Source organism: Cynocephalus volans, chromosome 7, assembly GCF_027409185.1.
Source record: "Cynocephalus volans isolate mCynVol1 chromosome 7, mCynVol1.pri, whole genome shotgun sequence".
Lineage (NCBI taxonomy): Eukaryota > Metazoa > Chordata > Mammalia > Dermoptera > Cynocephalidae > Cynocephalus > Cynocephalus volans.
The window spans coordinates 99,696,963-99,820,612 of NC_084466.1; the positions used below are offsets into that span (position 1 = coordinate 99,696,963).

Sequence of the window (123,650 nt, forward strand, 5' to 3'; positions counted from 1 at the left end):
ACAAAATAGTGGCAGAAAACTTCCCAGGTATAGGAAAAATCACAGATCTTCAGATCCAGGAAGCTCAATGATCTCCAAACGTATTCAACCCAAAAAGGCCTTCGCCAAGACATGTTATAGTCAAATTGGCAAAACTCAAAGACAAAGAGAGAATGTTAAAAGCTGCAAGAGAGAAGCGTCAAATCACCTATAAGGGAGCCCCAATCAGGCTAACATCAGACTTTTCATCAAAAACCCTAAAAGCCAGAAAGGAATGGGATGATATATTCAAAATACTAAAAGACAGAGATTGTCAGCCAAGAATACTCTACCCTGCAAGGCTATCCTTCTGAAATGAAGGGCAAATAGTATATTTCTCAGACAAACAAAAACTGCGGGAGTTCACCACCACACAACCACCCTTACAAGAAATCCTCAAGGGAGTACTGGGTTTGGTTCCTGAAAAATAACTACCATTGCCATAAAAACCCAAGAAAAATCAAAACCCACTAGTATAATAAAAATGGCATTCATGAAGAGAAAACAATCAAACAAAAATGCTATCTACAACCTAAGGAACCAACAAACACAGAAAACAAACAGTAAATCAGAAAGCAAGGAACAAAAGACACCTAAGACAATCAAACATTAATCAATAAAATGCTAGGAATAAGTCAACACTTTTCAATAGCAACTCTTAATGTAAAAGGCTTAAATTCCCCAATCAAAAGACAAAGACTGGCTGACTGGATTAAAAAGGAGGACCCAACTATATGCTGCCTTCAAGAGACCCACCTCACCTTTAAAGACTCACATAGACTAAGAGTGAAAGGACGGAAAAAGATTTACCATGCAAACAGAAAAGAAAAACGAGCTGGAGTAGCTATTCTTATATCTGACAAAATAGACTTTAAACTAAATACCATAAAAAGAGACAATGGGGGACACTACTTAATGATAAAAGGACTGATCCATCAAGAAGACCTAACAATCATAAATATGTATGCACCTAATTTTGGAGCAGCCAGATTTATAAAACAAACTCTATTAGACCTAAAGAAGGAAATAGACACTAATACCATAATAGCAGGGGACCTGAACACCCCACTGTCAATATTGGACAGATGATCTAGGCAAAGAATCAGCAGAGAAACACAAGATCTAAACAATACTCTAGACCAATTGGACTTGGCAGATATCTACAGAACATTCCATCCAACAACCTCAGAATACTCGTTCTTCTCATCAGCACATGGATCATTCTCCAGGACAGATCACATATTAGGTCACAAATCAAGTCTCAGCAAATTCAAAAAAATTGGAATTATCCCATGTATTTTCTCAGACAATAATGGATTAAAACTAGAAATCAATAACAAACAAAATTCTCGAAACTATACAAACACATGGAAATTAAACAGCATTCTACTTAATGACATATGGGTCCAAGAAGAAATCAAGCAGGAAATCAAAAAATTTATTGAAACTAATGAAAATAATGATACATCATACCAAAACCTGTGGGATACTGCAAAAGCAGTACTGAGGGGGAAATTTATTGCATTAAATGTTCACCTCAGAAGAATGGAAAGATGGCAAGTGAACAACCTAACACTTCACCTTAAAGAACTAGAAAAACAAGAACAATCCAAACCTAAAGTTAGCAGACGGAAAGAAATCATTAAGATCAGAGCAGCACTTAATGAAATTGAAACCCAAAAACTGGGGCCGAGCCCATGGCGCACTTGGTAGAGTGCTGCGCCGGGAGCGTGGCGACGCTCCCGCCGCAGGTTCGGATCCTATATAGGACTGACCGGTGCACTCACTGGCTGAGTGCCGGTCACGAAAAAACGACAAAAAAAAAAAAAAAAAAAAAACCCAAAAACAATACAAAAGATCAATGAATCAAAAAGTTTGTTTTTGAAAAGATAAGTGAAATTGACAAACCATTAACATGGCTAACAAAAAAAAAAGAAGAGAGAAGATTCAAATAACAAAAATTAGAAATGAAAAAGGTGATATTACAACTGATTCATCTGAAATACAAGGAATCATTCAAGACTACTATAAACAACTATATGCCAACAAGTTTGAAAATCTGGAGGAAATGGATAAATTTCTGGACACACGGGCCGAGCCCGTGGCGCACTCGGTAGCGTGCTGCGCTAGCAGCGCGGCGACGCTCCCGCCGCGGGTTCGGATCCTATATAGGAATGGCCGGTGCACTCACTGGCTGAGTGCCGGTCACGAAAAAGACAAAAAAAAAAAAAAAAAAAAAAAAAAAATTTCTGGACACACACAAGCTCCCAAAACGGAGCCATGAAGATGTAGAAAATCTGAACAGACCAATAACAATAAAGGAGATTGAAGCTGTTATCAGAAGACTCCCAACAAAGAAAAGCCCAGGACCAGATGGATTCACAGCAGAATTTTACCAAACATTCAGAGGAATTGACACCGATTCTTTACAAACTATTCCAAAAGTTTGAAACAGACGCAAATCTCCCAAACTCATTCTATGAAGCAAACATCATCCTGATACCAAAACCAGGTAAAGATAGAACCAAAAAAGAAAACTACAGGCCGATATCCTTGTTGAATATAGATGCAAAAATCCTCGCTAAAATACTAGCAAACAGAATACAGCAACACATACGTAAAATTATTCACCACAATCAAGTGGGATTCATCCCAGGGATGCAAGGTTGGTTCAACATATGCAAATCAATAAATGTGATACACCATATTAATAAAATCAAACACAAGGATCATATGATCATCTCTATAGATGCTGAAAAAGCATTTGATAAAATTCAACACTCATTCATGACAAAGTCCCTCTATAAGTTAGGTATAGATGGAAAGTATCTCAACATAATTAAAGCATATATGATAAACCCACTGCCAATATCATCCTGAATGGGGAAAAGCTGAAAGCTTTTCCCTTAAGAACAGGAACTAGACCAGGATGCCCACTCTCACCACTCCTATTCAACATAGTGTTGGAAGTACTAGCCTGAGCAATCAGAGAAGAGAAGGAAATAAAGGGCATCCAGATTGGAAAAGATGAAGTCAAACTGTCCCTGTTTGCAGATGACATGATCCTATATATTGAACAGCCTAAAGCCTCTACAAAAATCTCTTGGAGTTGATAAATGATTTCAGCAAAGTAGCAGGATACAAAATCAATACACAAAAATCAGTAGCATTTCTATTCTCCAATAGTGAGCATGCAGAAAGAGAAATCAAGAAAGCCTGCCCATTTACAATAGCCACCAAAAACATAAAATACTTAGGAATTGAGTTAACCAAGGAGGTGAAAAATCTCTATAATGAGAACTACAAACCACTGCTGAGAAAAATTAGAGAGGATACAAGAAAATGGAAAGATATCCCATGCTCTTGGATTGGAAGAATCAGCATAGTGAAAATGTCCATACTACACAAAGTGACATACAAATTCAATGCAATCCCCATCAAAATTCCAATGACATTTTTCTCAGAAATGGAAAGAACTATCGACACATTTATATGGAATAACAAAAGAACATGCATAGCCAAAGCAACGCTGAGTAAAAAAAATAAAGCTGGAGGCATAACACTACCTGACTTTAAACTATACTACAAAGCTATAATAACCAAAACTGTATGGTCCTGGCATAAAAACAGACACACTGATCAATGGAATAGAATAGAGAATCCAGAAATCAACCCACACACCTACAGCCATCTGATCTTTGACAAAGGCACCAAGCCTATACACTGGGGAAGAGACTGCCTCTTTAGCAAATGGTGCTGGGAGAACTGGACATCAATATGCAGGAGAATGAAACTAGACCCATACCTTTCACCATACACTAAAGTCAACTCAAAATGGATTAAAGAATTAAATATACACCCTGAAACAATAAAACTTCTTAAAGAAAACATAGGAGAAACACTTCAGGAAATAGGACTGGACACAGACTTCATGAATACAACCCCAAAAGCATGGGCAACCAAAGGAAAAATAAACAAATGGGATTATATCAAACTAAAGAGCTTCTGCACAGCAAAAGAAACAATTAACAGAGCTAAAAGACAACCAACGGAGTGGGAGAAAATATTTGCAAAATATACATCTGACAAAAGATTAATATCCAGAATATACAAGGAACTCAAACAACTTTACAAGAAAAAAACAAGCAACCCAATTTAAAAAAAGGCAAAAGTGCTAAGTAGGCATTTCTCTAAGGAAGATATACAAATGACCAACAGACATATGAAAAAATGCTCAACATCACTCAGCATCCGGGAAATGCAAATCAAAATTACACTGAGATACCATCTGACCCCAGTTAGGATGGCTAAAATCCAAAAGACTCTGAATGATAAATGCTGGTGAGGTTGTGGAGAAAAAGGATCTCTCATACATTGTTGGTGGGACTGCAAAATGGTGCAGCCTCTATAGAAAATGGTATGGAGGTTCCTCAAACAATTGCAGATAGATCTACCATATGACCCAGCTATCCCACTGCTGGGAATATACCCAGAGGAGTGGAAATCATCAAGTCGAAGGTATACCTGTTCCCCAATGTTCATCGCAGCACTCTTTACAATATCCAAGAGTTGGAACCAGCCCAAATGTCCATCATCGGATGAGTGGATATGGAAAATGTGGTACATCTACACAATGGAATACTACTCAGCTATAAAAACGAATGAAATACTGCCATTTGCAACAACATGGATGGACCTTGGGAGTAGTATGTTAAATGAAACAAGTCAGGCACAGAAAGAGAAATACCACATGTTCTAACTTATTGGTGGGAGCTAAAAATAAATAAATAAATTCACACACACACACACAAAAAAAACCGGCGGGGGGGAGAGAAGACATAACAACTACAGTTCCTTGAAGTTGATACGACAAGCAAACAGAAAAGACATTGTTGGGTGGGAGGGAGGAGAGGGAGGAGCGAGGGAGGTTTCAGCAATGGGCCACAACAATCAACCACATTGTATATCGACAAAATAAAATTTTTTTTAAAATGAATATGTAATTTGTGTTAAAATAGAGTATAAAACTTGACATAGTTCCTCATCTGAGTAATAAATAGTGGCTACTCACCAAATAAACTCATCAAAGTTGAAAAGAAAAAAAAAGAAAGAAACTCCATAGCAGGTATTCTAGAATTTAGAAAAAGAAAGAGATAAAGAGGAAAGAACCACATTGCACAAAATAAAATGTAAAATATGATGGAAGGAATAAAAGTATTTCAGTTATAACATCCAATGTGAGTGGGTTCAGGCTCCTATCAAAAAACAGACTGTCAGTTGCATTGGGAAAAATATCTACCTATATGTTGTTAATGTGAAATATATCAAAAACAAAGTGAAAAAATAAAATTGAAAATAAAGGAATAGACAAAGAGATACCAGACAAATGCAAACAAAAAGAAATCAGACTCACAACATTAATATCAATGTTATATACAAGACCCAAAGCATGAAGCAGGACAAAGTAAATTGTGTAACTTAAAAATCTGTGAAAAATCTACAAACTTTTATGCACCCAATAACATAGCAGTCAAATACATAAGGTAAAAATTCCTAGATCTACAGACAAATTTAATAAAAAGTTATACAGTTGGACATTTTAATATACTTGTTTCAACACCTGATAGATCAAATAAGCAAATAATAACCATATATAGAGAATGGAGTGATATAATCAGTAAGCTCGGTTTAATGGGTACGTTTAGAACTTTTAACATCTCAAATAAAGAGTATATGTCCTTTCATATGTCCATGGAAAGTTTACCAAAATTAGTCGTGTACTTGGCCATAGTGGAAACTTTAAGGATTCTGAAAAGTAAATTTCATAGGCAGAATATGCTGATCATAAGCCAATAAAACTAGAAATCAACAAGAAAAAAAAAAAAACTGGACCCCAAAAGGTCCTCAACTATTTAAAAATTATGAAACATTATTTTTTTTGGTTTCTGGGTTTTTTTAGTGGCTGCAGATACGGGGATTGAACCCTTTGACTTTGGTGTTATAGCACTGTGCTCTAACCATCTGAACCAACCAGCTAGCAAAACACTATTTTAAAACGACTCCTAGATTAATGAGAAAATGCAACTAAAATAATAGATTTTCTAGAAAGTAATAAAGAATATGGCTAAAACCTATGAGTTACAGTAAAGCTGCACTCAAAGGGAACATAATGGCCTTAAATTATTTTTTGTTTAAAATGGGAGACTGAAAAGGTATGACTTCATTCAATTTTAGAAATTTGAAAAAAAAGGTCTGCCAAATATATCTCCTCACCCAATAAGGTAGGGAGATAATAGCATGTATTTACAAATCAAGAAGTAGTAGTGTTATTATGTTAAGGCATATGGAAATAAATTCCAGAAAAAATGGCTAAAAGAATTAAAATCAAATGCCTCTGGGGGACAGAAATCAGGATTAGGGAAGTATTATAGGGGACCACTTTTTATTAGTCTTATAATATTATTTGACTTCTTAAACTATGTAAATATATTACTTTGACAGATATTGAATTTTTTAAAAATTAGAACAAATGGAAGGCAGCTCTGGAACTTGACCCATCCTGATATAGTGGAAAAAATATGAATAGTCAGATAAGCCTGTTTGAATTTTTCCTTTACTTCTTATAGAACATTGGGAGATTCATTTAGCCTTTATGTCTGGGTTTCTTCCTTTGTAAAGTGGGGCATGAACTTGTACAACTGTTGGAGTGAGCAGGACTGAAGCCATGTTGAAACCTAAAACTACCCATGGGCTTTAGAAAAAAAAGACACAATTTTTTCTTCCTTAGCATTTGTTTCTCTGAGTTCCGTCTTTTCCCGTGGTTATTTGATATTCTGAACCTTGATTACAGGGTAAGATGACACTACTTACATAAATCTAAAGTTGTTTTTGGTCAGCTTGGAGCTGTGAACTTGCCATGAGACTCGTACTATCCAGACCTGAGAAACCAAGGAAGTCATCAATAGATCTAGGCTGACTGCACCCCAAAGCAGGGCCCTAAGATAACACCGGGCACAGGAGCACAAACCAGATGGAGCCTTGGCAAGATCTTGTACCTGGCTCCTTGCACAAAGCCCCCATCCCCCTCCCTTCTGCTTTTCGATTCCCACTTCTTACCCCATAACACCCCTTGGTAAGACTGAGCCTTTGAGATGGTGTTAGTCTGGCCATCTCCTTCAGGTTTACTGGGGAGATGGGTTAGTCTACCCTCTCTCTCAGGTCACCAGGGCTCCTGAATAACTGACTTCCTCTTCCACCAACAATCTGACTTTTGAGTCATTTGTTTTTGTTTGGGAGCAGGCAGCCCGTCTTGGGTTCAGTAACACAACCACTACAGGAGACAGGCTTCAACCTCCCAAGACAGACCAGGTGTCTACTCCCTGCCCCCTACCCCAGCACAGCCAGGGCCCCAGCCACAGACACTTGCAGATTAACTCAGCCCATCTGCTCCCTGCTCTCACTTCTTGGTTAGAAGTTGTTTTGGTTTTGGTTTTCCATAAACCGTAAGCATTTGGGGCATTTTCCACAGTCTCAAGATCCCTGAGCAGGTATTAGCCACAGTTTGGGAATTTCAAGTAGAAAGCTGAACAAAATGGCTTTGAGAGTATTAAGAACAGGTGTCTTTATATCTACATACACATTTGAAGGGGAAAAAATGTATCTCTTTATGCTTTAAACACTGCAAACAGATAAACTGCAAAAACAAAAACCTGGGGCAGAATTCAAAAATTTTTTTTCTTTTTTCTTTTTTTTTTTTCAAAAAGATGACGGGTAAGGGGATCTTAACCCTTGACTTGGTGTTGTCAGCACGAGGCTCACCCAAGTGAGCCACAGGCCGGCCCTCAGAATTCAAAATTGTTAAAAGTAGTTGTTGGAAAGATTTGCACCATTCCTGTTTTCACACACAGATACAACAGGGAGCACAGCCCTTTCTCTCAGTAGAGAAAGAGGCAATGGTGGGGCAGGGGGGCAGATGTTTGGAAAAACAGTAACAATACAGTGCAGTGAGTGTGGAGAGGGGGAGGAGCAGTTGATTGGCTCTGCGCCTTCCAGGAAGGCTGCAGGAGGCAGCGATATTAAAAAGAGGTCTGGCAGGTCAGCAGGCGTTGCCCAGGTGAAAGGGTGAGGAAGAGGGTCTCAGATCGAGGCAGAGTGGTACCTAACCTTGACTGCCAACTGGAACTACCCAGGAATCTTTGAAAAGTACCGATGCCTGGCTCCCACCCCGACATCCTGACTTAATTGGTCTGAAGTGTGATGTGGGCGTCTGGAGTTTTCGAAGCTCCCCAGGTAATTCCAATGCAGAGCAAAGGTCAGGGTGTGAGGCAAGAGGGTGGCTCCCTGTAAATCAAATGGGGAGCTGGACAAGAAGGACAGACTGGGAATGGAGAGAAGTGGGTGGGTTAAGATTTAGGCTGTAGAATGAAGAGGAGGAAGTGATCGTGTGCAGAGACGGAGGGACGGAGATGCTGATGGTGACGCGCAGGTTTCAGGGTCGGGTAACTGGGGGGATGTGATCCATTTTCTGAGATTCGGAACACGAAAGGAAGGCATGGTGTGCATGGGAAGACCTGCTGATTAGAGATGATGCTTGCTCAGTACAAGGTGACTTGGCTCAATAAATAGTAGCCTCAGCCATCATCACTGTCATCATCATCATTATCTGACCGAGGGCCTGCTTGAAGCCCTTGTGGTCACAGGGATTAAAGCAGTGAGGTCGCCCTCTAGTGTTGTCATCTGTGTATTACAGGCCCTCAGGCTATGCTCTGCCCAACTCTGCAAGGGATGAGGCTGGGCCCAGGTAAGAGCAGGGGCGGGGCCGGGGGATCAGAAATGAGTAAGGCATGGTCTTCCCTTAATGCTCAAGCCAAAATCTCCCAGATGAGCTACATGGTTGGCGCAACTGTGAGGGTCTCCTTTGAATGAACTGCTGTCTCTGTAAAATGCTCACATGTCATAGAGGAAGCCCTGAGCAGGGAAAGGACACTGGACAGGGAGTCTGGAGGCCTGAGTTGCAGCCCAGCTCTGCTACTTCTCAGCTGTCTGACCTCAAGTGAGTGCCTTTCCTGAGCTTCAGCATCCTTATGAGGAGCAGGCATCTCTAGAGGGCTAAGGTTGTGCCTTTATTGGTGACCACAACAGTGGGGAAGACTGGGGCTAACCAGTTAGCTCAGGTGGTTAGAGCACAGCCTTGTAACACCAAGTTCAAGGGGTCAGCCAGGCACCGTTAAAAAAAAAAAAATCAGTGGAAAGACTGACATTCTCTGCCCTTCATGGAAGAGATAAGGGGCAGCTCTTGTGTTCTCCAGAAGGGCCTGCCAAGTGCCAGTGAGAAGCAGAGAACAAGTGCCCTGGGAGGCTTCCAGGAGAATGTGGCACTTTATCTGGGCCCTAAAGGGATCAATGTTCATAAATACTGTCTGTTCCAAGACATCCCACCCTTGGGATATTCAGGAAATACTTGCAGTCACAGAGAAGCCTGGCAGTAAGAGAAGAAAGAATATGAGCTTTGGAATGAGACAGATCAGGCTTTGACTGTTGGTTCCCCCAAATAACCTTGGACAAGTTATTTAACCTTTTGAGCATATATTCCCATCTGTGAAATGGGGATATAGTAAATTAACAGCAGCAAACACTTAGGCCTAGCTACCGGGTACTGTTCTAAGCACTTGGCATATATTCACCGATTTAATCCTCACAGCAGTCTTATGCAGTAGTACAAATAGCCCCATTTTACAGATGAGGAGAAGGAAGCACAAAGAGGTTATATAAGTCATTCCATCACCAGGCACGTGGCTGGCATTCAGTAAATAGTAGCTACCGCTGTGACCACAGAGATGACACTCACTGGTTGTACCTAAACAGGTAAGTTCATGGCGGAGTCAAGGGAGAGAAAGGGTGAGCCAGTATCAAGGGGGAGAATTGCAAGAGATAGAAAGTGACATTCTCCAACAAGTGTCAAGCAAGACGCATGACCAGTTGTTTGTGGCCACATTATGATACCCCATTGTCCCCAGGGCTTCCCAAATCAGAGTAGGCAAGGATGGGAAAAGGGTCTTAGAACTGGCTTCTTCCCCCAAGTGACAAAACCCAGTTGGGTCCTGAAGGAGTTTCCTTTTCCCAGCTTCCCAGGCTAGGAGTGGTCATATGACCTAGGTCTGGCCAATGAGGTGTAAGGGACATCTGCAGGGGCGGGGAAATCCTGGGGACGATTTTCCTCCCTGACAACAAGACAGAAGCCGAGAAGGAGACTTCTTGGCCTTCCTGCTCTCTTCCCGGGATGGGAGTGTTGTCATATAAGGACATGATACTTGGACTGCCGCAGCCAACTTGTAACCATGAGGGGAAAGCCAAGAAAAATCGAAGTTCCCAAAGAGCTTTGATATCATTGAACTGTTTCTCATGAAGTCACCTACTTCCCGACCTCGAGCTATGTGAGGAAAATAAGCCCCTATTTGTTTAAGTCACTGTTACTTACAGAAAAAATATTCCTAATATCATATCCAAGTAGTCCCAGTGTGTTCATTAGTGTGCCCAGATATTCATTTATTTTTTTATTTTATTTATTAGAGGCCCTTTTTGTTTTTATTGAAACATAGTTGATTGTACATATCTGTGGGGTACAGAATTGAAAATCAATAACTGTGTGCAATATGCCATGCTCAGGTCAGGATAATTAGGATATTCAATATTATACAGTCTAATTGTTTTTCGTGGCCCTTTATCAATTCCTCCCTTACCTCTGTCCCCTCCCTCTTTCCCACCTCTGATAACCTCAGTGCAGACATTATCTAATCAGCAAATATCATTGAGCATATATTGTGTGCCAATCACAGTGGGGGAAGGGAGGAATGGCGCTAATCAAGACCATAATTCCTGGCCTCATGGATTCTTAGCTTGGTAGGGAAAACACATTTTGAACAGGGGTGACTGACCAGGATGCCAACAGGGAGGAAAGCACAGAATGCCACTGGAATGTAGAAGAAAGCTAGTTGGCCTGGGTAATCATCAAGAAAGTTCCTGAAGGCTGGTGATGATTTAGGGTTACATGCTATAATAGAGATCCCAAAATACAGTGCCTCAAGTAAGAGAGACACTTTGTTTTGTTTCTTTGTTCTTTCTCATGTAACAGCCCTGGGCTCTGCCATCCTCAACATGTGGCTTTCCTCTGTGGATTCAAGATGGCAGCTCCTGTTGTTGCCGTGGCCCAGCCAGTGGGGGTGAGGGTGGGGTGGAAGAGAAAGGCAATCAGCTCCCTCTTCATAGATGAGATCTTAAAGGCGTGTGCATCACTTCTGCCCACATCCCATTGGCCGGGTCTTAATCATGTGACCACATCTAGCTTGGAAGGGAGTCTTGAAAATATGGTCTTTAGCTGGTCAGCCAGGTGACAGCTAATACTCAGGGAGGTTCTATTTCTAAAAGGAAGGAGAGAAAAGTGGTTTCTGAGGGACAGTTAGCAGTCACTGCTGGTAAAAGCGTTGGGAGAGTCTCCCCTTAACCCTGAAAGCCATGAGGAGTCCTTGAAGGGTTTTAAGCAGAAAGCACCTGCTCAGATTTGTGTTTTTAAAAGATCACTGGCAGACGTGGAGGGTGCAGTGGAGGGCAGCGAGGGAATACATGGGGCGGTGAGGAGGCGATGGCAGCAAATCTAATGGTAATGGTGACCTTGACCATGGGGATAGACAGAAGGGCCTTTGGATCCAGGCTCATTTTTTGCCAAGTAAGAAATTATAACAAGTTATGACAAGGACTAGATAGGATTCCAACTAGATGAGTTGAAGGCACCTAACACCTTTATTCATTCCTCTTCTCCACTGGCCAGGAAGTCTTCTGAATCCTCTAGCTTCGTGATATTTTATTTTATTTTATTTTTTGGCAGCTGGTCAGTACAGGGATCCAAACATCTGACCTTGGTGTTACAATGCCGCACTCTAACCAACTGAGCTAACTGGCCAGCACCATGATGGCATTTTAGTGAAACTAAGCTTGAGTAACCTAAATTGATATGGTGAGGGCCAGTCAGCTGTAATTTCCAGTAGTGCCAAGCCTGTAACAGAGTTAGGCTCTGCTCCCCCATTATGAGGTGAGTAGGGAAAAAATATTTTGCAAATGATGTCAGTTGGACCATCCCCAGGGTCAACATCAGTGATTAAGAAGGCCATTTGGTGCAAAGGCTGGTGCATCCTTGAGGTGGCATTTGAGGGGTCCTTGAAGGACCAGTAGGGGGACCTCGGATGAAGTGTCCCAGAAAGGGCATTTAAGCCTGTCCCCATCAGGCTTCACTCTCCCTCTCCAGCCTCACCTCTGGGACAGGAGATGTATATTCTGATTGCTTTACTATGGAAACTTAGCTTTTGTTTAGCCTTTCTTTGCTACACTCAAAAGATGGAATGCAAATATTTTTTTCACTTCCTAGGAGAGTCTGAAAATTAAAGGTCTCCATGGCCTTGAGGAAAGCAGAATAGTTTTTTTGGTTGCCAGTGTTCTGGGTCTTATCAAAGATATCCTTTAAGAGCATGAAAGATGGAAGGGTTTGGAGGAAGAGGTTGAGGTTTTACAGAAGCAGAGCTTCCTTGAGAGGACAGGGAGCAGAGAGGACCGTGGGGCCAGGAGAAGTGGGTGTTCAGTCCTCTCCCTGACAGGGCCTTGGGAGAATGGCCATGATTGCAGGAGGAGAGGCTTTAAAAACGTGAACCTTTGGGACCCAGTCCCCAGATGCACCCCAAATTCCTGGGCCCCAGACGTGTCTCAGAAACAACAGTCCCCCTTACCTCAAGAATCCTACAGAAACAGGGAAAAGAGGCACCTCCAAAGTGACCTGTGTGGATTAACAACCAATAAAGGGCCCAACCCTGAATGCCTTGGCACTATGGCCAGCCCCAGGAAGTTGGCAGGGGGACCCCAGGAGTAATGAGGTTGGATTTCCCTGCCAGCTCCACAAGGTGGGGACCCAGGATCAATATAAAGTTAATTTTTAGAGGATAAGGAAACAGGACCTTTCTTGCAGCCCTGGGGTTGTGAACTAAGATTTATACTCGTGACATCGCCTGTTCCTTTCCTGCAGGAACACTTGGCTCCAGCCAGGCTGCTCTGACTTTTCTCTCAGGATCAGGGCTCATTCCAATATCCCCTCCTCCATGATCTCCAGGAGCTACTCAGGTGCCAGCCCCTGTCCTCATTCCCACAGACCCCAGGGTCTTCCTCCCTCCTTTAAAGCTCGAAGCTCATGGTGTGACCTATTTGACAGAGGGTATGGTGAGTTCTCTCTGCAATGCTGGGACTTGGCTCCCCAGTTTGGCTGGGAGCTTCAGGAAGATAGAGCTGTGACCCTTTCTCCTAACTCTGGGCTGGTGGTCAGACTACCTACTCAGTGAGAGACTCGCAGCAGGGCCCGGGGCTAGAGCCTTGCAGCAGAGGGGCTGACCATCTGCCATCCCCTTCCCTCACCTCGGCCATGCCACAGCACTTGCTGCCACGTTTGCCAACACCCTGGGCAGATGCCAAGTCCCCTCTGTGATGCCCACGCTGGCTCTAGGATGACCCCTGTTACCCAACCAGCAAGTGGATGTCGGGGTGTCCCCGCCTAAGAAGGGCTTTGCTCATTTCCTCCTCCACCTGCCATAGATGGACAGATTTTGCTGGAGCCCAAAGTTGAGAGCTCTGAGCTCTGTGTACACCAGGACCATAGCAGATGTAAACAATCCAGCCTCCCTTCTCCGGCTACATAAACTTCAGGCTTTCAGGGTGAGCTGGTGTCCCCAGCCCGCTTTCGGTGTTTACAGAAGATGTCAGTGGCAGCCCATGCTCTTGGCAGAGGCCGGCTCTCCCTCTCCGAGCTGAAGTCCCAAATTCTGGACCACTGATGCCCAAGCCAAAGGGCAATGGGCACAGAGCTCATCTCCTAAAGGGGCTGGCCTGGAACCCTCTGGTTTATAGACAAAGGGGGTTATCCATGAGGAATAAACCCAGTAATGCTACGGGGACCCTGATGTCCTCCTCCAAAAGCCCTGCCCAACTTACGCAGAGGTGATCATTTACTTTCAGCTTTAGATCCTATGAATATCACCATGCTACCCCCTTCACACCTGACAGGGCGATATTTTAAACTTTACTTACTGTTTGTCATTCATCTATTCATCTGACATTTATTGAGCATTTACTATGTGCCAGTGTGTCAGGCAGTGTACCGCCTACCCAGTCAAAGTTGCCTAAAAATCCCATCATTAGTGCGAGTCCCATGAGTTTAAGACTCTCCTATCTATATCTACATATATCTATATTATATAGATAAATCTATCTGATGTAAATAGTATATTAAATATACATAAGATTCCCGCCCCTTACTCTGAGTCATATTTTAAATTTTATTCATCATTCTCATTGAACCCATATTTATAGAACACCGATGATGTGCTGGCCACTCTCCTAGACATTGGACATAAACAAGATACAACGTGGGCCCTGAGGAACCTCCCATTGGTCTGACAGGGAGGTGACAAGGGAGGAGGACCTCTCTGGAGGCCAAGAGACCAGTCAAGGCTGTGCAGGACAGAGGGGAGCAGTCAGCGATGTGGCCTGGGGCGAGCCCTTCCCCTCCTGGCGGCTCCCACAATGCTTCTCTAAATGAGGAACTACATCAGGGCTCTGGGTCCTTGAATTTCTTTTTTTTTTTTTTTTTTGTAGCTTGCTGGTAAGGGGATCGGAACCCTTAACCTTGGGGTTACCAAAGCCACTGTTTAACCAGCCAGCCCTGGGTCTTTGAATTTCACAGACCAAGAAAATACTTAAAAAACTAATTGAGGGAACCATACAGGTCACCAACTTTTTATTCTGTCAGGTAAGAAATTTTAGAGATAAAGTAAAACCAGGTTAACAACTACTGTCTGCCATCATTTCATGAAAGAAAGGACATTTTATTTTATTTTTTATTTTTTTGGTGGTCGGCTGGTATGGGGATCCAAACTCTTGACCTTGGTGCTATCAGCACCACGCTCTCCCAAGTGAGCTACCCGACCAGCCCAGAAAGGACATTTTAGCCCCAAAAGCAGGAAGGGCATAGTCTCAGAACGACGGATGATTCTTTAAACTGGATTCACTGAGCTGAATAAAAAGCTCACCACATTGTCCTTTTTGTCCTCGTTTTGCCCAGTCCAGGTGAATTCCATCACCACCTGGCCCCACTCGGCCCCACTCCGTGGTGACTAGATGACCTGGGGCGCTGTCCAGCACTAACATCCTGCAACGCTGCATGTGACCCACTAAAGCCATGGCCCAGAGCCATCCCCAGGGCAGAGACACAGTCGGGTAACTTCTGAAGGCACCCCTCAGACTCTGTTGAAGGGGCACCCACTCCACAGTGCTTCCTGGAGTCCCCTTAAATCTCCACCCTCTTCCCACTTACCTGCACCTGCTTGCATCTTTTTCTCCTCCAAACTCCCTGAAAAATAATTCCTCTCCCAGCTCTAGTCTTCAAGCCTCCAGCCTAGTGGTTACAATAACACGAGTCAGCGAGGCCCACACCCCATCTAAAGGTGGCAGCTGAGTTCCAGCCGTGGTGGACCCTGTTGCGTGCTTCCCAGACCCCCCTTCAAGCTTCTGGACATGTTGTCCAAGGACTGTGTTTAGCTGTCACCATGCAGGCCTTGCCTCAGCTGCAAAGAGCTGCTTTGTCAGGGTCCACGTCCTTCTTGGTGTGGCCCACATCCAGTAGTGGATACGGAAGTATAAAGGCCTGGACACTTTTGCCCAACACAGGGCAGCTCGAAGGGCCCTTCTAGTACCAGGCCACCATGGTGTTGTCCAAGGCCGTGTTTAGGCCTGCACCGCAGCTCAACTTCTTCCTCTACCCACTCTTGCTTCCTTCCCTACCTTCCCCAAGTGTCAATGCCAATGGCAACTCCCTAATAAACATCCTGCGCACATCCTGTCAGTCACTTCCCAGAGGTACCCAACCTGCACCATGGGCTCGGTGATCCCTGCCGGAACCCATAGGCAGCCTCCTGTTCCTTCCTGCTTGGGTCTTCCCACACGCAAACCTTAATGAGCAAACCTTCCAGTCTTGATGTGTCAACAGGAGCTAAAGGAATCTAGAATGTTCTTTAAAAAACAACAACAAAACTGGCCTTCAAGACCATCTACCTATGAACTCAGAAGGCCAGCTCTGCGCAGCCAGGCTGATCAGGAACCCCTTTGTCCTGGGTGGCCTCACCCTCTTTCCAAGAGCTTACAAGCCTCACAGCATGTAGTTGGAATGCTGCAAGAGTATATGATTTAAGGGGGACATAAAAACTCAGATTTAATAGCTTTGAAATGTAATCCCCCATTGCATATACAGTGGCGGTGGTGGGATGTTGGAGGGAGAGGTGAACTTGTACTATTCTGGGCTTCTAGGACTGGTGACGTGCTCTCAGGCAGCTGAGCCCTGCACTGTGTTTGTACCTAAAGCTCAATAAGTACCAGCTGCCTGGGAGCAGAAGGCCAGGACAGCAGAGAGAGAGTTGTCATGCATTTACGTTCTTATTTCTACACGTTTGCCCTCTAGGACACTGGCCAAGTGAACATGAAACAGAAACAAGCCCAAGTTGATTGGATACTGCTGCCGCTGTCACCAACAAAAGAGATCAAAGGCAGAGACCCTTCAGCAGGGCCCCAAAGTCCAAACAGACAATGGTGTCTCTCTCCAGAGAGGAAACAGGCCTCTGCCTGCTGGAGCCACTTCTGTCTGGAGCTGGTTCTGTCCGAAGCTGGCTCTGGGAGGGCAAGAGTCCCAGGGAGGAGGAAGGGCAGGAAGCAGCCCTACCCAAAGACAAGGGCTGGATTCCCACTAGACTCGGCACATGCTTAGCACATCAGCACAGAAGGGACACCAAGCAGTAGATGCAGGTTCAGTGTTGATTGTTGATGGACTTATCCAGAAGTTCAAAATCAGAAAAATCTAGAAAGAAGCTCTTTAGATTTCAACATATGTTTAAGTTTCATGACTTATGGTTTAGCGTTTTTTTTTTTTATTTCAGATTCCATGGGTGGCATAATCTTTTCAGCCCTAAAGACCTTTAAAGTTCTTTCCCAGCTCAGCCAGGGGAGCAGGAGGCCACGCGTGTGGAAAATGGCACACAAGGAGAGAAGCAGGAAAGAGGTGCTGGCCAGAGGTCACAGCTAAGAGAGATCCCGCTGTGCAAGGCAGAGCCTTGGGAGCCCAGGGGCCACTGTGCAAGGGTTTGCTTTAATAAGGGACATGCCCGGCCCTTCTGAGCCTGTCCAGCCATCAGGGTCCACACAACACAGGTGTATGAGTGTGTGTGAGCTACGCACAGACACACAGAAACATCATCACAACTTCACCTGGTGCCCAACACACATGCACACAGTCAATGACAAGGAGCAGCCCCTCAGGGCTTTAAATTCCAGCCTTTCCCGGGTTCACAGATAAGGCAGCGCCTGTCCTTGCCCTAAAACAGGGGTTCTTAAAGTGAGGTTCCTGGACCAGCAGCATCAGCATCACTCTGGAACTGGTTAGAAATGCTCTGGGTCTGAGTTCTCTCTCCTGCAGAGCCCTGAGCTGTTTTATACTCTATGCATGTTATCTCATTTGAAATTCACAAATGCACTGTGAGATGCACACCATTTTCTCCCTGTATTTTTCAGACGGGGCAGCCAGAGCTCAGAATTGGAAGGACCCTTGCCTGGAGTCACTGAGCCAGGCTCAAAATCAATCTGGCTCCCAGTTGTGTGCTCTGAATCACTTTCTAGCTGTAGCTCTTGCCCAGGGCTGAATGTAAACGCCCCCGCAGAGGGCTGTGCCCTCCAGCCAGCCCTCTCCCACCCCACCACGCCCTATTTCCCCACTGTCTCTCCCTGCCTCGCAGCCAGTTCTAAATCTTTCAAGAGACAAGGCCGATCATGCCAAGCAGGGGGTGGGAGGAGGGGCGGGGCGGGAGTCCAAGCCCCACCTCGCGAGCAGGCAGCACCTCTGCCAAGGCCCTCGCCTACCCTGCCCAGGGGGAGCACTGCGGAAGCAGCGGCAAGGGCTAGGGCTGGCAGTTGGCAGGGTCAGGAGCACGTCGCAGCCCCCATCCTCGCCTGCACCCCCAAAGCCTGGAGACACAACCTGCTGCATAGTTGACCTGTGGAATCAGAGACTCCTACCCTACGCTCCTCCGATCCAGAATGTTTCCTGAATAGCATGATGAGGACCCGTGTTTGAGTCCCTGCTTGTCACCAACTTACTGAGTGACCTGGGCTGGTCACATCCCCTCTTGGAATCTCAGTCTTCCATCTCTACACTGGAGGGGTTGAGCCAATGATGTGTAAGGATGTTTCTTGCTCTGAAACTGTGATTTGAATTCTAGATTTCCACATCAATTTCGAGAAGACCTGGTCGGGACAAGGGGATCTGAGATGACAATTGCTCTGGACCGGGCTTTTGCTCAGCCTCCCTCATCCTGGCTTGGGACTTAGGCGTGGCCCCCACGCTCCCCAGACGTGGCTCACTTTGCATCTGCTCTTCTCCCCGCCCCCCACACCCACACACCCAAGGGGATCTCACTTCCACAGCAAATCCGGGAGGAGCCGCGGAGACAGGCCCCTTGCCCCAGACCCAGAAGCAGCCATGGGAGCCTGTGCCATCGTGACTGATGCCAACATCTCATCTGGCCTTGGGAGCAACACCACGGGCATCACATTCTTCTCCATGCCCGGCTGGCAGCTGGCATTGTGGGCCACAGCCTACCTAGCCCTGGTGCTGGTGGCCGTGACAGGCAACGCCACAGTCATCTGGATCATCCTGGCCCATAAGAGGATGCGCACAGTTACCAACTACTTCATCGTCAACCTGGCCCTGGCCGACCTCTGCATGGCTGCCTTCAACGCTGCCTTCAACTTTGTCTATGCCAGCCACAACATCTGGTACTTTGGCCGTGCCTTCTGCTACTTCCAGAACCTCTTCCCCATTACAGCCATGTTTGTTAGCATCTACTCCATGACAGCCATCGCTGCCGACAGGCAAGAGGGGATCATGGGGGGACTGGGGGAGCTGTCTCGCTTTGCTAGGGTGCAGACGGGGCAGTGACCTGCCTGTGGTCAAACAGCAAGATGGGGTGGAACCCAAGGAAGTGCCCCCATACCTGGTCATGATCCAAAATTATGTATCTGGGGACTGTGGAGTTGAAGCAGGTAGAGTTAAGGTTAGACACAAGGAAGGACTTTGCACTAGACAGGTTGTTCAAGGCTGCAGGGGGACAGCGGGCAGTGTTTTAGGGACCTTCTGGAGTGCTCTTCTCTTGAGTTGATCTTTGTTTTGGTGACTTTCTTCCACTACAAGGAAATTGCTTATATTTTTTTCCTGCAGATAGATTGATGAGGGGGAATTTTTAATACTGCATGCAGCTACCATCTAATTATAATAGGGCCAATTATTTTCCCCATGCTGCTCTCAGGGGCTGTAGACTGTGACCTTCTGATGAGGGGGCCCAGGACAGAGGTGGAGGAGTTAGTGGTGGACCAATCTGGAGTTCTTTTAAAGCTGTTAGGGGCAGGCAGGGCCCAGTTTGGACATGGAAGGGGACTCTCAGTCTCTGGGGGAGTGTGGTTCAGATAGCAAGCAAAAAGGGTGTAGGAAGGACACGGGCAGGGTGTGGGAGGCGGGGCAGGGGCCTGGGACCCTCAGAGACATAGAGTCCTGGTCAGGGTGGATTAACACGCGTGAGCCTCCCAGCCCCGCATTGTCCCCCCACAGCCCCAGCCCCAGCCCAACTGCCCCAGCAATCTCCCACCCACAGCAGCTCACTCCTCTGCTTTAAGCTGTTTTTCCATGGAGTCTCTCTAAAGATTTCATATGGGAAAATTATTTTCCACCAATTAAAAAGAAAAACAAGGGCCGGCCCTGTGGCGCACTCGGGAGAGTGCAGCGCTTGGGAGCGCAGCGGCACTCCCGCCGCGGGTTCGGATCCTATATAGGAATGGCCGGTGCGCTCACTGGCTGAGCGCGGTGCGGGCGACACCAAGCCAAGGGTTGAGATCCCCTTACCGATCACAAAAAGACAAAAAAGAAAAAAAAAAGTTTGAACACCATTCATCTAGGCCACACTTCTAATTTAACACCCAGGGAAACTGAGGCTGGAGACGAGCAGGATTGCCTGAGGTCAGCCAGCCAGTCAGGGGCAGAGCCAGGCGCCCGGAACCCAGACCTCTGGGCTCTTAGCACAGGGGAACCTCCCTCATCATCTGACTGCAACCCCACCACCATCAAAAGCACCCTAATACCCCCTGGGTACTTCTGAACATCCACTAAGATTTTAGTTTCATTCACACAACAAATATTTGAGTGCTTCCTCTGTGTCAGGCACAGTTACAGACACTGGGGAACATACACCAATGGGAAAAAGAAATCCCAAAGTCCTGGCCTCACGGAGCTTCCATTCTAAAGGGGGCTGGGGGATGGACTGCAGAGGGCTGGGTGGGAGTCGGGAGACCAGGTGGGAGGCTGTTAAATAATAATCCAGGACAGAGAGCATGGTGGCTCAGATCAGGGTGACAGTAGCAGAGACTCACACACTCATCTCTTCATTCATTCAGCAAATGTATGGTCAGTGCCTACTATGTACAAATACTGTTCTGGGCATTCAGGAAAAAGTAAAGATCCCTGCCCAAGTGAGAGTTGAAATAATAAGTTGTATTTTGAGGTCATAGGTGCTATGAGAAAATATCAGAGAGAGGAAAGGTGCTAGGGTGCATGTGTTGGGTGGGGGGCAGCTTATAGTGTTAAATGGGGTGTCAGAATAGGCCTTATTGTGAGGGTGGGATTTGAGCAGAGATGAGAAGGAGGTGGGAGGGGGAGCCTGGTGGGCTCTGGGAAAAGAACATTCCAGGCAGAAAGCTCCAGGGCAGCAAGGAGAGTCCTCACAGACAGGTGGAAATGCTCACTGGGCATGCTCGGTGCTTAGTTAATGCCCAGGACCCCATGACATGAGCATCCCTGCTTGGGCAAGGGCTAGATAAAATTCAAGGCCATATCCTATTGTCCTGGCCTGTCCCAAGACTCAGATTAATCCCAGGGAGGAAGACCCTGGGGTCACCCAGGACCAAAGCTGTTTCTGGTGAATTTAAAGGAAATGAGTAAATGTGAATAATCAGCGCTCTCAAATCCCAGGCTCCGGCCTGCAGGCACTTCTCAAGCATCCCATTTCCTCCACACAACAGCCCTGATGGCACAAATGTCTGTCATCCCATTGCACAGAGGAGGAAATGGAAGCCCTAAGGGTTTAGGTTGTTTGCTCCAGACCCAGCTGCTAGAAAGCAGTGGAGACGGGATTCAACTCCGGACCGGTCTGAATCCAAAGTCCCAGGACCTGCCCCTCCACTAACAGGATAAGAAATCTCTCCTCCTTGCCCCCCACTCTTGAACAGCAAGGGAACCAAGTTGACCTTTCTGTCCCCTGCATCATCTGTTGGGGTGGGGCGAGGTGGTGTGCTTGAGAGCCTGGAGGAGAAGGCCCGCTCGGCTTGTCTTGCTCAGGCTCTGGCCCCAGGTCCAAGCTGTCGTGGGGTGAGCCGCCCCAGGGTCCAGCCAGTCACAGGAAGAGGTCAGTGCTGCAGGACTGGTTAATAATCATCTAGTCCAGAAGTATTTAAACTGGGACCACAGACTGTGGGCAGAAATCAAGGGGTTTGTTAGCATGTGGAGGGATCACAGTTACAGATGTAGGAAGCAAGCCACAGTTTGCTGGGACTCTAGCAGTGCCTGGAGCTTTGCCACCAACAGAAACCACAGCTACTCCTGTTGTGCAGAAACCTCACATTATCACTCACACTCATTGCCACTTCAAAATTACTGCAGTTTCCAGACCTGCTACTAGGTCTTGTCATTTAGTGGGTTAATCAAGAAGCACATATATTACATTGTCCCAAATTTATTTCATATTTTGATAACTATATTTCCATATAACTGATTTTCTTTGTAATTCTGTATATTATCATTTATGCATATAAAAATATTATTCTAAGGAGGGGTTCATGGACTTCACTGGATGACCAATGGCTCCATGGCCCAAAGAGAGCCTCCGATGTAGCCCCACACCCTCCTTCGGTTACATGGCATGTGGGGGGAAGGGGTGTGGGCAGAGAGCTGGGCCCTATGTTCTTGGTAGGTGGTGGCCTTTGGATCCTGTGACCATAGAGAAGCAGGCAGCTACCCTGCAGCTCACCCTTCCTCAGTCAGGGCTCTAGACCCATGACACCTCGGCCGCACAGGCCCCAGGCCACTCCTGCGTGGCTTTGTGGGTCCTGGGAGGAGGGGAGCAGAGGGGAGCTGCCAGTGGCAGACAGCTGGAGCTGACCCGGGTTTAGAGCCAGAGTCGCTTCCTCCAAGCTGCTGTTTCTCCACTTCTCTAAGCCTCTATTTCCCACTGTGGAAAATGGAGATAACAGCCCCCACCTGAGATCGCCGGGTAATGAGCCTTGTGCCCCACCCGGCACAGGGGTGCCAAAGGGCAGTGTGGGTCCCTGCGGGTTCCCCTAGAGAGAGGCAGGAGCTGAGACGAGCTGTTCCTGGTGGACTTCCCCAAGGAGGTGGTGTTTCACCTAGACTTTCATGAATAAAGAGAGGTAGGATGAGTTCTAGGCTGAGAGGGGAGGAAACGCCCCACAGAGGGCCTAGCAGGGCTGTTCCGTGGCCAGAATAAGCCAGGGAATGTGCAGGAAGCTGTAACAGAAGAGGCTGGAAAGTGCTGTGGCCACGTGCAGAGAGCCTTGAAGGCCGAGTAGAAAGGTTTGGGACTGCAGTATCTGATATGTAGCCGCTAGCCATACATACCTATTTAAGTTTACATTAATTAAAAATTAAAATTCAGTCCCTCGGTCACATTAGCCACACTTCCAGTGCTCATAGCCACATGAGGCTAGTGGCTATTGAATAGAACAGCGCAGATGTAGTACATTGCCACCACTGCAGAAAGTTCTGGTGGGCAGTGCTGGTTTGGGCTTTGTCCAGGAGACCGTTGGGCTCTGCTAAGATTTCTGAACAGAAGAGGGACCAGAAAGAGCCAAGGGACTCTTGAACTTCAGGGGAATGTTGCATACTCGGTCCTGCCCAGAGATGGGTTTCCAGTGTGACCACACTGCTCTCTTGTGGCTGACTGAGGGTGGGGCAGTAGGCTGGGGCACCTGGGCTGGGGTGTTGAGTGGCAATGCCCAGCTGACTCCCTGCAGGTCAGGTGAGACTCTGACATCTGTTAGAGGGTGTGGGCGTGGGCTGGGGGGAGAAGGGGATGGGGGCTGGTCTGATGGGTGGCAGGGAGCCCACTGCTTACACTGCCCTCTGCTCACAGGTACATGGCCATCGTCCACCCCTTCCAGCCACGGCTCTCAGCCCCTGGCACCAAAGCGGTTATTGCTGGGATCTGGCTGGTGGCCTTGGCCCTGGCCTTCCCCCAGTGCTTCTACTCTACCATCACCATGGACCAGGGTGCAACCAAGTGTGTGGTGGCCTGGCCCGAAGACAGCCAGGGCAAGACGCTCCTTGTGTAAGGCCTCCTGGGGGGAGGAGCACGGGGCGTGTGCGTGTGTGTATGTACATGCATTCACGTCCGTGCGTGTAGTGTGTGCATAGGAGTCTGTGAATGTGTATGGGATTATGTGAGTACACACATACATTAAAAGTAACTCTAAGTGCCAGGCCTGTTCTAAGCACTTTACGTATATTAAGCCATTTAATTCTCCTAACAACATGAGGTATGTATTATTATTCTTTCCATTTTCAGATGAGGAAATTGAGGCACTGAAAAACTAAGTAATGTGCCCAAGATCACACAGCCAGTAAGTGGTAAAGTAGGGGTTCAAGTCCAGGCAGTCCTGCTTCAGAGCCCCATCTCCTAACCACTCTGCTACTTAAGTAGGTATATACAGATCCCTAAATAAGTCTATGTGCACATGCGCAAGTGTATGTCATAAACACCTGCTGCACCCACTCTCGTCTGCGTGTACATGCAAGTGTGGGGATATGTTTGTAGATGTGTGTGCGCACAGGCATGTGTTAGGGAATGTGTGTAGGCGCATGTTTGGGGAGGGCTCTGTGTATACTTAGGCCGCAAAGGGTCAGGGTATTGTGGCAGAAAGGGCCAGCGATGGAGCCTGGGTTTTTTTCAGGAGGGTGCCTGGTGCCTGCTTCATGCTGAGGTGGGCACCACGGGCTGGGGACAGGGAGGGAGGGAGTAGAAGAACTCAGGCATGGTCCAGCTGCTGTGTGACCCTGGGTAAGTCCTTTCCTCATTCTGGGCCTGTTTCTGAGGTTCTCATGGTATGGCTTTGTGATCCCCAAACAGTGTACCGTTGGTCAGTAGAGGATGAAGAACTAATTGAGGTGTTGGAGCCAGCAGCCGGTCGGAGTCTTGCTTGGCACCCTCCCGGCTGGAGGACCCTCATAGTCACTTGACGTCTCTGGGCCTTTGGCTCCTTCTCTGTAAAATGGGGATTAGTAATAGTACCTTGCTCAGGGATTGCTGTGAGCATAAATGAGATAAGCCCTTAGCACCACGCTTGGCACAGAACTGGCACCTCCTATGTGGGAGTTTAACTAGAGGACAAACAAAAACAAATCTGGGGTGGCAGATTTAGTCTAACAAAGTCCGAGCTGCCCCAAGCACGAGGATGTGCGTGCTCTGAGCTGAGGGTTACCAGCAGCACAGCCCCAGACCCCACCTCCCGAACACCTCCCCCGCAACACCCACCCCCCCAAGGTCTTCCATGCTAGGAAAGGCACTTGCCCAGGGTCTCTGCCCCCACCCTGTACCCACCCTCTCAGGGACAGTGGTGTCCATGTAGAAGCGCTGCCCATTCTGGCTCAGGGAGGCGGAAGGCAGAACATTTTGGAACTGGCCACTGGGGGGCAGTGTTTCTCCACCTTAATACAGACCTTTCTCGGTGGCGGCGGGGAGGGGACAGGACCATAAGACTTCCAGAGTACTGGCTCTCTAGGGATGGTGAGTTCCAACCTGGATTCAGGCCACAGGGAAAGGAAGGAGGGCAGGAGTGGGCTAGGAAAGCCATACTCTGGAGTTCTTAGAATTCTGCGAGGATTTGGGGAAAGCCTGGTTTTATGTGTGAGAATGTGTTACTGTTTTTCATGGGTGGGGGAGTTATCTGATTTAGATTGGGGTTTCCATCCTCACGGGCTCACATGTTGTATGTGTGGAAGAAACTGATGAAATTACAGATTCCCTCTCCAGGAACAGGCACATACACCCCCAAAACCAAAATACAAAAACAGCAGTTCGTGCTTCCTGACCTTGGCAGGTTCTAGAAGGCAGCCTCCAAGACCTCTCAGCTCTGACTCCTGCACGGGAACCTGGCCCAGGGTGAATTCCTATCCTGCACCACAACCCTGGAAAGAATGAGGCAACAGAGAAGTGCTGCTCCTACTTGGCAAGGACTTGGAGATTACCTCATTTTACAGATGGGGAAACTGAGGCTGAGGGAGAGACCTGACTTTCCCAAGGTCTTTAAATTAGAGGCTGGATAAGATCCCTGTTCTGATTCCTACAGGGCTGATCTTCATTGATAGGGAAATCATTTGGGTTTTGATTAAGTCTTTAGAGCTGTTTCCTATGATGCACAGGAAGTGCCTCTCTGTGTCTCAGTTTCCCCATCACTCTGGACACTGAGGCAGGTGGCCCAGTTGGGTCTTTCTAGCTCTGACACTCTGTAAGGTGACAGGGGCAGGGCACTCATCGCTCCTCCTTCCTCCTTACCTGCTCGACACTAGGGCTCTCAATCCAGATCCTACATGAGCGTCAAGGTGTCTAGAAGCCCCCAAACCTCTTGTAATAGGCATGGTTGCCAAAGCAAACAAGTGGAATTCTATAGATAAGGGTTTAAGAAGAGAGATTTGCTAGAGCCACCTGTTGTCCTCCCTTGGGTTGATGGCTCCTCTTGAAATGGGCCCAGCAAGGCTGGCACACTGTGGTGGGGTGGGGGACTTAAACACCTCAGCCCCCCTAGTGAGAAAGAAAGAGGGCTCATGGTCTCAGGCCCATTCGTGGGACACTCCAAGGGCTCCCACTGCACACCCACCTTGGAATCAGTCCTCAGCCTGCCGCCTGTTGGAGAGGGGCTGCAGCATCACTCAGAAACCAGGGACAGGGGAGGGGGACACATTTACTTTACACTCTTTCCAAAAGGAAATGAAAAGCATCAGCACAACCCAGTGTCCCCCCTGGGGACTGGGTAAGTAGCCATGCAATGGCATTCTGGGCCACTTGCGCAGAGGTGGTGTGCAAGCGCATTTGCGGACATGAATGATGGTCCCCACAAAATGCTGGAGGGGAGGAAGCAAAGGACACAATGGCGTGTATCACATGGTGCTTTCCCACCGCCCCATTCCTTGATAGGCATGTTGGTATCAGATGGAACCTTCTTAACTCCAGAAATTCTTTTCCTTTTTTTAATAGAAATTTTAATTGTGATTTTAAAAATCCCATAAAATTCACATATGACCCAATGACCTTGTTAAAGCATGGTGAGGAAGACTTTATTCAGGACCATCCATCGCAATAGGTATTGCAGTGGGGAGAGAGATTGGGCTCAACTCCGAATACAGCACAGGCAAGTGGAAACTGATAGCTGAGGAGCACAGTGGGGGTCAGCGGGTGGAAAATGACTAAGGGGAAACATCAGGGGTGGGGGGGATTCTTGCTAAACCCACCTAACAGGACTCTTGCTGAAGGTTGGCCAGGGTGGTCAGACCTCACCTGGGCGATGGTGGGGGATGAGAAACCCAATCACATATCATCAAGGGTGATCAGATATGGAGCAGGGCGGGGGGACTATTTGCTAAAGAAACTTAGCAAAATTCTTTGATAAACCTGGATTTTAGAGGGAAGTCCACGATGGGCCTAGGAGAAAGCTCAGGAGCCTGGGTCAAGTTTGGCCAATAATCTGTCACATCTTAACCATTTCTAAGTGTACACAACTGAGTCACACTGAGTCTTCACATTGCTGTGCAACCGATCTCTAGAACTATTTCTCATCTTGCAAAACTGAAACTACCGATCTCGAACTATTTCTCGTCTTGCAAAACTGAAACTATCTAAAACAGAAACTATCTTTGTCGAACCAACAATTCCCCATTTCTCCCTCCCCCCAGTCCCTGGCAGCCACCATTCTACTTTCATTTCTAAATCAACTTCAGTAATTCCATCCATCCATCCAGACAGATACAGATTACATACAATCCGTCTAATATAAATATGTACTATACGTATGGATATGTACATGCACATATATATCAATACATACATATGATTCTCGAAGAAGAGATGCCAAATTGTCAATAGTGGAGAGAATGGAATAAGTCATTTTACTTCCTCCTTGCGCTTCATGGTATTTTTACACAAACGTATTGCTTGGTTAACCTTTTTTCTTCCTATTTATCTCCTTTTTTGGTACCTGTCACATGGAAGGACGCAGGGCCAATGTTGGTGTCCCTTTTGCAGGGGAAGCTCTCTTTTGGCACATGTGCAACGCACTGTTGCCTTTATTTTTTCTTTAAATCAAAACAAGGCCTTAGGAGGCGGCCTGGGGTGGCTCGGGGCGCGGCTCCAGGGCGCCCGCGGGATCCCGGGGACGAGTCGCTCCCGCCGCCCGCCGCCCAGCCTGGCTCTTCCTCCAGGTACCACCTCGTGGTGATCGCCCTCATCTACTTCCTGCCCCTCGTGGTGATGTTCGTCTCCTACAGCGTCATCGGCCTCACGCTCTGGAGGCGCGCGGTCCCCGGACACCAGACGCACGGCGCCAACCTGCGCCACCTGCAGGCCAAGAAGAAGGTGGGCGCCGGGGCGGCCGGGGCGGTGCTGGGGCGGCCGGGGCGGTGCTGGGCCGGGCCCGCCTCGGGGAGCCGCTCCTAGGCCCGCCCGCAAGGGGGCGCCGAGGAGACAGGACTCGCCGTAACTTGCCCTGGTGCCAAGCCTGGAGCCAGAGCCTGGACTCGTTCCTTCCTGGCGGGGGGGATCTATCTGCCTTTGGTCTTCGGCCAGATACAAAGTTAAAGGAACTCCCCAGAATGTTAGGGGAATCGGGTAATCCTAAAGCCCCACAAAATTTTAGATACCTCCAAGAACCTGAGAATGATAGCACCTTAAAATCTTAGACTTTTTGACTAACCAGATACATTGAATTTAAGAAGCCTTGCAGAACTACAGGAGGTGTCTAGGTAGACTCACGGGAGACTTCTCAAATGCTGGAGCTACAGACTTCAGAGATGGTGAGGACCAGATTGTTGTCCAGCTTCACCAAGTCTGTCCCCAGTTTCTACCTGAAGTGACAGTGTCCCCCCTTCTCCCCACCCTCCGGGGCCCCCCAAGAGTTGCGATGCAGCTTTCTATGCTCCAGACCTCTTTCTCCCTCTCCTAGCCAGAGCTTAGATTTGCCGCACCACCTTCTTGCTCGGCCACCAGGGAGGTGATGGGTTAACCACATCATGCAGCCAGGCCAAAGTCACAGCTTCTCCTCCAGTGTTAGGCATTTTTCACAGGGTGGTTCAGGGGGGTGGTTGGACATAGCACCCCATCTGGATGTCCCTCCTCATGGAGAGCTGGCCTCCATTTTCTGTCCCTGGCTTGCCCGCCATCCTTCATGCAGGAATATACCTGCAGAGGTCCGGCTATGAAGGGGAAAAGGTCAGGGAGCTGGCCCTGGGCAGAGGCTGGAGGTCCCCAGTTGAAGCCTCCCTGCGCATGGACAGAAGGGGTGTGGCAGACACAGATCCCAGGGAGAGTGTAGCCTGGGAGCTCATAGTTGATACAGAGGCTTCCCTAAGAATGGGGTTAGGAGTAAGAGTTCATCCACTCTCCAGGGAGGGAGAGCTGCTCAGAGTGAAGGGATCGGGGACGCCTTTTGGGGGAGGTGGCCACTGAACTGAACCTCTAAGAGCGAGGACTTCTAAGGAAGGGTGGCAGTGTGGGCAGAGGGACCGGCCTGAGCAAAGACCCCAAGGGATGTGCTCAGCGGCGTCTGGGCAGCAGACACTCCAGGGGACCGAGGCAGCAGAGGTAGATGGGGTCTGTCCGGGGAAGGCTTCCCAGGCTGGCAGGAGGTTTGGGGTCTGGGGCTTGGGAGCTGAAGAGTGACCTGCACCTCTCCCAGAGCAGTTTGTGAAGACCATGGTGCTGGTGGTGGTGACATTTGCCGTCTGCTGGCTGCCCTACCACCTCTACTTCATCCTGGGCAACTTCCAAGAGGATATCTACTACCACAAGTTCATCCAGCAGGTCTACCTGGCACTCTTCTGGCTGGCCATGAGCTCTACCATGTACAATCCCATCATCTACTGCTGCCTCAACCACAGGTAAGTCCCACCCTGCCCCTCTCCTCCACCCCCAGGACCCCACGGCTGGGCTCCGTCTGGGCTCAGCTCAAACTTCCAGCCTTGTTCCTGCCTGAGCCTGAGCCCTGCTGTCACCCACCCCCACAGTCAGTTCACAGCACAATCCTTGCTCTGGCCCAGGCCTAGCTTGAGCCCCACCTCCTCCCCCAAACCTTGCCGCCTTGCCCAGGCCATAGCTCTCACCATCTGTCTGTTCCTGCTGTCTCTTTTGGAGTCTATGTCTGGGACAAGGAGAAGAGAGAAGAGAGGGCCAGAGAGATGGAGGAAGGGGAGAGTGCAGAGAGAGGCAGGACAGACGGAGAGCCAGGTGAGGGAGGGAGGGACTAACATCTGTCCTGACAGTTTTGAGAGCTTCCAGCTGAGGATTTTCCTGGGACCACGTGAGCAGCACCAACCCAAGGGATTTGAAGCACTTCTAGGAGGCTGGGGCAGGCTGCTGTCTGGAAAGATCACAGTGTATTTCTTGTCCTTGAGGGGCTTTCGGGGCAGCTGGGAAGTGACCTTGGCGGAGACAGCCAGGGAGAAGGGGGCCAGGATCTCATTCCTCCCTATGACATCATCTGGTTCTCAGATGGTCCCAGAGAGGGGCCAGCGCTTGCTCTGGGGCACCTGGAAAGGTGGGAGGCCGAGAGTTGGGCAGGAACCCCAGCCCCTGCAGAGAATACCCGGAAGGTGGGGCCGGCTGAGAGGAGATGAAGGGTGGACACAGAATCTTGGCCTCAGCAAGACAGTGACGTGGTGAGGTTGGCCCCGGGCCTCTTTGTTCATGCCTTTTTATCACTTCACTGCCCAGGTGTCATAATGCCATTAGGGTCTTTGTTGCTCAGACGTCCCACCCACCTGGGGCAGGCCAGAAGGAAATGAGGAGCTATGATTTTTTTGAAGGCTTACCGGGTGCCAGAACCCTCTATTGCCTAAGAAGTAAGTAAATAATAGTAGAGAGGTAGGTGTTATTCCCATTATGCAGATGAGGAAACTGAGTCTCAGAAAGGAAAACTCTCCTGAACTCATACAGCAAACAATGGAGCCAGGACTCCATTGGAAGCTGGGATCTCCAACACCCGGAATCTTTTTCCCACGTCACACATTTCTCTTTCATGAGATTATGAAAGTGAGAACTTGGAGACAGGAACTGTCACACCAGCTAGGGGCCACCCTCCATGCATGTTGATCGGTCTCCTGTGACCTAATGAAATAGTCTCTGGGAGTATGAACAACAGCCCAGCACTCTGTAAGTTCCTAAAATCACTTCTGAATCATTCGGTATTTGATGATACCAGCTGTAACGTAGGGCAGGTATTCTTGGCAGGACTCTTCATTCATTCAGAAAATGCTCACCAAGTGGCTCCGTATGCCTGGCACTGTCCCATGCACTTGGGATACACCCGTGAGCAAGGACAAAGATCCCTTTCCTCAGGGAGCTCAGATTCCAGCCAGGACAGACAGACAAATCAAAATAATAAAGAAATCACAGTGCGATAGGTGATAAGCACTATGGGGAGCAGACACACCAGAACTGGGTAGGGGAGGACAGGAAGTGCTGAGGGACTCGGGTAGCAGGCATAGGTATTGCACTTGAGCAAAGACACGAGGGACTGAGTCAGCCCTGCAGCCACGTTCCAGGCAGAGGGAACAGCCAGAGCAACAGCCCTGTGGTCAAGGTGAGAACTTGGACTTGAACTCTGATGTGGGGAGCCGCCGCAGGGCTAAGCAGGGGAGACACCTGCTGTGACCTACCTTTCAAAAGAAATCCGTCCAGCAGCTGCCTTGGAACTAGACCGTAGCAGGGAAGGGGAGAAGCAGGGAGGTGGCCTCGGGGAGGCCACTGCAGTCATCCAGGGGAGAGATGTGGTTTAGACCAGGTGACATGTAGTCGGGGTCTGGATATTGCTAAAGTAGGGTTTGCCAACAGAATTTGAGGGAGGGAAGGTGGCAAGTGTGAGTTGTCAAGGACAACTCCTGACAGGTCCTTGGCGTGGACAGTCAGAAGGATGGAGCTGCTAGCAGTTGTCAGGAACTGAGATGGTGAAGACTGCAGAGGAGGGGACTGTGCTGGCTGGAGTGGGGAGGATGACTGGAGCTTGGGCTGGGACACGTCGAGAGTAGGTATGAGGGGCACTGAGCTCACAAATAGGCACTTGCTGGGCCCTACCATGGAGTCTGTGGAGCTACAAGTCAGGAGCCAAAGTAAGGTGGGCTCTTCTGGGACACGGAACCCCGCCTCCCCAGGAAGAGACAATACGGTTCTTTCCCCGCTCTCACGCACAAGGTCTCGTTCATTTCTGCCCCACTCTGAGCAGCAGCATTCTCTTTCTGCCTCCCCTTAACTCCTGTTTACACACGGACCTTCGTTGCTGCCAGGGGGAGAATTGTTTATTTTGTAAGCAATACTTGGTAGTTCCATGCATGAATATTCTTTCAAAGCAGTTCCTTGGGAGAGCAGCCTTATTTCACCAGCATTGCCAAAGCCCCAACTTTTTTTTTAAACAGACTCCTCTTTGAATACTCCTTTAGAAGCAAGAAAACAAGTCTAACAAGAAAATCTTGTTTTTATAATAATTTTGTTTATATAAAAATCTTTTTATACTAATTATAAAATTGGTTTCTTATTGTTTGTTATAACAAATGGTCTAATTCAGCTTTATCACCCACTTCAATCACTAGATTTAGCTCCAAAAATACTTTTGGCTGTTTCCAAAAATCAAATCCACTAAAGAATGCCTCTTTCAAGAGACACTGAGCAATGGTAGGCTCCTTGGACTGAGGCAGTGACTTTCCTCTGGAAGGGAGATAGTCTCCTGGGGGTGGGGCAGCCACATGGTGGCTCCTATACCCCTCACTCCCTTGCTCAAGGTGACTCTCCCTCCCCCAGGTTTCGCTCTGGATTCCGGCTTGCTTTCCGTTGCTGCCCATGGGTCACGCCAACCAAGGAAGATAAGCTTGAGCTGATCCACACTCCATCCCTCTCCATGAGGGTCAACAGGTGTCACACCAAAGAGGTTTTGCTCACGGCTGGGGATGTGGCTCCCTCTGAAGCTACCAATGGACGGGCTGGGGGTCCCCAAGATGGGGTGCCTAGTGAACCCTAAAGCCTTGTGCCTGGCTTCAGGGTGAGGCTTAGCACCCTTAGAGAAGTGGCCAGGTGAGAGGACCAGATGTAAAAGTTTGGCCCATGCCCCACCCTTCAATACACCAGTGGAAAACAAGATGGGGTCAGGGCTCTACAAAGGATGCTGACTCTAAGAGGACTCAGCCACCACCTCAAAGAGCATTTCAAGGGGTCTGGTAAGGTTCAGAGAAGACAGTGTGAGCTAATGCTTATCTAGTCTAGGAGTGCAAGCTCCAATGCCTTCCTGGGGGCACACAACATAATGAATAATTGGATCCAGTATAAAAGAAAAGCTGCAAACATGATGATAGAAGGCAACTATCTTCTAGCCTCAGTGTTGAGGTAATAGGGAATGTGACGGGAGAGGCATCTAAAGGGCACGGCAGCTGCTCAGCTCTAGACAAATGTTGCCATGTGGCAATGGTAGCCCATTGTTGCCAGAGCTTCTAAATCTTTCAAGAGAAGCTGGAAACCCAGAGTAGTATGTGAAACCTACAGACTTGTTAAATTTGGTTCACATTTTTATAAACTCTGGTTAAGCCCAAAGAAACATATCTGTGGGCAGTATGCAACCATGACACTGATTCATTACTAAAGCTAAAGACAGAAGGAGGAAGCTTCTTATTTTGCAAAGCGCAATCGATGGCTGTGAGTCAATCCAGGGCTTTTCTGCCTCAACATCTAAGAACTTAGAAACAGCGCAGTGTAGACAGTGGTTAAGATTCAAAAGAATCAGCTGTGTTTCCCCAGACAAGTCACGCTGACCCTCAGCCTCTTCCTCTGCCCAATGGCAAAACTGCCTCACAGGGATGCTCTGAGAATCAATGTAAGCGATGCCTATAAACCAGCAGGCCATGCACAGATTAAGTGCGTAATAAACAGTAGCCATGATTTTTATTACTCCTATGCCAGCCATTTCACACAAAAGCTTCCAATAAATCAGCAACACAGCTCCCACCCTCACCTCTGCAGCAAAAAGAGAGCACCAACTGTCCCAACTCCTAGAACGCTCCAGGCCTGGCCCAGTCCACCCCAGGGATGCATCTCTCCTCTCTTGCAAGCTCATCCTCCACACCCAGGGCCTGTCCAGAAGAACCACATAACACTGTAAATGCACATCAGAAAGTTTAATGTTATCTGTGTTCTCCATAAACATCACTGTGCCATAGATACCGGCACCGTCAGTACCCCAAATAAAGGGACTCTGATCTCACCAAACCGAGTGGGCATGCAGTTAATCCTGGAGGAAGCTGTAGTCATGGCTTGGGATATCACAGGGCGCCTGGATGCAGATGGATGTGTAATCCACCAAAGGGCTGTGGAGAGAATCCCAAATGGCAGCCATGAGATGGAATGGCAATCTCCTGAGGTTGAGGTGGGAGTAGAGGGAAAAGAATCAGATAAAGGCTAATTTCCTACAGATGGGCCAATTTAAGATCGGGGAGGGGGATAGTGCAGGAACCCCGCCTCCCTGGGCTGCTTCAAGACTTCATCCTCGTTAGGGCAGGGGGCGTATTTTCCCCGTCATCTTGGGGTTGGCAGAGAGGGAGCTGAAGGGCAGGATCTGCTTGGGGTGGCAGGGGAGGACCAGTGTGGCACTGTCCTCTCATTAAACTCAAGCAGCTCCTGGAAGCCAAGTTGACTTTTTCTTTGTTCCAACTACAAGTGGGAGGATGGGTTGTTGGAGAACAGAGGCCTTACATCTTTTACCGTCTTAGAGGTGCTGGAGTGGGGGCTGCAGGAACCTCTCCACTGGGGACTAGAATAGGGATCTGGCAGGGCAGGTGCTGGGAGATAAGGCGAGGCTACGTTTGTGATATTATGCAGGGACAGTATCAAAGTCCTGGTGCCAAACCAAGGTTGGGGGCCAAAGGCCATAATCTTTATTTTAAACTCTCCTCTCCCCACCCAGAAGGCCACAAAAATCCCCAGTATTTGGTTTTCACCATATCCCAAGACATCCCCCCACCCCCCAGCCAATAAGCATCACTCGGGTCTTTGAACTGGTACAAAGTTTACTAGGTCATACAACATGGCTCACAGAAGCGATGGCAGATTCCAGTGACGGCATTGTTGGTTGGTTGGTTCCTTTTACTCAAATGGAGACAAGACATGTTCTCGCAGGATTGCCCACCTCCCCCCACGAGACAAAGAGAATGCAAGAGTGTCACAACACGGCTAGGACTGGTTCCACGGACACACAATTTAGTGGCACTGACACATCCCAATGGGACACCAGGCCGCGGTGGGTGTTGGGACAGGAAGAAGCAGCTAATACTATGTCCACACTGGCCCTTCAGGCCATGCCCTAGGAGTGGAGTCCCGGCAGTGTCTGCTGGTGATAATACATTTCACACAGGGGAGGTGACCCCAAGGACGGGCTTCGGAGGCCCAGAAGGCCTGTCAGGTGGTGTGACTTTTCATCTCGAGCCAATAAATAACTCTGCTGGATGATGGCAGACAGTAGAAACGGAGACCATGACAATTCACACGTGGGATCCAGGTCGAAATCAGATCATGCAGAGTGGCAGGCGGGTGAGGGGGTCCGGGTGAGAGATATTATCAACAGCACACACTCTATTTTGTACCCTACGTTACGCCAGTAGTTGGGTTTGTTTTCCTACCGCCGCAGTGGTGGCGGGCTCCAGTGACAGCGGCGTGTCCCAGCACAGCTGGCTGGGAGGAAGAGGGGGTCGCCGCTCCGAGAGAGAAGTGCTGGAAGGGCAGCAGGCTGGGGGGCCTGGGCTCTTAGCTGCTCGCTTCTCGTATCCGTACACCCACGGCCGTGATGAGTGCAGCCCCCTTGCCACTCCCATCTTCAGACAGGAGGAAGGACACGGAACACTTTGGTGACAGTTCCTTCACGGTTTGGTACATGATTCTGGAGAAGCTGAAAGAGACAAAAAACAGGAGAAGGTAGGCAGAGGAAGACGAGGAGAGCTGCAGGGCCCACCTGCAAACACTGAGGTCCCCAACAAGCAGGAGGGCAAACGAGACAGGGGCTGCCGATTAAAAGCACGGTGGGTGACTGAGACTGGTTGGGAGGAATGTGGATTCCAGTCATCCTATTATCACGACTTCCAGCAGGGAGGCAGAACTGAGAAGCTAAGAACAAGCTACTCTGTGTGGCTTATAAGGGCTCAGGCATGAGTAACTCAGACACACATATCCCATCCTCTGCTCTGGAGTTCCTGAGGACCCAAAAATGAAGCAGGATGCCAGGGCCTGGGCACGGACCACTGAGGCAGCCCATGCTGGTCAAGTTGGGAGTGAACATTCCCCAACCCCAGCTGCAGCTCTCTGAGACCCCCAGCCCACCACCAGCAACAGCCTGGTGGCATCCAGCAGCTACAGCCAAGAAAGGGCAGCCCCCCAGCGAAGAATCATCTCTGAAATGAGAGGTGACTCTAGGTCCTTGCATTTTGTGCTGAAAATGAAAGACAGGGCCAGGTGGAGGATGCTTGGGGACGATGGGGCTCTGAGAAGTATTAATTACCCTTTGTTGAGCACCTAGCAGGTGCCCTGTACTTTTTATACATAGTTTCTAGTCCTGCCAGTGGCTATTATCCCATGAGGAAGAGGAGATTCTGCAATTAAGCTACTGAGTACAGCTTCTAAATGATGGTGCCAGGATTAAGTCTGACAATGAATGCTCCAAAGCCTAGCTCTAAACCACACCCATGTCCTGCCTCAGTTGACAGTAAGGACAGGTATTAAGGTGCAGAGACAGAGGTGAGGATGGAGCAAGACAAATGTTTCCATTCCAAGCCATGGCCATGAGGTAAGCAGGTAATGTCTACCCTGAGTGGGGTGTGGCTTAAAAGTAGGGTGACACTGTGGTCTGGTTTATCTGGGATGGTCCCAGTTTGCCTACGGTCCCAGAGTAATTATCAGTAGTACTCTTCTCACTGGCAAACATACCCAGTTTAGACAATAAATAATATGATCACTCTATTTCTAAGAGCCAAGCTTTGGGACATATAGTGGATCAAACAGCAGATGAGGTCACATGTCCTTCTCTGGCACAGCGTGTCAGACACTTGACCAAAAGGAGGCCACTTCCTATCCCTCCCTGCCATGAAGACCAGTGCTCCTGCCCTTCCAAGTCCCGACAAACTCTGATTCAGCAGGTGAATAAGACAATCTCTTCATTTCCTCTCTCCACTTACAAACCACCTTCTTTCCGGCTCAGCTGCAGCTAACCAGGCTGATGGGTAAGCCCACACCCCCTGCCCTCTGCTCTCCCTCCACACTCCCCACCTAAGGGGGCCCAGGAGGAGCGGGGAGAGGGTCATGCCATGCCACTGGTGTGAGTTGGCAGTGAAGCCACTTCTCTGCCTCCCTAAGGATCCCAGGCAGACTCTACAAGTGGCTCATTACCTTGTCCCAGACAGGTCCCAGTCCTTGAACGCACTGCCTTCAGGCTGGCTGTGTCCCAGTGAGGAATTTCTCTGATGGGAACCACACCCTGATACCCCATAACCCTACAGGGAACCTGCCAGCCCAGCAAGCTCTGCCCATCCCAACCAGAAGCCCTACTCACTGTGGATGAAGCTTGTACAGCGTCCCATCCACTCCCACAGTCACGTTCAGATGGTCCAGCCCTCTGTTCTCACGGATCTTATCCACCACGGCAGCCATGCCTGCGCCACACAGCTGCGCGGCCCTCCTGGACACCACCCCGCACACAGTCTTGACCAGGATACTGTCGTCGCAGGTGCTGTTCAGACCCAGCTGCTGGAGGATGGCCCGGACCTGGAGCAGCGCTAATCGGTCACTGTAGTGGACAAAAGCCAGGGGGCTGGATAAGGCAGGACCCACAGGAGCAGTCTGGGAACCAGTTCCAAAGGACCAGCCAAATCATTGCATGTACCCACAAATAGGGTTATGGGGGTTTTTTCCTTCAAAATAACATTTATTTGTTTTGTTTTTTGTTCTGTTCTAAATGATCCCCAAAGTATTACATGTTAAATTGTAGGAAATTTGCAAATCTAGAAAAATAAAAATTGGAAAATCAAAACTATCCACAATCCCAATACCTAGGAAAATGCTATTAACATTTTCATATATATTAACAAACATATTAACATTTTAAAACATATTAATATTTGAATATATCTCCTACAAATCTATTTTTCCTAGATGACATTTTAAAAATGGTATTGTTCCCATGATATGCAGAATGGGATCATCCTTTATAAGTGGCTGTTCTTTTTTCCTAGTTCGTCCATCTAAGCAATGTCCCACTACCTTATCTGAGAACAGGACAACAAGCATCTGCAGTAGTTTTCCATTCTAGAGATGCACCGTAATTTAGTTTGGAGACATTTAAGGTATTTGTAATTTTCTACTATTATAAAGTAACATTTTGATGAAGTTTCTTGTTTATAAATCTTTGTGTGCAACTCTGATTTTTTTCCTTAGGATACACTTCTGGGTCAAAGGGCTTTTCCTTGTTTGTTTTTTGGCAGCTGGCCAGTACAAAGGGCTTTTGATACACATTGCCAAATCCCTCTCAGAAAACTGTATAAATTTACTCTCTCTCCAGCAGAGCATTCTAACTTATTGTCCGCAGTGGAAAGGATCACGTTCTTAAACTTCTGACACTGTCATAGGAATGGCATCAGAACACTGAGGTTCAGTCTGCGCTCTTCTCTCTTAGTGAGGATGACCTTTATTTTTTTCTTCATTTGTGTGTTGGCCATATGAACTACCTGTTATATTCTAAGACTATTTTTTTTCTCCTGGGATATGTCTTATTCCTATTAAAATGGAAGAGATGACGATGATGACGATGATGATGATGATGATGATGATGATGATGATGATGATGATAATGATGATTATAAGACCTGCCAGTCTTTTTTAAAGACTTACTTTTTGTTTTGTTTTGGCAGCTGGCCAGCACAGGGATCGAACCCTGGACCTTGGTGTTACCAGCACCATGCTCTAACCAACTGAACTAACAGGACAGCCCCTTTTTGAGGACTTACATGTGACAGGTGCTTTACATACGTTACCTCATTTACTCCTCAACCAACCAATGCCTGTATGATTATTCCCATTTTAAAGATGAGGAACATGAGGCTGGAGAAACAGAGTAACTCACTCAAAGCACATAGCCAGTGGGGCAGGACAGCTCTCCAAATGGGACCTGCCAAAGCTCTCCCCCACCACGCCATGCTCTACATCTTGTCACATACAATCAAATGTTTTCTTCAGTTTACGGTTTGCCTTTTAAGTTTGATTACCAATTTTTTTTAACTTGCCAAGCTATGTAGCTATATTTGGCAATTTTCCTTTATGATTTCTTTCTTTGCTATTATGCTTAAAAAGACTTTCCCCACCACTTCATACCCATTAGGGTGGCTATTATTTAAAAAAAAAAAAAAAAAAAAAGAACAGAAATAACAAGTGTTGGCAAGGACATGGAGAAATTGGAAGTTTCATTTACTGCCGGTGGGATGTAAAATGGTGCAGCCACTCTGGAAAACATTATGACGGTTCCTCGGAAAATTAAACATGGAATTACCATATGATTTACCTATTCCACTTGTGGGTATATACACACAATAAGTGAAAGCAGGGACCTGAACAAATATTTATACACCCATGTTCACAGCAGCATTGTTCACAATAGCCAAGAGGTGGAAGCACCCAAGTGTCCATTAATGGATGAATGGATAAGCTGACTGTGGTATACACTCATGCAATGAACATCATTCACCCTTAAAAAGGAAGGAAATTCTGTCATGTGCTACAATATGGATGAACCTGGAGGAAGTATGCTAAGTGAAATAAGCCAGTCACTAAGGACAAATACTGTATGATTCCATTTATATGAGGTTCTTGGAATAGTCAAATTCATAGGGACAGAAAGTAGAACGGTGGTTGACAAGGGCTGAGGGCAGGGAGGAATGGGGATATTGTGTGGTGAGCACAGAGTTTCAGTTTGAGATGAAAAAAAGTTCTGGAGATGGACGGTGGTGATAGTTAGACAACAATGTAAATGTACTTAGTGCCACTGAACTGTCTGCACATTTAATGATGGCTTTGCCTGGGCAGAAGCAGTATGCAGGCTTTGCCAGGTTATCATGCAAAGCCAACATTAGGTTATCGTGACTATTCTAAGAACAAGGTGGTGTTTGCACAATTGTTTTGCTTTTTCAGATCCCTTTTCCTCCTCCTCCCACAGCTCATCTTGGAAGATGGCAAAGGCAGAATGAGATGTTCACTCCACAGGAAAAAAGTAGGAGGATGATGGAACAACTTGCCATGGGGCATGTGGCCACTGAGTGGCTAAGCTATGCCATCCTAGCCCACCTTTCAGATGAGTTAAGGGTGGGCTGGCTCCTTTAGTACCAGCATTTGTAACACACCTTTACTATCCTATGGTGGAATCCACATAACCTACTTACACACATAATTTCAAATAATATAATATGCCGACATAAAGGATGAATAAAAGGAAATTAATTTATAATAAAATTATATGATTTGAATATGCAAATGCTCAAGGCCTGCTACCCCAGAGGAGAAAAACCCTCACAGATGGTTAAAACATTCCCTACGGTCCCACCCCCCGCATCACAATCCACCAGCCAGGCCAACCTCGAATGGATGGACACTGGCAGGGAAGCCTCTGCCCACTCACCTCTCAATCTGAGAGAGAAACTTGGTCTCAAAGATGCCCCTGGTCTTCAGCGTCTCAGAGATCTGCCCTCGGAAGAGGAATCCCTTCTTGGTGAAGTCAATCAAGATGTTGCGGACGATTTCACCCAGGTACATACCACTGATCATCTTCTCAAACCTGCGACAGAAGTAGGGTGCTGGGGCAGCTATGCGAAGGAACCAGGAGCACTGTCAGCCCTCAGCCTCACAGGCACTCTGGGGCTCTTACTGCCCCTCAAGGGCACCGTCAATGGCCGTGTGCCCAGCCCTGTGCTCCCTGCAGAGGCAGAGGCAGAACAGGAAGGACCAGGGAACCCTTCACCTCCCCATGTCAGACACAAAACCACCAGCATTCTTGTCTAACTGATAGAGCACCTCCTCCTCACCTAACTTCCTCTGCCTGGCCAAATCCCACCCCACCTCTCAGCTCAAAGGCCACTTCCCCAGAAGCCTGTCTCACTGCCTCATTCCACCACTGCAGTGACAACCCCAAGAGGACAGGGAATGTGTGTCTTGTTCAGCTCTGAGTCCCCTGACACAGCACAGAGCTGGGCCCCTAGTAAAGTGCTCAGTAAATATCTGCAGAATAAGCAAATGACCAGATGGAGTCTTAAAGGGACAAGAAGACCAAAAGGGAAAGCTCCTAGATTTTTTGAAGATCTGCAAATACCAGGAGTACTGGTCAAGCACACAGCAGAGTGATAAGGCCACACAGGTGGGAGAATTCAGGTCCACAACACAGCTGAGGCCAACCTGTTCTTGGGGATTTTAATTTCCTGTCCTCTCCATGCTGAAGGGCCTCAGGAAATAAGAGGGGATTTAAACGCTTCCATGGCACACACCCAAGCCCAGTGTCCCCAAGCTGAGAAGAGTCCACTGAAATATGGATGCTCCAGGATACTTCAGAAGATTTCATGTGGTCCACAAAAAACTATGAACCAGCATGGAAAGAGACAGAGTGGGTATCACTGCCAATCCCCATCCAGTCTCTCTCATTCCATCAAGGATACAGTCTCAGTTTGGTGCTGACATGCCTTTAACTACTCCTTCCAACATTTGCAGATCTCTCATTTAACAAAGACGGTCTTAGTTTAGAGTCTTTGGTAGGCGACAGAATTTAGCCAGAATTGAATAACACCGTTCTTCACTATATTCATTGTGTGGTTACCATCTATTTATGGTAATCATGGTTTTCCCTTTTTTCCTCCCTCATTAAATTTAAGAATATAAGCTGACTTAAAGAACAACATTAAGTAAATAACAGCATAGGTGGTGTTCAGAAAAGCCAAAAATCTTGAGGCTGGCTGGGGAACGACTTATGTTGGGAGGTGCTACCCAGCCCTTCTTTCTGGACCTGGGGACACAACTTGAACCAAGTCTTTCTGGTTATGGCAGAGGACAGCCTGATTCCTGGGGGCTGGAGACAAAGAGTCGTTTGTCTCATTTCGGGGTAGTGCAGACACTGCCATTTCAGACACAGTCCGAGACCTGAGCTGCAAAGCTCCACACAGCCGCTAGGTGGTGCAGGAGGCTTGTGGTGGGAAGGGTAAACTGAGAAGGGGCATCTGCTTCAGCCCTGACCCTCAGCCCCACGCCCATGTTATTCTGATAGGGAAGAAACAAAGAGCAAGGGAAAGGCTAGAACCTTCCAGCATGAAAAAGTCCCCGAGAAAATGGTGGCCACTGTCCCCTATCCGCTGGACATATTCCTGGGCAGAGGTGGCACCTGGACAGGACATCAACCCTGGGCCATCTTGTACCATGTCACGGTCCCATCCACCTCAGATCTCTACTGTCCTTAGACCAAAGCCAAGGTCAGGAGTGAACCAGTGGGACCAGTCTCCAAGCTCTATCCAGATCCTACTCCTACTAGAAACTTCTCCCACTGCAAGAGGCAGAGTGTAACCAAATTCTCTCCCCATCCTGACCCTTAGGTGCCTCGTCCACCAGCAGAATTACCTTTGTTTCCCCGGGTTTAGAGAATATTCGTCCACCAGTCTGTCATAGTTTGTTCTGATGTCATCCAGACACCCATTGTCCCCGAAGGCTCCCCACTCCATGTTGATGCACATCTGCCCCTCATTCCCCTCCACCATCTCCACGTTCTTCATTTCTTCCATGTAGCAGGCATTGCTGCCAGTCCCTGAAACACACAAGGGGGGAAGGAATGGCCATGCCACCATGCCTGGGGGTCTCACAACTGCGGCTGGGGCCTGAGATTCTACAGATAAGGGGCACATTCTTGAGATGAACAAAGTAATAGCTTTGCTTTCCCAAGAAAGCAAAAGTATTCCAAGAAAACTTCAAAATATAAATGGAGAGTCTGAGTTAAACCACCCAGAGAGCATTTGATCACCTTACATCACAAGAATACTAAGAACTTCATGTGTTTACCTGTCCAGGCAGGGCCCTATTTATTTTCACAGAAGACCATCTTACAACAAAGGGATGTGTCTTCAATGGCAAAGTTTAGGCAATATTCAGATTGGAAGAAAAAAATACTTATCTACACCACATGCACACACACGCACACATACACATACATATACGTTCATATATATGTATTATATTACAGGATTGTTTACTATCATACCACAATGTCCATTTATCTTTTCTCATCAGAGAAGGTCACAGACTATGCCTGCTCAATAAACCTACCTACTTGTTTTGGACTGAAGCTCACAGTTAGTTCAGGGCAGAACAGTGCTCCAGCATTAGGGTGCCTCTCTAAAGTAATGGTTCCTCACCTTTTTGGTATCACAGACCTCTTTGAAAATCTGGTGATTCTCCTGAGCAAAAGGAACATTTCTCCAGGTGTACCCACACACGGCGCACAAGCAATCTAGCATATGGTTTCAGGGGCTCAGGAGCCTCTGATTTCTATTTCTGAACTCCCTAGAGAAGGGCTACTCAGAGTGTGGCCCCCAATGACCAGGGTGCAACCACAAACCGTTTGCTGTTCCCAGTCCCTGAGGAGCTATATCAAGAAACTGAGAGTAATTGTTCTGAAACTTTCACAGCAGTTTTCGTTGCCATGGCATCCAAGTTTGTGTTCATTGGACTTGTCTCATTGGAGTGGAAATTTAAAAAGCAATCAGCTAACCAAGGAGTCCTTCACACAGATGCTTTCGTATACCCCTAAGCCACCTGCAGAGCCTCAGAAGCAGATCCTAACTCAGGAGGCCCAGGGTGGGCCGAGGCTGCGCACTTCTAACAACTCCCAGAGCTGCTGGTGCTGCTGGCTCAGAGCATCACCGACTCATCCTAGGCAGAACGCCGGTGAACTTTCAGCAACCTTAGGGGACACAAGACATCCCTGTCCAGACCAAAAGGGCTTTGGTCATTTTCATCCTCTTTGAAGACACTGAAGCAGAATTCACAGATGCTTCTGACTGTGTAACCAAGGTTAAAACTAAGAGGAGAGGAATTCCAGAACTGGAAAGGGAGGCGCAATGCAAAGAAAGCCAAAACATGTAAACCGTGCTTCTTGCCCACGGGACTTCTGAGTGAAAAGATCAATCAAAGGAGGCAAGAAAAAGTGCCTTTGAATGGAGCTGGAGCCTGGTGCCAGGAACATGTCATCGGGCTGCCCAGGCAGGAAGTGCAGGCCTGGAGAACATGCTGTGTCACTCCAGCTTTGCCCATTCATAGGCAGAAGGAAGGGAGGGGCTAGGCAGAGAAAGCTTTGCAAAAGAAAGGGAAAAAAAAGCCCCAAAGCAGGGCCCTAAACAACCTTTCATCCAGAGCTGCTCCCTAGAAGCCAGAAGTCCTTTGACAAGGAATGAAAAGGTCCTCCCAGCACCAGGAGGGCCGTCTGTTGGGGCCTCATCCACATCTCTAGACACTCAGCAAATGGTCCACGTGGGAGGAGTGACACACCTCCCTGTCCAGGTAGAGTTGGAAGGTGTCAGCTAAGAAACATTTAGGGACTTTCCCAGCATCCCCCAACACTAGGAGCAGGATCAACTGCACAAATGGTTTTCTCATAGCCCAAATCAATATGCTTCAGGAATTATGTGCTCTCGAGACCCAGATCTCTGATGTGTTTGGAATATAAAGGGAACAACCTGAGAGCCAACAGATAACCCCCTTTAGTGGCTGGGACCACTCACAGACAGTGCTGCTGGAAGCAAAATGGTGCCCATGGCCACCCTGGCCCTTTCCAGCTGCAAGCACAGTCAGGAGAGGAGGCACTCTCTGCTTCTTTCCTAGCCTCAGGCTCTCAATCTGTAAAAGCCCAACAGAGTTGCCCTGGGTCCAGGCCAGCTCCAAGTGCCCTTCCTGTCCACCCGGCCATGTGAGCCATTTGGGTCCTTGCTCCTGGAAAGCTCAATTCTTGACAATCTGATCACAGTCAATGTGCAGCATTGTGGGGGTGTTGGGGAAGGGAAAACCCCTGGAGAACCCTACAGCCTTCGTCCAGCACTGAACTCTGGAGGTGATAAGGGGATGGTACTGACAGACCGACTGTCCCAGAGGACTGAGCTGCTGGATCAAGGCCCCACAAAACAGAAAAACCTCAGCCTTCTCCTCCCCGAGGAGTGAGACTTTCCAGGACACCCACCTGCAATGAGTCCAACCTCACAGGTAGGCTCCTCATAAGCACAGGTCATCATGGTGCCCACCGTGTCATTGACCACAGCCACCACATCCAGGTCAAATTCCTTTGGAAAGAAAGGGACATAGCTTTAGGGAAGGGACAGCTCTGCCTGGTTTAAATCCTTCCAGTTCACTCTGCTGCACAGCAGTCAGAAAATCACTGGTGCATAATCTAAAATAGTCTTTTTTTACTAGCCTACAAAAAGACAATTAATTGCTCCTTCACTGACTAAACACCTATTAAAGATGTATCTGAAATCTGAGATATAAGGAAGGGGAATTGTCCTACCCATTTTACAGAAGGTCCTGAGTGCTAGAGGGAATCGTTGAATAAAGACAAGGGACGATGGCCAAATAGTTCCTTCTCCTGGGAGTTTAAAGTGTGATGGCCTTTCAGAGGGCAAAATAGAAACATAAAATCCATATCCTGAATCCATTTCTCAGAATCTGTCCTTCAGAAGTGGTCAGGCAGCTGCACAAAGGTACACATACAGGATATCTACTGCATGACTTGCAACAGCCAGAAAGAGGAAACAACCCAAATACAGATCGAAAGGGGCACATGCCGGAATCCTATGCAGCCAGGAAAAAGAATGAGGCTGGTGTAAATGTAGTGACAAGTAAAGATACCTGTTTCATATTAAGTGAAAAAAGCAAGTTGTATTGTATATATAGTATGATTCCCATTTAAAAAATGGTGTTTGCATTGGCACGTGCATGGCAAGCAAGCTGGAAGAACACACACTAACATCAATAGTTGTGAAATAGGTGTGAAAATAGATCACCAGGTATCTTTTCAATGACATATTAGACGTTGTCTAGCATACCCTTCCAGGAGCAACTGATCCCTCTTTCAAACACATTCACATTTCATCCTCCCTGATCGCCTGTCTATTCTTTAGACTGTTGTTTAAACTGTTTTTTAAATTTTCTTACTGATTCCCTAATTAATTAATGAGCTAAATAAAATCTTTGGAATTTTTCATTTAATATGTTTTCAATATCCTCCAGCCAAAGGCCACCAGAAACACACCTACAGTTGAACAAAGTTAGGTTTATTGATTCATTGCAGCACTGGAGAACATACCCCATGGGGCATCTTAGAAACTGCTGGAAAAACTACTATAGAATTTGGGTCTGTCTTGTGGTTTGGGGGAAGGTTCAAAGATGTGGGGCTCTGCTCTGGATTGGACGCTGTCAGGAATCATATGCAATTCTATGATTCAGTATGTTCTGAGTTCTGACGTGGCTACGAAGTGATCCTATCTAAACCCATCATGGCCACAGAGCGGCTGCATCTAATGTCTACGCTCTGCGAAACTGTTCAGCAGGAGAGCACTAAAGCCTAGCTGAGAGTACCAGGCTGTGCCGAGCTGTCAGGGGCTGCTTCTTTCTTTTTCAATTTGTATGATAGTCATGATTTTACCTCTTTTAAAAAAATAAAAAATCCTTTAACAACACAAAACTGTTAACTCTGGTTTTATTGCTGGTAGTCAAGTGAGGAAATGGAGAGCTTTTATTATCTAGGTCACATGTTTCTGTATTGCTTGAATTCTTTACAACAAGCAAGTACAATTTTTATAACCAAAAAAACCAGTAAAGATTTTTAAAAACATTCTTTTAATGGTTACCTCTCTCCTCTTTACCGCATCCCTTAGTAAGGTGACTACATCGTTTCCCACGCAGTCAGTTGCCTTAAAACCCTTTGTCCAGGTGACCAAGATTCCCTGAAACATGAAAGACACCAGGGGAGTCCTGTGTAATTAATCCTTCTCGGCAGAACCCAAAATTTCACACCCACCCTCCCAAGTCAACAACCACCAAGGACGCACAGTTAGACAACAGAGTTCAGACACCTGAGGCACAGACCGCTAAGATCTAAATAGAACCCTGCAGGCCCACCCCCACCTCATTGTCCTCACAGCAGTCTGAAATCATCCCCATTGCACAGATGGAGAAACTGAGGAATATAAGGCTAATGGCTACATCCAAGTTCACTCAGCAAATGGCATTACTGGACAGGAACCCAGATCCCCCGATTCTTAGCCAGGTGCCACCACTGGTACAACCAACTAATTCCCATGAAGAAGAGTTTGCTGACAACATAAGTGAAGGAATTCGAGATTTTAGTAACACTATGACTGCCTAAAGTAAACTTTAAGTCTCACTGAAGTAAAGTTAAAACACCTTCTGGGAAAAAAAGTGCCACTGGTCTGTACTTACTGTGATGAATACAAGATGAAGGTAAAAGCAAACTGCTTTTAAAAAATCACCAGACCTTTAAAAACCGCAAAAAACAGAAGTTCATATAGGTCCAATTGCTGAAATCTAAAAGGCCTTAAGAGGAAAAAGGCCCCACATCAGCAACGTGACTGGTGGCTGGATTAACCGGCTTGCACAGGCCATGGCCCCGCCTAGCTCTCCTAGTGCTGCCAATCAAGGCTTCAGCCCCAGCCCAAGGGCTTGCCTAGGAGCTCTGTAAGTGCAGCCTCCTCCACGGCAACACCTCCACCTGTGACACACAGAGCTGCCTGCAGCTCTTCCAACAATCTGTTTCCCTGAATTTGCTCCCCATCCCCACCCCTTACTGCACAGAGATGGAGCTGCTGTGCGAGGACTTGGCCCCCACTAGACTATGGGCTCCCTGAAGACAGGAGCTATAACCTTCAGCTCTGAACCCAGCACTTAGCACTCAGCAGGTGTTTCAGCCCTAATCTTTGGCCTCATTTCATCCCATTTACTGAACAAACATGTATTAAGTATCTCCTCTGACAGCACACTGTGCTAGGGCACATGGGGACACAGGTCCTTGCTCAGGGAGCATACCATTAGCAGGAAAGACAGACACAGTCACTAATCACTATCTGTATGAGAAGTGTGATAATCAAGACAACAACTAAAGGAAAAGGGGACACAGTAGACAGTGAGATTCTTTTTGCCTGGAGGACCCAAACTCTTCCCAGAGTAGGCGACTGCGTTTTTTAAAAGAAGAGTGGAGAAGAGCCTCAGAATAGAGTAGACAGTGTGAGATCAAGCCTGGGTCAACCCACAGTGACAAGTGATCCAGTCCCAGACATCCAGGGATGGCACTGAGGCTGGAGACAGCCTCAAGAGCCAGCCCATGCTGGCCACAGGGGAGTCGAAGATGCCCAAAGACTGCCACCTGGAAGAAAGAGACTCACCGCATCCAGACTCGTCTGCTTGCAGGGAAATGAGAAGGTGAAGCCCAGAGGCATCCTGGGGCCTTTGATCCCCATGTAGTCCAGGAAGTCAGAGATGCAGGAGACGATGTGGTCAAACAGCTTTAGGAGAAAAGAAGGGATTACCCATGCCCTCTCTCGTTTCATACTTTCAATGCACATTTACAAGCATGCATGCACACTCACACGCAAACATGCACTCTGACACATGCAGAGCAAGCCTGCTTCTTCAGGACCTTCCCAGCCACCAGACTGTCATAAGCCAGGCATGGCTGAAAGTAACCCGGTCCTTTGGTGCCACGAGGGCACAACGCATAGCTATGGGCATCACATGGCAGGTTTTGGTCACCCCATGAGCACCAGTGCCTCCAGCCATGTGTGATGCATGGATACTACGGGGGTGTAAAAACAGAGCTGCCTCACCTCTTCCCCAGTGCCCTGCATGATTTCAATGGGAATGGCATAAATCTTGTTGTGCATTTCCACCGTTCTCTTTTTCCCACTACGGATTTTCACCAGCAGGACACGGAAATTGGTTCCTCCAAGATCCAGGGCCAAGAAGTCACCATGCTCTGTTGAAGTCAAGAACATAAAGAATGTTAAAAACAAAGTGCTTCCTGGCAGCCAGTAACCCCGAGACTCCAGACTTACATGGTGAGAACCCCCCTATTGGATACATGGGAGAAGCAGTAACACCTCGCTCCAGTGCACAGAGGAGGCTGAGAGGAGGGGTGCGCACTAAATCACTGACACCACAAACTCAGCCACACTGGGAGGACAAAAGGCCCCACAGCTGAACCACCTGTCTCAATAAATAAACGAACTTCACCAGGATTACTAAAAGCCTGACAACAATACTCTGAGTTTAGGGAACCTCATACAAAAATTAATAATTTGTCTACATATGAGTATTTGCAAAATGGCCACAATCACTCCCTTCCCTGCACCCATCCTTCTTTGCAATGTGACTGCAGTTCCTCCCACCAAAAGATGGAGTCTATTTCTTCTCCCCTTGGATCTGGTCCAGCCCTATGACTTGCTTTGGCCAACAGAGTGTGGCAGAGGCAAAGCTGAGTCAGTCCCCAGCCTCGGGCCCCAAGAGGCTTTGGAGTCTTCCCTCTCCAACACAGACCCTGCTTTTAACACGTGCACAGCCGGTGGCCCACGGGAGGATGAGACACATACAGGCACCCTGCACCCCAGCTGACAGACAACCAATGGCCGGACACATGTGGGAGACCCTCTGAGATCAGCCTCTCAATTGACCCAGCAACTGACTGCAGATGCAGGAATGACTCCAGCAGAGATCTGCCCAGCCAGCCCAGATGAACAGAACCACCCTGCTGACCCTAGACTTACGAGCAATAAAAAATGGTTGTTGTTGTAAACCCTAAGTTTATAATGCATAAGAAGTCACTACACGTAGGACATATTCATATCACAAACATTCACCACTCCAAGGACCCAGGTGGAAAGCTCTTCAGATTCCCCACAGTGCTCAGCTCCAATGAGAACCACTAAGGTTAGCATTAAGGATTCTATTCTCCAAACTGCCTGGGTGTAGAAACCAACCCTTAGGACCCCATCTGCCTCATGCACACCCTATCAGGATTTAAGCAGGTACATTGTGTTTATCATTCTACCGGCTTACCTTGTTTGTGAAAGAACCTATCCAGTGCTGTGGGATTTGCCCAGCTTTGTTCTTATAAGAACACTTTCTAATTCTGAGCAGGGATTTGGTTTTAGAGAGAGCTCTAGCCAGGGAGGTCCAACCAGGGGAATTTAACTGCCCTGAGTCGCACATATGACACATTAGTGGTAAAAATGCAAAACAGAGGTTTGAGAGGGTTGCCAGCTCTTACAAAATCATGCATCCCCAGTGCAAGAGAATCCAGCCTCGCCAGCCCTGCTGCAACTTGGTCATTGGCATGAGCAGGAGAGGCATGGCAGCTCCCAACAAGCACTCACCAGTCCCATCTGGGGTGCTCCGGACAAAGGAGGGCAGCATCTTGACTACAGCCTTGTCATGCGTCTGCTTCTTCAGCCCCAACTCCATCTCCACCCGCATCCTCCTCTTCACCTCCAGCAGCATCTCCTTGGTGAGGTGGAAGTGGGCCAGGGTTTCCTCTATCTGCCGGTGCTGCTCGGCCAGCCGGTAGGCCACCGCGGTCACCATGGCAGCCCCCTTGCCACTGCCACTCTCCGAGAGGAGGAAACGCACATCGGAGTCGGGTACCAGGCGCCTCAGAGTCTTGTGGAAACGCCGGGAATACCTGCAGGAGGGGGAGGGGGCGGGGGCGGATGTGCCACAACAGCTGGATCGAGCCATCTGTTGGGGACCTCAGGCACCCCTTTCTTTCACCACATTTTAATTCCATTTTCTACACTTGTTTTGTTCATTGCAAGTCGTAGACATCCACTGTAGAAAAGTTAGTAAATGCAGACAGATAAAAAGGAAAAATGAAACTGCCCATCATCATACACAAAGAGGAGTCTTCTTATCATGAGTACCGCACACAAAAAACTTGAGATCCAAAAAAATTTTGTCCTCTACCATGACAAGAAGACAATACAGCAGTGATCAAAAGCAGTGTTTGAAAGTCAGATCCCAAAACAAAGGTGAGCTCCACCATTTCCACATCAGGTAACCTTGAGCTGGCCACTTAAGCTTGGAGTAAATGAGGATCACAGTATCTGGTGGACCATGATGTGGTGGGAACTAATGCTGAGATTAGTAACTGGTGCTGAGGAAGGGTTCAATAAATAATCACTTTTTTATTTTCACTTGGTTCTTTCCCTCTCCCCCTAAAAATCTGGATATTTCTCAGTGGCTAGAAGAGAATTTAAGACAGGACACAGTAAGACACAGAACTTTCTCAGAGTGTGTTTGTAGCCTGCGGTAAGTATGGAAGGCTGCATGCCAGAAGAAACAGGCAAAAAGTTCCCCAACATAGTAACAATGGTCACCTCCAAGGGGTGGGATTAAGAATACTGCTATTCTCTCTGTAACTATCTGAAGTTTCTAAACCGAGTATGTGTACTACTTCTGAAATGAGAAACATTTTATCAAAGTTATTTTTTTTAAATGTGATGTTGCAGATGAAAAGAGTTCTGCAGATGGCTGGTAAATATGAATGTACTTAACACCACTGAACTGTACACTTAAAAATGGTTAAGACAGTATATTTTATGTCATGCACATTTTACCACAATTTTTAAAAAATGTTTAATGTGATGTTGCAAGTTGCTAGGCTTTCTTATCCCAAAATCAGCCAAGAAATTCCAAAAAAAAAAAAAAAAAAAAAAAAAAACCCAAAATAGCTAGTTTCATCATGAAGAATTTTACAAATACTTTAAGAATATAAAAGATAACAAAATTATGAACTTGGGAATAACATCATTTAACTAGCTGAAACTCTGCTCTCAGAAACAGAACTATTTCAATTTAAGTCAACATTCGTTTAACTGTCACTAGAGCTGGGCATGAAGGTATGGCATCTGCAAGGCCACTTTACATGCACATTACACATGCACAGTAGGAAAAAAATCTGAGGTCTATACCAAAAAAATCACATCATAGGCAGTTATTAGTTAATCTTATTAAATAAATACATAAAATTTATCTTTGGCCTTTTAAAAATGTACAAGCCATATATTTTCACTGGCCAGGGAGGCTGCTGAAGCTAAGGTCAGCCAGCAGGTGCATGGACCCCTCCCCCAACTACTTACAACTTACATCTTTCTGGCTCATAGAGGCCAAATGTCAACAAGTTACCTGTTTAAAAAAGTAATGCCTAAGGGTTTGGGGGATTTTAACAGGAGCATCTGAAACAAGAATGTGGATACTGCACCTATGACAGGCTGTAATGAGGGCGAAGATCTTCCCTACAAGATACAGACACGTTCCACCCAGCATGCCTGGCAGCTACAGAACAGTGAGTTGCAGATGCGACACCAGCGAGAACCAGCTGGGGGTGACACTTCCCCACCGGGCAACTCTGATCTCTCTTCCCAGAACTGGGCATTGTCTTGTTTGCCAAAAAACATTCGCTGGGTGCAAAAGTCTCATCTCTGGAGAAGGCCCTCAGCCCCGATGGGTACGGAGAGCCAATGACAGCAAAGGGCAGACTCACTGTGGGTGCGTCTTGTAAAGGGACCCGTCGACACCAACCGTGGTCCGCAGCCTGGGTGTGCCCTTGTTATCGCGCAGGCGGTTCAAGATGGCACCCAGGGTGGCGGCCACCAGGTTGGCCGAGCGAAACGAGACAATGGTGCACACGTGCTGGACCGAAATGCAGTCGTCGTCAGACGGCTCTACCCCCAGGCGGGTCAGGATTTCTTTGGCATTGTTGAGGCCTTCCTTATTCCTGTGAGGTTAGAGGCCAACACTTAGCACGCTAAGGACCACAGCAGCCCATAAGTGCTACAGCACAGAGGCTTCAAGACACCAGAAGGCAGAACCCCATTCACCACGTGTGTATGCATGGGATCAAGACTGTCAAGTGCCTGAGAATAGTCTAGAAGGGTTCTCCTCCACAAGGAATACCAGGTAGTGGGAGGAAAACTGTACCAGGCTGGGTCATGGTGTGTCCAGTGCATGGAGAGAAGTGGGAAGGCCAGACCAGGTAGCTCCTGAGCATGTGGCGAAATATCTGCTTCCCCCCAGGACTCAGCGCTCAAGAGGCCCGGGGGGGGGGGGGGGGGCCTGCTGCTTGTGGGATCTGCAAGTTGCATCCTTCCTTGATGTTCTCCAGTCAAATTTTAATTTTCTGTATATACGTTTTACATATCTTTTGTTGGATTCAGTCTGAGGTGACTTTTTTGTTTTTGGAGGCTGGCCAGTACAGGGATCAAAACCCACATTCTAACCAAGCCAGCCCTGAGGTAGTTTATAGTTTTGTTACTATTGTAAATGGTGTCTTTACACACACACACACACGTATACACACACACATATACTCTTTAATGGACCATAGTAATGTTCGATGTTGACAACAGGGAAACCTGGGTAAGGGATATGTAGGAAAACTCTGTACTATCTTTGCAGCTTTTCTTTTATTTTTTTTTAAAGACTAGTCAAGTGCAGTAGTGAGAAGCAGGGAAGAGTAGAACAAGTTCAATCTGACACTGACTGTGAGCAATTGACTGAGAGAGCTCCCTACTTTTGGACCAGCCTCTACAGCTTTTCTGTAAATCCAAAATTATTCTAAAATAAAAAGCTTATATACATATTTTAATTATTGCTAATAGTTAGAAATACAATTCACTTTTGTATCTCATCTCCAGAAACCTTTCTAACCTCTCCTATTATTCTATTTACTTGTCTGTAGATATGTTGGGGGTGTTCCATACAGACATTTACCATTTACAAATAATGACATTTTTACTTTTTGATTCTTAAGCTTTTTTTAAAACACTGGCCAAGAAGCCAGTACGATGCCTAATAGAAACTAGAGATACTGTCTGGCTCCAGATTTTAGAGAGAATGCTTTTAACATCTGCCCTTATAGGATGTTTTTTAGAGGTGTTTTGGAGGCAGCCTTTATTACAATATACATGCTTTCTTGAGCTAGCTGGGCTTATGTTTCTTGGTAACTAAAGAGCCAACACCAGATGCATGCCAAGAGCAAGGCAGGCATTTTCTGACTTCGCCAATGACTTTGAAGACAAGCCAAGAGCCTCCCCCGCTCCCCTCCCTTCCCAGCCACTGACCAGGAGGCTTGTGATGAGAAATGGTTGGAAACTCAGTAGCATGGCTCCCTGATTACAGCAGCCTTGCACCAATTGTTCCTGAAGGATAGAGATCCTAGGACAAGCTTCAGCACATGGATGCAGCAGAAGAGTAAGTCCACATAAATCCTGTGCCCCTTCCAGCAGCCTCCTGCTCTAACCACAAAGACAGTTGATGCACATCTTCTCCCAAGAGCCCTCAGAGCTATGAAGCCACTGGCTCTATCTGAATTTCCAGGACCACAGAAGGAACCATGGGAACTAGCACTTCATGCAGAGTTGAGACGGCATTGCCAGCACCAAGGATGGCAGCAAGCAAGCCTCTTCCTTACACAGGTAGCCATATGGCTACAGGGACTCTCCTGAACCAGGAGTAGAACCTGGTGGCACAGTGAATCCAGACACAGGACAGGAGTCCTTTAGACTTGGATGCACCAGACTACACTGGGATGAGGAGGTTTACCTGCTTCCCTCTCAGTGAAGGCCTGTGAATTACAGTTGAGACAGAGAATTCTAGGTTTCTTAGGTGATGCTGGAAGGCAGCCGTCAGGTTGCTGGCGGGACTCTGTCCTGTGTCTGTCCTGTCTCATCTATTAACCAGTGTTTCTCAAAATTGCATGTCAGGGAACACTTCTGACTGTTAACAGGGTGTTTCCTGAAAGAATGTGCATGTGGGTGGAGGTGAGTTTCAGGTATAAAAGATGTTTGAGAAATGATGAGTTAATCAAAGTGAATGGGGTTTTCTTTAATATGCTAACAAATGCTATAAATCTTTAAAAGGAGGATAAACGTGCAGTATTTCCCAGTCTAGCTGGCCATAGAGCCCTTTTTTCAGGGAATGTGTAATCATCTTGAGGTCACTAGAATTCCCTGGAACACAGTCTGGAGGAGGTCATGCTATACCAAGGGGGAATTCTAAGAACTCGGCCCCAGGCCTGGTCAGCTCCTTGCTCACCACTAGAATCATCTGCTTCCTGGACTCTAATCTTACCCTGAGTGTGTGTCGGTGGGGTGGGAAGGGTGGGAGGGGAGGCTGTTTTTGTAACTAGATGAGAAAATCATCCGTGAAGCATCTGCTGCTAACTAAATCGTTCTTTAATGAACGGCCACAAGGTGTCTGCAGGGAGACCAGCCCAGGAGGGAGGATGGATTGACCCAGGAAGCCTCGACACTCTGGAGGGAAAAGCCCACCAAACTGAGACCCAAGAGGTAATGAGAGACCTATTGCTCTTCTCTGCCCCCATGGCCTCCAGAAACCTCGAGGGGTGGTACCTACTGTTCGATGGCCGACACATCACTGGTGTTAAACTTCCCTCTGGTGAGCAGCTCGGGGGTGATCCGCCCTTCAAATAAGAGGCCCTCCTTGGCCATCTTGACCAGGATCAGTCGAACCAGCTCCCCCATGTACATGCCACTGACCATCTTCTCAAACCTGCAGGAGAAAAGCACACAGGCACTTGTCAATTCTTCGTCTGTGCCCAGCACTGGTCAACGCGTGAGGAGTGGGACAAACCCAGAAGGAGAGGAAGGACTGCCTCATCACTCACAAGCTCACAGGTTTGTGGGCAGGCTGACCACATTCTCATGGGATCAGACAATGCAGGGACAGGCAATGGGAAGTGACTCCAGAGGGCGCTCACCCGCACCCCACGCCTGCACCCAGCAGCACACCCCGGAGCAGGAGCAGGAGCAGACAGGGAAGGCTGCCTGGAGGCGAGGGGAATGTTAGGATTTAGACTGGGGATGATGAGAAGGCCCCCAGACAGAAATGAGCAGAATATAGTAACCTCTTACAATACCGTATGCTGTACTTTTTTTTTTGTCATTTTTTTTGTGACCCGCCGCACCGCGCTCAGCCAGTGAGCGCACTGGCCATCCTTATATAGGATTCCGAACCCGCAGCAGGAGCACTGCTGCGCTCCCAGCGCCACACTCTCCCGAGTGCGCCACGGGGTCGGCCCATATGCTGTACTTTTTAAAGGGCTTTCACTCCCTCATTTATCAGCGACATGGGAAGGAGGTGGCCAGGAGCATTCTCGTTTCCCAGCTCAGAAAGGGTAAATGTCTTCTATGGAGAGACAGGCGCTATCAATGGGGCTGTTGTTGGGCCATTTATTGGTCATCCCCTTTGCATCTGTTTTCTCCTTTTCCAGACGTAAGGACCAAGAATTTGCTTTGAGGAAGCCATTCCTCCCCTGCTGACCTCACCCCTGACTCCAGGGGTGGGCTCTGAGCAGCTGAGAGCCCATCACTCGTCCCACTGCTCAGCCACAGTCAGGCATGGGCCACTCACAGTGTGAACCCACTCTCCTGCCTCCCTTGGGTGGTGTAAGCCCAATGCTGCTGGGGAGAGGTGGCCACGTGGAGCCTCAGATCGAAGCCAACACACACTGAGAAGCGGGGCTTTGTGCCATGTCTGAGCCAGATTTAGCCCTGTGTCCTGGCTGACCAGGGCTAGGTGGAGCCCCTGCACAGAGCAGAGCGAAGAGGCGCTCCACGTGGGAGCAGCAGCATCTCCTCAGAGGGAACCCAGCTGGCACCCGCAGAGCTGGCTGTGACACAGCAAAACGATCTGTTCTAGTCAGAGCCAGCCTGGGAGCCAAGATGCTGCTGGGACCTGAGCACCCGGCCCTCACCCGCCCACATAGGGCACAGAGCCACATTAGAAACACAGCCCTCATTGTCCCCGCTCCTGACAGGACCAGACAGGACCTCCCGGCCACAGCCATGCCAAGGATCCCCAGCAGGAAAGTATCCTTCTGAGTTCTAGCTGAGGCTGCCACCCAAGCCCTTTGGTAACAGCCGGAATCTCAGGGCTGGCAGGAGCTGCAGTGGAGCTGCTACTGTGCTACTCACCTCTCTGGTCCTCAGTCTCTTCACCTGTATAGTAGGGATAATGACAGGGCTTTCCTATGATGCTTTGTGGAGGATATGGGTCAATACAGGTCACACAGTGCTCCAATGTCTAGCTAATATTGAGTGGTTATGGCCCTTCCTATGTGTCTGACACTTTCCCAAGCACTTTACATGCATTAATTTATCATCATTATAACCCTACGAGGTAGACACTACCATTATCTCCATTTTACGGATGAGGAAACTGAGGCACAGAAAGGTAACATGCCCATGGACAGAGCTAAAAGGTGGCAAATCCACGTTTTGAACCCAGTTAAATCTAACACCAGAGGTTAAGCTCTAACCACTGTGCTGTTCTGCCTATCTGGCAGATGACATCATGCAATGTTAGCTATTACTGTTATGCTAGTGTCTACTCGCCCCATCCCTAACACAGCCTCTCTGCTTGTCCTCCTCCAGCTCCCTCCCTCCCTAGGCAGCCTGTCCCTCTGTTGGGCAGTGTGACAATAAAAAAACTTATTCCGTTAGGATGAACTAACATCAGCCTCCCACACCCTGTACCCACTACTTCTTACTCTGCCTTCTAGAGACACTCAGAACAATCTGCTCCCTTTTCTTCATGATGGTCTTTTATATACATAGATCCTGACACCCCTTTTCCAGATAAAGGAGGCCCTAGGCCAGTGGCCTGTCCTTTCCCAGTCCCCAGAACCCCCACTGGAGCAGCAGAATGAGCAAACAGCACCCCTTGTGAGCCTCTCTCTGCTCAAGCCAAATGCTCATGGGGACTGGCTCCTCCTTCACCGACCAACCTCCCTTCTGCTCAAGTGAAATCAAGAGTCGTGTCTGCCTCTCAGCAACCAGACGCCTACGACCACAGACCAGCAGCAAGGGGCAGCACCATGCTGTTCCAGTGCCTGCCTACTGGTGGACCCAGGCGGCTGAGATGGGGTAGGGGGCTGTAGCCAGACAAGGGGGGGTGTCAGTGAGCAAGGATTACACACCAGGAAGGAGTTCCCCCAGCAGCCAGGTCTGCTGCAGCTAGCAGCCCAGGAAGGGAAGAGGAGGGAGAGGCCTACGGGCAGGCAAACCAGGATCAGAGCTGCCAAGAGAGTCTATGGAACAAGCAGAGTGACAAGTGTCTGGGGTGGACTTGAAAACATGCAGTACTCCACTACCATGAAGACTAGAGAATGCTCCCCACCGATCATGTCTGCTGTTCTGTGGGGCAGATGTGAGGGAATCATGGGGAAATGGGATTCGAGATTCTAGATACAATGTAGAAAACAGAAGAGCAAGAGGCCCAAGAAGACAAAAGGGAAGGAGGAGAATTAAAAATAAAAGGTGGGACCAAAATCTATAATACAAGACAGGTACATGACAAGAATATTAAAGGCCTGGATATCAGGGCAGTAGAGGGGAGGCCAAACGTCCAGCCCCTTTTAGAGATAGATCTTCCCGTTCTAGGGTAAGGCTGGGACTCCTGAATACTCAGAGCGGTTCCTCTGCTGCCTCCCCAAAGCAGCAATCACCATTGAAGGCAGGAGCCACAGAGCTATGACAACATCCTCCCTGTCAACTGTATACAGTAGGTACTCAGAAAATGCTAACTTCAGTCAAAACAAATGAAATGAGTGGGTATGCAGTGGTCTAGAGCCCACCTGGAGACTGAGAGCCTTTGCACAAATCTAACGCACCCAAGTTTTAAACCCTGGTTAAAAATTGGATTTACCCAGGAAGCTCGCACAGCACTGAAGACAGGCCAGCCCAGGCCGGCAGCATCAGAGCTGGGAGGGTAGCAGGAGGCAAGAGGGTGCCTGGGTATCAGCACGTAGAAATGTGTTTCTAAACCTTATATTGATGCTAATATTTCTGTATTATTAATTTTCAAAATGTTTTACAGGGACACAATCATAGTGTAATTAAACAAAGAGAACATTATATAAAAAGTACTTTAAGAGTTACAGACTCCACAGCTGTGCATCTAATAATAATAATAATGCAAATTTGATGAGCTTTTCTGTGTGTGATCACCTCGCTTTATGCTTTCCTCAGCTCCCACCCCAAATGTTCCATTAAGTGTCCCGTTAGTAAACATGACAGAAGTCCTATATGTGGCTAGAAGAAAACGTCAAGGACTGACTTACAGCTGTTTTCCAGGGTTGAGGGACCCCCGGTCTATCTCTCTGTCAAACTCAGTCCGGATGTCTTCTAAGGATCCATCGTCCCCAAAGGCCCCCCATTCCGTGTTGATGCACATCCTCCCCTCATCTCCTTCCACCAGATCAATGTGCCTCAGTTCCTCCATGTAGCAAGCATTGGTACCAGTGCCTGGGAGAGACAAGATGGGAAGCTGTGACCACACAAGACAGAGAGGGCAGTGCCTTCCCACAGTGTGGGCTGAATGAAGGAATGAACAAAGGGGTAGACGTTACCAATGATCAGGCCGACTTCACACTGCTGGTCGTCATAGCCACAGGTCATCATGGTCCCCACCGTGTCATTCACCACAGCTACAATGTTGGCGTGATAGTCCTGGGGAAAGATAATGGGTGTCACCATCCACTCACACACAATCCACCAACCCTCAGAGAGCCTAGCAGGGGAGCTCCAGTTTTCCTAACCTCCACTGTTCCTGCGGGTGGTGCTGTTTCATTACTGTTGGTGCTCAAGTTAATTGGATTAGAGTACAGTGATTACATTATGGAAACTGTACAGTCCCCTTAATTATCTGACTTAAGATTCTTTACGGAGTGGATTCTACTCATGGAGCCACATTCCTCCACAAACCACTGCATGAGATGCACATGCACGCTGCAAGGCACCTCTCTGCCCCTGTCCTAACCCTAGTACACTGCATCTGTGACAGCTACTCCCTGAACAGCCCAGAGCACCTCTGTCACAGGGAGGTGATCCCCTGCCCAGGCTTGGTTCCTTTGGGCAGCATTTCTGAGCGCTCAGCTTTGAACCACCCCCCACCCTCTGGGCTCTGGACCCTCACCTCTCCCCTGCCTGGGTCTTCAGACCACGGTGCTACTGCCCCCCAGGAAGGGCATTGGGCTGTTTTAGGATGCAACCTTCTCCCCACACCCCTGACCCCTGTGTAGCTAAGGTGGAGGGCCCAAGAGAAATTACCCCTCGCTTTTTGATGGCTTTGTTAAGCAGCGTGACCACATCTGCTCCTTCCACACCACTCGCTTTAAATCGCTTCGTCCAGGTGATCAGGATGCCCTGAAAAGGAGAGAAGATGGGTTTGGACAAGGGCTGAGAGGCCTCCAGCATCCCCAGGTCCCTGGGCGCACTGCTCTAGGACAGGGACAAAGCACAGGCCCAAAGGGGCTAAGTGGCTTCCTCCACATCACACTGGGGACGGAGCCAGACTCTGTTCCATCTCCTACTGCCCACATGATGGGTTTCACTGGGGACTACCATGGGGGGAGAAAACGTGCTCACAATATCCAGTTCACACCAGAATAAATCAACTGGCCACTGGTATAGTTGTGCCACGTAACAGGCAAATCTACCTGGATGTCAGCTGCATAGCCAGACATGCAGAATAAAAAGAGAGCAGGAGAAATCCCATTAGGATCTGATCACGTTCCCCCCTTTCCAACCAGACCTCGGCTTTTGCAGCCCCAAGGAAAATAAAAGCCAGAATCAAACTGGAAAGAGAAACAAAATGCTGGAATAATTCTTGGCTTGAGCTTTTAAGAGCCAGATCCTGGACATTTAAGGGATAGTGTTGACTATATATGATTTATACCTCTTCAAAGTGCTGGAACTTAACCCCCATGTGTAGGGGATGACTCCACTATTTATATGATCCCATATTTGTTTGCACATGAATAGAGAAGCATCAGGAAGGATAAACATCCATGGTGATCCACTTGAGAATGTGAATGGGTAGAAATTCTTCTTTTTGCTTTACAATTTTATCTTATTTCAATAGTTTTATATACTGCTTTTGTATTTTTTAAAAATAATCAAAGATACTAAAGAATAAAAATAATTGTTATACTTGGCTGTTTTTCTCTGAATGTGGAAAGTCACTATAAATGCAGGAGAGGTGGAGAGATTCACAGTCCAGCCCTGGATGCCTTCAAGAGATGACCCAGGGATGGGGATCCTGCCCACATGGGCCCTCATTCATGGTGACAGCCTTGCAGACTGGAGGACGCGCTGGAGATGATGAGCTCTTGGTGAGAATTTGTGGTTCTTTGCTCAGCAACAAGTGTGGCTAAGCCCAGACACTGTTTTCTTCCCCTCAACCCTCACTCCCCACAAAAAGCTTCAGAGCACATGGCTATGGGAAGAACGTGGGGTTGGAATCAGGAGACCTGGTCCTATTTCCATACCTTCTGCCCATTTCCTTGTGGGCAGCTCCCCTCACTCCTCGAGGTTCTCTTTGCTCAGCTAGAAAAAGGAGCTGGTCTAGATCTGGACAATCTTGAAGGTCTCAGCCAGCCGTGAGGAGTGTGCACAGGCCTCCTGGAGGGGTAAGTTAGTCTGTGATCCACTGGCACCCTGGCAGGCAGCCTGGCCCAGCCCAGGAAGTCCTCCCTGGACAGGAGTCAAGACTGGCAGATGGGGCGCCTACCTTTGATCTCCTTCTATGCCCACAGTGTCCCTCTCCCAGGCACATCTGCTCCACCCTGCCCGCTCTCCTGCCTGTGAGGACATGCCCTTGCTGCTCCTGTAAGACCTTCATCCCTGGAAGACTGCACCTTCCGGGGGATGGGCCAATCTGAAGGCCATTCTGTCCCAGGGCCTGGCCTAAAGCCGGCACAGGGATATCAGTCAGCAAGCAGCTGCTGGATGAGCGAGTGAGCAGCAGAGGAGCACAGTTCACTAACATCTCTCCGTTCCCGGGTCACCTCCTACCTCTCATGGGGAAGGGGAACCCAGACCCATCTCTCCCCAGGAGTATGACTGTCACGTCTCAGTTCTTGAAAGCCAAGAGACACTTAGTCCTGACGACAGGCTTTGCAAAAGGGTTTAGGAAAGACCCTGGAGGCCAAAGTGGTTTGAAAACCTTGGAGGTGCAGTGATGCCAGATACCAGAGAAAGCACATGTTAATCCACAGCAGATGGATAAAAGCCAAGACAGCAACTTCTCAGAGGCATTTAGACCTGTTGGAGGGTGGGGGGCCCTGGATGGGAGGTGGGGCCTGGGACTCTGGTCCAGGATCTGCCATTAACAAACCCTGTGGCCTTGGGGAGATCTCCATTCTCCATTTGGAAATGAGGAGCTTGGCCTGCTGGGCTCTGAATCCCCTTCTTTCTGATTCCATATATTACACAGATGTAAGGGCTCCAGCAGTATGAAGCAATGCCTGGGGAGGCCACCTACCCTACTGATAAAGGGGCCCAGGGAAGAAGCCTGCAAGTGTGGAGGGTGCCCCGTGCCCCAAACATTCCCATCCTGCAGCAAAGCAGGCTGATTATGAGCATGGGCTCTGCTGCTTCTTGGCTGGGTGACCTTGGGCAGGTTTTTAACCCCTGAGAGCCTCAGTTTCTTCATCTGTAAAGTGGGAATCATAAGCACTTAACTCACAGAGGTGTTTGAATATTACGTGAGTTAGCCGTGAGGTACATACTAGAACAGAGCCTGGCACCTGATGAGCCCTAATAATTTTAACTATCAGAACTCCTATTATGAGGAATATATTCAGAGGTGGTTGCATGTGTGTTTCTTTCTGTCTCTCCACGCAGAAAAGGAACAAGATTGCATCTATTTCTTTTGTATTCCTGCAAGTGCTCTGCGGTACAATGCTGTCACACAGCAGGTATGAGTCCATCCTTACTGAACAAATGAATGAATGAACCAACAACACACAGGAAGTGGGTGCAACAAGTCATCTGGGAGGTCAACAAGGGAGCCACGGGCCTCTCTGAGGCTGGAGCCGCTGACCAGCAGATGCTGTATAGAGGCGGCCCTGCCACCAGAGGGACGGGGCCCTGACCAGATTCACAGTAACCTGGATGGCTTCCAGGTAAATGCCACTCTGCAATTTTGGCAAAGCGTTTCCCCAACTCTCCATTGACATTAACCCTACCTACTTCTCTTCACCTGCTTGAGTTTAATAAACAGTCCTCTGTATCTGGTGGCCACAAATACCATGATTTTTCTCCAAAAATACATAAATAACTACAGGAATTTTTAAAATAAACACTACATCATGATCTCACATTCATTTCTGCAAATGTTTTTAAGAAATTCCAGGCATGCAGGACATCCTATAAGCAAATGGGAAAAGGAGAGGAAAAAAGGGGTTTGTTAGCTTTCCCACTCTGGGGTGTTCACGGAGCCCAATAATCCCAGAAAGTCCTTACCTCATCTATTTTGGACTGTTGGCAAGGGAAAGAAAATGTGAATCCCACAGGCAGTCTCTTGTCCTTGATATTCCTTTTCTCCATGAAGTCTCCCAGGCACTCAGCAACATGATCGAAAAGCTGGAGGAAGCACGAGAGAACAGTCGGGTGGGAGAAAGGGGACTTAGTGTTTCAGCGGAAAATGTACACGATCCCCTCCCACACACACAGAAAGGAGCACGGCTGCCTGTCCTCACAGTACCTGGAGGCCCTTCTGAACGAACACGCTTTGTGCGAGGGCAGAGAACTTAGAAAGGACTACCCCATGGGACAGCACGGCTCTTAGAAGGCATTTCAAAACCTTCAGATGGAAGTAGCCTCCCTGTGGTCACTATGATGTGTCATCTGGGTAGTAGGATGATTTAACAGTAACAGAAAATCAGCTTATCCCTCCATAACACACAGGCTATGGGTCTCCGTCAGCCACCCAGGTGGAGGGGCCTTCTGGCCCTTTCCCATGCAGCTTATTTCTTTCTTTCTTTTTTTTTTTTTTTTGTCTTTTTCGTGACCGGTACTCAGCCAGTGAGCACACCGGCCATTCCTATATAGGATCCGAACCCACGGCGGGAGCGTTGCTGCGCTCCCAGCGCCGCACTCTCCCGAGTGCGCCACAGGGTCGGCCCTCTGTAAATTCCATAAACTCCATGGGGAATTCCACAGCCTCTAGTCCACTGGAGTGATTTAACAATCTTCAGACTATCGTATTTTTATTTTTTACTGACATGTAAAGGGAATACAAAAAAAGTACATGCATCTTAAGTGTAAAGTTCACTGGATTCTCACGAGCTGCACCCACCCATGTCACTAGCACCCAGATCGGGAAACAGTGTTACCCGCATTCAGACTCTCCTTCATGCCCCTGCAGTCACTACCGCTGCCACCTGACTTCTAACACCCTCAATTAGTTCTGCCTGTTTGTCTACTGTATATAAATGGAAATGTACACTCTTCGGTGTCTGCATTCTTTCACCCTGCCTTATGTGTATGAGAGTCATCTGTGTTGTTGTGTGTCTTTGCGGACTGTGCATGCTCATCACTACACAATATTCCATGGGATGAATATACCACAATTTATTTACTGGATTGCAATCTAAGTTTGCCTGCTCTATAACACATTACCTACGATTTATTAGGTGCATACACATCTTAGGAATCCATCTTAGAAAGAGCCCAGAACACCGGTTCCCTAGTTTCTGCATGCATACTGCCAATGACGAGAGGCTTACCACCTCTAAGTAACCTTTTGAGATCTAATAACTCTCCTCATCTCTAAAATGCAACCAGACCTAAATATAATACTCCATATGTGTTCCAACCAGAAGAGAGCTTAGTAGAACTAAGAACCTTCCTTTTCTTTAGCTCTATACCTCTATTAATGCAACCCATGCATATATATGCTCTTTTGGCAGCCATGCCACAGTCTAGGTAACCTCCCTGTCTTTTTCACATGACCATCACACACATACAACAGAGCTCCTTGGAGCCCAGAAGAAGGCAGTGTTGGAAGGGTCAAACCACACAGTTAAACAGAGCAGTCCTAGCCCAAGCTCCCAGACATGGCCATCTGCCAGGAGGCTTTCCTTACAAGGGAGTCCATGAGAATAGGCCACTACTCATTATTGCCATTCCCATGTCTTCCCAATACCCTTGGCCCAGCTCCAAAGTCAGACTTTGCTGCCAGGGTAATGGAAAACCTAGTCAATTTTGACTTAGGAGCCTCTGTCCCTGAGTCACTCTTACTCAGGCTATAGTTGCAGCTGGCATCTCTGACAGAGGAGACACATGACCATGCTCCCTGGAGAAGCCCGGCTAAGCTTCCTGAGACCTACATTTCTGACTGATATAAACCCATTACTAAGTCTGCGCTTGCGCCCCATGCCGCCTGCACTCAGAGCTGCAGATTCCCCTATGGCATCAGGAGAGAAGGCAGGGGCAGAAGGAAGGCTGTGCAAGAAAAGTCAGGGAAGTACCTGGGAGAACTCAGGCTGTAGAAATGGATTCACATGCCTGGGGCCTGTAACGAGCTCCCGGATCCAGGACAAACACAACTCCCCAGAGTGCTCTTTAGGAAGGAAAGGTCATTTCTGAGGAATGCCCACATTCCAGGGGCTAAAAGCCTGCTCAAGGACACAAGAAGCTACCTTTGAGCTAACCTCTATGTCTGTTATCAACCAGGAAGGGAAGTTACTCACCCTCTTTGGACTCAAAATTTTTTAGTATCTAAAAAGACATCAACTGTTTCTTTCCTGACAATGTACTCATTATTTTAAAAATACATACACACAGACTCAGACCCTCTGACTGAAGATGTCAAGTAATGACTAAAATAAAAACTTAAACATTTATTATTCAAAATTCCCAAACTAAATCAGTGGTATTTTAACAATGTTGCATTTGTGCTTCTGAAATTATCAAAGTTTAAAACTGCATTCAGACTTTTGAGATATCTTGTGTGTGTATGTGGAGAGAGAAAGAGAGACAAGGACAAAGGACATACTTAACAATTGGGGAATCTGGATAAAGGGCATATACAGGAGCTCTTTGTACTTATCTTAAAACTTTTCTGTAAGTTTATGAAAATCAATAAATGTAATACATCATATCAATAGAATGAAAGAAAAAAACATGATCATCTCAATAGATGCAGAAAAAGAATTTGATAAAATTCCACATCCCTTCATGATAAAGACTCTCAACAAATTAGGTATAAAAGGAAAGTATCTTAAAACAATAAAGGCTATATATGACAAACCCACAGCTAACATCATACCGAATGGGGAAAAGCTGAAGGCTTTTCCCCTTAAGAACAGGAAAAAAACAAGGATGCCCACTCTCACCACTTTTATTCAACATAGTACTGGAAGTCCTAGCCAGAGCAATTAGCCAAGAGAAAGAAATAAAGGGCATCCAAATTGGAAAAGAGGAAGTCAAGTTGTCCTTGTTTGCATATGACATGATTATATAGAGAAACCTAAAGACTCTACCATAAAACTCCTAGACCTGATAAACAAATTCAGTAAAGTTGCAGGATACAAAATCAGCATATAAAAATCAGCATTTTTATACACCAACAACAAACTAGCAGAAAAAGAAATCAAGAAAGCTAGCCCATTTACAATAGCAACAAAAATAAAAAAAAAATACCTAGGAATAAATTTAACCAAGGTGGTGAGAGCTCTCTACACTGAAAACTACAAAACACTGATGAAAGAAATTAAAGAAGACACACAAAAATGGAAAGGCATCCCATGCCCATGGATTGGACAATCAATATAATTAAAATGACCATATTACCCAAAGCAGTCTACAGATTTAATGCAATCCCTATCATACTAACAATGACATAGTTCATGGAAATAGAAAAACAACTCAAAAATTTATATGGAACAACAAGGGACCCTGACTAGCTAAAGCAGTCCTGAGCAAAAAGAACAACATGGGTATATCACACTTCCTGGCTTTAAAATATACTACAAAGTGATAGTAATCAAAATAGCATGGTACTGGCACAAAAACAGATATAGAGACCAATGGAACAGAACAGAGAATTCAGAAATAAATCTACACACTTACAACCAACTCATTTTTGACAAAGGGGCCAAGAACATACAGTGGGGAAAAGACAGTTCTCTTCAATAAATGGTACTGGGAAAAGTGGAGATCCATATGCAGAAGAATGAAACTAGACCCCCTATCTCTCATCATCTACCAAAATCAACTCAAAATGGATTAAAGACTTAAATGTAAGACTCAAAACTATAAAACCTTCTAGAAGAAAACATAGGGAAATACTTCGGGACAAAGGTCTGTGTAGAGTATGCATAAAGCAAATGTACTTCACAGAGCCTGGTTTTCCAAAGCCTTGTAGTTTCAAACATTGACCTTGCAAAGGACAGGAAATTTTCCCCAGTCTATATAGTCTCTATTGTAAGATAAAGAATTGTAACACAACAAGGTTGCTGGCTCAAAGACAGACAGGTTACTAATTGATATGTAAAGATACTGGGAAATTGCTGTAAGAAGAGAATGTCTGCTAAAATCAAGCTTTTGTTAGTAGACTGACTTAAATGCATTATAGAATGTCACCTTACTGAATGTTACCAGCTTCTATTGTTAAACTTGTTAAACTGTACTTAGCAAAAACCCCACCTATGTTCTCTTCCTGTAACTTCCTGGTCTGGAAAATAAATGCAGGTAGAGAACCCCAATTCCTGTTTAATTTCCCAAATGGAAGGAATGCCTCCATCTTGAGGATTCCAGGAGATTAACCCCTTTTCAGGGCTTCTCACTGCTCAGAAAAGATGGGCTTTGAGTAATCTTTGGCAGCTCCGTCACCCAGGGGAAAAGGGGTGACAAATCCATGGGAGGCAAAGCAACAGGTCTGGGCAAAGACTTCATGAATAATAGTTCAGAAGCACAGGCAACAAAAGCAAAAATTAACAAATGGGATCAGGTCAAACTAAAAAGCTTCTGTACAGCAAAGGAAACAATCAACAGGGCAAAAGACAACCTATAGAATGGGAGAAAATATTTACAAACTATGCATCCAACAAGGGATTAATATCCAGAATATACAAAGAACTCAAAGAACTCAATAGTAAAAAAACAAATAATCTGATTTAAAAATGGGCAAAGGAACTGAATAGACATTTTTCAAATGAAGACATACAAAAGGCTTAACAGGCATATGAAAAAATGTTCAACATTACTGATCATCAGAGAAATGCAAATCAAAACCACAATGAGATATCATCTCACCCCAGTTAGAATGGCTATTAGAAAAAAGACAAAAAATAACAAATGCAGACGAGGATGTGGAGAAAGGGGAATGCTTATATATTGTTGGTGGGAATGTAAATTAGTATAGTCACTGTGAAAAACAGTATGGAGATTTCTCAAACAACTGCAGATAGAACTACCATATAATCTAGCAAACCTACTACTGGGTTTCCAGTAGTAGGATTTCCATTCAAGGGAATGGAAATCAACAAGTCGAAAGGATACCTGCACTCCCATGGCTCTACTGTCATGGCCCTATTCACAATAGCCAAGACTTGGAACCAACCTAAATGCCCTTCCATGGATTACTAGATAAAGAAAATGTGGTGTATATACCCAATGGAATACTACTTAGCCATAAAAAGAATGAGATTCTGCCATTTGCAGCAACATGGATGAGCTTGGAGATTATATTAAGTGAAATAAGCCAGGCACAGACAGAAAAATATCACATTATCACTCATATGTGGAAGCTAAAAAAGTTGATCTCATAGAAGTAAAGAGTAGAATAATGGTTCCTATAGATTGTTGGGGAGAAGGGAAAGGAGATGAGGAGAGGGTGGTCAGTGAATACAAAATATTAGAAAGAAAGGAAAAATGAGATCTAGGGTTCTATAACAATATAGAGAGACTACAGTTAACAAAATACTGTGTATCTTTGAATAGCTAGTCAAGATGATGTTGAATGTACCTAACACAAAGAGATGACAAATGTTTGAAGTGACAGATGTACTAAGTGCCCTGATATTATCAATGTACACAGTATGAATGTCCCCAAATATCTTTGTTTTGTTTTTTTTTTTTGGTGGCTGGCCAGTACAGGGATCTGAACCTTCAACCTTGGTGTTGCTAATACCATGCTCTAACCAACTGAGCTAACTGGCCAGCCCCAAATATCACATTGTATGACATAAATATATATAATTAGCATGGGTCAATTAAGAAATTTTAAAGAGAGAAAGAAAGAGAAATGGAGAGTAGAAAAGCGGTTACCAGAGGCAGGGAAAAAGCTGGGGGAGAGGAGGCATGGGGGGAAGGTTGGTAAACTGGTACAAAGTTACAGTTAGATTAGGACGAATAAGTTCTGGAGCCCTAGGGCAACAAACAGCTAATAATATTGCATTGCTTATTCAAGCGAGCCAGAAAAGAGGATCTTGAATGTTATAACCACAAAGAAATGATAAATGTTTAGGTGATAGACATGCTAACTATTCTGATTAGATGATTATACAATATATGCATGTATGGAAACAACAAACTGTACCCCATAAACATGTATAATGAAAAAAATTAAAATCTTTTAAAAAACTTTTCTATAAGTTTAATATTATTTCAAATAAAAGATTTAAAAATCTATTTAAAAACTCCCCCAGTTAACAAAACCTTTTTTAAAAACCAAAAATTTCCCATACCTTATGGAAGATGAGAATCCCCTAGACCACAACCCCAAGAATTCACCACTGTTCATAGTCTGTGAGTGTGAGTCGCTTCATAGGCAAAATGAGGACTCTGGTTTACCAGAATACTCCATAGGTCAAATAAGAGATCTCAGAAGGATGTGCCAACCAATACTTATTTCTAACCTAACACCAAACTTCTGGAGGAGAGGTTCCCTTTTCATCCCTGTTTTTCATCTTCCAACTCTCTCCCCTCATTCCTTGCACTATTCTCCTCACCCACAGCCCTCACATTCCCTCATCATCAAAAAATAATAGACAGGTAATAGATAGATAGGAGGTAAAATCCAGCCTAGGAGTTCCAAGTTGCTGTAACTGTAAATCTGGAGCCAGTTCTACCGCTTATGAGCTGTGTAACCCAGGGGGCTAATTATTAAACAGCTGAGCCTCAATTTTCCCACCTGTAACATGGGAATAAATAATAATACCTACTCTAGAGGGCTGTTGTGATGATAAAATGAGTTAATGCATATAAAGTGCTTATATCAGTGACTGGTACAGGACAAGTACGTCTGTAAGTATATGGTATAGTGATACTACGTTATTATCACCATCATCATCTTTTCAGACTGCTTAAAAGGGGCAGAGGAAGAAACAGAGACAGCAGGAAACAAAGTGATCCTAGAACCGAGAAAAGGGGAGGACAGGGACAGAGGCTGGAAGAGATGAAGGAAGTTGTGTGGTGGACACAGTGAGCACACACTTGTGGGGGGCTCCCCCTTAATTAAGAAACCTGTCCCTAAAAGGTCAGGCCAAAGCCCACAGGGAATGTTTGCAGCACAGGGTGAGAGTCCCAGTGGTGAAGGCACCAGGCTTAGGTGGCTCAACACAAGGACCACGGGGGAACAGTGACAAGCCGGTACTTGTTGCCAAATGGAAAGAGCAGGGTGCCAAACCCTGAGGCTGCTGGCCACCCACAAAAAGGAGCAACACAGTGGCCATCTGGGCACAGTTAGGAAACCTACCAGGTGGCAGCCTTCAGACACATACCAGATAAATGGGCCAGTTCCTGCAGCCCAGCTATGGAGAGGTGGTGGGGAACCTTCAGGCAAGGCCATCCAATGAGTGCATCAGCCATTTCAGTGGCTGATTGTAATGTGGCTCACCTGGCCCAGAGACAGCATCACCTTTAATGCTCAATGTGACGTGGTCTGAAAAGCTCTGAACCCAAACCCCAGAGAGCAGGTTAAAGGCCAGGATTAGACAGTGTCTCCTGGACAAAGGGCCGGGTGGCTTGTTACAGGTCTTCCCACATTAATTCAGGAACAAAGTGGAGTCAAGAGGAGAAGGCTCCTGGGTGTCATCTCAAAGCCCAGCCCAGAACAAATAGGTTCTCTGGAGAACTTAAGTCATGAACCTTGCCATGAACACACCCTCTCTAAAGCAAACATTGGTGAGCTCTGAATATGTAACCTGGACAACAGCCATGATTCAGGAGGCGAGCTACAGACACGAGGAGCCAGGACTTCTACAGGAGAGGAGAGGAATGGCCTGCTCGCCAGTGGGCTTAAGGCACCTGGAAATGACAGAAAATGGGAGAGGGCTGCCTAAACCCCAATCACAGGGTCCTCAGCGAGGTAGGGACCCACCACTCTCCGATATCAGATGGATGAGGGTGGGTGGATGAGCCCTTTCCGGACATGTCCACAGCCCCTCCACCACTGAAGGAAGGCAGCAGCCCTTCCAGGGGCAATCCTGGGGGGAGGCGGGGGGGCCTCAGGTACAAGTGTGAGTAAAGGGGACAATGATTTCCCAAGCAAAGCCCTGCTTTCTTTGCTTTCTGTGCCAAGGGCTTGTACAATGCTATTAAATCAGGTAGCAAGGAGCCCCAATTAACCCCGAGCTCTGAAGCCTAATTCCTGCCCGATGAGGCCACAACAATACCCTATGAGGTGAGGGCCTCTGGTGACCGAGTGAGGAGGCCAGTGACCTGGAGGAAGGGGCGTTTTCACCCAAGGGCTCTGCTAAACCTGTGCTGGGGAACCAAGCCCAGGACCTTAGGGGATGAGTCATTTACCCAGCAGAGCTGTGGGGCCTCACCCCTCACACCCTTCACCCTGTGAAATCCAAGCAGCCTGCTCCTACTCCACCAGTTTACCCATATGGTGGGCATATCTTCAGCATGATCCAGCCCCCACCTGGGTTGTACCATCCTTTCACCCAGGAGTCCTTTTCCGTGCACATTGATGATGGACTCCTTCCAGCACCCCCCTTCCAGGACCTCAGGACACCAGTGCTTTGAGGTCTGGTTCCAGGAGGTATCCCAGGGGATGCCAGCTTGATGGGGCTGGCCCCAAGGGAGTGGGGACCCACCTGGCTTCCACTGCCATGCATGATGTTCTCTGGGGTGTCATAAACCTCGGACTCCATGTGAACATTCTGGTTTTTCTCGTGATTCACTTGCACCCGTAGAATTCGAAAAGAAGATCCACCGAGATCCAGGGCAATGAAATCCCCCTTTTCTGTTTAGGGAGACAATGGGTATTGCATCAGATTCAAGTGTTGGGAGAAGGCCACATACCATGCCCACTTCCTGGCAGGGTCCAAGCCCAGTCTGCCTCCCTCTGCCACATGGCACTTCCAGACAAAAAGCAGGGATCACACAAACCTCATCCAACCTTTGTCCTATATGAAGAGTGGGCAAGAGAAACCCTATTCCAGCCTGGCATCCTTAGACAATAACATCTTCAAGCAATCCTGATCTCACTTCTGACTACAGGGGGATGGAGGTACTGAATTAAGTACAAAGTCCCATGCCATCTTCCTCTAATTCCTTACCCTATTTCAAAAACAGCACTGCTCTCCATTACTAAAAATCACATAGCACTTCAACTCAGAGAAGACCTGATCTGAGGTCCATCCTACCCCTTGGGTTCCTTTCACATTGGCTCAGACACTGACAACTGCTAGTTCAGAGCTCCACTTACTCCACAAGGTTATTTTTTTAAATTGTTGTTATAAAATATACACAACATAAAATCTGCCATCTTAACCACTTTTAAGTGTACAGTTCAGTTGCATTAAGTACATTCACAATGTTGTGCAACCAACACCACTATTTCCAAAACTTTTTCATCACTCCTAACAGAAACTTGATAATCATTAAGCAATAACTCCCATTTCCCCTACCCCTCAGTCCCTGATAGCTGATACTCTACTTTCTGTCTTTATAAATTTGCCTATTCTGGATATTTCATGTAAGTCGAATTTATACAGTATTTGTCCTTTTGTGACTAGCTTATTTCACCTAGCAAAATGTTTTCAAGGTTCATCCATGCTGCAACATGTGTCAGAATTTCACTCCTTTTTAAGGCTGTATATCATTATATCATTGTATGGATATACCACATTTTGTTTATATATTCATCCATCATGGACACTTCACTTGTTTCCACACAGGGGATGCTTTTAACAGAAATCCCTCTTGGTCACATAAGAGTAAACTGGCCCACTACCGTTACATCCCTCAGGACCAATGTGCACAGTACCTGGGGTGGGTCTCAGCAGGACAGAAAAAGATGCTGAAAGACTACACTGAGACCACCAGATAGTACCAAGGGAGGTGGCCATAGGTGGGGTTCCAACCATTAAGCCACCACCAAACATTCTTTACCCTATTTCTCATTAGTCACCCTCACACATGCTCCCCCCCAAAACTGATTAAAATCTATTAATTTTACTCCTGATGCTAAGGTGACATCCCCACTGTCCCAATGTGTATCATGCCAGGTGTAACAGCCACCCTTGCCTCCGTGAGCTTGTGATCCACCAAGTCCTCAGTCCTAAGGCAGGAAATACCAGACTGCTTTGGGGCATCTCATTTTCCTAGGGAAGGATCTGTATTATAATATTTTATGGTAAGAGCATTATTGAAATTTAATTCACATACCACACAATTCACCCATTTAAAGTGTACAATTCAATGATTTTAAGTATATTCAGAGTTACACAACCTACACCACAACCAGTTTTAGAACATTTTATCATCTCAAAAGAAACACAGTACCCTTCAAATATCACCTCCCAAGCTCCTCATCCCCCTCAGCCCTAAGCAACCTCTAAACTACTTTCTGGCTCTACAGATTTACCTATTCTGGACATTTCTTACAAATGGAATCATATAGTATGTGGCCTTTTGTGACTGGCTTATTTCACTTAACAAAATGTTTTTAAGGTTCACCATGTCATAGCATGTGTCACTGCCTCATTCCTTTTAATAGCTAGATAAGATACCACTGTATAGAGATACCACATTTCATTTACCCATTTGTCCACTGCTAGATATTTGGTTCATTTCCACCTTTTTGGCTATTATGAATAATGCTACTATGAACATTTGTGTCCAAGTTTTTGTGTGTACACATGTTTTCATTTCTCTTAAGTATATACCTAGGAGTAGAATTCCTGTCTGAAACGGTAACCCATGTTTAACTTTCTGAGGACTGCCACTGCTCTCCAAAGCAGCTGCACTGTTTACGTTCCCACCAGTAACGTATGAAGTTTCCAATCTCTCCACGTCTTCAGCGGCACTTGTTATGGTCTGTCTTTTTTATTTTGATTTGCATGTCTCTGATGAGTAATGATGCTGAGCACCTTTTCATGTGCTTATTGGCCATCTGTATATCTTCTCTGGAGAAATATTCATTCAGATCCCTTGCCCATTTTAAAAATTGGGTTATTAGTATTTTTAGTGTTCAGTTATAAGAGTTCTTTATATGTTCTAGATATAAGTCCCTTATCAGATATATGATTTGCAAATATTTTCTACCATTCTGTAGGTTGTCTTTTCACTTTCTTGATGGTGTCATTTGAAACACAAAAGGTTTTCATTTTGATGAAGTGCAATTTACCTTTTTCTTTTGTTGTTTGTGCTTTTGTTGTATCTAAGCATCCATTGTCAAATCCAAGGTCACAAAGATTAACACTTGTATTTCCTTCTAAGAGTTACATAGTTTTAGGGCTTACATGTAGGTATTTGATCCATTTTGAGCTAATTTTTGTGTGGTTTTTTCTTTGTTTGTTTTTTTAAGAGATGACCAGTAAGGGGATCTTAACCCTTGACTTGGTGTTGTCAGCACCACGCTCTCCCAAGTGAGCCACGGGCTGGCCCTTTGAGCTAATTTTTGTATGTGGTGTAAGGCAGAGGTCCAATTTCATTCTTTTGCATGTGGATACCCAGTGTCCCAGCACAGTTTGCTGAAAAGACTATTCTTTCCCTTATTGTATAGTCTTGGTACCCTTGTTAAAAATCAATCGATCATAAATATAAGTTTATTTCTAAATTCTCAAATCTGTTCCATTAATGTATAGGTCTGCCCTTGCGCTGGTACCATAATGTCTTGATTACTACTGCTTTGCTGTAAATTTTGAAATTGGAAAGTGAAAGTCTTCCAACCTTGTTCTTTTTCAAGATTGTTCTGCTATTCTGGTCCCATGAGCTGTTTTTGTTTTTGTTTTTGTTTTGGCAGTTGGCAAATGGGGATCCAAACCCTTGACTCCGGTGTTAACAACACCATGCTCTAACCAACTGAGCTAACCAGCCAGCCATTTGAGCTTTTTTTATTTTTTTTTATAAAGTAATGGCTGCTTTTTCTTTTTTAAAAAAAAGTTTTCTCAGGGCCGAGCCCGTGGCGCACTCGGGAGAGTGCAGCGCTGGGAGCGCGGCGACGCTCCCGCCGCGGGTTCGGATCCTATATAGGAATGGCCGGTGCACTCACTGGCTGAGTACTGGTCACGAAAAAGACAAAAAAAAAAAAAAAAAGTTTTCTCTTTTATAAAGCTGACTTATCTTTATATTTGATTCCATCAAGCTGTAAGCTCTGACACACTGCTATATTTCTGGAACTTAGAACAGCATTTGGCATATAGTAAGAGCTCAACAAATACTTGCAGAATTAATGAAGGTATAAAGGAATGAATGAACAAAACCAAAGAACTCTTGTATTAAATTTCACTGTTCTTATGTTCTCTCTTAAGTTCCTTGAGAGATGGATCACAACTTAAGATTCCTTGCATCTGCCCTTGGCACCCAGGACAACTCTATAAACGCTTGGTAGGTGCTTGATCACAGGGATTGGTGGCCATTCATTCATTCATGCATTCAAGGCACTCCTGCTGGTTGTTCAGTAAGCATGAAGCAGTTACACCATTGTGTGAGACACAGAGGAAAAACCAAAGTGTGCAATCAATCAGCTGTGCGATGGATTCTACAGTGGACACCAGCTGGGTGCCCTCTGATTCAATCAATTCTGAGAGTGGAGACAATGTCAGACCCCACAGGTTTAGGGCTTAGTCCCCAAGATTGCCCCCCAATTCAGATGCCAATCACATGCACAGGTTGTGGCCTGTGCTTCTGACTAACTGGCTATAAATTGGGGTTCCCACAAAGATATTCTTTGGTTCTATTGATTTGCTCGAGTAGCTCAATGAACTCAGGGAAACACTTTACTTCGATTTACACATTTATTATAAAGGATATTACAAAGAATAGAGATGAACAGTCAGATGGAAGAGCTGCACTGGGCGAGGTATGGGAGAGAGGGCAGAGCTTCCATGACCTCTCTGGGAGCGCCACTCTCCAGAAACCTCCAACATGTTCAACTATCCAGAAGCTCCCAGAACTTGGTCCTTTTGGGTTTTAAAGGAGGCTTCATTACATAGGCATGACTGATGAAAACATTCCCCACATGCTTATCAACTCAACCTTCAGCACCCCTACCTCTCCAGAGGGGGGGTTGGGGTGGGACTGAAAGTTCTAACCCTCTAATCTGAAGCAGATTACCCTGGCAACCAGCCCCCATCCTCAGGTTACCTAAGGGCCCACCGAGAGTTGCCTCATTAGAACAAACGACACTCCCATCACCCAGGAAATTCCAAGGGTTTTAAGAGCTCTGTGTCAGGAACTGAGGTCAAAAATCAAATATTGGAACAAAGATTCTCCTAGCACCACTATCACTCAGGAAATTCCTAGGGTTTTAGGAGTTCTGTGCCAGGAACTGGGGGGGCAGAGATCAATATGTATATTTCCTATTTCACACATTGGTTGGTTAGTTGGTTTTTTTAATAACAGCATTATTGAGGTATAACTCACATATCATACAATTCACCCATTTTAAAGTATACAATTCAGTGATATTCAGTATGTTTACACATTTGTGCAACCACCACCACTATCTAATTTTAGAAAAGTTTCATCACCCCAAAAGAAATCCTATACCCATTAGCAGCCACTCCCCATTTCCTCCCAACCTCACTATCCCCCAGCAACCACCAACGTACTTCCTACCTCTGTCCCCATTCTGGACATTTCATATAGATGGAGTCATACAACATGTGGTCCTTTGTGCTTTCACAGCGTAACGGTGTCAAGGTTCATCCATGTGAACCTGTGTTGGCACTTCACTCCTTTTTATGGCTGAATTATATTCCATTATGTGGCTATATCATATGATGCTGTGGTTTTAAATTGTTTCTATGGTCCAAAGGAAAGAGACCAAGGGAAGATGCTGGGAAGCAGGTATCATAGATTTAGTGGAAATTCCCACCCTGACTTTGTGCAGTGTTCAAATCAGTATAGGGTCTTCTTTGGGTTTCCATTAGAACTCTAACCCCCGTGATACTTTATACAACTATCAGGTTAAAAAACTGAATTAAGTATGAGATAGCTCCTCTCTGGAGGATAAGTCACTGGAATATCAAAAACATTTTATTTTACCATCCACATTCATTGAGCTCTTCTGTGCCAGTCACTAAGTGCTTTAAATGCATCATTTTATTTTTAATCCTCTAAACCCTATGACGTAAGTACTAGCATGCTGCCCATTCTACAGATGGGCAAGTAAAGACAGAGAGGGGTTAGATAACATCTTAGTCTGTGTGTGTTGCTTATTTTTTTTTTTTTTTTCTTTTTGTCATTTTCTCGTGACCAGCACTCAGCCAGTGAGTGCACCGGTCATTCCTATATAGGATCCGAACCCGCGGCGGGAGTGCCACCGCGCTCCCAGTGCAGCACTCTACCGAGTGCGCCACGGGCTCAGCCCTGTGTGTGTTGCTTATAACAAAATACCTAGAACTGGGTGATTTATAAGAAAATGAAATTTATTGCTTACAGTTTCAGAGGCTGGGAAGTCCATAGTCCAGGGAACACATTTGGTGAAGGCCCTGTTGGTGGTGGCAGTGACCCAGGGGTCTCACATTGCAAGATGGTGGAAGCAGAGAGACACCAACCTCTCATGTGCTCTTCTTTTAAAGCCTCAGAACCACACCCCTGACTACCACTATTACTCCATTCACTACTACACGGTCCTGCAATCTAATCACCACTTCAAGGCCCCACCTTTCAATTACCATAATAGGATTCCCCACCCTCTTTACACTGTCACAGTGGCAACTAAGTTTGGGAGGACATCAACCCAAAGCAGATGACTTGCCCAAGCACACAACCAGTAAGTGACAGAGCCACCATTTGAATTCAAAGCCTAAATTCATAACCATGAAAACTGCCTTCTGGACAGACCTCAGGGGGACAAGGATCCCCAGAGATATAATCAGAATAGGCCTTCAGCACATCAGAGATGGCTGCATTTCTTTTCTAGGACTCTTCAACATCCATGACTCCTTGCAACACTCGGTTTTCTTTCGCTTTGTCCTTTAATGAAAATGGTGAAAACTCAGCCTGGTAAACAACTACAAACCACTTGTGCATAGAGAAATATACGGCACAAATGCAAATCCTACACTAGGATGAAATTTTGGGTACTATTTGTTTTAATATTTTTATTTAATTTATTTAGTTTTAATGTTTAAATAAACATCTATTTAGTTCAAGATTTACACTGGCTTTTCATTATAACTTCAAAAAATAGCATGGGAAATTTTCTGGTTGCTAGCCCAGTCAAAATTCTCATTTCCAGATGAATCAAAGAGAAAGCAGGTTCGTGTTATTGAAGCGCCAGGGGATGGTGGCTGGGAACCCTGCTTATTGGTGTGGGTGCCCACAGAGCAGATAAGAGGTTTCAGCCCATCTAGGAATGATGGCGTCAGGTTTCAGGCAGCACCTCTGGAGGACCCAAGCCTGAGATTTTTCCAGCAGGATAAGTGAAAAATGACCTCAGCTGCCTGCAGGTCTGGGAGGACACTGGCCCACATTTCTGCAGCTCCACAAAGACCCCTGCCCATCCCAGCCTCCTGCTGTGGTCTGCCCACTGCAGCTCCCCACTGTTTCTTTTTAACAAACACAGGTCAGCAAGGTCCCAGGGAGTTAGGGTCAGAAGAGAAAGGGTGGCCCTGAGATGTCAGGATAAAGCTAAAGACCGGACACTTCACACACCTGCAAGCTGGGGGTTGATGGATTTGAGGGGAGGCCATGGTAAGTAGCTCCTGAAGGCAGTCACAAGAGGTCTCTCTCAGCTCCTGTTCCCTCCCTGAGCAGTGACCCTGGTTCCATTTGGGTGTGTTTTGTGGTTGCTAAAAGAAATAGTAGTTGTGCCTCTTCTGAAAATCACATTCGCAGCTTAGGAAACATTGGACAAATATTAACTCACCTTCTCAGTTTATGGATAAGGAAGCTCCAACCAAACCAGCTGAATGACTCACCGTCACACCTGTGGCAAGGCCAGGTGACCGCTCCCTTCTCTTATTCTCACAAATACTGTGATGCACATTATTTTTATGTATATTATGTCTTATTGTCCTCAGTTGGATGACTAGCAACTTGAAGGCAAGGGCCATTTAACAGGGCGTACCTCCCTCCCCAAGCACTGAGTCCTGCAAACAGCAGCAATCAGTAAGAAGTGCCTGGGCCAAAAGCATGGTCCGTTCAGCCCTATACTCTGCCAGGCAAAGGACACTAAGGAATGGCTTGTGGTAAGGGCAACAAGATTTGTGGTAAACTTTGTTAGATACCTAGTATCTCTTTAGATAATTACCCTCCCGTTTTTCACCCATGAGGTTGGGGGTTGGGCTGACCCCCTGCTCCTGGGGGACCAATGTCTGATCCAGACGCATTTGGAGTCACCAATCTCAGCCATTGCAATCGGTTCAGGATGCACACATGACCCAGGTCAGTCAATCATGTCCCTCTCCAAGACCATCCTTGGTACTACTGGAGCAAGGAAGTCTGCTCTTTGCATCAGAATTGTTTGCTGTGAGGGACATCGGCTGCAGGGGCTGTCTCCACCACTGCAAGGGGAGAGGTGGCCTATGAATGAACCAACACAAAGGAAAGTTGCACTGACTAAAAGAGACACAGGAGTCCCTGGACACAAAGCCAACTGACAACTAGACTTCCCAATTACAGGAACCTAGAATTTTCTTTTTCTCACTTAAAACGATTTGAGTTAGATTTCTTTCAGCTACAGGCTCCCAAGATCAATATTCTTTATTAGGGAATGAATCCCCCAAATACCTTCTTACCCTCCATAACAAAGGAGATCTATCACGTGCTTTTATCTCAGATTGGTTCTGATTCAGAGGTGTGGTGTCCAGTCACCCCACAGCAGAGGAGCCAGAGCTGCAGGGTGAGACTAGCTCAGGGGTGGGGTGCTGGGGTGGCAGCAAGACAGCCTATCTTTTCTTCCATGTTTTCTCTGCCTCTTTCCCTTATAACATCACAGAGATGCCAGTGAATTCTGAAAAACTCTGGATCCTTCCTCCAGGGGCTGAGCTTATACATTTAGGCCTGATGGGTGGGGTCCTTTGACTGGCTGCACAGGCTATGAAAAGACTTTCCAAAGAATCTTACAAAGTCAGTTACTAAATGACAGTAATGATGATGACAACAATGGTGGTTTGCAGTTTCCAAAGGACATTCATTTGATCTTGATAACAGCCGTGTGAAGGTGGGGCAGGGATTATCACAACCATTTTACAGATGAGGAAATGGAATCTCAGAGAAGATAAGTGACTTTTCTAAGGTCACTTTTCTAAGTGAGTGACAGATATTTATCCAGTGTTCTAGATTTTTATTTATTTTATTTTTTCCTTTAACTTCAAGTTCAGCCTCTTTCTGCAGCAATGGGCATCCCTCCAACTTCTCTTCAAATCTTTGATTTCAAACCTTCCTTCCTGCTACTGGGGCCTCCTACTTGTGACTTCTTCCCACATTTCCCATTTCCACTAAGCCAGGAGAACCACTCTTCAAGAGAAGGCTCATTAAACAAAACATCTGAAGGGCCCCTGGCAACTCTCCACTTTCTAATGACAGCCATTATTACCAGCAAATAATGGAAAACAAACACGGGGACAGATGTCTCTCTTGAGTCCTGGCCTGTGCTAGATTACAGGACAAACAAAAACTCGGCCTGCCTGAAATGCCTACCTTAGTCTTGCTCAATGAATAATTCTGTACATGAGATACAAAGGCATCCCCTCCTGTCTGCAGTCCAGCTACGTGATAAGAACTCTATGTCTTTGTCAAAAACCCAACTAGAACACTAGACATTCAGGAAATTTCACAGATGGAGAGAACTCTCGAGATAATCCAACCATCCTTCCAGATAAGAAAACTGAGACAGCCCTAATGCTGCAGAAAGAGAAAGAAAACATTTTCCTTCCTTTGGCTGAAAAGTAGTACTGTGCATATTCAGGGCCCTGAACTAACCATGGCCACAATGTAAATCATTCCACTTTGCATGAAAAAAGACAATGGTATATTCAAGCTTTTAGCAAATATTTTTTGCTTCTCCTTTGGGTAAAAACTTCTCTTTTGGGTAAAGACTGCTAGGAACCATGAAGCAGAAACAAAAAAAATATCCAACTCTACCCTCAAAAAGCTTACAACTTAATTGGTACTTAAAATATCTTCAGTGATAAATGAGATAAGAAGGGAAAAAGGGGAGGTGTCACGAGTGAGGCACAGAGTGAGTGACCTGGGTCTTTTGAGGGAGGCTTGGACACAAAGGGCAACTATTCCCAAGAGTCTGGGTAGCTTGGAAGAGGGACTTCTGTTAAGCCAAGTCACCCAGGCTAGTAAGCTTCAATGCGCTCCTTCTTTTATTATTCGTACCTTTACTACTTCAAAAAGAATTTGCAGCAGCTAAAAGCTGTTGTAGAAATCTTTTCTTAAAAACAATGTATAGATTACTGAAGAGCAATTAAAAAAAAAAAACACTGCCCATAAAAAATGTCCAAAGGGAAAAAAATTAATTAGAAAATGTGCTAATATATATATCAGAACATATGTGTCAGATATATTTTCAGAAATGTTTCTGAAAAATCAGTAGAGTTTCAAAACCCTGAGTCCAATCCACCAGGGTCAAGGTTAGTGAGAAAGGAAAGGTTTGCTTTCTCCCTTTGCCTTGGAAATCACATCACCACTTAACAGGCAGGGGCATTTCTCCACCATGGTGAGCTCTGATTAATCCTTCTGTGGTTTGGGATTATCACTAATTCTGTCCCTGACTAATTACTACAGTTGAAGCAGTGATTAACATTTCAAAAAGGGAACAGCACCATGGATTTACTACTAAGGAGACCGGAATTCTGATTACTCCAGGGGACCTCCAGGCTCTGGGATGAAAAAAAGCCCAGAGGCAGGGGTAGGTGAGGTGGGGGCGCCTCCTGTCACAAAGAGGAAGGGCGTGGACTGGGGTCAGGTATCTGAGTCTTTGGCATCAATGTCAATGTCTATGTGTGGCTATAGGGACCATTCTGAGGGGAGTGCAGGCTCTGGAGCACATGATCTGAGCCCATCCACACAAATCAGGAACAGCCATAAAAAGAAGGGCTATATGGTGTGTTATGGGTTGCTTTGTGTCCTCCAAGAAGAAATGTTGACATCCTAAACCCCGGTACCTGTGAATGTGACGTTATTTGGAAATAGGGTCTTTGCGAATGTAATCAAGTTAAGATAAGGTCACCAGTGTGGGCCCTAATCCAATATGACTGGTGTCCTTAGAGGAAAAACCCCATGTGACGACAGAGGCAGAGACTGGAGTGATGCAGCTGCAAGCCAAGGAACACCAAGGACTGACAGTCACCAACTGAAGCTGGAGGGGGCAGGGAAGATTCTCCCAGAGTCTCAGAGGGAACATGGTCCTGCTGACACCTTGACCTTGGACTTCCAGCCTCCAGAAATGTGAGACAATACATTTTTGTTGTTTAAAGCCATCCAGATTGTCGCACTTTGTTAAGGCAGCCACAGAAATTAAAACAGGGTGGAAGATGCAGTGGGGAGAGGGAGGGTGCTGACCCAGGCCCTCTGTGCACAGGAGAGTGGGCCCTTGCAGTTCAGGGCTTTGGTTTTACCTCCTCCGCGTCCTCCTCCTGCTCTCAACACTAGTCTGTGCTCCGGAGAGGCCCTAGACATCTGGCCTTATCCCCACTGAAGAGAGGCTTGGAGGAGGCGTGGGGCCCAGCCTGCTGGCTCCAGTTCCACAAACCCCACGGCAGTGTTTCCCACCACGAGCATGCTACCGTGTATGTCATCACATTTAAGACACCACTGATTGTGAGACCCAGCATGATTTTAGGTAACATTAAGAAAGAAAAAACATTGCCAATAATAATTTTAAGATGCGATTATTATATGACACAGTGCTGATTCCAGAGACAATCACTTTTTTTTTTTTAAATGAGCTTCTCAAAATAGATGAAATATGGTAACAGATATTGGGGGAAAGATTAAACAGATTTGGGGGAAAGCAGTTATGCCAGGTTAAACAGGTTTCCTTCCTGCAGGACTGCTCAGGGACTTTTTGCTGCTGTCTGTTATAAATCCCTAAGAGGAGGCTAGAGAATGTTGTATTTCCCAAAGAAGTATGAGTTCTGGGCTGAGGAGTAGCCAGTGTGGCAAAAGGCTAGAATACCAGTGTACTTGGATCCCACTTGGGACCCTCAGTCCTGGCAACAGTTTGGAAAAAGAACAAGGGAGAGCAGCCCCTGCTGACACAGGGTCCTGGGAAGTGGAGCTGGCTGGAGAGCAGGGCTGAGGAGGAAAAGGCAGGCATCTCCACTTCTCAGGTATCTGCCAAGATCCAGTCTCACAGGATCAGGTGCCTGGCAGGGATCAGGTATCATTCTCTCTTCAGAGCAAAGCCAAGGCAGGTGCTCTCCTGGGGGCTGCCCACACCCACCTCCCCTCCCCCACTTCCTCTTCCTTCACCTGGAAGCAGGCACAGCTACGCCCCTGCTACAGAACTCTGTGAATCCTGAAAGGCTCCTGGATGTGGGTGCCATCCAGGCTGGGACAAAGCAGAAGTGAAATACAAAGGTCTCTCTTCCCCGTGGGTCACTACAGTCACCCTGATGGCAGAATCTCTTCAGGAGTTCTTAAAAAGCTTAATCACCAGTAACAACGACTCAAGGAAAACAAAAGCATGGAGGTGTAGAAGATAACCAAAGAAACACGGGAGATACAAATGTTCTGGAACTCCTCATGTTCTGGAGACACAAGAGCAAACCACACAGCATCTGCAAGATCCATAAACACTACCCTTCTAAAGTATCACAAGCCACTAGACAGCCAGGCCAGTGAGGGCAGGTTGGCTTTGTGCAGTCATGGTATCCCAGTGCCTGGCACATGGCAAATGCTCAGCAGACATACATGAGATGGATGGATGGATCGATTGATGTATACATGAATGGATGGAAGAACAGATGGATGGAATGGAGAATGAATGAACAAGTGAGTGAGTGAATGACTGAATGAACAAATGAAAGTCAGAAGGATGATTTCATAGAGCATCCAGCCTTCAGAGCTCCATCTCTGGGTGACAGACTCACCAGAACCATCAGGAATGGACCTTACAAACGTTGGCAACATCTTGATTGTGGCTGTTGGGTTAAAATCCCGGGAGAGGCCATTCTTCATCTCCTTCTTGAAGCGAGTCATGATATCCATCAGAGTTTCATCAGAGAGCCGCATGGCATAGAGATACTTGTCAATCTGAGGGAAGGACAAGAAGGAAGCAGAGTGAGGCCGAGGCTGAGGCAGGTCATTTCAGCTCAAGTCTGGCTGGGGGAGGACAGAGCAGGGTGAGGTACCCGCCTGTCTGAGACAGTCCAGCTCCTATGGGCACTGGAACACCCAGGCGGGCACATCGCACTATGGAAGGTCATTCAGTGCCATCAGCCATGTTGCCTGGAGCAGGCTTGCAACTGCTCTCAGCCCTAGTTCCTCACCTATAAAAGAAACCTGACATCTCCAAGGTGCTTTCCAGCCCTCAAGCATTACAGGGAAGCTGCCCTTCAATCCCCAAGTACATAATAGGGACAGGTTTCCTCTGGTATCAGGAACACCTCGAGCCCCCTTCCCTCACATGGATAGTGATGACACAGAGGTTAAAGAATGAGGGCTCTGGAGCCAGCCACCTGGGTTCAAATCCAAGCCCCACTGCTTAACAGCTGTGTGAGTTTTAGTTTCTGCAACTGAAAAACCAAGATGATAAATAGAACCAAACTTACAAGACACTGTAAGATCAAATGAGACAGAGAAGCACTTAGAACACAGCAAGTGCTCGATAAACATCAGCTGGTATTGTTAACAAGAGACGCAGTGCTGGGAGATTTCCTTGGGCATGACTTCTGGGGAGGCAGAAATGGTGGCCAAAGGGCTAGGACCTTCCAGAGAACATGGGGCAGCAGGTCCAGAGCACAGACCTTGACCCAGCCTCAAATGTATGGAGACAGTGCCCTGGTCTCCCATGGCCACGTGCGGGGCCCACATGCCAGGGCCAATGTGCACACACCTCCAAGTCAGACCACTCACACCCTTCAACAGGACTGACCCAACCTGCTCCTCCTCCTGAGTTTCCCCTTCTGCTCACTCTTCCCAAGCTCCTGCCCGCAGCCTCCCTGGGTTGTCACTGGCTGTCACTGTTGTCCTTCCTTCAAAGTGTCTTCCCATTCACTCTCTCGGATAGTATTTACTGAGCACTTACTATGTGCCTGGCATTGGACTAGACACCTGTCCTCGTGGCACTGGCCTTGTGGAGTCCAGGCGAGGTCCTTTTATCTCACCACTCTTTCTGCTGCTCCTCAGTTACGGAAGCCCTGGTAACCATGTGCCCGGATTATGGATGGTTCGACCACTGATATGGTTTTCCATCTTCAATCTCTCCCTTCCAAGCCATCCTCTACACCACCGCCACATTAGTCTCCTAAAATGCAACCCTGGTCAATTCACTCCCCTGTGCCCAGCCTCTCAATGCCTCCTGTGACCGAGCCACCTGTGCGCTGCAGGTGTGGCTCCACGTTCTCTGAACTCTAGCCAAAGCACCTCTATCACTCCTTGTAGGCACCCTGGGCTTGTCATCTCTACCTGAGATGCCCTCCTTTTCTTCACAGGTATCCAAATCTCACCTGCCCTTAAGGTTCAGATCAAATGTCACCACTCCTAAAGGTGTCCAAGTTCCTTGTGCTGAAGATAGCTCCTTCCTCAGCACTGATCTCTCCACATTGTCCAGCCTAGATCACAGCTTTCTGCACCTGTCACCTCAACCTGCCCAGTGCCTTCCATGGAGCCTTGCATACAGATGACGGATTTATGACCCAACAAGCCTGAAAAGACCTTGACACTGATTTGCTTCTGAGGAGGGCATGTCATGCTCACTTTCCAGAGTGGCTGGAAACATCCTGAGTCAAGGACAGAGTCTCCAGTCCTAGGACATTTCTGCATATTCTGGTCCTGGGCAGCCTTCTCTCTCTGGCCTTCATGCCTCATGCTCCCCGCCAGACCCTGCTTGTCACCTGCCTCACCGAACAACCACAGCACTGGACTGCAAATGTCCTCTGTGGCCAAAGACGATCTCTTCCACATTCCCAGTCACCACGCCTACCACCTTTTCCCCTGTGCAATAAAGCAAAACAAAGAAGGGCACCAGAAACCACCAAGAACTGGAATAAAAGTTGCCAGAATCACGGTCCTGGGAGGAGAAACATGCCATATTCTGCCCCCAAACCTGGCAGCACTGATCAGCAGCCCTCGCTCTCATGGCACCTTCAGTCTGGGGGGAGCGGCAGTCATGACACAAACACGTCCACAGAAGCACACGGGGACAACTGAGCACAAAACCAGAGAAGGCTTCCTGGAGGGCCAGTGTCAGAGAGTGTGTCTAGGCACAAGCAAGAGCATGTGTGAAGGTCAGAGGCGAGGGAGGGTGGTTTGCTCAGCAAACAGAAATGAATTCAATACAAATCAAGCAGACAGTGTAAGAGGTGAGGCAACCAGAAAGACTGTCAAGAGCTAAATCATGCTGGGCCAAAGGCACATAAACAAATTCAGACTGGATCCCAAAGCACAGCCAGCCACAGCAAGGCTTTAATGAGAGTACAATGATGAGATGTGTATTTCTGAAAGATTGAGCTGTCTGCTGGGTGGAGAATGGAGAGCAGGAGCAAGCCCGTGCAACACCAGTCACTCACTACGCAAGCGCTGTGGACACACGTCCACTCCCACGCTCCTCACGCCACATCACGATTATCCCTCTACAGATATGACCACCTCCTCTAATACCCTGTGAGTGCCCAAGGGAAAGGAAATGTGTTGAACGGACCTCTGGAAATCACCCAGTTGCCTGGCACAAAGAAAGAATTCAAATAATGCTGAATACTAGAATAACACTTAAAAATTATATTGTTGTTTATGGTAAGTCAAGTGCTTTGTATGTCATTTAACCTTCAAATGACACTGTCAGGGAAATGTTCTTAATCCCCATTTTACAGATACAGAAACTGAGGCTCCAAGAAGCTAAGAGATTGGTTCAAAGCACACAGCTGGACAAGTGAGGTCCTGCACCTACATGTCTAAGCCGCCTCCATACAATCATCCCTAGCCCCTGGGGAGACCCTAGTAAAGCTGTTGAGGTTTTCCAGCCAGACAGGGAGAGGCACCTAAAGAAAATGCAGGGCTCTCCGTAGCTCCACATCCAGCCTCCCTCCTAACTAGAGGTGCAGCTCAGCCCACAGACACTGATCTGAAAATCCCGACACTTTAGGACAGCCGAGCCAAACCCAGAGCCAAGAAACTCAAACGAAAAAACAGATTGGGACACAGAAGATGGCCTGGCCCCCACACTTCTATGGAGGGAGCTTTCCTCTTGTTTTGGTTCATGGAGGCACAACTGGGCAGAGCTGGAATGGAAACTGAGGCCTCCAGGATCTCACCTGAATGGGGATGAACAAAGGGAAGCCCTTTCTTCTCCCTGGTCCTCAGTAGATCAGGAGCAGTGTCAACTCAGCGTAGATCCTGGGCCTGTGAACGGGCTGACCAAGGGAGAAGTCACCTCCTTGGTACTTGCCACAGTGCCCAGCCACGCAGGAACCTGGTGCAGGACTCAGCAGACACACACCCTATGCACTGTGGCCCTTTAAGTGGCCCAGAAGACTGGAGAAAAGCCCAGGGAAAGAGATACCTGTAGAAAACTCCCAGGGGCCCAGAGCACCTGGCACCTCACTGAACAAGGGGCTTTTTCTCTCATGCAGACCAGCCCTGCCTGGCACCTGGCTGGGCTGCCCCTGTCCGCCTGGGAAAGAGAGGCTGTAAATGGTCAGAGGGAGGGAAGGAAGAAGGAAGGGCATTGGGAAATCACTCCTGCCCATTCACTCCAGATCTCTGCAAGAACCCAGTGAGAGAGGCCAACTCTCAGTCTTCAGGGGTTTGGCCAAAGTCTGTGGCCCTTTCAACTTTTCTATTTCTGTCCTCCTCTGCACAGCATCACCAGGTCTCTTCCTCTCCACCCTCCTGCCCTCTCTCTTTTGTCTGTCTGTCTGTCTCACACACACTCACATTTCCACAATCCTTTTTCTTCTCTTAGGGTGCTGCCCCCAGACCACTGCTGCTTTACTGCTCTGCCACATGTTGGTGCCCAAAGAATCCCTCCTGCCCTACATGTTGGTGATGGGAAGGGCACAGCAAAGCACCTCTTCTGGCAGTTTCCACTGTAAGCCACAGTCTTTGGGACATCTGTCGTATGTCAGAGGCTCCAAAGGGTTTTGACAGGAACCCCTGGTCCTCTAATGCTCACTCTCGCACGTGGTGCCTGACACAAGCATGCAGAATTCTGGCCAGGATGGAGGAGAAGTGTGGAGGTACCAGCTACCAGAAACTACATGCCAAAGTGGGTCCTGCAGACCCTTGCCCGAGACTGTCGAGGACTACCATCCAGCCTGCAGGGCTTCTCCACCACTGCTTGGGGGAAGAGCCCTTCCCAAGAGGGTGTGAGCCAGGCTGGCCACACAGCGCTGGTGCTCATGCCCAAATACTGTCCAGATACTTCTCCTGGATTGTTTCCTTGTGGACCAAGAGGGCCTTGAAGTTCTCAGCAGCTCCTGAAATTGGACCCAGGCAAAGGCAGGAGGAGACATTGTCAACAGAGAGAACACAGTCTCGCCAAGCCCCTGGCCCAGAGCCATCCAGCTAATGAAACAACCCAAAGGCCTGGCACTGGGCTAAACTCAGAAACATTTCTGTGCCTGGTCCCAGCCCCCACTTCCTGCTTCCATGCATGAAAAACAAACTCAAGACTGGACATGCCCAAGTGAGCCACTGGTCGTGGCAGGAGGCTCCAGTAACCACTGGTAACCAACACGGGCATCTTCACCCCCCATGGAAAATTTCATTCCCTCTCTCATCCACTCTTCCGTGAGGATCAAGAATGAGGCAGAGCAACAGATGTGACTGAAGCTGCTCAGCACAGGCCTTTACGATGAATTTCCAAGCAAGACACTCATTTGCAAAGGAAATCGGGAAGCTGGCAGTGAAGGGTTAAGAAGGACATTAGCTTACAGGCAGGACAGAGATTTCAACATCGGATTCACTTCCCTTTCCTAAGGAGACTGACACAGGAAAGAACGGTTCTGGCTGCTTGCTAATATTATTAATGACAGCACACATTTGCAGAGGGCTCTGCCCTTCATACATAGGACTGTCACACACAGTATCCCATTCGAAAGGGAAGAAATGAGCTCATAGATGCCAAGTGCTGGGCATGAAGCAGCTGCTTTAATATGTTAGTCCCCTTGCTCCTGTCACTGCAACCCAGTGAAGCAGGCAGGAAAGATATCATCATCTCCATTTTATAGGGGAGGAGATTGAGACCCATGACTCACTTAAGTCACGTGGTTCATAAGTGGCAGCGGGGTGTAGACTCCAGGCCTTGTAACCCCTTATTTGGGGCTTCTCCTTAAGCATTTCCATTCTCTCTCGTGTGGTGGACAGAACACGGGCAAAGAGAGCTGGATTCAAATCCGGGATCTGTCATTTATTAGCTGTGTGACTTCGGACAAGTTAGTTATCCAGAGTCTTGCTTTTCTCACTTTTAAGATGGGGATAATAATCCCTCCACCTCAGAAGGCTATGGGGAGGATTTTAATAATGTGCCAAAAACAAAGTAAGCATTAAGTATCAGTGCCTACTCTCCCGTCTCTAAGTAACATAATCACGTGTTCACAACTACCTTTATCTAAATGTCTAAAATGCATCTACTACAAATGCTACTGACCCATTTTGTAGAAAAGAAAACTAAAGCTAGTGGCAATATGCCCAAAAACATGGCAAATAAAAGATTTTGGCAAAATTCCTCTGAAACATTTGCACTGTTTTATTGTTTTTTTTAAGGCAGTAATATATACTTAATATATAATAAAATTAAGTAATATATATGAGTATGAGTTCTTCCCCCAATCTCCCTAGAGATATCCCTGCTAATAGAGCTTCATGTTCTAGGACTGTTTTCCTAGTTAAACACTCATGCATACAGAGATAGCGTTTTTTATTTTGTTTTACAAAAATTGAACCTTACTATAAACACTTATCTCCTTTAAAATCTTACCTCCATTTTCCTATGTCCTGTGGGAACTGCTTCTAACTAAAATGACTCAAACTAACAAAGCCATACTTAAGATTTCCCCAGGACCCTGCCTGGTTCAATGACAGGGCACAGAGGGGCAACAGAGACACCGCACTTGCCTCCTGGATTTGCCACAACGTGGGCACCTCAGTCTTTCCATCTGCCTGCCACATGGGTATGTTCCTGTGACTTTGATCTATAAAGGCCCCTCTACTCTGCATAGCACGTTCACATGTTGGCCCTTACACCATCCTGTCTAGAGATGCAGGGCACATATCATTACTTCCAAAGCCCTGAGGGAAAATCAGAGGCCAGAGGTTCCTCTCTAGCCAAGGTGACCTGCTGGTTAGCAAAGGAACTGGGGTGGACATCAAGCTCCCTGATTCCTCTCAACCCAGGGAGGACCCAGGCCAGAGGCTTCCTGGAGCAGGGAGACGAGGGAATGCGGGTGGTACTAATGCCACACCCCATCTAGTCCAGGAGGAGCATGGTCCCCCTGCCTTGCAGAGAGCATGCCACACCAGTGTGATTTCCAGGAGGCCTTGCTGGGATCAGACCAGCTACCATCTGTCTGATCCCCTGCGTTCCCCCATGTACATGGTCCTAGGAAAGAAGTTCAAAAGCCATTGCAAGCCAAAGGCCCTGCCCAACCAGACCCTCCACTGTGGTTTGTGCCAGCCCAGTGCCGCCGGACTCCTCTTCCTGCCTGCACATGGCTCCTCTGGGTGCCCAGCCCCACCTCACTACTGAGGGTGGTGGCAGGGAACCTAGTTTCTCTCACATTCTTGGCAGCCAGTCTCTGAACAGGGAGGAAGTTGGCCACCAGGGGAGACACCTCTGACCTGGTGGGGTCCCTACAGTAACCGTGGACTCTCAGCATACTCAGGCCTTTCAGGGCCATGACAGCGGTTCTCACCCCCAAAGGTCCTTCCTCACACAGCCACCGGCCACTCTGCTTCCTTGGTCTATAAATGGCCTTTCCAACCTCTGCCCCTTCTTTCTCCCAAAACCTACCTCCAAACTCACCTTCTCTGGAGCACATGCCATGATGCACCCCACCCTACATCGTCCACTCCTCTCCTCAGCATCCCCTCAGCTTAGGTGTTCACTATGGAGAAGTCAATTTGCCCTAGTGGACATGTCGTGGTGTGTGTTTTTCCCAGGCGCTGCAGGGACACATGCATGGCCCACACCTCCAAGCTAGATCGTGAGTGCCTGGGGTGCAGGGGCCATGCCCTCTGGGCCCTTTGTGTGCTCCAGGCTCTCGGGATGGTGCCGGCTGGGGTGGGTGGCTCCTCTGCCTGGTGGTGACGCCTAGCCTGGGGAGGCCTCAGAGGGTTTGCTGGCTCAGATAAGGCCCAGAAAGTCCTCTTCCCCGAACGGCCCAGCCCTTCTTCCTGGCACCAGCCCCTCGCTTCAGCCCCATGATTTCCAGGCATTTCTAACACCCTCCTTTCCCTCACAACATCTTCATTGCAAGGTTGCAGCCCAGTGTGCCAGAGGGACGCTAGAGATAATAAGTATTCACTCCTCCGTTCAAGCTTCCCAGAGACCGCAGAACTACCTGCAAGTCACCAGAGGAAATAAATTCCACTGCAGAGGGTCCTCAGTGAAAGATGTGCATAAGAGCATCACCAAAGCTAACACGACCCCTTAGGTACTCTAAAACACTGTGCTGTGGAGGGTCCCTCTCCTTGTCTCTTTTTCCAGGTTCATTCCTATCTCTCAGTGCCTCTGAACTGTTGCATCTGTTTCAGTGAACATGGACTGTAAATACAGCTCTGTTTTCTCACAACAAATCTGGAGGAAAACAGGATCCCCACTCTTGAAGAGGACACTGAGGTTCTAAGAGCAAGAACGTGGATGAGGCCCATACTGGGCACTTCAATACACCCTGATGCAAACCTGCACAACTTGGAAGGTGGGCATTACTGACCTCATTTTACATAGGAGGAACATAGGGCTGCACAGTTAGGCAAGATGCCCCAAGCACCCAGAACCAGGGCAGCACCAGCTTACAACTCCAAACTCAGCACTCCTTCCCTTATTCTCCAGACTCCTCTTGCTAGGAGGCCCAGCAGAAAGCCCGGAGGTCATGCCCGAGGTCCTTCCAGTAACTTTGACACCCATTAGTAGAAGCTTCCTAGCTGGTGAGAGTGGTCAAGCCCTCACCCAGGAAGAGAACAAAGCTGTCACATGGAACTAGCTAAAAATAAAAGCTCCCATTTCCTCAAGGGGAACAGAACAGCCCTGGAATGTGGCAGGGCAGGAACAACAGGCTTAATTCTCAGCCTCCTTGTTGATGGCTCAGGAGGGGACCAGCCTCCAGACTCAATTCCCAACGTCCCAGGCACCTACAGACAGGAGGGAGGAGAGGATCTGAAGTACAGACAGGTTTACTTTCACTGTGAGACAACCAAGCCCTAACACTGTGGGTTGCAGACGCTGCAGTGCTGGGAGGGGGACAGGGCTAGAAATCAAAAGACCTCCAGCCTCGTCCAGCTGCACTGCCTCCCTCTACGACTTTCAGCAAGTTGCTTCCATCTCTGTGCATTTCTGCTGGGAGAACAGCAATAATGAAAACTGCCCTCTCGCCCACACTTGGTGGACACAGGAGCTCCATGGCACTGAGGATTCCTCAGAACACAGGCATTTCGGAAATCCATGGTGCCATTTTCTTTCTTTCTTTCTTTTTTTAAGGATGACCAGTAAGGGGATCTTGACTTGGTGTTGTTAGCACCACGCTCTCCCAAGTGAGCTAACCAGCCCCCTATATACGGATCTGAACCCACAGCCTTGGTGTTATCAGCACCACACTCTCCCAAGTGAGCCACGGGCCGGCCCCTAATGGTGCCATTTTCATCTGTCCATTTGGCCAGGCAACATGGACATACAGATGGTCCACGAGCTCTCACACACAATTAGAGGCAAAGGCAGGATCCCTGCCCAGGCTTGGGGCTCTGGTCGTCTGCCTACCCTCTGTTATCCAGAAAGCTATCGTCCGTCACTTGGCTACGTAAGGTGCCTACAGATATGTTCTGGGTAAATAATGACAACACTGGCACTTGTACAGTTCTGTACACTTTCCAAGTGTTTCCACGTCCATTCTCCAAATTGATAAGTGGGCATGAAATCATTTATCCCATCTGACAGATAAGGAAACTGAGGCTCAAAGAGCTTGATGGCCACCTAGCAACACTACTGAATCTGGAAGGATCCTTTAGAGGTAATGGATTCCAGCCTCCTAGTATCATAGACAAGGAGACCAACACCTAAGGACACATAGGAGCCCACTGCTTTAAATGCAGAGAGCCTTTGTCCAAACTTCTGAGTCACTGTCTAGCAGAGCACTGTCCAACAGGAATATAATGCAAGTCACGTATATAATTTTAAATTTTCTAGTAGCCACATTTTAAAAATGGGTAAAATTATTAGAGCACAGCCTTATAACAACAAGGTCAAAGGTCTGGATCCCATACAAGGTTTGCTCCATAGGTGGAAAAAAAAATAGGTGAAATTAATTTTAATAAAATTTTATTTAACCCAGCATATCCAAAATATTATTTCAACATGTAACCAATATTTTAAAATTATTAATGAGCTATTTTATATTCTTTTTGTCACATGAAATTTTTGAAAACCTGTGTGGATTTCACATTTCAACAGCACATCTCAAGTCAGACTCGCCATGTTTCAAGTGTTCAGCAGCCACATGTGACTGGTGGCTACTGTTCCAGACAGCACTGCCCTAGCATTTCAGACACAGCTCTGTTGTGGGAGATGGTTTCTACTGGGAGGCTGCTGCAGTGTACAACACCGTATAGGGGAAAAGAAATATCCTTCCCTCCCGTCTTGGGTTCATGGCTGAGGCCCCTATAACCAAAGACAGATTAACAAGAGAAAAGCATACAAATTAATATGTTTTATGTGACATGGGAACCTTGATAAGGAAATGAAGACCTGAAGAAATGGGTAAACCCCTGCATTTTTTATGCTAGAAGTGGATAGTTATGGGCCTGATTGGACAAAGGGGGTATGATCTAATAACAAACTGGGGGGACCTTAGCAAGGCCTGTTTGTTCAGATTCTTCTCTGTGTCCCTGTGTCTTCAGAGAAAAGGATGCTCCTTTCCTCCAGGTACAGGGTGGGCATCTCTTGAATGAAGCTCTTATGACCTGCTTTAGAGGAGAAAGGCAAAGGAAGGGGAGACTGACTTTCCTGTTTCTGCTGTTTATTCAAATGCCAAGGTGCCATATTTGGGGGTAGCATGCCCTGAACCCATCAACGGCTTAGGGAATCTGAAGCCCCAGTCCACAGTTCTAGTTCTGCATGCATGGGAAGAGCTGCCCACTGGTGTCAGGGAAGCTTGTGTCCCCGTCCTGGCCCTCCTGCTTTCTGGCCACCAAGATCCTGTCAATGCCATGTTATGGGCCTCACCTGCCCCATATGTAAGATGCAGGAAGAAATACCTACATCCAAGGTTGCTAGAAGGATTCAACTAAATCAAGCATCTTCCTAAAGCAAGTCTTTTACAAATGGAACAGAACTTTGCAAAGGTGAGGTGGTATCTTTATTACAGTGGTAGTACCTGGGTCTCCTACTCCACTCACCCCACCTGCACAGACAGGGCCCTGGAGGGCATCAGGAGATGTCAGAGAAACGAGGTCTGAGAGAACAACACAGCTGAAGGCAAACCCCATGTGTCTATCAGTCAATGAAATCAACAGTTGCTTACAGTATGGCCAGGCAGGAGCTAGGAATGGGTATTACAAAGAGCTGGGGTGGGGGGTGTCTTGCAGGTTAAGCCTTGCCCTCCCTGGGGGTCCTCTTAAATGCAAACAATGATGGGGGAGGATAACAAATGAAAAGGGTGCAGGGAAAGATTTGAAAAACAGGGCAAATCCCTAACATTTCACTGTAAATGACTTTACTGTACTAATTTCCTTCCCATGTAGGAGGGGTTCATCAACACTGAGAAACCGGGGATGGGGGATTGGCAGGGACAAGCCAGCCTGCTAGTGTTGAGGAGCAGCAGGAGATGGTGGTCACGGGACCCAGAGGATCCCACCTCTGCCCCTCCCCTCCAGCCTTTCCCTCCTTGGATTTATTTCCCTAGACTGCAGATGAAAGAGTTGGGTGTAGTATGGTGGAAAGAACATGGGTTCTGAGTCAGGGGACCTGGTAATAGTGTTCCTGTCCCCATCACTCATGAGCTGTGAGTCATCAGCAAGTTACTTCAACACTTGGAGGTCTCAGTTTTCTGATTTCCAAATTAATGATGCCTTCCTTGAGGTGGTTAAAAGCAAGGGCTCCCTGAGAAATTCTACTCCTACTCCTACATATATACCCAAGAGATATGAAAGCACATTTCCACACAAAAAAACTCATACACAAATGTTCTTAGCAGCACTATTCATAACTGAAAAGCTGAAACAACCCAAATGTCCATCAACTAACAAATGGATAAACAAAATGTGGTATGTAGATACAATGGAATATTATTCAGCCATAAAAAGGAATGAAGTTCTGACACATGCTACAACATGAACCCTGAAAACATTATGCTAAGTGAAATAAGCCAGACACAAAAGGCCACATTTTGTATGATTCCATTTATATGAAATGTCGAGAAAAGTCAAATCCATAAAAAGTAAAGCAGATGAGTGACTGCCAGGAGCTGGGTGGAGGGAAGAATGGGAAGTGACTGCTAATGCGTACAGGGTTTCTTTTGGGGGTGATAAAAATGGTCTGGAATTAGATGGTGGTGATGGTTGCACAACCTTGTGAATGTATTAGAAACCATTGAAATATACACTTTAAAATGGTGAGTTTTGTGGTATATGAATTATAGCTCAATAAAAAAAAAAAAGCAAGGCTCTGGCATCAGACTTGATGGGTCTGAATGCTGGCTCTACCATTTACTATCTGATCTCAGGGTCCTCATCCAAAAGTGGAGATCATAATTGTACCCACCTCACAGGGACCTTGTAGGGATTAAACAAACTAAGGCTCATAATGCCTTGAGCACAGTACCTGGCAATAAATGTGACAGGCATTACGTGTTGACTTCCATTAGTATTATCAATACTAATGATTCAATGAGACCCATGTTAAGAAAAAGAAAAGAAAGGCACCTAGTAGGCCTTAAATGTTCCCTTCTGCAGAAGGTGCCCCAGGGTCTCAGCATCTGGAGCCTTAATCGAGTACAGAGAGTACGGACTCAAGATGAACAAGAGCCGACATTTTCTGTCACGCCCAGGAACAGCTCGGCTTCTGTTTGCAAAGGACTGGGCTGCAGACTTCATATTTCAGTTGTCCCTGCCGTGGAGGAACAGCCTCCCTCTCCTTTTAAGGAAGACAGATAGTCTGCAAGAGGCTGCTGGCTTGAGCTTTGCTTTCAGGGGACTGATAAGCCTGCCCTCCCCGGGTCAGATCCACTCAGGAAGAAAATGTGCAAGCAAAAGCACACGTGTGTGTTTTAGTTCCCAGAAAAGTTTAATTGAGTCACCCTGGAGCATAAGGAGCCACAGAGAGGCGTCCTAAGCCTTCCTCTGCATCCACGCCGCCTCTCCAGTACTGTTTGACTGTTTCCGCAGCACAGTCGGTGGAGCCTGTGTGGGGCTCGCAAATGAGAGCTGTGATCTGCAGCACGGGCTCTGTCTGATAAGGTAAATTAGGAAATAGGCTAATTTTAAACTCAGCTTCAATGCTGAGATATGAATGGAAGTGATTGAGGAAGAAAACAGACTCTAAAAATTATGTTACAAATGCATAAAGGTTTAACCATACCAAAGACCTGCACATTCTCCTGATGGGAGTGTGAACTGGCATGCGATTTGGCAAAATCTTGTAAATGGGAAGATGCACGTACCCCTCTACTTAGTAATTCCAGCCCTTAAGTACACAGCTTAGAACCTAGAGAAATTTGCTTTTGTGCTGAAGGAGCTGTTTGAGAGAAAGTTCCCCATGGCATTGTTTGTCATTTGAAAAATTAGAAAACCCAATGACCATCAAAAGAACGGATAAATTAACTGTGGAGTATTTACACAATATAAGAGCATATATCAGTTTAAATTAATGAAATAGAGTTACATGGATCCACATTTTAAAAAGTCTCAAAAACATAATGTTGACCTAAAAAAACACAAAGCTGCAGAAGGACGTATACAGTAGAGCATCACTTATAAAAGTTTAAGACCATACATAGCAGTAACACATATTGCTTGAATACATGCTGTATAGCACCATTTAGAAAAAATTAAAACCATATAAAGCAATACTATATATTGTTTACAGATATATGCATATTTCACAAAAGTGTAAAAACCTGCACGGAAAAGATAAACACCAAAATCAAGAGAGAGGTTACCTCTGTGTGGAGGGAGAAGTAGCATACGGGATCAGAGAAAGGCACAGAAGGGGCTTTAATTGTGTCTGTAATTTCTTAAGCTGAGTAGTAGATGCATAGGTGTTTGTTTTGTTAACCTCAGTATTTACATGCCTAAAAGATTTCATAATAAAAAATTAAATCTTATATTTATGGATTTGTGGGGGGAGAGAATTAAAATACAGGTTACAAGATAAACCATTAAAATCAACAGTTTTTTCCTCCTAAAAGAAAGCAGAGGGAGCCACAAGAGCCCTTTGGATACCATTCCTGATTTTCTTGTGACCTTAGGAAAATTGCTTATCTTTTCTGGGTGGGCCTTCAGTCCTGTTTCTAAAAGGGGAATGAAATCTCATCCTTCTATGTGCAGCACAAAAGGCAGGCAGAAGGATGCCCAGGGGAGGGAGCAGCCCTGAGAAGCACAGGAATACTACTGCCCTGACAACCTCACTGAGGTTTTTAAAAGACCAAAGGAAAGCACACAGTACACACATATACATGTTTGTATATTTGTGTGTATAAAACATTTACAATGTAATCTCAATTATATATATAATTGATATCTAATCTGACACCCATAAAGTGTTTCAGGATGCCCAGAGATAACGAACCATTAAAAAGAGAAAACAAAACTACATTTTGATTACTATCCATTTGACTCCACTTTAAAAAGTTTCTAAGTATAATATCCTCATTTGTACTGTTCGCCAAGAAGTCAATGTTACTTCCAGAAATAAAAATCTATCAATCAGTAAAATTTTTACCTATTTTTCTTTAAGACCAGATACAAGGAACACAACCCAGTGTACATTCAGTGGCTTCATAACATCCTGCTGTTATGGTTTATTAGGCTGGAAGGCAGTGGGCACCTGTCCTGCTAACCCAACCAAACTAACATCCATCACCTTCCCAGGTCAGGATGGGGGTTGCAGGCAGCTTCCAGAAGAACTTACTAGGCTAACATCAGGAGCCGGCTCTACAGAGTTCCTTAGCTAGTGATTTTCCACCTAAATCTGACTACTGCTCTGCTACAAGCTCTCATAGCAGTCTGAGCCTTGTACATATCATAACACAGCAAATAATTATTCATGATCCATGAAAATAGGGACCATTTCTGCCTGGTTTATAGTGGTCACCCCAGCCTAGCACAGTACTCTGCATATAATAAAAGGCTCAGATAATTTTTAAAGAAATGACTGAGTTCCTGTGATCAGACTTGATTCTAAGGACCTCAAATTAATAAGTAGATGCCGAGAGTCTGGCCACACCTGATTACCAGATGCAGAGGTAGATGGTTGCCTCTCTGTATCCAGCGTCTCCCCACGGCCTCCTCAGGCATGCTCAGAGCTGACTCCAACAGCTAATTCCAGCAGCCAGGAATCACTGACTGTAGACACACATGGAGACAGTCCCAGTCATGCCAAATCAGTCTTCTGGGGGAAAAGCTGTCCATGCCTTCTCTGGGAACAGCAGGAGTGTGGGAGCACTGCGCAGCGTGGCCAGATGTGAAACCATCTCCCAGGCACCCCACTCCCCCGGTTTATTCCCTCATGACACTCCCAATTATCCAACCAGATGAAGTGACAGGGCTTCTCCTGAGAAGAAACCCCAGGAACGTCCAAGGTAGAGGGGACAGGAATAAGTAAACGAAGATTCACCAAGGAGCGAGGTTTTCATAGATATTTGTACAACATCAGATTGAGAGATGCACACAACATTTTCATAATTTTCTGTCACCCCTCTCATCCCTGAGCAATGAGGAAAGGGCATTTTTTAATGTTTGCTTTTTTTTTTTTTTTTTTTAATATTTATGACAGACACCAGCTCTGAGGAAACAGATCTTTAATCGCTAAGCATACTCTCCTCTGTCTTCCTGGGCCAAGCACTCAAGTTCTCCTGGGTTCAGCCATTGGACAAATCACACCTGTTTGTTCACCAACTAATGGGGATTACTTCTTAGGATTATGTGGATCCCACCCAGAGAAAATCTACTGGATTTGCTCACCATTCTGATAAGCCTGGAGAAAAGGAAGTCTAGTCTTTCCTCAGAGGCCAAATTCTGAACTTTCTGGACTCATCTTCCCTCCTAAACAAACAGACCACTATGCAATCCTTCACCCTCCTCCAGGCTCTTAATGGCTAACCCAAGTGGAAGAAGCTGGAGGAATGAGAGGCATGTCAAAAGCTACTTAAATTCCAATACATGGTTCAGAAAAAAAATTACTTAGAGGTCAGAGGACCCAGCCTCTAGGCAGAGAACTAGCAAATGTCCGGGACTCTGATGAACGGAATCATTCACAAGCACACACGTACCTCCTTTTCCTCCTTAAAGCACAAGAAGAGTGAAGGGAAAATATGTTTTGTGCTTAGCTCGGCGTAATGCCTGGACACCCTTTTCACAGTGCCCATCAACCAATATTATGCAGATGCAGTCTGGAAAATGGGACTCTAAGCTCAAGTTGGACACTTGAACTATTTGACCCAGGATACATTCTATGAGGCTGAATTACTGACGTGCCTCACAGGCAATAAGAAAAGAAATGTCATCCTGTCATGATCACTTATGTATTCTGAACAACCCTGACAACCTTCCCCAGCACAGTCCCCACCTCGCCTCCTACCTTCAGGCCAGAGGAAAAGAAGATCGATGAGGGTTACTGGGGAAGCCAGGTCTGTCTCCAGAGCCCTGGAGGCTGCCTAGGGCTGGAGGGCTAAATCATCATGGTCACCATCCACAGGAAGAAAAGGGCTTGGAGTCCTGCACCCCCACACAGCCTTTCCCATGGTGAGCAGTAGATGAGAAGAGTTGGTCTCTAATAAGCCCTGGACCCCAGAAGAGCAGATGTGCACTCCCCAGCATCTGCACACTCAGGAGTGGAGAAAGCTGACTAAGTCATGACAGCAAGTGCCTACTATATGCCTGTCCTCAGGAGGCCCAGTATGCTTCCCGGAGACCACACCCATGGATGGCAGTGCCACACAGCCACCATGCAGGTCAAGGTGGTCCCCCTGGCAGGAATCCACACACTCCGAGCATAGAAAGCAGCCTAAGAAGTTCTCAGTGAGTGGCAAACAAGCCATCTTGCTTTTAAGGATCTTCTTGACAAGTAATATTAGTTGGTAGAAGCTTTGGCCTCAAGAAAGAATCTTTTCTCCAGAAAGGTTCTAGGGCTAGAGGAGGGAAAGGATATGAGAATCATAATCTCAGAATGAGGATGGATTTAAGGATCAATTGAATCTGAAGTGACACACTCAGATACCTATAAGGGCCTATCTAGTAGACAGGCAGATGTGGATCAGGCCACCTGTGGGAGTGAAGGGCTCTGTGGCCACACCAGACACAGTGTATCTGATAAAACAGATGTCCCACTGGGTGCAGTCCAAACCACGGCCCAACTCAGCAGCTGGAGGCCACCACCAGCGAGTGGCCACAGTCACAAGTGGTGGGTGCGGATGATGGAGGTTTACAAGACCATCCTGCTCCTACCCCATCAGTCTGCTGCCTTGAGCTATAGAGAACACCGCACACAGGAGGAGGACAAAAAACTCCTCTTGGCTTCAGGAGGCTTGTTTAGGCACACCCTTCTGTGCTGAGAGGACTCTCCCCCTTCTCAAATGGGAAGAACATCAGTGATGCACAACACCACTGACAAAAATTTCTGAAATGCACATGCTGGCATACATGGCTCCCTGAGGTCAGTGGCCAAGAGGAAGCTCCAGGGTGCTCCAAGGTAGTGGGAGCGAGCATGATTCCTACAGCTTGACAACCCCAGAGCCACTGCTTAAAGCCTGAAGGGAATCTCCTAACTACCTCTCTCCTGGACCCCACCCAGCACAGGAGTCAGGACTGGAGCAGCAACCCTGGGACACTGACTCCCAGCACCTCCCCCTCAGGTGACCTCCAGGAGAAGCCCAGTCAAATCCCCAGGTGGAGCAAGAAGGGTCCCACCCTGGCTCTGCCTATGACTCACTGGGTGACCTTGATGAGATTGCTAGGTGACCTTGATGAGGTCACTGCCCTCAGTAGGCCTGCTCCTATGGTGCCAGATGAGAGAGTCATCTTAGGTGGACCGGAAGAGAATGGAACATCCTGTGGCTTGCAGCACAGAAGATTAAGGCCTGTCCTCTGCCTCTCACCTGTAGTACCACTCCCTGTGTGAACTTCAAAGTCTGGTTGGCTGTGTTGGTCCATCCCAGCTAACCCCAGCAAGAACATCACCCACTCTTGCGTAGGTGAGTCAGGAGTATGTGCCAGACCTGGCACTGATCAAACGGGCATCTTCCCCTACAGCTTAGGCTGTTTCTTGAAAATGTGGTAGCAAAGCTTGCAGAAGGTAACCATATACCTTTAAGACCCACCAACAAAGGCAGCAACACCTCAGGGTGAGGAGATGCATCCGTGTGCAAGAACACACATGCCACAGCACACATGTCAAGACCTCCATCTGACTTAAATAACCAGTCTCTTATTTGAGCTCCTGGGCTGGCTGGAAAATACAATTTAAGAGGAATAAAAAATTCCATTCGGACATGCCGCTCAAGACATGAGGCCTATGAACAAAGTTTCCGGTGGCCTCTGTGCCCCTCCCTGTTCCGGGAAGCCGTGCCGGTCACCCTGACCTCAGATTAATGAGCAGACAACTGGGAGAGCCGGTGACAGTTTCTCCCGGGCACCCGACACCCTCCGCGGGGAACCCCAAATATGGGATGCCTGGCCTCCAGCCAGCACCCCCGTCTGGTGTTCGCTCATCTCCCCAGCATCTCGGTGATCACACACCCGCCCACGGTGCTCGGACCCTTCAAAGTAGGCCCTGGGGACGGGCCCGCGGGTCCCCACCCAGCCACCTCTCCGCAGGGCCCGGGGGCCCATCTGATATCCACAACCCGTTTCAAGGACACTGCAGCAAGCAGCCCAGTCTCGGTGGTCTTCCGCCTCCCCCCACCGCCCACCCCGAACACACACACGGAGACGCTGACAATGCCGGGGAGAATCAGAGGGCGAAGCCTTCCTCCCGCGCCCTGCAGGCCAACCAGACACTGGCCTGGGGGAGGCCGGACGCAGGAGGATGGAGGCGGCGGCGGCGGCCAGCGGATGCCGGAATGCGAGGCGGCGTGCGGCCAGGGCGCCAGCGGCAGCGCGGGTGGGGGCTCACCTTTTTGACTTGGTCATCCTTCAGCTCGGTGAAGTAATAGGCCAGGAGCTGTGCGGCGATCATGCTGGCGGACGGAGGCGCGAGGCGGCAGGCGTGGGGCCGCTCGGTCCTCCGCAGCCTGGCGAGCAGTGGTCCTCCGGCGGCGGCTCGGCGGCTCCTCCTCCTCCTCCTGCAGCTCCTCCCACTCGGCCCGGGTGCGGCGGCGGCTCGCGCGCTCCCTGTCTCCGCGCACCCGTCCCCGGGAGGGTGACAGGCGGCAGCCAGCCCACCTCCCCTGCGCCCATTGGCTGCCGCGCGCCTCTGCAACGCTGGGCGGTGGCGTCTGGGCCGGGGAGGGGGGGGCACGGCGGCCGCTCCCTCCAGCGCCAGAAAGGGGGCGGGCGACGCTGCAAAATCCCCCCCCCACCCCCGGTGCGGCATCACCCTGCACGTCTCCCACGTAGGGAGCAGGCGCGCGGCAGGAGGCGCTCTCTGGCGCGCACCGTCACGCGTGGCGGCGCCGTGCCTGGGCAGGCGGGGCGCGGCCCGGAGGCACCGTCCACCGCGCCGCGACAGGAGGCCTCCGAGGTCAGGGCGTGCTGCGGAACAAGGCCTCCTGGGGGGGGGGTGCAGTTCCCTTCCTCGGAAATTAGAGTTTGCCCCCTAGCAGGTGTCGGGAGGGGCTTGCAGAGTTGGCGTGGAAAGCGAGCGGAAGCACCCGGGTGCTGTGCCTGCCTGCTCTCACGGGTCCAGGGGTCAAGCACAGCGCCAACCTGGGTCCTTACCCGCAGTGCGTCACCCCATCCCGGCCTGTCTGGTCTAATCTACTGCCGGATTTGTATTGCCAAACGCCCCCCCCACTTGATTCATGGCTCCTGAGGCTCTCCCGGAGGGTGCACCCCCGCTGGATGGGACTTGGGCCGCAGGCCTTGGCCTGTCCCCATCCTCAGCCCCTCCTATTGCTCTCCAGCATCCAGGCCCTCTGGGGTCTGGGACACAGTTAAGTTGCCCCTCCCAGGTGCTGTCTTTTTTACTTCCCCAGAGAAAGTGAGGTGGAGTGAAAGGGATCACTAGAAACCATCCTGCTTCAAAGCGGGGAAGGGGTACGGAAACAGGTGTTGGTGCTACCGCTAGGACGAATAGCAACCTTAAGATCCTTAGATGAATTGCTTCTCTGTGTAGGACGCCATCAGGAGCCTTATTGCCTTACAGGACTATGTGTAATGAGCTCAAATAAACAAAGTGGTTACTACCCTGACTCAACAAGGAAATTGAGGCTCAGTGAGGCCTCAGTCTTGCTGGACTTTCTACAGCCAGGAAGTTGTAGATCCAGAATTAGAGCTTAGGTCCCTTTGTCTTCAAAGCCGGTGCTCACCCCTAGGGTTTGCTGTCCTACCAGTTGTATGTAGCCCCCTCCGCCTAAATAGGCCACCTTCCTGGGACCAAGGCTGCACCATTTGGTGCCCTGAGATGGCCAGAGTCAAAACCCCAACCTCTACCCCAGCCCTGGATCCTAGCAGCCTCTGGCCAGGCCTAGCAAAGGTACAGTTAAATAGGGAAGAGATGGCTAGGGTCGAGGATAGCCCTCCTCAGGATCCTCAGGGGCCTAACAGTTGTCATCACCAACTGAAGAGGAAATTAGATTTGGCCCTCGAGGCCAGAGCCCTCCTGTCCCCACCTCCTGCCTTATGACCTGTGCAGAGAGGCATCCTGAATCACCTCTCTGAACCTGTTTCTTCATCCTTAAAATGATCCTTAAGATGAAGGGACATCATGCCCATCCCCCTCACCTTAGTTCTGAAATACTGTAAATCAAATGTCTGCATATAATACACACTTAATAAATGGTAGGTATTACACTGAGATACCATCTCACCCCAGTTAGGATGGCTAAAATCCAAAAGAATCTGAATGATAAATCCTGGCGAGGTTGCAGAGGAAAAGGAACTCTCATACATTGTTGGTGGGACTGCAAAATGGTGCAGCCTCTATGGAAAATGGTATGGAGGTTCCTCAAACAATTGCAGATAGATCTACCATATGACCCAGCTATCCCACTGCTGGGAATATACCCAGAAGAATGGAAATCATCAAGTGGAAGGTATGTATACCTGTTCCCCAATGTTCATCGCAGCACTCTTTACAACAGCCAAGAGTTGGAACCAGCCCAAATGTCCATCAGATGAGTGGATACGGAAAATGTGGAATATCTACACAATGAAATACTACTCAGCTATAAAAAAGAATGAAATACTGCCATTTGCAACGACATGGACGGACCTAGAGTGAATTATATTAAGTGAAACAAGTCAGGCACAGAAAGAGAAATATCACATGTTCTCACTTATTGGTGGGAGCTAAAAATAAATAAATTCACACACAAACACACACACACACAAAAAAAAAAAAAACGGGGGGGGGGGAGAAGACATAACAATTGCAATTCCTTGAAGTTGATACGACAAGCAAACAGAAAGGACATTGTTGGGAGGGAGGGGGGAGAGTAAGGAGGAAGGGAGGTTTCGGTAACGGGCCACAATAATCAACCACACTGTATATCGACAAAATAAAATAAAATAAAATAAATGGTAGGTATTATAGCAATTTCATATTTGTATATTTATATTTGAATTCTTTTCGAGAAAGACCCCCCAAAATTATTCAAGCTTCAAACCCCACAAAACCTAGATCTGTCCCTGGATAATAATTATAAACCTGGAACAGAGAGGTTTCTAGCACCCATAGAACACACTACCTACATGGCCATAAAGCAAAACTGAGTAATAGCAAGACCGTTGTTCTCAAGTGCCATTTGATTTGAGTCCTGCAAATGTGATTCTGCCAATCTTACAGGGCTGGAAGCTCCTTGAGGATGGAGGATTGTGTTTTGCTAGTTGCTCTGTCTCCCACAGGTAGCCCAAGGCCTGGCAGGTCGAATGAGCCCAGTGCAAAATCAGGAACATGGCCCTTAACCAGACCCCAGTCGGCGCCATAACCCATGACCCTCCAAATAGCCAGGCCACCGGAAATGTTCTGTTTGCAAGCAGAAAAGTCACCTCTGCTTTCTCTTCCCTGGGCTTTGAGAAAAAGCTGCTTCTCCTCCCCACCCTTGATGCAGCCAGGCCCCAAGCCTATCAATATTTCCTGAGAAATATCTCTAGGCCTGACCCATGCCACCTCCCAACCCCCAGTCCACATCTCCCCGTGCCAGAAATAGCACAAGAGCCTTCTAACTGTCCTCCCCTGTTCCTGGCTTCCCGCCATCCGAGTCATTTTGAGCACCAGGCCACATTAATCCTGCTAAAAAGCGGCCTAATCACATCATGACCCTGTCCCAAATCCCTCTACGGCCCCCTCCTTCTTGATGGAGCCAATTTACACATCTCTGCTGCTTTCAGAGGCCTTCTGTAATCTGACCCCACTCTTTCTCACTTATCTCTTCCTCTGCCCTTGGCCACAGCACAGCGAGGCCACTTCCCACTGCCCTCTGCAGCCACAGACCTTCCATCTGTGCCCTGCTCATGTCTCCTTGCTGCCCTGCCTTCTCCATTCACCTCCACCTGACCAAGTGTCCCTTCTCATCTGAGGCCCAGTTCACCCAAATTCCCTGACCAAAGCTACTCACCCCAGTCTCCCAGGCCTCAGCACCTTCACAGGGCAAGCTTGGACTGTACTCACAGTCCATCTAGATCTACACCAAAACTCTTCTTTACAGACAAGCCTGAGATGCAGCAGATTGGCCATCTTGCCCAGCATCAAGTTGTGGTAGAGTTTGGAGCTGGGGCTCAAACCCAGTTCTGATGCCTAGCCAGTGCTCTGTCCATACCACCCCACCAGCTCATGAAGCCTAAGCCTCAGATAAGCCACACTGAGTCATGACTGCCTGCATGATACGGGTGACTGTCTTCTGGGGGGCTGGTCCTATCTGTCCCAATCAGCTTCCTGAGGTCAGAGCCCATGCCGCACTGCCCTGCCCCTTCTCTATCGTGCCAATGATCCTCTCATGCCTGTCTTTAATATTCTGCCTCTTTTTGCTTTTACATTGCTCTCAGACTCCAGCTAAGTACCCCTGATGATTTCTCTCTGGACCCTGAAAAGACATCGACCCACAGGGAGTCTTTAGTTCCCCCACCCTCCAGATAGCCCTCTCCTGTCCCTCAAGTTCCCTGAACTATTTGATCATTTACTGTAATTCCTCTTGTACAAGTTGGGGTGGGGAGGATCAGATGGTGCCAGGCTGCCGCACCACGAAACACACCTGCCTATAAGAGAATGCAGCCTGCCTTGTAAATCAGAGTGTCTACCAATTCCCATCTGACCCACAGCACCAGGAATGTCACTCCAGAAATGATCTCAAACACATCAAAGCTGTACCCCCAGCACCTGGGAGCACACTCAAAACAGCAAAAATGTTTGCATAATATTGACAGCTTACAGAGCAGCTTCACATTTGTTGCCTCATTTCTCCTGATAACAGCCTGGTGAGGTTAGAAGGGCAACTATTATTATCCACACTTAATCAATGAGAGAATGGAGGTTATAGAGCTTGTTTAAGGTCTCAAAGATAAAGAAAGAGCAAGAAAATAAAAATTAAGGTCAGTACCTAAACCTCTGCGGCATTTTGGGATCCTGACGCTGTGGGGACTGTCATGCACAACACATCCTGAAGAGATGCCCAAGGAAGGGATCCTGACCCAGCCTTTCTGTTATTTAGATCAGTGGTTTTCAATCTGGTTGCACAAAAGTGTTACCTGGAGAATTTTTACACATGCTGATGTCCAGGCTGGCTGGTTAGCTCAGTTGGTTAGAGTGTGGTGCTGATAACACCAAGACTCAGGGTTCAATCCCTGTACCAGCCAGCTGCCAAAAATAAAAAATAAAAACAAATGCTAATGTCCAAGCCCCACCCCAGAGACAATAACTGAACTGTTCCGGGCTGCAATTCAAACATCACTTTTTAAAAGTGCCCCAAGTGAGATTCAGGTGTTGCCAGAAATGAGAACCAAGGATTTAGACCTTAACTTTCCACAGGGAACACCTGGTGGAAGAAATTTCTAAAATGAATCGACTTGTAATATTTTTAGCAAGCTCTCTTTGACAATGCTACAGGTGGTTCCTCCAGGGTCTTAGTGGCTCTGCAGATCTGGAGCACAAAAGGGTGAAAGTTCACTGAGACTTTCTCATCAGCTTTGCAGACAGGCTGGTGAGGAGGCACCAGCAGCCCAACTCCTGGAGTGGCTGGAGTTCTAAAATTGCATTCTCAGCCTGTCTCTTCTTTCATTTGTTCAAAGTTCTGCCCTCCAACAACATCATAACAGGGCCAATAAATTGACAACCGCCAGGCTAAACTCATGGTCTATGACATCTTCTTTGGCTTATCCCATCTTTTATAAATATTGCCCAACACTTAAAAATTAGAGGATTTCACTTTATTTTTTATTTTTATTTTTATTTTTTTAAAGATGACCAATAAGGGGATCTTAACCCTTGACTTGGTGTTGTCAGCACCACGCTCAGCCAGTGAGCGAACCGGCCATCCCTATGTGGGATCCGAACCAGGGGCCTTGGTGTTATCAGCACCACACTCTCCCAAGTGAGCCATGGGCCAGCCCAAGGACTTCACTTTAAAATCAAGGTTTCTGGCATCTAATGTCTAGCCACACAGGGCCCATGTGATCACATGGCAAAATCAAGCTAGAGCTGAGCAGTCCCCCTGCCCCCTTCAGACAGGGCAGGGGTGCTCCAGCCAGCCCCCAGGCCCCACCCAGCCATCCCTCTTCACTTATACACTGATTGGCCCCTGTAAGTTTAAGTTTTCAGCCCCTAATGATTGGGATTTACAGGCAAAAGGCCTCAGATAGGGTCTGGGTTTAGGATGAGGCAAGATTTAAACCTTGCACCTGAATCTTGTGCCCTATGTGCTTCTCATTTCACCCAATCCCCAGCCCTCTCAGGTGTCATAAAGGACCCTGCCTGTCCCTTGCTCAATGCTCACCTGTTCACCGCGCCCAGATAGGGCCTGACCCCCAGAGGCACCATTCTCAGCTTCTTTTCCCAAGGAAGTATCTACTCCCCTTTGGAGATGACGGTCCTTCAGGGGAGCAGAGGAAAGCCCAGCCCCACCCTGTCACTTTCTGGACATCCCATCCTCATTCCATTACCTCTGACCCTGACAAGCTTCCTAGGCATACAGAACTGTGGCCTGGAGGAGGAAGGGTTAACCAGACCACTGAGGCCTTCCTGGAATTCAGACCTGCTTCTTATCTGAGGCCTGTTCCTTCCCCCAAAGAAAGCCCATATCTTGTTGAACCAGAGGAATCTCAAATCACCCTGCTGCTGGTTACCAAGTTTCCTGGGATAATTCTCCCCAGCACCCACACACAAATGCCTTTACAGGGCCAGCAAACAATCCTCGGTCCTGCCCCTCAGATTTAGCACCAAAATACATTGGGAAGTGCTCACACAGAGAGTCCCTGCCAACATCCAGCCAGCATTTCTAGGCCATGGGATTTCACAGACCAGTGAATTAAACATACAAATAAACAAAAGTTAGATACTGACTTTATTTTGCTAAGAAAAGATCTTTTTTAAAGTTATAATTTTCATCTCCTATCACCATCATTAGCTAAAGGAAAAGATGTTTTAACCCAGAGAAGTAAAAATAACAGCTGCTTTTTTTCATTTTGGGGGGGGGGGATTAGCAGCTGGCCAATACAGGGATCGAAGCCTGGACCCTGGTGTTATAAGCACCATGCTCTAACAAACCTGAGCTAACCCGTCAGCAGACAGTTACCTTTCAAACTAAATACATTTGGTTATGATAATACTAGGTAGAGCTTAGGTAGAACTTACTATATTCCAGGTATTATTGTTTGACATTCTTATATTAATTTGTTTGACCCTCAAAACAACCCAATGAGATAGATACTATCTAGTAATACCCCCAATTATAGATGAGAAAACTAAGTCCCAGGAGGTTAAGTGACTTCCCCAAGGTCACATGACTACTGAGCAGAAGAGCTGGGATCAGAGCCAAGGCAGTCTGGTTCTAGACCACCCTGCCATTCCAATAAAGTGAAATATTTATTTTACCATATTATCCTTATTTCTCTTATTTCAGTCAGTTCTGGTAAACCCTCAATCATAGATGGGTCCAAGAACCAGCACTGGGGAGCCTCTCCCTCAGGGGACCAAGTCATGGCTTGGTTAGATTTGTAAAGCACAGCAAGTGGATCCGTGGTCTACATAATCCCCTTATAAAGGGCACTCTCAGACCAAGCATCGAGGTGGATCTACATGACCAGAGGGGGTATAGGTGGGCTAGGGAAGCAGCTGCCCCTCCCAGTGGGCTGGGGGTAGAGGCATCTGGCTTTGGTTGATTCAGCTGAGCTGGTTGCATGGCCTCCTCTCTCACTGTCTTCTGTAGGTCTGTCCCAATGTGCCCTTCCCAAAGAAGAATCACTCTTGTCAAGGGCTATAGCTACTGTCTCTCTCCCAAACTCCCACCCTTCCACAGGCACCTGAAACTCAATTGTTTCCATCACAGTCATTTTCTTCTTCGTAAATTTACAATTTCTTCTCCATTCCCTGCTTTGTCGTTTACTCACTCAACAAATATTTGTGAAGCACCAAATCTGACCTGCACATCTCTAGTCACTCAGAATGTGATCGTGAACAAAACAGAGTCCCTGCCCGCATCCTGGTGGGGAGAGACAGGCAGTAAAAAAATCCCTAATTAAATATACATTAGGCCAGGCTCCAGGAAGAAAAATAAAGCAGAGTGTAGTGACATAGCTGTATTCCGCAACATCCATTTCTTCTTTGTCCTGACAAGTAAATGCTCCAAGTTTTAGCTGAATTCATGCCCCCAGAATAAAGACTGCATTTCCAGCCTCCCTTGCAGCCAGATGTGGCCATGTGAGCACGTTCTGGCCAAAGAGGTGAAAGTGGGAGTGCCTCATGGTAGCTTCCAGGAGCCTCCCTTAAGACACAGCTATTGCTCAGCAGCCCTTCGTCCTTGTCATTCCTCCCTCCCCCTCACCTGCTGGCTGACCACCTATGGACTGGCCAGAGATCCAGCAGCCATCCTGGTTTATGAGATACCCTTGGGAATGGCAGCCATGCCAAACAAAACAAAATAAAGTAGAAGGAGCCCACATCCCTGTCACCACGGTGCCCCATATTAGCCCCACATGGACTACCTCCAGATTTCTAAAGCTTTAGAGAAAAATAAAATTGCACCGTGTTTACCTAACCACTATTTTGGGTTTTCTTCTACTTCCAGCCAAATCTAATCCTAACTGACACACAGGTTAAACAGAGAGGAAAGGTATCATTTTTATGTGACATTTGAGCAGAAACCAGAATAAAATGAGGGACAATGACACGTCCATTTCTAGGAAAAGGACTTTCTGGGTAGAACTGTCTCCCTGTCACTCACACTGGAAACCTGGGTATTGTCCTTGAGCTCCTTCTGCTCCGACGTAATGTAGTACCCAACCCTGTCAATTCTACCCAAGAACGTGTCTAGAGAACAACGAAACAAAACAAATCAAATCTACAAACTCTTTTGGATTCAACCTCTCCTCCCTGTTCCTTCTGCTAGACAGGCCTATAGTGGGTTGACTTGTGCCCTCGAAAAGGTATGTCCATATCCTAACCCCCCAGAACCTGTAAATGTGACCTTTTTTGGAAAAGGGGGCTATAAAGCAGAGTCCTATGGATAGAAAAGAAAAAAAAAAACGAGAAAAAGGGTCTTTACATATAATTAAATTGAGGACCTCAAAATAAGATCATCCTGGATTACTGGGCTAGGCCATAAATCCAATGACGAGTGTCCTGATAAGAGACAGAAGAGAAGACAAAGGAGAAGTCCATGTAAAGGCAGAGACAGAGATTACAGTTCTGCAGCCACAAACCAAAGAAAGCCTGGAGCCACCAGAGGCAGAAGATGGAGGGAAGCATTCTCCCCTAGAGCCTGCAGAGGGAGCCCGGCCCTGCTGACCCCTTGACGTTGGGCTTTTGGGCCCCACAACTGTGAGACAATAAATCCCTGTTGTTTAAGACACCAGGTTTGTGGTAATTTGTTATGGCAGCCTCAGGAAACTAACACAAGGTCCTTATCAATATCAACTCTCCCCTCTCCCCAGGCCATGAAACTTGCTTATTCAGGAACTGTGTCAGTGAAAATGTTCTGATTATGCATCAAATGTTTTGATTATATATCTCAATAATACGTATTACCTATTTATAACTATCAATGCATACTTCTATACTAATATATTATGCATGTTATAAAAACATACCTACAACATAAACATGAAAACTTATGAGACAGATGAGATTGTAAAATGATACAACTACTTTGAAACTGGCTGTTTCTAACAAGATTAAATACTGCTACCACATGACCCAACAATTACCCAAGAGAAATGAAATGTCGTAGTACATATCTGAACTTTATTCTTTTTTATTGCCATATGATATTCCATTGTGGGGATATACCGCTATTTACTTAACCATACATCAGTACATGGACATTTGGCTTTTTCCACTTTTTGGGTTCTTTTGATGTTGCACAAGTATTAGTTTGCTGGGGCTTCCATAACAAACTGTCATAGACTGGATGGCTTAAAAAACAGAAACTTATTTTCTTACAGGTTTGGAGACTAGAAGTCCAATATCAAGGTATGGGAAGGTCCAATTTCTTCTGAGGCCTCTCTCCTTGACTTGCAGATGGTCACCTCCTCACATGGTGTTTTCTCTGTGTGTGCTTATTCCTCGTATTTCTTTGTGTCTCTAAGTTTCTTCTTCTGATGAGGAAACCAGTCCAATTGAATTAGGGCCCACCTTAAAGACCTCATTTTAATTTAATTACCTCCTTATAGAAATTATGTCCAAATACAATTATATTCTGAGGTACTAGGGATTAGGACTTCACCATATGAATTTGGAGAGACAAAATTCAGCCCATAACAAGTTAATAAATGGTTAAGAAACCATTGCCAAATCTAGGATCACAAGATTTATATCTATGTTTTCCCCTAAGAGTTTGGTAATTTTAGCTCTATATTTAGGGCTTTGATCCATTTTGAATAAATTTTTGTGTGTGGTATGAAGTGAAGGTTCAAGTTTATTCTTTTGCATGTAAATATCCAGTTGTCCCAGCACCATTTGTTGAGAGACTATTGTCTCCCCATTGAATTGTTTTTACATCCTTGTCAAAAATCATTTGAAATAAATGCAAGGGTTTATTTTTGAACTCCCAATTCTAGCATATTGATCTATATGTCTATCCTTATGCCAATATCACACTGTCTTGATTTCTATGGTTTTATAAGGTTGGTTTGTTTGTTTGGCAGCTGGCCAGTAAGGGGATCCGAACCCTTGACCAGTTTTGTAAGTTTTGAGATCAGAAAATGTGAGTTCTCTTTCTTATTATTCAAGATTTTTTTGGCTGTTGTGGGTCCCTTTGATTTTCATATGAATTTTAGAAGCTTGTCAATTTTTGCACAGAAGCCAGATGGGATTTTGATATGGATTGAGTTGAATCTGTAAATTAATTTGGCAAGTATTGCCATCTTAACGATATTAAGTCTTCCAATCCATGCACAAGGGATGTTTGGCCATATATTTAGATCTTCTTTATTTTCTTTCAACAATGTATTATAGCCTTCAGAGTAAAAGTCTTGCACTTTTTTTGTTAGGTTTATTCCTAAGTATTTTGTTCTTTTTGATGTGCTATTGTAAATGGAATTGTTTTCTTAATTTCATTTTTGGATTGTTCATGCAAGTGTATAGAAGTACAATTGACTTTTGTATATTGATCTTGTATCCTGTAACCTTGCTGAACTTGTTCATTAGTTCTAATAATTTTTTTTTTTTGATAGCTTAGGATTTTCCATATACAACATCATGTAGGATCAAACTCTTGATACATGGAGTAACATAAAAATATTAAAACCAGGTACAGGAAAGTACATAAGGTTGAAGAACAGAGAAACTAACCTGTGGTGATAGAATTCAGAATAGTAATAACCTCAGGGCAGAGGATGGGGAAGTACTGACTGGAAAGGAGTATGAGGGGATTTTGGGGGGGGGGTGATAAAAATGTTCTGTATCTTAAACTGGATAATGGTTACAGAGCTATATACATGTGTGAAAACTTATTACACTGACACTTAGAATTTGTGCATTTGACTGCTAGTAAATTATACCTTAATAAAAAATTTTAAAAAGGCATAAAGATAAAATAAACTACTTTAAAATGTGGTGGCCTAATAGTGTCATTAGCTAATTCTCTCAAGGCACTCTGTACACATAGGGATTTGCTCATCATTAATGATATCATATGTAAAGCCAGAACTTAATAACGTTTAAGTTCTGGCTAGCCTTTTTACACTTTTTGACTAACTTCTTATTATATCTAATCAGATCTTTATTTTCTTTTAACTTCATGATGTGACTGATGAATAGCTTATACCAGCGATAGGAAAACTGTCAGCGCTCTTACTTTTTCATTGTTCATTTCTGTTAGTTTCAGCCTACAATTTCTATGCAGAAATCTTTCTAAGCCACTTCCCTACTTTGTGAGGGTCAGTCTAGGTAAAGCCAATAATATGATGCATAAAATATTTCAGCCAAGCAGTTCTAAACCGTAATGCTCATAAGATGCTAAAGACAGTCCAGGAAACAAGGGAGGAGCCACTATCAACCTCTCCACGTTTTGAGAGGCGTGGATACAGGATGCCACAAGTGACCTTCTAAAAGGCTAACCATGCAAGGCCACCAGTGTTGCTTTGTCTTTTAAAAAGTTGGTAGCAACGGGATTGTAACACTTTCTTCACACTCTGTAGTGGATCATCTCTCACCCCCCCCACTCTGGAGGTCTCTCTACACTTATCCTCTCTTCCCCCTCTCTGGTTCCCTGGATGCCCAAGGCTCCCTCTAGCTCATGCTCTTTGCCACTGCCAGACAGAAAACAATTTAATCACATGACTCCTCAGCCTAGAAGATCCTTTAGACTCCATCAAGAGAGTTCCTTAACTGGACAACCAACCCCAGCCCCACCAACTTTGTCAGCTTTCCCCAGCTTCTTCCATTCCCCACAGGCTCTGCTTCTGCACTCACTGCTCTCTCTGCTTGGAACGTCCTCACTGGACTGGCTCTCCTGCTTCAATACCCTCCACAAATCTCACCACCTCTATCCAGGCTGCCTTATCACGCAAAACAGGATTGATCACTCCCTCACTTGGTTCTTAAGGCATGTGTCATCCCAGATTGCAACTTTTTTTTGCATGTTGAGCTTCACTTCTCAGCCATAAGTCCTTTGAGGCTGGGGACTGGGTTGTGGTCATTTTCAAAAGAACAGGAACATAGTTGCTCAATCAGTGGAATGAGGAGAGCACAGGTGGCTATGAACTTAGACCCAGCCTTGGGCCTCACCCAGGACTAGGTAATGGACCCAGATGCAGGGAAATCGAGTTACTATGCTTTTCTTCAAACAAGTTGGTTCTTAAAGTCTCCACCTCACCACCTTCACATGAAGTAACGCATCTCAGATCCACTCTGTTGCAATTTTAAAGGCACAGTGAGGTGCCTGCTTGGAGAACATGAGGGAGGAGTGGTGGGTCATCACAAATAGCTCAGAAAACTCTCTGATTTGTGGCCATGTGGGATCTGTCAATAGGAAAGATCTGAAACATGTCCATGTTGAAGTGCAGAGGGGACACATGGCAAGTTTCTTGGCATGCCTAACTCTTCACAATAGAAAAGATGAGAGGAGAATCCCTTCCCTTTCCTCTCCCAGAGTCGCCCCCACAGTCAGCATGCCACACAGCTCCAAGGCAGGAGGGGTCCTGGGTTTAGCGCAGACACTTAGCATTTTGCTTCCAAGAAAGGGCTGAGAAGGGAGTCTAGTAACAAAGACCCCCTCAGAAAGCACCTGCCCAGTAGAGGTGAACTGGGTCCAGTAGGGGGCAGGTTGCAGGTAAATGCTGCCCCTCACCTTGGGGAATCTGCTGCAGGGCTGCACCACTGGCTTAAAACCATTATCAGAATTCCCAAAGGAAATTGCCGTGCAACATTTACCTTTTACAGAAAATATTACAGAAGGAAATGAAAAGAACATTTAGGTTTCTTACCTTACCTTCAATAAGCAAGGGACTTGCAACTGCTACACCCTTAAAGAAAGACAGGGAAAGAAAAGGTGTTAGAAAGGCATCTTAGCAACTTGCACTCATAACTTATTGATGTTCATAACTAATCAATCATGCTCAGAAAGCAAAAGTAATCAAGTAATCTTGGAATGTCTAAGTAAAATCTAACATGATTAACAATTCTCCAGATGAAACACAGCAGGGCTCAGAAATGTCCAATTCATGAATGTATTCACTTATTAGGTGTTTACAAATGTGCCAGGCACTGTGCTAGGAACTGGAGATTCAAAGATGAAAAACAGAAGCTCAGCCTTCAGGGAGCCCACAATCCATTACAGAAGATAGATGTGCCAATCAATAACGAAAGCACACCTCCGGCTGAGCTGCTAGAGAGGCCTGGAGAGGTGCTGTGGAAGCAGAGGGGGTCAATCCCTGCTCAGTCATTGGCCCTGCTGTGCCCCCAAGACTGCAGAATGCAATGCTCCCCAGATGAGCACGCAGGGAACACAGCCATCACACACGCAATGGCCAGCTCTTGGTGGGGAAAGGGAGGAGTTAGCATCATGCCCCTTCATAAAGTCCCTTGCCTCACAAATTTTGGAAACTGCTGCCAATCCAGAGAAAAGCCCATTCCAATTTCTTCATGCTGGTAGCTGAAGGGATAGGGATGGTACTGTAAATTGTATGCAAAAAACAGCCACTCCTCCCCATAGGCTTGCTATCTCTCACTGCTCTTGGGACTCTTGCTACCACCTCCATGTTAATAAGCCCCAGCTAGTCTGCTGGAAGGTGTGTGACACATGACTCAAGTATCTTCAGCACCCCTGCCTATAGCCACTCAACTGCCAGGCATATAAGATGAGCGACAGACCCCAGGCTGACTGCAATGCCTGAGTGAGTACAGCTGACAGTGAGTGAGACAGAGAAGAACCATCCCACCTGAGTTCAGTCCAAACTGCCAACTCACAGGGCTATGGGTAAATAAAGGATTATTGTTTTAAGCCACTAAGTATTAGGGAGATTTATTACACAGCAAATGCTAGCTGATACAGAGAAAGATTTCAAAGTTGATGCAGAAATGATAGGGCATACATATCTTCCTTCTCCCTCCAATATCCCCCAAGTTCAAATGCAACCTGGCCTGTTTAGATGTGTGGCTTTCTGGTTGCTGGAATACTTCATGGAAAGGAAGTCTAGATCTATTGGAGATGGAAGGAACCTGTCTGGAACCTCAGGCACAGGTGAATACCAGCCCTCCTGCCTAAAGGCATGCCGAGATAGTTGGGTGGCTTGCTGAGGCTGCGGATTGAGCTATCACGTGTCACTGGGCACAGAAGAGGCTACCTAAAGGGCACAGAGATGATAAACATCCCCACATGCACAGGCCGCCAGGTAGGAGTTGGAGAGATGAGTAATGAACGCTCAGGAATGGCTTCAAGTCACACCTCCAGAAATGAGTGTTTGGGGACACTTTCAGCCAGCAGAGGCCAAATCAGTTTTGTCCAATGAAAGGGAGACCAGTCAGATGGATTAGAGCCTTGTTCCACCCTTCCACTCCCCACTGGCAGGGTGTGGGGTGGGTCTGGGTCCCAATCAGTCTCTGGGCTGCTATAGACAGAACTTCTGGGGAACCCCAAGCCAGAACAGAGATGGCCCAAATTCAAGTATATTGGCCCTGACTAGGGACTTCAAAGGACTCTGATCTTAACTTGGAGATCTCATAGGACTGACTGTCAATCTCCATCATCAGGGAAAGAAGAATCAAGGGGAAAATACAACTAAGAAAACTGAGACCCCTCCTCAGCCCTTTATCTGCTGTAACAACCTGGAAAGTACTTCTTATCTTAGTGTCTGGACCTGGAAGGGATGAGAAGGGCGAGAAGGGATGGAATCTGGAGTGACAGAGCACAGAGGCAGACCAACTTTATAAGGAAAGAGGCTGAGGTACCCAGGAGCTTGCACAGCAGGTAGTCCCTGTAAACATCAGGGGTAGCCCTTGTATTTATCCTCCCTAGAGGGCAGGGACTATCTTTTCGGCACTTCTTGTCCTGCCTTGCATAGATTTAAGTGCTCAATGACTGTTTGCTGTTCATGAATTAAAAAATCATGTCCTCTGAACAGTCCCCAAATCAAAGAAGCTCCACAGAAATCAGGGTCCTAGGGAAACTGTGGAAGCAAAAAACAGCATCTGGATAGATAGTCCGAGTGACCAGAACCATCTCGGCAAGTCTTCCCTATACTCAAGGCCAAACCATGTAAGCCTTACACTGATACTCCCACAAGAGCAACTTCCTGTTTAAAGGAATCTAACGAAGGCTTGCAGATATTTACAGGCTTAAGTGGGAATGAAAAGCAGGGCAACAGTGAAAAATACTGTCTGGGGCTTGCAACAGTCAGGGACCTAGGAGAAAGCAACTTAATGGACCTCATAATTTTTGGCCTTTCCTTATACCAAGAGTGGGAATTCAATATCCAAAGCGCTTCGTTTCTAAGCTTAAAACAACTCAAAATATATCTGTCTTTAGGAAGATGTGAAAGCAGATGAAATCACTTTCTGTCACACCCAGAAAATACAGGTCCTGGGAAAGGATGAAAGAGTTGGTCTCAGGCTTGCTTGTCTGAGATAAGAACTGTCTGTTTCTAAGAGGTTTTCTAGAACCCATCAGAAATCCTTTCACATCCTTCACATCCTTCACGCATCTCCTGCTTTGTATGTATGCACGTTTCTGTGACAAGGTTTATCACTAGACATTCTTTAGAACTGCAGTAATTCAGATAGGATACTCCAAAAAGAAACTACCCAGTAATGGCATCTCCCCCAATGAACCAACAACAGATGTGACTTTGAGCCTCCAAAACCAGTGAACTCTATTTCCAAGCAGCTTACCAATAAAAGCTTTTTGCAAATAAAAGCTCCCTTTTTGCCAATAAGAGCTTTCTTCTACCCTCCCCTCACCAAATGCATTCATGGCTTGCCATGATATGCATTCTGGATCATAATCCTATTTTCTATTCCCAAATAATTCCAACTATTTGGAGATATTTCTCTCTAATGTGGTTTTTCTAGGTTAACAAAGATATGGCTCGGGTAGCACACCTCACCCTCAGCTGTGAGCTTTATGTGGAGGTAGAAAGAGCACAGTCCTGGAGTCAGAAAGACCAGAGTTTATGTTCTGGTTCTGCCACTGACTATCTGTGCAACCTTGGGCAAGTAATTTAACTTCTCTAAGCCTCAGTTTTCCCATCTGTAAGATGCGAATGATACCTACTTCATTGGACCTTTGTGACCTTAAGGAGACCACGTAGAGTGGAATGGTGGGCACAGTGTCACAGCTTGGTAAATGGCAGCAGCAACAGCAAAGATCACTGATTGACAGAGGCCCACTGCAACTTACCCCGGGCTACTTGAAGGGATCAAACCAATTTCCAACTCCTGGGTTTCCACTTGTGTCCGAGATCCCCAAGCTTGTACTCCTCTCTCTGGAGCCCCAGGTATCACTGAGTACCAATCCGGGAACCACAGATTGAATTCTGGGTGCTGGTGCCCAAGCCTGCTGATTGCCACATGGTGCCTATGACACTGACTGCTTTGTGCCACCTCACCAAGGCTGGCCAGGCCTGCTTTAAACTCTCAGTGGCATGCGAGAGGTGGCAATGACATCCCAAACAAAACTCCCAGTTGGAAAGTGCTCTTCCTTTCCCAGAGCAGGCAAAACTTTTTTTTTTTTTTTTTTTTTACCCTGTTGGAGGGTGAAGGAGGAAAGGAAGAGGTCTCAGAGGTCCAAGGGAGTCTTCAGATTTGTGTATTTAGCGACCTCCAGTCCCCACTATAAACCAGGCAGGCACCTCACACACCGCAAATGAGAATGAGGCCGAGACCTTGCACGTGGGCGTTAGACACGGGATGGAGCTCAATTCTCTCCAAACCCTGAGAGGTAAGAAGCACACGCCGGGGTTGGGCTTCGCAAAGCCCTTCTCTGAGATGGTGAGGAGGGCATTTTACACCATTCCTGCAGGGCTGCGGGAAGCTGCCTGCCCCGGCCAACCCCACAGCAGTTCTCGAGCTTGCGCTTTCCACTTTGGATGCTAATTGGAACTAATTTGTCACCAGAGGGCTGACTAGGAGAAAGTCTTCACAAAGCAAACAGGCCAGGCCACCTGTAGAGCTAGGGCTAGGGCTCACAGACCCCTTGAGCCCCTTGTCCAGACTGGGTCACAAACCCTCCACACGCAGGTCTACGAGCGGGGTAACAGGAAAAGGTCCTGGGAGCCGTGGGTGAAGAAATAACAGGCTTTATTCAGAGCTGGGAGCAGCCGCCCTAGTGCCGTCCAGAGCTTCTCCAGAAGTTTCCTCTATCAGAGCCGTTATACTCAAGTCCCTAATCCAAAACACCTTCAAGGACGCAGAGTCCAACCCCGGGACGTCAGGAGCAACGTTGGAGTCGCCCCACCGTCTGCAATTTCCAGACAGAAGATGGCGGACTGGGAGGCACTGCACATGCGCAATCGCATTAGAGGAGAACGAGGAACGCCCGGGCGCACGTGCGTCCCCGCGCCAGACGCTCAGCCAGACTCGGAACATCCGGGGCCCTGACCGTTTTTCTATGTTTTCCCAACACTACCACAGGGAGTAAAATGCGGCTGTGAGAGAGTTCTGGTCCCCAGGGCGTTTGGTAAGTGTGAGCGCGGTGTTTGTCAGTGGGCTTAAATCCCACGGTGCCTCGATTTCCCGGACTGAAAAGCGAACAAAGGGGTCCTTCCTCCAGAGGGGTCCATCTGCAGCACGGATTAGTTTAAAAATGAGCCAGCTGCTCGGAAGAACATAACATGTCCCATAAACATTTTCCAGGGTTTGTTTCAATACCAGGGGAGAAGCAAAGCTCTACGATGGAAGAACGGACTTCCGCTTTTCCATGGCAACGTCAAATTCGGCCAGAGGGGGCTTCTCTTAGAAAAAGCCAAACTCCTGTTTACAGCACACAGTCGTGACTTATCAACGTAAGTGTCATCATCAGCGTCATCGGAATTGTCGAAGAAGCGAATAACCGTTATGCAAATGATGATCTGGGCTCCTCTCTGTCAGGACCCACTTGGCTCTGGGTGAGAACTTACCTGCATGGAGGTGGGCCTTAGGGGCTCCTGCCTTGCCCATTGCACGTTCCTGCTGTGCTCCTGGTCTGGGGTGTCCCTCCTCTGAGATGGACCCCAGCAAAACACCCTGCCAGAGAGAGTGGGCCAGGCAGGGGTGGTACATGGGACCCTTCTGAGAAACTGGAGGAAAGTTAGGGGCGAGCTTACCCACGCTCTCTGGCAGTTCTGACCCATGGTGGGGACACTGGCTGTGCTCTCTCTGCTGTCGGCAGCAGGGTCTCGAATGCCTGGAGGAAGACAAAGTTCACAGGAGGCAGGGTCAGGGCCGCGGCAGCCTCATTCCTGTCCTCACCAATTGGGATGCTAATCACCGTGATACTGAGAACCAGGGACAGAGCACAGGCCCCTGTTTCTAGAAGGATCCATAAACCCGGGTAAAATATCATAAGGTTTGTGGCAAGATATTATTCTATAATTCCTTGGAGCCTTGTCTGAAGTTGGTACCTTATCAGCAGCTATGACCTCTGCTTACAACTAGGTCTGAAGTGTTTTGGGGAGGAAATCCCATAGAAATGGAAATTAGCTGGGACATCTTCATAAGGCCATAATTTCAGAAGTGTGATCTTCATTACTGTCTCACTCTTTTCCCCATCTGTCTAATTGAGACAGGCTAGGGAATATGTCGGCATAAAACTTAATTATTTTTTTAATTATAAAAGCAACACATAGTCATCATCATTTAAAAAAAGAAAGTCAGAATGTACAGGCAAGTAGTTTAAAAATTAAAATCACCTTTACTTCTTTGAAATAAGTTCTGTTAACATTTTGGTATATATCCTTCTTTATATTTTGCTCTGGATAACTGCATATCAGTAACAACACAAAAATTGAACCAAGCTATAATACTCTTTTTAAATCTACTTTTTTCCATGGAATAGTATATTGTAGAAATCTTTTCACATAAATATAGATCTTATTTGTTATTGACTACACTGGCTAACTGTGTAATTCACACATAAAAATTCATACTCTTCTAACTCAAGAGTTCTTTTTCATTTGGATATGACACCAAAAGCATAGACAACAAAAGCAAAAAATAAACAAAAGGACTACATCAAATTGAAAAGCTTCTGCATAGCAAAGAACACAGTGAACAAAATAAAAAGTCGACGTATGGAATAGGAGAAAATATTTGCAAGCCATATATCTGAAAAGGGGTTTAATATCCAAAATATATAAGGAACTTATACAACTCAATAGCAAAAACAAACAAAAAACCCAAAGAACCCAATTAAAAAACAGGCAAAGGACTTAAATAGACATTTTTCCAAAGAATACATACAAATAGCCAACAGGTATATGAAAAGGTGCTCAACATCACTAATTATCAGGGGAATGCAAATCAAAACCACCATGAGATATCATCTCACACCTCTTAGAATGGCTATTATCAAAAAAAAACCAAAAGACCACAAGTGTTGGCGAGGATGTGGAGAAAAGGGAACCCTTGTACATCATTGCTGGAAATGTTAATTGGTACAGCCATTATGGAAAACAGAACGGAGGTTCCTCAAAAAATTAAAACTAGAACTAGCATATGATTCAGCAATCCCACTCTAGGTATATATCTGGAGGAAATTAATCAGTATGAGTTGAAGAGATATCTGCACTCCCATGTTCACTGCAGCATTATTCACAGTAGCTAAGGTATGGAAACAGCCTCTGTGTCCATCGATGGATGAATGGATAAAGAAAATGTGGAATGTGTGTGTATATGTATGTGTGTGTGTATATATATATATGGAATATTATTCAGCCATAAAAAAAAGGAAATCCTGCCATTTGCAACAACATGGATGAACTTGGAGGGCATTATATAAGCCAGACACAGGAAGAAAATACTGCATGATCTCACATATACAGAGAATTTTCAAGTCTAATTCACAGAAGAAGAAAGCAGAACAATGCTTGCAAAGGGCAAGGGGATAGGGGACATGGGAAGATATTGGTCAACTGTGCAGACTTTCAGCTATAGATGAACAAGTTCTGGAGAGCTAATGTACAGTATGGTGACTATAGTCAACAATATGTATTTATATTTCAAACTTGCTAAGATGGTAGCTCTTCAGTGTTCTCACCACACACACAAAAATGGTAACTGTGTTGATGGGTGTGTTAATTAGCTTGACTATGGTAATCATTTCACAGTGTTTATGTATATCATATCATCATGTTGTACATCTTAAATGTATACAATTTTTATTTGTCAATTATACCTCAGTAAAGCTGGGGGGAGACAGAAGAATATCTATTCAATAAATATCAGATATCCTAAGTCAAAATTCGTAGCAATTTTATTGTCTCTAATATATCCTGAACAGCTTACAAATATTATGTGATTTGCCTGACAATTAGCATGCTGCAGCAGGTCCAAAAGCATCCCTTCCATTTCAGGCCCTTTCAACTCTAAGACGGTAAGCCAAGAGTACAGGCTTTTAAATATTGTCATAACACTGGACATCCAGCCACTGACCCATAGAGGCTGCTAGGGCATTGGTGAATTCTGCCAGGGTTGGTCTTGGCAAGATACCCCAAACATCCCAAACCTTCCCTAGCCTGGCTCACAGGCAGAAACACAATTTCTGGGATGTTTTTGATTGTTTAAGTTTAAAGTTTATACTTAATGCCTTCATCCCAAGGGTTTCTGTAAGAGAGAAGACATAGAATTTCGCTGTTGTATACTCTTCAGAGCACTTACAAGTATGAGCGATTGTCTTATATTTACTTGTTTATTGCTTCTCCCCATCCCCATTAGAATGTAAGCTCTGGGTACAGGGACTTTGCATGTCTATCGTGCTTGGCACACACATAGTAGATGTTAAATGCAGCATTGAGGTCCAGTGTATGGACGCTGGGGCCAGGCTGCTGGGTT

General features: G+C 46.8%; 2 protein-coding genes and 1 non-coding gene across 3 annotated transcripts; 2 read left to right on the forward strand and 1 right to left on the reverse strand.

Moving 5' to 3' along the window:
* The first annotated feature begins 18,628 nt into the window (after positions 1-18,628).
* TACR2 (tachykinin receptor 2) lies at positions 18,629-32,481 on the forward strand. The gene is made up of 5 exons (XM_063103284.1): positions 18,629-19,020; positions 23,343-23,537; positions 27,680-27,833; positions 29,157-29,353; positions 32,265-32,481. The coding sequence occupies exons 1-5, from the start codon at positions 18,629-18,631 to the stop codon at positions 32,479-32,481; spliced, it is 1,155 nt and encodes a 384-aa protein (XP_062959354.1).
* Positions 32,482-34,498: 2,017 nt separating this feature from the next.
* On the reverse strand, positions 34,499-102,689 carry HK1 (hexokinase 1). Its single transcript, XM_063101765.1, has 18 exons — positions 102,492-102,689; positions 83,887-84,049; positions 71,479-71,627; positions 62,891-63,010; positions 59,693-59,788; positions 58,993-59,092; positions 58,705-58,888; positions 54,978-55,133; positions 52,105-52,338; positions 49,940-50,244; positions 48,395-48,543; positions 47,954-48,073; positions 46,403-46,498; positions 44,737-44,836; positions 42,132-42,315; positions 40,156-40,311; positions 37,045-37,278; positions 34,499-35,391 (listed from the first exon to the last, which is right to left on the reverse strand). Exons 1-18 carry the CDS (start codon positions 102,552-102,554, stop codon positions 35,250-35,252), a joined length of 2,751 nt encoding a protein of 916 aa, XP_062957835.1. The 5' UTR covers positions 102,555-102,689; the 3' UTR covers positions 34,499-35,249.
* Positions 102,690-107,255: 4,566 nt separating this feature from the next.
* TRNAI-GAU (transfer RNA isoleucine (anticodon GAU)) lies at positions 107,256-107,329 on the forward strand. The gene has a single exon. It is a non-coding gene; the product is annotated as a tRNA-Ile (tRNA).
* Positions 107,330-123,650: the final 16,321 nt, after the last annotated feature.

Bases quoted from the DNA above. Each gene is read 5' to 3' on its own strand.
- HK1 (XM_063101765.1), bottom strand. From the start codon at position 102,554: ATGATCGCCGCACAGCTCCTGGCCTATTACTTCACCGAGCTGAAGGAT. The intron at 84,050-102,491 runs GTGAGCCCCCAC...TCCTTCCCTCAG, and splicing joins AGGATGACCAAGTCAAAAAG to ATTGACAAGTATCTCTATGC. The intron at 63,011-71,478 runs GTGGGTCCCCAC...TGCTTCCTCCAG, and splicing joins TGCATGGCAGTGGAAGCCAG to CTTTTCGATCATGTTGCTGA.
- TACR2 (XM_063103284.1), top strand. From the start codon at position 18,629: ATGGGAGCCTGTGCCATCGTGACTGATGCCAACATCTCATCTGGCCTT. The intron at 27,834-29,156 runs GTGGGCGCCGGG...CTCCCAGAGCAG, and splicing joins ACCTGCAGGCCAAGAAGAAG to TTTGTGAAGACCATGGTGCT. The intron at 29,354-32,264 runs GTAAGTCCCACC...TCCCTCCCCCAG, and splicing joins TACTGCTGCCTCAACCACAG to GTTTCGCTCTGGATTCCGGC.